The 144,179-nt window shown below is 35.5% G+C and overlaps 2 protein-coding genes across 3 annotated transcripts in view; both read left to right on the plus strand.

Moving 5' to 3' along the window:
* Window positions 1-13,889: 13,889 nt before the first annotated feature.
* Scn7a (sodium voltage-gated channel alpha subunit 7) lies at window positions 13,890-82,297 on the plus strand. 2 transcript variants are annotated; one of them, XM_070021619.1, is made up of 26 exons: window positions 13,890-14,121; window positions 30,001-30,233; window positions 32,643-32,890; window positions 33,312-33,429; window positions 33,966-34,056; window positions 35,228-35,356; window positions 37,065-37,156; window positions 39,969-40,169; window positions 42,098-42,167; window positions 43,659-43,800; window positions 47,257-47,460; window positions 51,768-51,864; window positions 53,348-53,586; window positions 54,376-54,549; window positions 56,362-56,718; window positions 60,192-60,629; window positions 64,140-64,245; window positions 65,382-65,536; window positions 68,432-68,605; window positions 71,351-71,458; window positions 72,682-72,960; window positions 74,155-74,208; window positions 74,959-75,096; window positions 76,474-76,578; window positions 76,877-77,147; window positions 79,096-82,297. In XM_070021619.1, the coding sequence occupies exons 3-26, from the start codon at window positions 32,657-32,659 to the stop codon at window positions 80,160-80,162; spliced, it is 5,043 nt and encodes a 1,680-aa protein (XP_069877720.1). In that variant the 5' UTR covers window positions 13,890-14,121; window positions 30,001-30,233; window positions 32,643-32,656; the 3' UTR covers window positions 80,163-82,297. The 2 variants fall into 2 exon arrangements, with proteins under 2 accessions (XP_069877720.1, XP_069877713.1); XM_070021612.1 differs by lacking the exon at window positions 30,001-30,233.
* Window positions 82,298-117,417: 35,120 nt separating this feature from the next.
* The window catches only part of Scn9a (sodium voltage-gated channel alpha subunit 9), a 153,575-nt gene continuing 126,813 nt past the window's right edge, over window positions 117,418-144,179 (plus strand). Inside the window, exon 1 of the mRNA XM_070021655.1 lies at window positions 117,418-117,545. The gene's annotated coding sequence lies outside the window, so the exon portion shown is untranslated. The remainder of the gene's footprint in view (window positions 117,546-144,179) is intronic.

A 144,179-nucleotide genomic window follows, 5' to 3' on the forward strand; every position in this document is an offset into this window, starting at 1 on the left:
CTGATTTCTGAAACAGAGCCCTGCAAACACCCTCCTTTAATGTGAAGTCAATAAATCCTAGCAGCATGTATGGAAGATTGACCAGCTAACATAAGGGGCTGAACTTGAACACAAGGGGGCAGTAGAGTATTTCTTATATAAAATACCCTGTAGCTAAATTCTTGCTAAAGGGAAAACTTAATTTGAAGTTTTCAGTCATATCTAGCAAATGCCCAGTATGTACAGTTTCTTGAAGGATATGTAGAAAAGATTTCTTACAAAATAATATTCAGCTGGGTGCAGTGGTGCACATCTGTAGTCCCAGATACTAAGGAGGATCAGAAAAATCATCTGAACCCAGGAGTTAGAGCGATACTGAGATTCCATTAGTAATAACGATGATGATGATGATGATGATGATGATGATGATGATGATGATGATGATGATGATGATGATAAGTATTTTAAATGGAATACTTTCATTTGACTAGCTATACTGCAAATAGCTGATGCCCCATGGCTACTTGTGGCTAATGAGCACTGTGCTGTGGAATGTTTCCAACATAGAAGAAAGCTCTTTGGGGGAATGCTAAAACATAGAAAGAGCTAGAATAAAACCAGATCTCTTGAGAAGGTATGTCAGAGAAACTAAGCCAAACACTGCGGTGTTACAAATACCAAATTTCAAAAAGGAAATGACACAGGGAAGTGTATTCTGTCACTCAGGTGAGCTTTCCTATGTTTTTATAGGACTTCCCATGTTCTAGTGTCCCGCAGGGCCCATTGGCATTTTTCATAAAATATCATGACTGTAATTATATCAATGAATTTTTGTAGAAACAATTCTAAAAATTTGGTAAGAAATAAAAAGGAAAAGTACACTTACCTAGCAGCATATAGTGGCATCAAGTCTTACCAATACAGGCATTTCATCCTGAAATATTTGCTAGTTGTTGAGCTGGGCAAGAGCATTGCAGTGGATGAGGAAGAGCTGAAAGTCAAACTCCAGAAGGAAATGGAAGCGGCAAACTGGGGTGAAGGCAGAACGTTATGCAAAAGCTGTTCTTTAAGCTAGGTGAGAGACAAAAGGTTTCTGCACTGTCTGCCTTCAGAACATATCAAACTCAGACTGGTTCACAAAACGTTCTATGTATTTGTGCCTTTTTTTCCCTCTGTAGATACAGTGGGTTGCATCTCAATAGATTAGTTGAAGAAGTAAGAAGCAAAGAATAAGACGTAAAAACTAATTTAAAAGGGCGCCTGAAGAAGCAAATAAGGCAGAGAGAAAGAGAGAAGAATATCTTAGAAAAGTCTCCTTCAAATTTGTTTATCAAAGGAAAGGAAAGCAGATAGGTACAGAGAAATCTTGGATGATTAGTTCAAGAAGTCTTAGCTGGGTGCCGGTGGCTCACACCTGTAATCCTAGCTACTCAGGAGGTTGAGATCTGAGGATCGCAGTTCAAAGCCAGCTCGGGCAGGAAAGTCTGTGATACTCTTATCTCCAATAAACCACCAGAAGACCGGAAGTGGAGCTGTGGCTCAAGTGGTAGAGCACACGCCTTGAGCTGAAGAACTGAGGGATAGAGCCCAGGCACAGATTTCAAGCCCCACGACCAAAAAAAAAAAAAAAAAAAGTCCTGGAACGTTGTCCACATTGCTTTCTATTTCTTGACTTTATGCAGGCTTTCTCCATACAGTTTTGCTAAATGTAATCTCTACATAGAAAATTAGAACTGTGAAGGAATCTGTCACACTTTGTAGACCATATTTGTAAACATAGATTATAAAGTAACTTATTCACCTGTACTAGGCACTTACAAATGGATTGTGATCAGTACTGCTTTCCCCCTTACGTTTAGTTGTACAAAGACTAGATCTATACAAAGATAGACCTAGATGCAATGTAACTTTAAAGATTTTTAAATATTTAGTACTTTGGGGAATCTTACTTTGCTACTCCTATGTATAATTTAGTTTCCTCCTTTCTCCAGTATATCCCAAGACCTCACTGTGCTGTACAATAAGCAATCATAGTTCCTGGGAAGTATAATGCAAAACTACTTCCTTCAACCTTTTTGTATGGATTTTATTCTAAATTAGATTATTGGAAATTACTTTCTCAGTCAGTTATTGTTCTGATTATCTTGAAATAATTGACAAAAATTATTGATTAAATAATTGGCATATCAAACATACTCATAATGATTATATCATTTAATTTTCCCATTGATCAGAGGCATAATTAAATGACCTCATATTACAAATGACTCAATAAATGCAACAATCCTTTTTTGTCTCCAATGCTCAAAATGTTAGGTCTTCAATCCTATAGTCCATCAGACATTAGATTCGATTCTGATATTAGATTCTGGGAAGGAGATACAGTGAAACAAATGGTACAAATGACAATTTAATTATGATAATCTAGAAGCTAGTAACTGAGCTGATGGGAGAGAGCAATGGATTCCCCATATAATTTTTTTAAATGAAGGATAAACAAATTTAAGGGGAAATTAAAGCAGGAGACAAAAATAGTGATAGCGATAATTTAGGACTCTGTTAAGCCAAAGAGTAATCACAGTTAACACATTAAAAACGTTAAGCATAGTTCTTCATATATATATATATATATACGTACATATATATGTATGTATATATACATATATATGTACGTATATATATATATATGTTATTTTTCTTAGAGTTAATGTTTGAGAAACTTCTGAAAGTTCTTATTTTTTAACTTGTTCTCCAAGGCTTTTCTGTAATATTTGCTTGTAGTATATATGTAGTCTGAATTGGGTCCTAGCAGGCTCTGCTCTGCATCTCGCGCACCCATCCCCACCATTTAGAAATACCTCTTTGCATTTTCCATGTGATGAAATCGTACTTATTGGGCCCCGCAAATGCTTGCTTTTACAGTGCAGTGGGTAGATCTGCATGCTTTGTGCATGTTGGCAAATGGTCTTCCACTGAGCTGTAAACTCAGATTCAGGAATATTTTGTATTACTTCCTCTGCAAATATAGCACATTTCTTAGTAACTTCATGGGAAGTGATGCTGTGGCTCAAGTGGTAGAGCGCTAGCCTTGAACTGAAGAGCTGAGGGACAGTGCCCAGGCCCAGAGTTCAGGCCCCACGACCAAAACAACAAAAGACCAACTTAATAACTTCATGAGCAACATTGCATAAGAGGTTTTTTTTTTTTTAAGTGAAGACACAATAAATATTTGAGAACTTCTACATCTAAAATTCATCTGTATTTTTTCATATTCATGTATGGTTTTGTTCTGTTAGTGCATTAGATTGGAAAAAAAAATTTTTTTCTGTAGAAAATTGAATATGTCCCCAGTGTCCTATGGATTCTAATGCTGATAATTAGCATATCTGCTACCATTGATAGCCCAGGCACTGTCATTGTCTTAAATCTATAGATTTTGTTAGCATTTCAGGGGGTCCCATCCAAGTCATTTCTCTGATTTAGTATCCCTTCCAAAGCTCCGCTGTACATCTTGGGGCTATGTCTCTCTAGTCTCCTGAAATGTCTTTCCAAACAGTTGCACCTTTGAACAATGCTGGAAATGTTATTTTGTAGAATATTTTTCAATTGGGCTTGTCCAACCCATTCTTTTGGTCAAACTGAATTTAGGAACACATGGCAAAATACCACAGAAGTACCTGTGCTATCTTTACTGCATTATTTAAAGGAGCATGACTTCTGCTTTTTCATTACTGGTAATGTTAACTTTTGTGTGTTTGCTATGTTGGCTCCTGTTAGGACAATTTATTGTCAAGTTGTTCTTTTTCCCTTTGTAATTAATATCCACCTGGATTTTTTTGAAACTATGAAAATACCTTCCTTCTCATCACTAGGTTTTTTTTTTATCAACTAGCTTCAGTATCTAAGGATGAATCTTTTCTTCACTAATAACAGTGAATTTTATTTTTAGGCCAGCTTTATACTTACAGAGAAGTGGAAAAATAATCACGAATTGCTGTATACCACTCCCCCAACTACTCCAACACACACACACACACACACACACACACACACAGAGTTTCCTCTGATACTAGCATATTGTGATACTGTGGCACATTTCTTATGATTAGTAAAACAATAATGAATTATAATTATTAACTAAGGTACATAGATACTTCAAAGTATCCCTTAGTTTTTATTTAATGTTCTCTTTCTTTCCTAGAATTCACTAAAGTTCACTCTATTATCTTTAAATGTAATATCCTTAGGCTACTTTTAGGTCTGTTAGTTCTTCAAAGTTTCAGTATTTTGATGTGTTTAATATTTTTGAAAAACTCTGGTTGGGCATATTTGAAAGTGTTGCTCCACTGGAATTTGTCTAATATTTCTCTTTTTATTGATCTGGGTTTGGATACAAAGACCAAAGATGAAAATTTGCATTTTCTTTATATCACATACTAAAAATGTATACTTATCCACATTGTTTGTAACTGCTGATGTTGACTTTCATCGCCTGGCAGAAAAATTAGATTTCTCCACTGTAAATGTAGCTATTCATTTCTTTATCTTTTTTCCCATCCTGATAATTTCTAAAGTTTTATTATCAAACCATTTAAGAAGAAGCTAACATAAATCAAAGTTCTAAGAACTTAGATATATACTGTTCTTTTAGATTTTCCTAGCTTTATTGAGGTAAAATCGATAGATGGTATACATTCAAAGAATACAGTGTGATGGCTAATGTTTGTATATATTGCATAATGATAACCACATCAAATTAATCAACATATTCATCACCAATGACATTTGTTATGAGAGGAGATGGTAAGGACCCGTAAGGTCTACTCCCTTATGTAATTTGAACAAAACAATTTGTATTGATTATAGCCAGCATTGAAGGCAGGCACCATTAGATTCCCAGAACTTGTTTCTCTTCTAGTCTTTGCCTATTTTGAGTTGCTATCACAGAATGCTTGAGCTAGGTACCTTATGAAGAAATGAAGTTAAGGTCTCTCCTGACTCCAATTGGTAGAAATTTTAAAGAGCAGGTACGGGCAGCTACCAAGGACCAGCAGGCAGTGTTCCAACATGGCAGAGAAAATAGGAGCAGCAAACAGCAGTAAAGAGACCAAACCCCAGAAGGGGTGGCCTTGGAGAAAAAGCATTAATTCCTCAGAGCACTGAACAGGTTGCTTCAATGATCTAATTACTTCCCGCTGGGCCCCACCTCCTAAATGTACCACAACCGCTTTACAATGCCCAGTCGGTTCCTCAGGCTTAAACTCTGTGCCTGGGCGCTGTCCCTCAGCACTTCAGTTCAAGGCAGCGAGCGCTCTACCACTTGAGCCACAGCACCACTTCCAGTTTTCTGGTGGTTTATTGGAGGTGAGAGTCTTACGGACTTTCCTGCCAGGGCTGGCTTTGAAGCCCAATCCTCAGATCTCAGCCTCCTGATTAGTTAGATTTCAGGCGTGAGTCACTGGTGCCCGGCAGTAACCAATTTTTTTTTAATGCTTTAACCAGCATCTCTCCAAAGGCCTACCATTTCCCCATACCACAGCCCTTGGAAACTATCATTTTACCGTGCTTCACTGCTGAAGATTATTTTTTAAGATTTTATATATATGGGGGGGGAGGAATTATGTAATATTTATGTTATTTCTTTAAAATAGATACGATCTTTTTGGTCTTTTGTAGCTTTTTTTCCCCCCAGAGCTGAGGATCGAACCCAGGGCCTTGTGCAGGCCAGGCGGGCGCCCTTCCGGTGAGCTAAACCCCCAGCCGCGACCCCCCACCCCCATCTTTTTGTTTTATGCATTGATCTCCTTCATTTCTTACATTCATTATATTTAAGTTTCATTCTGTGTCATATAGTTTCTTTCTTTCTTTCTTTTTTTGTCAGTTGTGGGGCCTGAACTCTGGGTCTGGGTACTGTCCCTCAGCTCTTCAGCTCAAGGCTAGCGCTCTACCACTTGAGCCACAGCGCCACTTCTGGCTTTTTATGCTTATGTGGTGCTGAGAAATCGAACCCAGGGCCTTATGCATGGGAGGCAAGCACCAATGAGCCAGCTTCCCAGTCCCTAGTTTATTTCTTTCACTATACATTTTTTCATTCCTACTTGCTAAACTAAAAGTACTCCTAAAATGACCAGCAATTCTTGTTTGGTGATAAGTAGGAAACCAGTGAAACACTCTACTTGTTTGCATGTGTTTAAAAGCTGGGACAGTGAATCTTGTGCTGTACAACTCTTTTATTCTAGAATGGCATGTTAATTTATCAAAATGTGAACACCAATGAGTCTACATTGTAAGATAGGTCAGATATAGTAAAGAAAGATGTTCAATGCTCCCATTTGAAACATAAAATATGACAGCCAAAATTCTGAGTACTGAGTATGGGAAAGAACTTTATCAAGAGGTCAAAGTCTCATTACAGTGTGAATGTACCTGATTTCATCTAGCAATTGTCTTTGTCCTCCTGTGTATTTAATAGTTCTGCTTTTGAGGACTTCATCATGAAAAATTTCGACAGAATATGCTACTCATGCTAAGTTGAGGAAGACAGGAGTTGATAGTAGGATGGTCTTGAATTGGACTTCTGACAGCTTCAAGATTTTCCGAGAATTTTCTATTTTCAACACTCAACCTTGCCTGGTTGTACCATAACTATGTCTCTTCGAAGACTTAAGATACTTTTGCTATCCTCAGGGAGAAAATTGAAATTAATTCATCTAATACTCACTTTTTGTTGTCGATGGTTGCGTTGTTAGGGTACAAAATCAGGGCTTTCGTCTTGCTAGACATGCGTTCTACCACTTCAATTTGGGGGGTGGAGGGTCTTGAGGTTTTTTTGTTTTGTTTTTGTTTTTGTTTTTGTTTTTGTTTTGCTCTGGTAGGCCTCCAGTCTTCTACCTGTGCCTTTCTGAAATTGTATGAGCCAAAGTGCTAGGCTTTTTAAAAAAATTTTTCTAAACATAGGTCTAACTTTTTTTGCTTGGGATAACTTTGAACCATGATCTTCCTGTATTTACCTCTCAAGAAAATAGGATTAAAGGCATGGCCAGTAGGCCCAGACCCAATTTCACTTTTTGTTGGTAGTTCAATTAGATTTTCTTTGTTTCTTTACAAATAATTTATTATTGGTTCATTTATATTTCACATTGAAGATTGTATTTTAAAGTTATGGCGGTTTCACAGAAAATAGAGTAAAAACAAATAGTGTTCCAAAATATTTGCCATGAAAATGTATAAGAGAGGAAAATGTGTGAGAATCTTTTTCAGCTGGCTATCTATCAAATCAAATGCAAAATGTAACATGAAAGAAATGATGTAATTGCAATAACTAATAAATTCAAGAAAACTACCTAGAAAATTGTAAGCATATTATTCAATCTGAATTCCATGCCTGGTAATTCTAATTTAAATGGAGAAGAATGTTTTCTGAAAAAAAAGTTTTTGTACCTCCATAAACCCTTAAAGCTTTAGAAGTCACAACATTTTTCTAGTTAATCTTTACCTGAGGTACACGTTTGAATAGAATGCCAACTGCAGGTAATATTACCTGAACTTCGTTACTTTTCCTACATTAATTTCTTTAATTTCCTACATTCTTACTATTTAATTTTAGCAAAAGGAAAAAAAAGTCTTTTTTTTTAGCCATCCTTGAAGCACAATGATGATACTGTTCTGGCCAATATGATATGAACTTAAGAACATGTAAAATAAATATTTATGTCTGTGCTTTTGTCTGGAATACAAATGTTGGTAAGCTACCATAAATCACACAAAGGCCATTCACTAGCAATGGCAAATTAGTTGGATGTGAAGAGCCCAATTCTTTGTTGTTTTGTGGCCCTGAATTGCTTAAACCTGAACCATTACATTTGAGAGAAATTAATTTCTGTTGTGTTGAAGTCACTGTTACTTAAGGTTGAAGTCACTGTTACTTAAGGTTTGTATTGTACTTAAGGTTTGTAGTCAATTCTGATGCACACATGTGACCTGAATATCTCAATTATTTCCAATACAGGCACGCAAAAAAACAATGGGACGTCACACAGGTTGCAATACATCTCAGCTTTGTATGTTATGTGTTTGACTTGAAAATATTCTGTGTTCCTTTCAAACTTGTCTTAGAATTACTATCAAATTGATTTTGAATATAAAATTGCCAACAGAGTATATTCTATTCAGTAATATTTTGAAAAGTCTGAAAGTGTCTGGAACATTTAAAATCTTATTCTCTGGCCCAGGAAAGGTTATAAAATAACATAAAAATTACAGTTTGACTTATACTATACATTTCTCCAGTGAGATGCTTAATATATTTGTTTTCTGACTTTTACTAGTTTGTACTTTTCTAATATTTTATATTAATTATACTTATATTTTGAAGACTTTCGGAAACTCAAACTAGGACAATGCATTTATATGTATTAACCCTGGAATTCTGAGAAATTGCAACCAATTTAGAATTTTGCCAGCTGATAATTGATGTTCTAAAAAGGAATTTTGCCAATTTTTTGTAGCATTCAAGTGGCTCTTAAAATTTATGACCTTTTTTTCTTTCATTTCTGAGAATTCCTAAGGTACAAACTGTTTATTTTGTTTCTCTGTTATTGTCAAATATCTCTTTACAATTTTATCCACTGATCAGGCACAAACTCTTTTTTTTTTTTTGTTTTTTTTTTGTTTTTTTTTGTTTTGTTTTTTTGTTTTTTGTCGGTCGTGGGGCTTGAACTCTGGGCCTGGGTGCTGTCCCTCAGCTCTTCAGCTCAAGGCGAGCGCTCTACCACTTGAGCTACAGCCCCACTTCCGGTTTTCTGGTGATTTATTGGAGATAGGAGTCTCACGGTCTCTCCTGCCCGGGCTGGCTTTGAACCGCAATCCTCAGATCTCAGCCTCCTGAGTAGCTAGGATTACAGGCGTGAGCCACCAGCGCCCGGCAGGCACAAACTCTTATACCTCATGAACTTACCATTGAATTTGTTGATAGGTCTTCTTGAAGCAATTTCCAGAAACTCAAACCCATAATTAGCATACAGAGTGTTGCAAAGATGCATGATGATAAGGAAATAATCTGGCTTTGCAGTACTATTTTTTAATATATTTTATTATAAAGATACTGTAACAGAGGGGTTGCAGTTACATGAGTAAGGTAATGCACATTTCCTTTGGAGCATTGTTACCTCCTCCTTTGTTTTTCCCCTACCATCACTTCCCTCCCCACTACCTCAACTCCTCCCTTCCCACCCACCGAATTGTAAAGTTCGTTTTCAACATAGTGTCTTGTACATCTCATTGTTACAATGGGTCAACCTGTATCCTTGTTCCAGAGTTTTGTTATTTCCCTTCCCCTCCCCAATTTAGAAAAATGTATATACAAGGTGCAGGGCACTGGAATCAAATACAGTGAAAACAGGGGTTATACCATGGGGAAAGAACATACAAAAGAAACAAAAAAATCACATAGTACATTGAAAACAACAGCGACAAAGATAAAAACCTCTTGTGTTCCTATCTTGGGGTTCATTTCACTTAGCATCATTTTATATGGTCATATGTGCATAGCTTTTGACTTTTTCTGCTTGTCTAGTAAGATTATCCTAGACATATACTAGTTATTGCAAATACGGGAAATCATGGGACCTATATTTCTGTGGGTCTGACTTACTTCACTTAATGGAAAGACTTGGAAAAAATTATATTAAGTGCAGTACTATTTTTAAAAGTGAGTATACAAGGATGATTAAAAAATGGGCATTTTCCAGAGAGATTGCACTTGATACTTGGAAAGTCAAGTGACTTGAGCAAGAGAAAATATCAGTCATAACAGCTATAAAATTCTGGGATGAAGGTATAGCTAGGTGGTGTAGCACTCACCTAAAATAAAGTTAAAATGCTCAGGAAGACGTGTTTCTAAAATATTATCTATATTTTATGCATCCCTTAAAAATGTTTTCCTGGGTTTTTATTACAACATAAACCAGTATCTATTAATTTTGTCCCTATAAATCAGGGAATGGATAACTCTGCACACCTGAGATTGGCATGTTGCTGTAGAGTAAGCAGTTCCTGTTCAAACAGGCTGCAAGAACAAAGTAGCACTCTGCAGGACCAATGTGTTTACATAGAACAGAATAAAGCAGATTTCCTTTGACAGGGCATAGAATGTGGTCACCAGCATCCACATTTTTTTTAATTTTTTGTGAACATACTGTACAGAGGAGTTACAATTACATGGGCAAGAAAATGAGTACATTTCTTATCAAGCATTGCAGTCTCCTCCTTTGTTTACCCTTCACATCCCTTCCCAGCCTCCCCTCCCCGCTCCCCCCCCACAATCCTCCCTCCCTCCCCCCCACACCAAAGTTTTAAAGTTCGTTTTCGACATGACAACTTGTACTTCTCATTGTTGCAACAGGTCCACCTGTATCCTTAAATGACTTGTTTTTCCCCATCTCCTCTACAAGTTATACTGACATCAAATATAGTGAAAGCGGGGGTTATACTGTGGGGGAGGGACATACAAAGCAACAAAGAAATAATCTTATAAATGTGTTAGAAACAAATGCATGAAAGAAAAAAACATTTAAATACATATCTAAGGGTTCATTTTCCTAACATCACCTTATCTGACTTTTTCTGCTTGACTCATACATATACTAGATATTGCAAATAAGGAAAACCATGGGACCTATGTTTCTTTGGGCCTGGCTTACTTCACTTAATATAATTTTTCCAAGTCTTTCCATTTCCTAACAAATGTGGCAATGTCAGTCTTTCTGATGGAGGCATAGAATTCCATTGTGTATATATACCACATTTTCTTGATCCATTCATCTACTGAGGGGCATCTGGGTTGGTTCCATATCTTAGCTATGATAAATAATATCAGCATCCACATTTAAAATTATACTTCCAAAACCATTGCCTTTCCTTTCAGGTTTTTGTGCTGTGTAAATATATGCAGATGCTGCAGCATGAGTCAAGCAAACTATTTAACATCTCTCCTTACCAACTATGTTATGGTGAGATCACAAAAAATATATTTTTAACAATTTTGAATTATTCAATACTATTAACTGGATTCTCATGCAGCACAATAGGGTATTAAAATTTTATTCCTCTCCTCTAACTGAATATTTGTGTTCTGGGCAAAATCCTTTCTTTCCCTTTTCTTGCCTGCTCCAAGACTCTAGAAACCACTTTGCATTCCAGCTTCTGCATGCAAATTGGATCATTTGTCATTTGCCTGGCTTATATCACTTACATTACTTGTAACAGTTCTATCTATGTTGTAGTGAGTAGAAAAAATCTACTTCTTTTTGAAGGCTAAATAGTTTTCCAGCATGCATAAACACCACTTTGTAGTATCCACTGCTCAGCAGAGGACAATAAGCTTCTAGTTTTCAGCTATTGTAAATAATGCGAAATTAAATATGGGAGTACACATATTCCCTTAAAGTGATCAATTTCAATTATACTAGAAGTGAGAAAACTAGATTGTTTGGATTATATTATTTTTATTTTTTGGATTATATTATTTTAGCTTTTGCGTGACATCTCTATTTTTTTCCAAAATCAATGTATTAATTTATATCCTCATCAACGGTACGCAAGTGTTCTTTTTCTCCACACTTTTCCAACACTGTTTATCACTTATTTTTTTGATAATATCCAGTAAGACATTACCCTCTTCCTGTTAAAATGACTACTGGGGGAAAATTAGAGCTCCTGTTTGATGCTGACTGCTTTATTTCCCTGAGCTCTTGCATTCCCTGTAGACAAGCTTGACATTACTATTATTTACCATTTTCTTTCAGCCAGCTCTGTCCAAGCTTTTTATCCAGTTTTTGTAGCCTGTGGCAGTTTTCAAACTTACGTATTCATATATTAGCAAATCAGTAAGGTCAATATGCTCAAGCCATGGAGCAGAATGAAAACATATCTATGTCTATGTCTTCCTATGTCTTTCATATTTATATGTTGTATGGTCTGTTTTCATAGGTGAATTACCACATACAAGAAGTACTATTGGGGCAGCTCATGCATGCTAGCCATTACTTTAGGAAATTTACTCCATATGTGTTACATTGCAACCTCTGTTCAAAGCACTATGGTATGGTAGAAAAGAAATCATTCCACCTGTCCTGCAGCCATACATTCTAGTGGAGCGTGGCAGAAAATACACAAATGAGCAATGGATTTGAATAAGTAAGACAGGTAAGTGCTATGAGGGAGAGAAAGCCATTTCTATAACTAAATTCAGGTTGTGAGTCTATGAATTAGGGCTGAGGTGGTATGTAGTAGAGGAGAATCTACGAGGGACATACTCAGCAGTTAGGCCATTGCAAGTTTCATCCAAATTGCTATTGGCATCCAAATAGATGTGAAGGTGGTTGAGTGACAGTAAGAGTTTGGATGGAAGAGAAAGCTGTCAATCATAATATAAATTTTCAAGCAATAAGAATGTCTATAGTTGGATGATTATGAAGAAGAAAACACTAGAAGAATAAAAGGATGGTTCAGAGAGAGGGCATATTTTCAAAGGAAGGTTCTGATTTCTTGATGTAGTAGTAATATGGACCACAAATTAGACCAGCATACCCATCCACATTCCTGATGTGAATTCTTTGAGGTTAGAATAAACAACTCCCAAGAAATAGGCCTCCAAAGAAGCTGTATCTCCAGGACTTATCTGGTTTAAGCACAGTGAGAAAGGGCAGGTTTTTCCTAACATGGCAGAACAGGTAGGTCTGGAGCTGCTACTCTTTGAATAGATAGGAAGAAATCAAAAGTTATAAACTATCATCAAGCCAGGCACTGGTGGCTCTCAACTATAATCCTATCTACTCAGGAGGCTGAGATCTACGCATCATGGGGCAGGAAAGTCCGTGAGACTCTGACCTCTAAGTAACCACCAGAAAAGCAGAAGGAGTACTGCGGCTCAACGTGGCAGAGCACCAGCCTTGAGTGAAAAAGCTCAGGAACAGCACGCAGGCCCTGAGTTTAAATCCCATGACCAACAAAAAAATAAAATTAAAAAAATCAAGTAGGCATTTGATACTGCAACATAATTAGTGCTGATTAGGCATGATGATGTTATTGTGTTAAATCATTTCAATGTTCTTATTTGGAGACATACTAATGAAGCTTTGGGCAAAGTGGTGTGATAACTGGATGTGGTGGTGCTGCAGAATGAGTGTTTGGCATTGTGGAAAATCCTCCATACCACATCAGGAAAGATACCCCAACACCTCTTTCTTGCACCCCAAACTCGATTAATTCTACCCAAACTCGATTAATTCTACCTGTAGGCACCATGTTTCAAATCACCACAGTGGGGGGAAAATATACAAGCAAGTAGTTTCAACCAATTGTGTCCTAAACAGCTACAACTGCAGACAACAGAATTGTCACACAACTACAAGCCATGTCCATTTCTGCATGCTGTAGGCTCACAATATTTCCTATATGTTTTACCAGGGGAGGGAATGAAAAAGAAAAGGACAGGTAAAGAATCTGCCTTTGCTCTTCTTACACACACACACACACACACACACAGGATGTAGCTGTACCCTTCTCTTGTTCTTCTGGCTTTTCTCTGGTTCCTGCCCTCCAGGCCGGCCCCCTTCCCTTCCCATTTAGAGCCCCCCGAGTTCCTCTTGCAGACATGGTCCCCAAGCAGCTGGAGGAGGAGAACCACAGCTGCAGCCAGTTGCTCTCCGCATCCATCCCTGCTTTATCAACACCACCGCCCAAGCTCCCTAGATCCCGATGCTGAAGCCCAGCTCTGGTCTGGAGATGAGGGCGGGGGAAGAGTGACTTGGCTGAGAGAAGGGAGGGCGGAGTGCGAGGGAGACAAAAACAACTTCCCTGTAGCCAATGGGCGGCGGCTCCATAGGCACCTGGCAGTCGGGTCTGCCGGCTCTAGGCTAAGGAGCAGCCCCGTCACTCCGTTTCCAGCTGACAGCTCTCTGGAGCCAGCTTCCTGCAGAGCTGGGGAAGGCAGATGCTGAGGTCGCCACACCTAAGCAACCAGCGCTCAGGACATCAGAGATCCCTGAAGAAACCAAAGCCCAGGAAGAAGACAGGGTGCCAAGGAGCCCTGTTCTCCAGGGTTCCCTGAGGGGCTGGTGGAGTTCTGTCACTTGGCAGCAAGTAAGTGCGTTTTTCTTGCTGTAGTGTCCACTCCAGGATGATCGTTACCGGCTGCTGGCTGCAGCTTTTCTACTGCCCCTTCCCGTACCCCACCCTATGCACACATTAGGGTCCCCTGTAGACAAGCAGAGGTTAACCTCCTGGACCTAACTTCTCTAAGAGGAGCAGCCCTGGGTATTCAGTCGGCTGTGCTGTGTGCATGGTTAGTCCCTTCCTCCACCAGGTAAGATCTGAAACCAAGTTCCTTTCTTAATGTGAAATTTCTAGAAGTCCTGTATAGCGATGGTTTTTCTATTACTAGTGATGGAGTATAGTAGAGTGTATTTCCAGGAATCCTACCTCTGATATGTTCAGGCATTCAGGATGAATGTACTTTTAGTACTTTTTTACATAATCATCATCAGTCCCAAAGAAGAGGGAGGAATATGACTGGAAATGGTACATTTTATTTTAAAAGCTGGGCGTTTTGGTATAGTTTGGAACAAAGGTTGTCTTGTTTTGTTTAGATTTGCTTGTTGTATTGTTTAGATCTGTAAAATATATGCCTTCTGAACATTTAGGTTTTCTTAAAAGAAGTGATGTGGCTCTGATTAAATTTTTCATGCAATACAAAGGACATTGGTTAACATATAACAAATGCTGATCTACTATGTAGGTTAATCCATACGTGGAAATTGAGTCAAGCTGAATATTGGCCAAGAAAATATTTTGAAATAGGATTGGGTGGTCTTTTTGTATTCATTTCTGGAGAATGATTTCTGGCCAAGTATAAGGAAATGGTTCTGTAATAAACAGATCCCCAGGCATTACACCTGTTATTGCATATCCTGATTAATTGTACTATGGTAAGCTGCTCCTTTTACTGGCAAAGTAAATTCCACAAAGAGAAAATTAATCAATAAATAACTATCGAATCAATGACTAGCAATGACTAATCAATGACTAGCAATGACTAATCAATGACAGAACTGGAAGTCTAACTGGAAGTCTTTGGGATTCCAAATAATAAAATATAACAGATTTTTCTATGCAAATGCAGAAAATTAACTAAGTTTTACAGTTTTACAGGACACATCAAAAAGTCATGCTAAGGACTGATGTAGATTTTATAGGAAAATAAATACCAGCGGTTCACACCTCTAATCCTGGCCACTCAGGCAGCTAAGACATGGAAGATTTTAGTTTGAAACCAGTCTGGGCAGAGAAGTCTTGTAGATGTCCTATACAATCAGCCAGCAAAATTCAGGGCTGATACATGACACAAGTGATAGGACTCCAAGCCCTGAGCAAACAGTCAGTGGTGGTGAAAGTGCCAGAGATAGAGATGAAGCCCTGGTACCAGTACATAAAATATGGAGACAGAGAGACATAGAGAGAGAGAGACAGACAGAGACAGAGACACAGAAAGAGACACAGAGACAGAGACAGAGACACAGAGAGAGACACAGAGACAGAGACAGAGACAGAGACACAGAGAGAGACAGAGACAGAGACACAGAGACAGAGACACAGAGAGAGACACAGAGACAGAGACACAGAGAGAGACACAGAGACAGAGACACAGAGAGAGACAAGAGAGACACAGAGAGAGACAGACAGAGACAGAGACACAGAGAGAGACACAGAGACAGAGACAAAGACAGAGAGAGGGAGGGAAAGATGGAGAGAACATTTTTCTAATTGTTTGCATAGAGAATTATCCTGTGTTTTTATCAACTTTTACCATTCTAGTTCTCATTCAAATTTTATGCAAAAGTTTCTTTCTTTTTCTTTTTATATGAGACTTTAGGAATCTTGAAAGGAGAAAGTAAAATTCAAACTTCTCTCTCTCTCTCTCTCTCTCTCTCTCTCTCTCTCTCTCTCTCTCTCACACACACACACACACACACACACACACACACATACACACCACTTCCACAATTTAAGCCATATTCTATCCTGTAAGCCTCCATTCTGGCAAAATCATATGTACTGCCCAGCTACTTGTATTTAAACATCTTTGAATATTCTCTAATATGCTTTAGACTGTTCCTATTTCCAGTTTTAAATTGCGGTTTAGGTATGTGATACTATTTCCTGGGAGTTGAACTTATCAAATATACTAGATACTCCTGCTCACTTCCCGGCACAGACGTTATGCAGTACATTCATTTATATAGAAGTCTAAGTTTAGGCATAAATACTCTTGACTACAGTGATTCATTCAACTCTTGTATCCCAGTATCCCAGACACTCTGATTCCCTTTCTCCCCACAGATGTGTTTAAAGTTCCAATGAAAAGATCTGAAATTTGGCAGAGCCTCTGTAAAAAAAAAAGTTAGATCTCTCTCAGATGGTATGATCAGATGACCTAGCACTATAGATTTGCCCAAATTGCACAACTAGAGGAGTAGCCCAACACTTAGGAGCTGGGTTGTCTGTCCCCCAAGCTTTATGTGGTTCAGAAATAGATAGAATAATTTATATGTAATCTCAGTGACTTTGTCAAAGTATTACAAGTCAAGGTAACAGTATTTTGTTCAATCTCTTCCTTAGGTAAGAATTACACTAATAAACTAAGTCCTATACTCTATTGATATGAGATTCTGCATTTCAAGTTGAATACATGGGGTATCTAGTTTACCAATAGTCCTCTGCCTTCCTTTTCTTTTCAGTGATTATGGTAAAAGCAATAGTGTATATGGAAACTCTTGACTTCTAGGTATCTGACTCTTGTTTCCAGTAGCCGGTGTCATCAGTTTTTGTCAGTTTGAGAACAACTGAAACTCCTACTCACTTCCAGGCACATTCACTCATCATTATGTGGACAAGCTTATAGAAACTGATCTTACAGATCTTCCTTTGCCCTAGACATTCATTCTTCTGTTATGTAGCTACCTTCAATACCAGCTACTCGATGTCTTATACTGAAATAAAAATACTCGATAGGAAATGTACTAATTACCTTACTCATGTAACTATAACCCATTTGTGCCGCAGCTTTGCAATAAAATATATATTTAAAAAGATACATTGTATTGTTTTGTTAAATGGCAACTCCTTTGTATAACTACTTAAAGATAATAAATTTTTTTGTTTTTGTTTTTGTTTTTTTTTATTGTGAAAATACTGTACAGAGGGGTTACATTACATGGGCAAGATAATGAGTACATTTCTTATCAAGCATTGTTGCCTCCTCCTTTGTTTCCCCTTCCTATTCCTTCCCATCTCCCCCCCAACCTCCATGTCCCCATATCCCCCCATCACAAAAAAAGAAAAATACCAACATTGAAAGAAAGAACTTTTGAGGTTGAAGAGAACCTTTCCTGAAGGCTTCTGGGAATATTGTTTTTTTTTTAGCTGGAGCATATCTCTTGACACAACTAAGAGCTTGATTTTCATACATTGTGTTCAATCTCTGCTTTTTTTTTCTATTCAAGTCTCCATCTTATCATACACCTTCACAGTAACCTTAGAAAGCAACTATCCCTACTGTTTATTTGGTTTTTCTACCTGAACTTACTTAGTCTGGAGTTGACTGAGAATAGCAAGCAGTGTGGACAGCTTTGAGAGTCATGAGTCAGTTTTCAAGAACAAAAATCATGACAAATTTTAAATAGAAATGTATATGATTAGGATAGAATGTTAGGTTTTAAATGGAAGTATCAGATGACACGATTTAGGAACAAATTCCCTGGACAAATGTATTGTATCATGTAGATATTTCTACATTGTCTACTTTAAATACTGAGGTGAAGCTTACAGTCCACCAGCCTCTGAGCTCCGAGCTCCTCTAGAGTATGAATGGTGTAAGTATCTGATTACAGTATGTAATTTTGGCTTTGGTTCATGTCTTTTCTCTTCCCTTGGGTCATGAGGTCTAAACTGGTTATATTTTGCTCAACTTAAAAGTTAGATTAAAAACTGCAACTTCATGGGGACACCAATATGTTCCATAGCTTCTCTGTGACATGGGATGTCTCATGTTTGGCTCTACATTTGAAGAGCTAGAGTATCTTTTGTTCACAGGAAGAATGCTAACAAAAATAGACTCCAAGTAGAAGTAAACAACCAGTTCTAAGAAGCATCCTAAGTTCTGGGAAACATGCCAATTCTGGATTTAAGGGGAAATTTTTATTGCATAGATCCAATGGCATCTAAATCTGTAGACATAAGGTCATAGGGTTGCTGGTGACCCTACAAGCCACATTCATCACAGAATCTCCATTGTATGTCTCCATCAGAGACATACAATGCATTCCTCCCTTTTGAGCTCGTACTTGGCTTCTTGTCAGATGCTTCTGGTGAAGAATGTAATTGCCTGTAGTAATTAAAATAGTTCCAAAGAGATTCTGGCTTTTGCCCCAGTATGCTTGTTTTGGTAGACTGGACATGCACATCCAGCAGGAAAGTTCATAACGTGTCACTGAAAACAAAAACCCTTATAGTGTAGCATGATAATTTCAGAGAAGCTCAAGTGGAATACTCAAAAGGAAGCAGCTTTTCTTCACATTCCTGGAACTCTTCCCTGACTCCATTGTCAAGGAAGTTATAAAAATTCATCCAGGGGAAGACATCATCTTCCAGAGAGGCCTAAATAGCTATGAAGCCCCAAAGGCTTTCCAACTTACACTAACTGAATCATAATTGAATTTGTGACCGGTGCCTATGTGAAGACTTTGATCTTGTACTTAAGTGGACCATGTCACTTTGAATGAGTGTAACAAGCACCCCTCTTTGACAGCAAGAAGAAACCTAATAAGGTCTATAACACTTGAATACTTTAGAAACTAAATTTGCTACACTGACACTGGAATTTTTGTAATGGAGAAGAGACTTGTAACTTTGGATTTGTGCTGGCATTCATTTGTTTGCTCAATCATTTACCTGGACTTTTAATTCAGAATGCCTAGATTAAAATTCTTAGATATTATAGTTGAAACAAAATGACAGTACACAGGACAGAAAGCCAAGCATCACAGTATTCCATTGTGTATATGTGATATTTTCTTTATCCACTCAACTATTGATGGCCACTTAGGCTGTTTCTGTGCCTGGAGTATTGGAAATAATGCTATAATAAACATGAAAGGGTGATATTTTTTTCCAAAAATAGTGAATATATACAATTTGTGACTACATAAATGAATCTGAAGGAATTATGCCAAATCAAGTATGCCAGTCACTGAAACATAAATGAAGTGAGCCCTTGTTATTCCCAGAAAACTGGTATCAGGATCCCCTATGTATACCCAAATCTTCACATTATGAAGTCCATTTATAAAAATCATGCAGTGTTTGCATCCAAACACACATCAAATAATTTCTAGATAACGTCATATATAATAAAATGTAAATATTTTATACTGTATGCCTTACAGAATAATGACAACAAAGTGTCTGTGCATGTTTACTATAGACTCAGTGTCTTTTTAAAAATATATTTGATCCATGGTTGGTTGAATCTGTAGATGCACAATCTATTGACTCAGAGGACCAGAAGTGTGACAAAGAGTAGTAGGATGGCTACTAGAGGTGGAGTCAGGGAGTTGACAAGGAAAGGAGATGATGCATCCATCCAAAAGAGTATGTCATTTGTAGTTGGTCCTCAACAACAGGCAGACACCTATATTGTTACTAGATGAAAGAGTACAAGTAAAAAGGTACAGTTGCTTTCTGGGAGACAAACGACAGCCATAGATAAGGTAAATTGGCAACTTGTGTTGCCATCTTTGTTACCGTTACCAACATGATAAGCTCCTTGGCAAAGAGAAACTTGGAGAACGGGAAAACTGAGGAGTTAAGGGAAACTAGGTACTCAAATAGTTGACAAGAAGGAAGAGTGTCTGGACAAGAGATGTTGAAGAGCAGAATTTGTCTCAGCAACTCTAGATTTTCTCTGTCATACTCAGGCTGTCTGATGAGAAAAATAAAAACAAAGAAATATGAGTATCTACTTGCTTTGAAAGATGATTGGGTAAAGTTTGATTTTTTTTAGCCAAAGGGATTTTTCTGTCTGGAAGAGTGTAGACGATTCCCTTCAAGGAGTTATAACCCAAGGTATTTTGAAGTTGTATGGGTTGGAAATCCACATCAGGAAATTTCTGATATTTAGTCAAGAACTAGTGTGATTGTTATCAACTATTCTGAGAGAATACTTTGTCTCTAGGAAGCTCTAAGAATCGGGCTGTTGATCAGATCATCCGGGATTTGGGATGTCTAGATTTGACACAGGCATCCATAATCACCCTCTTAGGGTCTTGGGCTGTTGAAGGATTCTTGTCCATGTCAAGCTAACACAGACCCAGCTTCTAACCAAACCAAGAGTTTGAAGCTTAGGGTTGGCCTATGATCTGCTGTCTGTTCAAAGATGTAGAATGTCATTTATGAGCCTATGAGCTTAGTTCCACTGCTGAGAAATAAAGCACTTGAAAATTCTGGGAAATGCTGTGATCTAACCACAGATGAAGAGGGTGCTTAATGAGGTCAGGTGGCTCTCGGAGGTTCTGATGAACTCTGTGGACAGACTGAGTTCTGGAAATTTTCTAACAGCAATTGAACTCAGTCCTTGTAACTCAGAAGACTCAGATGTATCAATGACCCTCAAGATCAATGGCAAGTGTTATAGTCTGGGTGGCCTGACAGGGCCTCCTTTGTGTTCCTCTGGGAAGTGAAAGAGGGTACTATTCTTTCACTTGTTGATCCTTAATGTGGCCACTAGAAAGGAATTTTGGGTGAAAGATCTCACAGTTTGGGTCCACTAGACAGAATTGTAGTAAAATCTTGGCTCATTTACAACTCGCTCATTTTGATGGAATAACAATGGATGATTCAGAAATCCTTGGGGATAATTTCACAAATGCCATGGAAGTTTCGAGAAAATCTGGAGAAGAAGCAGAAATAGATTGAATTGCTGGGTTTACCTCTCTACCCAGGGTCACTGGTAGCGTAGGAAAGACATCTGTTGTTTTGGAAGATTCATGTGGGAACATTCAGAGCAGAACCAGAACCAGTACTACTCTGTGAGAGCAGCAAGCTCCCTTTCTACTGCCTTTATTCCAATCACAGTGGAATTACCTACAGGGTCTTCAAGAAAATGTATTTTTATACCTTTTTTTATTGTGAAAATACTGTACAAAAGGGTTACAGGGTTAAACGTAATGAGTACATTTCCTATCAAGCATTGTTGCCTCCTCCTTTGTTTTCCCCTACCATCCTTTCCCTTCTACCTCCTCAACTACACCTCTCCCCTCCCCCCAACTAAATTGTAAAGTTCATTTTTCAACAGTGTCTTGTTTTTGTTTTACTGCCAGTCCTAGGTCAAGAACTAAAGGCTTAGAAACTAATCCTGAGTTTTGTGCTCAAGGCTAGCATTCAATCACTTAATAGTTCCACTTCCAGGGTTTTGGTAGTTAATTGGAGATAAGAATCTTTTTTTTTTAATTGTGAAAATACCTTACAGAGCGGTTGCAATTACATGGACAAGGTAATGAGTACATTTCTTATAAGCATTGTTTCCTCCTCCTTTGTTTCCCCTTCCCATCCCTTCCCATGTTCCACCCCCTGCTTCCCAGCTCCCCCTGCTCCCCCCTCCCCAGCCAAAATTGTAAAGTTCATTTTTCAACATAATGTCTTGTACATTTCATTGTATCCCTATCTAAACAAAGATGTTTCTGCCTGGGCTGGCTTCAAACATTGATCCTGAGTAGCTAGGATTACAGGCATAAATCACCAGTTTCTGTCTGGATCAAGAAGGTCTTATTCCCATTGATGTGTATCCTTTTCTGCAGTTGTCTACCAATTAGCTCTTCTTACAATCATTGCTCTTGTTCATGCACATTCAGGTGCAGGTAGAAAGATTTAGTTTAGTTTTCTGTCAGTGTTTATGCATTTCAAATTTTATCATGTCTCCTGATGCTGCCATTTTGAAGCTTAATGTCTAGATTGCTTCCTCCCTCAAGGAGACAGGCATTCTTGGATGAAGAGACAAACTGTTGAATCCAGACTCAACAGTGTTTGGAATTATTCTGATAATTTTAAAACTTCCCATGAAGCTTTAACCATATTCAAAGATGAACATTGAAGAACTGGCTCTACTTTGTGCACAAGTCTATCCCCTTACTGTCTTTAAATTAAAAGATTACTATTTGTTGCCATCCTAAGGCTTGAATTTAGGACCTGGGTGCTGCCTCTGGGCTTTTTCTCTAAAAGCCAGTGTTCTACCACTTGAGGCCCAGCTGCACTGCCAGCTTTTTGGTGGATATTTGGAGATAAGAGTCTCCAGGCATTTCAAAGCCAACTCAAGCAGAAGAGTCTGTGGGACTCTTATCTCTAATAAACTACATAAAAAGTCAGAAGTGGCACTGTGGCTCAAGTGATAGAGCCTTGAGCACAAAGAGATTCCAGGAGAGTGTTCAAGCCCTGAGTTCAAGTCCCAGAACTGGCCTAAAAATAAAAATAAAGAGAGAGGGGGGCGGTGAGAAGGTGGCTCAGGGGTAGAGTGTTGCCTCGAATGCATGAAGCCCTAGGTTTGAGTCCTCAGCACCATATAAACAGAAAAGGCTGGAAGTGGTGCTGTTGGCTCAAGTGGTACAGTGCTAGCCTTGAACTGAAGAGCTGAAGGACAGCATGCAGAGTTCAATCCTCAGGACAGCCAGAGGGGGGGGGGGAGGAAGGAAGGAAGGAAGGAGGGAGGGAGGGAGGGAGGGAGGGAAGGAAGGAAGGAAGGAAGAATTCTGTATTCTTTGTCTTGTATATAAGTTTATTTGATTTGCAGAAGGGAAGGGAATCACAGAAAGGCCAGATAAAAGGTGAACCAATTCAACAGTGATACTAGACATTATGTTGGAAATGAACTCTACAAGTAAGGAGAGAGAGGTGCAGGGAGAGGAAGTGCAGAAAGCAGAAGAAACTGAGGGAGGGGCTGGGATGGGGAAAGTGGCTCAGTTGCTTACTTTGCATGCATGAGGCCCTGGGTTCAATTCCTCAGCACCACATAAGCAAAAAAAAAAAAAAAAAAAAAGGAAGCAGCGTTGTAGCTAAAGTGGTAGAGTGCTAGCCTTGAGCTGAAGAGCTGAGGGACAGTGCCCAGGCCTAGAGTTCAGGCCCCACAACAGACAAAAAAAAAAAAAAAAAAAAAAAAGGAAGAAAGAAAAGAAAAAAAAATGAGGGAGGGAGTAATGCTGTTAAAAAAGAAATGTACTCATTACCTCACTTATGTAACTATACCACCTCTGCACATCACCTCTATAATTAAAAATAGAGTCTCACAGACTTTACTACATGGATTGGCTTGAAATTGCACTCCTCATATCTCAGCCTTCTGAGAAGCTAAAGTTATAGGCAAGACTCACTGGTGTACAGAAAGAATTACTTTATTAACTTACTTTGTACCAATCATTTTCCACAAATGAATGTCAAAAATGTAACACATACACATAGATAAAAGCCCATTATACCTCATCAATATGTACAAATGTGACAATAAAAGACTTGTAAGTCTTGTGGGTAGGGACAGGAGGGAGAAACGAGGAGAGAGTCATGAAAGGGGAGACATGGTTCAAAAAGAATTGCACTTATTACTGATTCATGTAACCCTAGGCCTTCTGCATAGCAACTCTACAACAACTCTACAATGCATAAATAAGACATATAATAACATACAACCATCATTAAACTTTTGCCAAATAGGATACATCAAAGTACAAATAAACCTTAAAGAATCTTTAAAGATTGATTTGGAACTCGTGTTAGCATACCTCAAATTAAAAATGCTAGCATATGCAATTAAAATATACAATAATAAGGAATAAATAAATATGACTCCACATAGGGCAACTCACTTATTTAAAACTTTTTATAAGAAAACACATTCCAATAATTTGTTTGAAGGAGTAAGAGAGGAGTTAAGGAAAGAAGGGAAGAGGCTCTGGGTAGTTTTCCATTAGACAGATAAACAGAGCAGCTTTTCCATATTTCTGAACAATAGGGAAACTTGAGTTTCAAATAAAGATAAAATCAAAAGAAGCAAGAAAAAGTGTTGGAATAAAAAGAAGTATTATCCATGTTAAACACCTGCAAATGCATGGAACAATCCAGCTAGATATGAAACAAATGGATCAAAGCATATTGTAGTTTTAGAGACCAGAGACTGAGGAACACAGGAAATTACATGACAGATATTTGCTCTGTTGTGCTGGCTGGCTTTTGGTCTTACCATATGGTACTTGGTAACATTTTATATTATACTTACCATAGGAAAAAATTCAGTTTTTCAAAACAGGATTGATATCTAGAAAGGGGTTCTTACATTGTAATTGAAGCCATCAATGGTGTTCATCTATCAATGTTAACTATCAAAGGTTATCTTATGACAGGAAATTAACATATTTGGGTGGGATGTATAGATAGTGGATTTCTAAACAGCCACCATTTTATAGCATAGTTGATTATTTTTTTAAATCAGACATCTTGGATTGCCTTTATAGCCTATTATGTTCAATAGACCGCAAGTTAGAAATTAGTGTTAGAAGAAGAAAGAGAAGCAAAAGAAACCCTTGAAAATAATTAAAATAAAATCTAGATGAGATTCAAATAAAGCAGAGTAAAAAGTAGGAACAATTAATAATTTCAGTATATTACAGATGATAATTATAATTGGTTAGTATTACTAGTATTTGGGGCTATACATAAGGAATTAAACAATATATTCTACATATTTTTCATAAATGTTAGGACACAAAATGATTACTTCAATGAAAAAACTAGTTAACCATAAAAATATTTTTATGTCATAATATATGTAATAAAATGCTATATAAAATTTTGAGTCTGTATTGCCTGATTGCATTGTTCGAAAGGCCGTGAGTTTCTTAACTCATTCTATGCTAGTATTATTGTAGGATAAAATAAGTTTTATTATTTTTCCACTTTACCACTGAAGAAACAAGGCCATGGTGTGGTGATATGGCTTGTTAAGGAAGGTCACAGTTAGTACCAAAGCCTAGATTTGAATCCAGACTATCAGCAGAGCTAAACTTCCTCCCAAATATTGATGATTAAACATTTCAAACATATTGATTGTGTACTGATTGCTCTCACCTGTAATCCTAGCTACTCAGGATGCTGAGATTTAATGATTGTGGGTCAAAGCCAGCCTGGGCAGGAAAGTTGAGGAGATCCTTATCTTCAACCACCAGAAAACTGCAAAATGGCAAAACAGTAGCCTTGAGGAAAAGAGGTCATGTACCACACCCACGCTCCAAGTTCAAGCCCCATGACAGACTAAAACAATTGTTCTAACTTATAAAAAAGTTTGAGGAACCAAAGAAACATAGGTCCATGGTTTCTCTGATTTGCAATAATTAGTATATGGCTAGTATTGTCTTAGCTGATGATCAGAATAGCTCAATAGCTATGTACATATAACCATATAAGATGATGCTAAGCAAAATGAATTCCAAGACATAGACACAAGAAGTTTTTCTTTGTTGTTGTTTTTAATGTACTATGTGATTTGTTTCTTTTGTATGTTCTGTTCCCTATGGTCTATCCCCTGTTGTCACTGTATTTGATTTTGGTACCCTGGTATTGTATATACATTTATCTGAATTAGGGAAGGGAAGGGGAACAACAGAATGGCGAGACAAAGGACAAGGGGGAATCAATTCAACAGTGATATTCACAGGACAATATGTTGGAAATAATCTGTAGAACTTGGGGGGGAGGGTAAGGGGGAAAGTAGGAGAAAAATGAGGGAAAGAGTAACAAGTTTGACAAGAAATGTACTTATTCCCTTACTTATGTAGCTGAAACCCTTCTGTATAGCACCTTGACAATAAAAAAAAAAAGGAGGGAGAAATGTATAAGCAACACCTGTATTGTCAACACTTACAGCTTTCAGTGATCTTTTCTGTCTAGGCTGTATCTTATCTCTTTCCATCTATGCATTACTCAAGTTAGGTATTATTCCTTTTTTGAATATTGTGAAAGGATTTTTTGAATAGTGTTATAGTACAATATTACAATATACTACATGCAAATTTTCATTTTAAGAAATCACTTAAAAAAGGAAACACAACACAATATGTGTTCAGGGGCTCTAATATAACAAAAAACAAAATAAGGTTCAGGGCACAAAGCCCCCAGATTTGGTGATTGATTTTCAATGACTTGTGTTATACTGATATATAATCATTCTTGTATGGACACTCACAGCCTGGATTTTTATCAAATATACATCTAAAGTTCACTGCCTATTGCTTTATTTAAAAGATTTTGGAGTGCTGGTAATATTAGGTAAGTGTTCTTCAGCTGACGCTATGCAAAACCAAGAAACGTACATATCTCCCCATGTGGCAGAAATAACTGTATCGCAAAGCTCATATAACTCATCAATGTTGTAGACCACGACAGACAATGTGCCCCATGAATGTTAGAATGTGTTTGTGACTTTAACTAAGCATCACTATCCCACACTACTCTGAAATTTGGGTAATTATGTGATCACTTAATCACAATAAAGAATTTGAAAAAAAAAGCAAGTGTTCTACCACTAAAATACGCACTCAGACATTGTATATTTATATTACATAGATTTTTTTTGCAATAGCATCTTGTTGAGTTAAAAAAGTCACATTATACATTACTTATTTGCTGCCACCCCAAATAATTGGATGCTGCTAGGTTTGCTTGATGTGGAAATTGAGTGAAGAGGCTTATCCTTGATTTTTTTCTAAAATTTTCCTAAAGTAGGTAACATGAAATGGATTTTTGCCAAATTTTATTGCTTATTCACAATATTTTTTCCCTTCTGACTCCTTTTCCTACATTCCCCCATGGAGCCTGAACCAGCTCATTATGCTCCTTAGTCATTTGTCGGAGTCTAAATTTCTCTCTCTACCTCTCTCTACAATTTCAGCAATTATTCTTAACACCTCTGAAAATTTGAAAACAGTACATCTGACCAGAAACACTTCACCATTTAGATAATTATCTAGAAGGTGATATTTGTTTACAGATTTAAGAAAATGAAATCTGCAAATATGTATGGACACTCCAAATTCTTAACAGGATGTTAACCATTGCCATCACCTTAAAGAGATACATCGTTACATCCCAGGCAGCATTTCTTTTCTGTTTCTCACCTGTAGTCCTGTCAGTTCTAGCACTTAGTAAGTTTCATTTTTTTCTTCATTCCATCTTAAACATCTAATCTTCCGTCTGAAACATTAAAATGTAACTTCATTTTGTCTTCAAAATTAATGTATTAATACTATGTTAGTATTCCAGTTTTACAACTTATTTCCTATCTACACCTTATAGATATTGTTACATTGTCTTCTGATTTTAACTTTCTCAAATAAGAAACTACTAATAATTCTTATCATAATTTCTTGGTGTAAACAATCATATACTTGTATATAATTTCCCCCTAACAGTTTTTGAGGTTTAGATTATAACTTGCTAATATTTAACTCATATATCTTAAAATAAGTAATAATAAACATAAATATTATAACATATATATATACTTATACCATATATAAGTATGTATGTATCTAGTCAAGGTTACTTTTTATTTTGTTTTTTTCATTTTTTCAAACATTTTTAAATTTTTAAATTTTTTAAATGTAATTTTATTTTAACGATGATGTCAGAGGGGATACAGTTACATAAGTAAGGTAATGTGTACCCCCTCCCTTAAGGGTACTTTTTAAAAAGTAAAATTTTTTATAAGGGTACTTTTTAAAAAATGTTAAATGATAGGTGTTATGAAATGGGTTGCCCTTGAAATCATAATCCCAAATCTCAAAAATTTTGCAAATACTTCATTATCTGTTAGTTAAAGCTATTATATGCATCCATACAACTCTTTATCCATTTACCATAAAGATGCATATAAATTCCTATTTATATATAAATATATTTTATATATAAACATATTTTATGTGTATATTAATATGTAATATATATTCAACGTAAAAATACATATTTTAACTTAATCTCTAACTCTTTGCTTTGAAATGGTTAAATGTATCTCACACATCTGAAACCAAATAAGTCTTGCTTTCCTGACCTTTGAACTAGAATTTTTCCATTTGCACATTGTCTTTATGAATGACACTCAGTGATATAACCCAGATGTCATAAACTTTTACAAAAACTCAATCTTTTTATAAAGTTAGAAATAAACTATGAAGAATTTTTTTTAAATAATAAAGCTGTTAGGAGATAGATTATTTCTTGTCAACACTTACTTCTATTTTTAACAATGCATTTGGACAGAGACACATATATGAAGAAGGATGATGGGAACGATCTAGTTCTGAATCATTCTATAAAGGCCTCCCAGAGTACAAAACAAAGCTCAGTCTACCAACGCCCCCTCCACCAGCACAGCCAGAATGCAGAGAATTCTAGGACTACAACATGCTGTACAAGAAAAGTAAAACCAAACCCATTTGAGCTATATGGCATTGTCAAATTCTATGGAAATTGTAGCAAGAGAAAATGTGTCATTTAGGGGCTAAACTTTAACATGACTGACAGGAAATAATGCCCCACCCCACCCACCACTGGTAAAATGCCAGTGGAAAATGCATTTTCTACAAGCCATCCTATGTTGGTCACCAATTAACCTGAAATTTTCCAATCTAAAATAAACTCAAATTTTTGTAGACTGTATAATTGGCTAATGCTTCAGGTTATGTGCAATGGCAAAGAATATCAACACTATGGGATAAATTAAAACACAACTTTATATTGTTTAAGTCTGAGAGGGACTAAGTTTCAGCTCAGACAACAACATCTATCAAATGGCAAAGCCAGTAGAGTGGATATTAATAGTGACTACTGGAGCAACACCCATAATCCCTCAACACTTTCTCCCAGAAAGTATTGCAAGCTGCTGCTAAGTGTCTGCTTCTTACAAAAACAGATTCTCTACCTCTCTTACTTTATCTCTTTAGATCTAAGTTCAAATGAGCTAAATGATTTGATTGGCTTGGCCAAAGTCATATCATTTCAAGACGAATGAGCAGCTAGTTATTTTTTGTGTTGTTTGGCTCACTCTGTTAGTTCTTATGCAGGAGTCTGCTACTACGATCCATACAAGTGTGCTCAATCTAGATAGTGGCCTAGCATTTTAGCTAGTATATTGTAATGTCCAAATTGGTGCTCAATATGCTAATTATCTTCTATTTTACAAAGTAGAAATTATTTTACTCTGGTACCAATCACATAAAGAAAATTTCTAGACAATATCACCTAGCATTAACTTAGTTGGTAGGCCAAGTTCTTGATCCAGTTGACATCGAAATATCAATTGCTCACACTTTTTATAAAAACTATTGTTTGCATTCATTTTGTGATATTTTCTAAAGGTATATAAATTTAGATTAAACACAAATGGGTTTGAATTTATTTTCATGATTGAACTAGCTGTACAATGATGAAGAAGTTAAGACACTGAGCAAACCCTGTCCCCTAATAAACCAAATAAAAATCGCAAGAATATTATGTGAAAAAATGAGAAAATACAATTCAAAATATCTACTTTTATGCCGTAGAAATGATAGCTACTCAGAAAGAGTGGCAATAATAACTATCAGAATTTAATGATAAATGTCGGCTCATATTCCAATCTGAAATTTGGGGAGGATAATTTCTTTTCTCTGAGAATTCAGCCCAACTGTCTGCTGGTTCTACAATTTCCAACTGATTTCCAAGATAAATGTCTTTCACTTCAGTTAACAATATAAAATATTGCTAAAACTGGATATGTTCAAGTCCAAGTATGAAGTGAGTATAATTATTGACAAAAGCTTACTTTTTCTATTCAGTTCTTTGGAAAATCACTCTAATGGACAGATTAACTATTAATCTTTCTGTGTTTTTCAGGTTTTAATGCTGTATTAAGATAGCTCTCCGGAAAGCATAGTGCCTGGACCATATTATATAAATTCCCTCAAGAAAGGCTTTTACTGAATTATGACTTAATGATTAATAATTTATAGTCTGCACTCAGCCATCTAAACGTCAGATGTGTGCCAGTTTCATTTGATAAATGCTTGCATTGCTTTGCTGTGTTATGGAAAACAAATGACTGCTAACCATTAAGTCAACAATTCGGGGTAATTTTATTCAACATCAAAATATCACAGAAAGAGTTATCTGGAATAAATGAATGTGGTTGGGAGTGAAAATGAGTTTTGAGGAAGGTAGTACTGTGGTCCAGGATTTCTGTATTGTCTGAATTATTCTTTACAGCATCTTGAAATATATAAATGATTTTAAATGATACACATGAAGAAAATTAATCTCAGGTGATGTTATTGAGGTCTCATAGCTAGTGAATAACAAGCATCAAAGGGTGGCGTGGAAACAGGGAAAGTTAAGGTAGATTATATTTAGACTATTCAATGAAGTGATACACTGAAAACTTGAATCTTTGAATCTTGAAGTTTCGAGGAACGACAGACTGCTTCCATTAAAGGGATCATCTCTGCAATAAGTTTAAAACCATTCTTTAAATCTGCTTTTAATAACAATATTTTTAACATGCCTAAGCTTCACAATGTGTGTTAGTCTTCATAATGGCTATGTAGAATTAACAGAAACAAGAATTATGTGAAGGACAAATTTGGTGGTTGTCTCCTAAAGTCCCGACCACTCTACAAATTAGGACTGGGAGATCAGGCCCAGCCTATGCAGCTTCATGAGACTTTACATCAAGAAAACAAAAAAAATGCACAATAAAAAAAATATATAACACTTCCTTCTGTGGGGAAAATTTTATTAAATCACTACCGCACAATTTCACCAATGCTTTACTTCTAATTTTTAGATCCTATGGTACTGTGCAACTAACTCAATACAAGGACTTTAACATTGGAAAGCTCCTAATTACAGGCTACTGATATAAACAATGAATGCTTGTATCCACTGCAATCATGTCAATGAACAATCCATGAGTTCATACTTCCCATTGCTAGTTAAGAGAATGATTTAATACTCAAATCAACATATTTAATATTTTGAAAGCTAATGAGAGTTTCTCTTATCTCAAACCAAATGGGTCCTGCCTTCAAGTCACTGATTGTCATTCATTTTTTTGTGACTAAGAAGAGAATCTAATTTCTTTTCCATGTGGCAATCACTCAAACACTTTGAAACAGTAAATTTCCTCTTATATCATTTTTTGGTTGTTGTTCTGGCTATTATAAATATTATACCTCAACTTAGCGCTACCTGTCATTTTATTAAGCTCAATATTCTGGTCCCAATTTATGAAATTCCAGTATATGTACATGCTCATGATCTAGCACCAAGTAGATTTCCTCCTCCAACTTCTGTCAGTATAGGTTAAGATTATATTACCTTTCTTGGCAGAACATGATAGGTAGTATTTGTATTGTAATTAAAGTTAAGTAGGATTTCCCAGACATTTTATCTCTGCCACAAAAGCATATCCCTTCTCTATTTTACCTATGTAGTCTAAATTTCCAAGTCTTATATATTTTATATTTTTCTGTTAAATTTGCTCTACTATTCTACACTACAAAATCTTATCACACTCAGAAACATTAAATTTGCACCTATTTATAAGCCAATTGATTTTTTATTTACTTGACTTTTTGCCCATATTTTAAATTTTCTGTCTTTTTTAAATAAGAAAGGAAATCCAGTTTTATGGCTGACAAAAGAGATGCAAGTTTAATAGGTAATAGGTAACCTGGTTTTCTCAGAACATTAGCAAAAGTTTGAAATTTGAACAGTCTTCCTATGATAAATATTCATACAGAGATAGAAACTAAAGTTGAGTATAACAAAGAAAGAAAGGTAAAACTTTAAAAAGTATCAAAGTTAAAACTTGGGTTAAAATTTTCCCATATTCCTGATAATACAGCTCTGTGGGAGAATACTTTATAGTTCTGTGGGAGAATACTTTCGAAGCATGTGTCAGGCCCTTTGTTTGATCATCAGCACTGCTAAAGACAAAATGACACATACTAAATTTAACCAAAGGATATAACCCAAAATATACAAATAAAAAATAAGAATGGAGTAAATGTATACAACAAAGATTGTTTAGAGAAAAACAGTTACAAATGAACAACTCATAGAGTAATTGTATTTGATCAAACTAAAGATAACACATCCTTTGACCTCTTTTGTTACAGTAGAAAACTTGAAAGCCAAAGTTCAGATAAACAAAACTTTCAAGCAATGAGCAAGTGAATTGAACTAGCATAAAATTATAAGGTAGAACATTAAATACAGTTAAACTCAGAATAATATTTTTATTTACAAAATTCAGAATGATGTTCCTCAAATGTACTTATTTAGACATTGGCTTCTATTTTCTTTTTTTAATTTATTTATTTTTTTATTGTGAAAATACTGTACAGAGGGGTTGCAATTACATGGGCAAGATAATGAGTACTCTATTTTCTTTTTATTCTAACCTTGTGTGATATTACTTATATTTTCTTTAAAAGCCCATCTTTTACATTAAACTGAAGAAAATTAATTTCTTATAGGTACAAAATTGGAAATGTTGGTGTCGCCAAAACCAAAGGGCCTTGTCCCTTTCACTAGAGAGTCTCTTGATCTGATAAAACAACGTATGGCTAAGAAGCACCATGACGACCACGAGGAGGAAGAGTTAGAACCAAATCCAGACTTGGAAGTTGGCAAAAAGCTTCCATTTACTTATGGAAATCTTTCCCAAGGAATGATGTCAGTGCCTCTGGAAGATGTGGACCCTTATTACTATGTAAAAAGAAATGTGAGAACTAGTGGAAATTATTATGAATACATTGTTATTTTTCAAACATGCATAAGTGTAATTGAGATAAGAAACAAAAAGTGAATGGCTACTATATTAAGAATAAGATACTTTATTTGGGGAATACATTTCAGATTTCTATCAAAATTGACATCAGACTGACTGTATACCTTGTTTTGGTTATTTTACTTTTTACCTTATATACTGGTACACCTTACTATAGACTACTTGCATTATGGACATTAACTAGTCATTTGAGGTTCTTAATTTTAAACCAGCAAAGTGTCTAGAATAAATTCCTGTTCCATCTTTTTATTATTAATACTACTATTATTTTATTGGCTATTACCATAGAGGTTGGATTTATTTGATACAAAATTATTGTTGATATTATTAATGATTATTCGTTTGCTTCTTATAGACTTTCATTGTATTAAATAAAAAGAGAACAATCTTCAGATTCAATGCATCTTCCATCTTGTGCACACTTTCTCCTTTCAATGTTATCCGAGGAACCAGTGTTAAGGTCTTGGTACATCCATATCCTTTATGATGGGTTTGTCCTCTGTGTTAAAAATGGGGCCAATTCCAGATTCAACTGTTGTGTTACTGAATTCTTAGTGCAGAGATGTTTGCTTTCTCATTGGTATCTCACTCAAATTACCATGGAGTTGGAATAGATAGAATGTATTGTATGTTTAAAAGTACATTTAACAGGGCTGGGAAGGTGGCTCAGTGGTATAGCGCTTGCCTTGCATGCCTGAGGCCCTGGGTTCGATTCCTCAGCACCACATAAGGAAAAAGAAAAAAGCTGGAAGTGGCGCTGTGGCTCAAGTGGTAGAGCGCTAGCCTTAAGCTGAAGAGCTGAGGGACAGCGCCCAGGCCAAGAGTTCAGGCCCCACGACCAGACCTCCCACCAAAAAAAGTACATTTAACAAATATTAATTCCATGATTTATCAATGAAAATCATAAAATAAGTTATGAAAATGTTTGTTATTTGTATTTATATAAATCTGACCAAAATTTAGTTGTCTAATGTTTTTATGACCTTTTTATCTCCTTAACTATAACCTACCTTTTTCCAGTTGTTAATTTTGATCAGTGTTCTCACTGATGGTATGATTATGACCTTGAGTAGCCCACCAAAATGGGTTCTAACAATAGAGTAAGTTGTATAATTTTATTACGTTTAATATCATCTCCAATTATACTTTAGTTTTTAAGATTTTAATAGCATAAAATTACATAATGTGTTACATATTACAATATCATGTAATTTTATATTTATGTATACTTCACATGTGATTATATATCTCTGGAATATAAAACATCATTTATATAGGTATAGTAAATGAATTTTCCCCAAAGAAATCTATAAAACTCGTAAGTCTATGTCAATTCATTAATTTTAATTTTCCTTCAATCCATTCGTAGATACTCTCTCACTTTTTTCTTTTATTTTTTTTTGAGTCAGGTCTTGCTATGTAGTACGGGCTGTCCTAATTGTGTTCCCCTGCTTCAGTCTTCTAAGTTCTGGGTTCATAAGGATGTGCTCTTAAGCCCTCGTCACAATTCAAATACTTCTAGCTCTTCATAGAGTCAACTAACTTAAGAGTCTTCAGCTAACTGTAGAGGTCAAAGAAATCTTCCAGTGGGGTTTTATTTCAAACCTAGTTGCTGATTCATTTAACACCTTAGTCTCTCAACTCTCAATCTTTGCGATCACATACCTGAATTCTTCTAACTCAAATCAGTCTTATTCATTAAAATATTATCAATTAAGAAACCATTAGAGTTCTAATCTCCTTCTCTTCTCTTTCCTAAGACTTTCATTAAACTACAGCAATGGAAAGGCCCATTGAGTTTTCTAGAAAAGAAGGCTTTCTTGAAGTTAACTCCTGAGCTTTAATGATTCTTAAAATTAGTTGACTTTGAGAGGCTACTTTGATACTGAGTCACCAAATTCTTTGTGTATCCATAAAGTTAGACCTTGAATTTCCCTTTTATCAATTATTGTGTAATTCCCATGTGGAGCAAAATGGACACATGATATGCTTAAGCAAATAAAACTGAAAGGATCTCACTTCAGAGTGAGGACATTTTGATAGCATTTGTCCTGTCTAAAGCTCTAAGCTCAGATTCCTTGGCCCTTGTATTTTTATCATTGCCTGATATGTTGATGATTTGTTACTTTGGCCTACCAAACAGACATTTTTTAAATCCTTTTAATGACTTATTTTCAAATACTAAATAATTACTAACACATAGTATTTTAGTGTTGACAATATATTGTTCTCACTTTTAATGTTTATCTGAAATTATGTTTTTTTCTGCAGGAATTCTTTGCTTGGAATTTACACATTTGAAATACTCATAAAAATCATTGCCAGGGGTGTTTGGGCAGGACCTTTTTCTTTCCTTGGAGATCTATGGAACTGGCTGGATTTCAGTGTAACTTCATTTGAGTGGGTATTTCTTCAAGTTGCAACATCTTACTCTTTTGTTAAAAATATCTACAAAGCCGGGCGCTGGTGGCTCACGCCTGTAATCCTAGCTACTCAGGAGGCTGAGATCTGAGGATCGCGGTTCAAAGCCAGCCAGGGCAGGAGAGACCGTGTGACTCCTATCTCCAATAAACCACCAGAAAACCGGAAGTGGCGCTATAGCTCAAGTGGTAGAGCCCTCGCCTTGAGCTGAAGAGCTGAGGGACAGCGCCCAGGCCCAGAGTTCAAGCCCCACGACCGACAAAAAAAAAAAAAAAAAAAAAAAAAAAAAAATCTACAAAGATTTCTGCTTGTAAAACTTCAAAGATTAATAATTATTTCATAAGTGATATTCATATAGAATCTCAGGAAGTTGTTTATAAACTTTAAAATATGAGATAAAAATGAAAGGAATATATTCCGGTTTTTGTCTTGAAGTTCTCTTTTTAAGTGAAAAATTCCCTAAATCTCTAGCTGTGGATCCTTTATATTTTGCTCTCAGTTCTTAATAAACCTTTCATTAAGCTATACTCTTACGATGATATAAGTATCCAATTAAGGTATTTTAAAAACACATTCTATGTACTGTCACATGAAACAATTACTTCATGCTTACTATTTCAGTACTTCCCTTTTGTATTCTGTTTTATATGTGGAAATGACTAGTGATATAAAATTCTTGTTAAAATAATTTTAAAAGATACCCTGTACATTTTTATATTATTTAAAAAAATACTCTTTTAAAACAGTGTAGGCAATGACTGCCATAGTATGACTACTTAAAAATAGCTAATGCATTGGGCGCCAGTGGCTCATGCCTGTAATCCTAGCTCCTCGGGAGGCTGAGATCTGAGGATGGCAGTTCAAAGCCAGCCCACACAGGAAAGTTTGTGAGACTCTTATCTCCAATAAACCACCAGAAAACTGGAAGTGGCATTGTGGCTTAAGTGGTAGAGCTCTAGCCTTGAGCTGAAGAGCTGAGAGACAGTGCACAGGCCCAGAATTAAAGCCCCACAACCAATTAAAAGAAAAAAAAGGCTAATGCCATTGTAATTATTGTTACTGTTTTCTACGATTACTACTATTAGTTCTGTTCATGGGTCCTCCAGTTAACACTTAAGGTAATTTAACTAACACTTAGCATTTATTGTGCCTCTCTATGCTTACTCTAAGAACTTCACAGTAAAAGCCTCAGAGTTGAGAAGTAATATCTCTGTTTTACAGAGGCAATTGAGGCAATTGTAGAAAGAAAGAGTAGGCAAATGTCCTTTGTCACATATCTAATATGTATGGATCTTACATTTTGAGTCAGGAACCATAGGCATAGAGTACTGGCATTGCCATCACTAATTAAAGAGAAAATATGTTAGATGAACTTCATTCTTAATAAAACTCAGGTACTGTTTTCCTTTAAAATATTAACCATATTTTCAATAATATTTTATTGTTTTCATAAACAACAAAATGTTATGAACATAAGATACCATATTTGGTAATGAATTTAGAGTATCGAGTGTTGTACATTTATGTATTCACGTTGTAGATTATTAACTAACTGATTAGTAGCCAGTTCTGTGAAGGAAAATATTTAGATATACAATTTAAAAAAAACTTTTAAGAGTCCTGAAAGCCAAAGATTAGTAGCATAGTTTCAATATGACTTCTAAATAACTCAAATTTACTTCCGCAGACTTATGACCAGGTACTCATTTCCAAACCACACTCCGTTGTTTAAAACTATAAGAAGTTTGAGAATTTTGAAAGTTATTCCTTTAAACCAAGGTAAGAAGTGGCATTAGATTTCTTCTCCTCATTATTTTAGATGGTTCCATGTACTCTTCTCATTTGAACTCTCTTGTTTCTCAGAGAAAATGTAAAATTATAGAATGTTTCTACTTTGAACCTATGAATCACTTGATTCTTTTAATGTCAAGGTAGGAATGGCAAGAAAAAGTCATTGATGGTTATTTATGTTGTGTGGATTCAATAGTTTTGCTATCCCAAATATAAATTATTCAGTTATGCTTTCGTTGTTAATGATTTATTTTACATATTAAATATGAAATTATAAAATGTTCCTTTGGAATTTTAGAGAAATAGTATGAACAGGTATCTATTTTTTCTCATTGCTCTCCTCATTGTATCAAGCAATATAGTGAAATGAACAAAATAATAAAGCAAATGTCCTTGTGTTCAGTGCTTGAGTCAGATGCAATGCTACAAAGATCAGATGTTTCACAAATGAAGCAGAAAGCTGTATTCATAGTAACAAAAGTTGTGGAGCACTTGGTACAACATTCTTTCCTGGCTCATGCATCCCAACATCTAATATCTATTTTATTGTTCCCAAACATTAAAAACAGATAAAGGCTAGGGATGTGATCCAAGTCATAGACACCTACCTAGCAAGTACAAGATCCTGAGTTCCAATCCCCAGTATTGGAAATGAAAATCAGGAAAACAACTTTATTGAGAGTCTTTAGGCTGTTGTAATTTAGAAGTAGTTTGAAATGACTGCACAAAACAATGAATGTATTGACACCAAAACAAGGCCTTTAAGCAAGTTTCTCAGCATGGAAAATGATAGAGAAAAGTAGAGATACCAAGTATGTAGCTGGAATTCAGGCTGGGAAAAACAGATAGAGAATGTAGAAATGGATTCATAGCATATTAATATCTTTAAAAACTGTATTAGATGCATTAAGCAGATTAAATTTTAGGACTTTGAATTAACATCTCAACAAATGTGTTTAGCAGTAATGCTCTGCAGTTTGGGAGATTGACCAAATCCAGTGAATTATCAGTAACTTGGGGAAAAGTAGCTCCTGCTGTAACTCCTTTCCATGCCCTGAAAATCTGAGAGGATAAACTTGCTCTTGAAACACATACAACATTGTTTTAGGACCAGATGTAAAGAGTATAAATGAAATCCAGTGAAGTTAATATAAGGAGATACACCTAGAGTGAGACCAAACAGGCTGATAAACACCACTTGCTTTTTTCTTCAAAGGAGAATAAACAAGTACATGCCAGAAATTGGGACTATAATATAAAAATACTTTGTAAATAACATAGAGAAACACATTATTTTAAGAATGTCATTATTACTCTTATTAGAAGATGTGCATAGGAAAAGAACAAGGAAAAGAAATTGTTTTACAGTCTCAATAAAAGAAAACTCAGACTCTTTCAAGAAGAAGAGCAAAAGAAGACAATAAAATAGGCAAATACCATAGTTTTAAGATGAAAATATGATGCTAATTTCAATACCCTAATGAATATGAAATGAGAAAAAAGAAAAAAATACATGGTGTAAAGGAAGCCTAGAGAAGTTGTGGCTCAAGAAATCATGAAGTTCAAAACAAAGGAGGAGGCAACAATGCTTGATAGGAAATGTACTCATTACCTTGCTCATGTAACTGTAACCCCTCTGTACAGCATTTTCAAAATAAAAAATGTACAAAAAAAGAAAAAAGAAATCATGAAGCTCTGAGTTCTGCAAAAAGTAACTAAAAGTAAAAGAAAGATGCAATTCTAACAATAGATGAAAGAGGTATATTTTGTTATAAATATATAAACAGGTGTAAATATATTGACAAATTGCTCAATATCAGAAAGCAGCTATATTTTCTCATATATTGCTATAGTTAATGTCTTAAATATTCACAGACGACAAAATAGGAGAGCAAGGGAAATAGAAGAAGGAAAGATGAAAATGTAGGAAGGAAGGAAGACAAAAAGGAATGAAAGAAGGAAGGAAGGAAGGAAGGAAAGAAGGAAGGAAGGAAGGAAGGAAGGAAGGAAGGAAGGAAGGAAGGAAGGAAGAAAGGAAGGAAGGAAGGAAGGAAGAAAAAAAGGAAGGGAGGGAGGGAAGGAGGGAGGGAGGAAGGACAAGAGGGAAGGTATAGAAAAAAGGAAGAAAAGTAAAAATATGTGAAAAAGAAATTTATGCAATGAAATATTAACAATAGTATCATCTAAGATACACAATTACTTTATGTTTTTACTTTTTTGTTTATTGTCTGTTTTCAGAATTTAGTCTATTATTTGACAATTAAATCCAGTTATATACTTGGATTTTTAGTAAGAACTCTGGTATAGTTTGCCTACAGTTCAGTTGTATTATTCTTATTCTGAATCATTAACATTTTGTCACAATGTTTACTTAATAATCTCTAGACATCAAATTCTTATAAAGAATAGTGTAGGATACTGCAACTTCAAGATGTCTTGTTGAACTTTTCAACCATCTGGCTTTATAACTTGTTTTGTTTGCTTTTGTTTATCAACACTAATGGTTAGTATGACAAGTAGTACCAGGAAACAATAGATTGCTTTGAAGAGTCAAAGAGAAAAAAACAACATGTTTTAACTATCTTAACTATTTCATTTGGACATTATAAATTAGAAATCATAGAGAAACTTCAAAGTTTGACTTCTATTCACATATTTGTTTGACCTAGATAGAGGTTTGACTTTATGTGACATAGATCTGCTGATATCGATGGAATGCATTTGTCATGGGAGAGTTTTGCCACGAGTTTGGCTTTACTGAAATTTCTATTTTATCCAAAACATGCTTTTATCTTTCCAGGTTTAAACTCTCTTGTAGGAACCTTGATTCATGGCTTGAAGAAACTTATTGGTGCCATTAGCCTAACTCTGCTTTTTCTAAGCATATTTTCTCTCTTTGGGATGGGACTCTTCATGGGTAACTTAAAGCACAAATGTGTGCATTGGCCCCAAGAAAATGAAACTCAGCATAACAGAACAGGAAACCCATATTATATTCGAGGTAAGGATCACTTTCCAGGTGAGCTGAAAATAGAAACCTCTGAGCAGTTTTCACCAAAATGGACATGCAGTTTCATAGTAATCTATGCTTGTTAACCGACATGTCTGTAACCATAGTGCCTGATACTTGTAAATACAAAATTTATGCTTCATTTATATTTTCATTGGCATCATTTTAAGTTATTTGGAGAGATTTTGTGAATTATGACAATGTTAGCAAAAGTCATGGTTGGAATTAGGTGACATCAGAACAAATAATTGTCATTGGATGACCAATGAAGAAGAATCACCTTTGCTTTAGGAAAAGAATCTAAATTAAACCCAGAGACACAGAAAATGTAACCTTCTTCTTCAAGTATGTCATCTGGAATATGTATTAAAAAGAGTACCCCTACTTTCAAACAATGTAGATATTATTTGAAATTTTTCATTAGCAATTTTATTGTAAAGGTGATGTACAGAGAGATTAGTCACATAAGGTAAGTTTGAACAGTGTTACCCCCTCCCTCATTTTCTGTCAATTCCACCTCCCCAATTGTAAAGTTCACTTACAACATAGTGTCTAATGAGTACCACTCTTTCATTGTTTCACCCTTTGTTATCTAACATTTTTTTAAATTTGAGAAGTCTTGTCATCTCTTGGTATTTTATTCATTTCCTCGAACATTAATTTTGAAAGGGATTTTCTCCTTCTGCTGAGCATTGTCAGTTAGAAGGTAGTGATTTCCAAAGGCTTTTCTCTGGATTTCCAAAGGCATATACATCATATAGTAGGAAAAAAGCCAAGTCATTGATTTCTTTCTTTTTAGCTCTAGAAAGTGAGGTTTGTGTGCTTTCTTAAACATTTAAATTATATTTAAGTAGTTGAAAAAAGGAGTTGCCATTCACTAAAGCAGTTTCTGAATACAGTTCATCTTGATCAATGTTACTCCTTTTAACATTTCCACCAATCCCTCACAACACATCCCTTCCTTTACTTATCTTAATTGTAGGTTATGTGTTGAATTTTTTTGCATACAATGCATCTTGATCTGTGTCACTACTTGAACATTTTCACCTCCCACTTCAATCCATACCTCCCTTGCAAGTACCCATTCCTTGGTTCTTAATTTGATGGGATTTGACTTAGTCTTTTAAAAAAAGAGAACTCATCCAAGTAAATAACATTAGAGTAAAAACATGGAGTATCACAACAAAAACAAACAAAATTCAGAATATCATAAGGGAATACTTTGCAAACCTGTAGGCCAAAAAACTGGAGAATCTGCAGAAATGGATACATTCACAGAGAACATTGAACTGAACCCAAACTGAATCAAGAAGAGTTAAACCAATTATATAGACCCATAACAAGTAAGGAAATTGTGATGGCAATAAAATGTCTCCCATTGAAGAAAATCCCAGGACCAGATGGATTCAAAGCCTAATTCTATAAGGCCTTCTCTTTAAACCCTTCAATGAAATAGAAAGGAAAAATCACTCCCAAACTCATTCTATGAAGCCAGCTTTGCACTCATCCCCAAACCAGATAGGGACAAATCACAAAAAGAGTACTATAGATCCATCACTTTGTCATCAGTGCATCATCGATTCAAAACTTCTTAATACAATTCTAGCCAATTGAATTCAACCACTAACTAAAACAAAATCATGTCTTATGATCAAACAAAATTCATCCTAGGGATGCAAAGCTGGTTCAATATACATAAATCAATGGGAACAACACAAGAACCACATGATCTCTCAATAGATGCAGAAAAGCTTTTGACATAATCTAATAGCCCTTTATGATAAAAAGCTCTAAGAAGCTAGGAATCCATGGAATGTTCCTCAATACAATATTGGTTAATCATCTGTGGAGATTCAAATCCACTTGATGTTGCTAATTTGAGATTAAGTGAGGAACATAATTTCTTTCCTGTTTTTCAGAAACTGAGCACTTTTACTATATGGAAGGAGACAGGTATGCTCTCCTTTGTGGCAACAGAACAGATGCTGGGTAAGTGGTGGTGTTGTTATCCCCTATCAAGTCAATATCATCCATCCGATATTGTAGTACTGACTGAATATTTACTACCTTGACCATTGGTCTCAGTTGATTGCATTATCTCATCTTATCAACAAACATTTTAATATGTGAAGTATTTTAATTTTTCTTGGAGAAACAATAAAATTGCAGAGAATGCATGGCTTCTAAAGAAGAGAAATTCATTTCTCAAAGCCAAGTCATTTTTACCCAGTTACTGTTAGGCTCAAGTCCAACTCATAAGTTGTAGTATCCTCTTTTCAACTATCTTTTTACGCAAATCTTCAACTCAAATAAGTCCTGAAAAGCATTTCAAAGGTATCTGGTCCCTTAGTACTCAGTATACAGTGATTCTTTCCTAGACAAGAAGAAAACATCATTCAGTGGTTACCAAGTAGTCATTTTTGTAGTGTGGAAAATTATTCCCAAAGTGATTGCCTTAATGTAACAAAAAAGTGTAGTTGATCAGATTTTGCAGGTCAGCACTTTAAAAATTCAGTATACAAGTGCTTTTTAAATCTATGCATTTTCCATTAACCATTGTCTAAAATACATGATTGACGTGACCAAACTCAAAATAATGTGGAAGACTCTTCACAAAGGCTTGGACAGGGGGAAGTATAATTTATTGGGCCACTAATGTAATAATCTACCACATCACTCAAACTCCTCCATTGATAAAAGTATTAAAACTCCATTAAAGGAAAAGAAATAAATATTTAATTTGATCTTTCTCCTCAAGTGCAAACACTACTTATAAATTATTGAAGTGATGTTTTCTGTCCCTTAAAGTATGAGATCTAAGAGTTTGAAGTGAGATCATTTGAAAATTAAATCCTCAACTTTTAGAATTTTATTTTTATCAATACAGTTTTCAGATATTTCCCATTTCTTTCTTTTTGGCATTTCCCATCATTATTAGATTCTTTCTTTCTTTTGTGTCCCATCACTGGAATCAAACCCAATCCTTCACTCACACTTGGTAAGCATTTTACCATTGAGAAACATGTTAACCTTTTCAGTTTTATTTTTGAACAGCCAAACTATAATTAATAACAATGTATCATATCATGTGTTTTTAAAGTGATACGGTGGTAGATTTTAAGTGTTTTCACCATAAAAAGAAAGGTATATGAGGTATTCATATCTTAATCACTTTAATTTATCCATTTCTAATAGATATTTCTTTCTTTCAGACCACTATGATGTAGATGATAAATATATATGATTCATATCCACTAAAGTAAATAAGTCAACATCCCCCTCAAAAAAAGATGCTAAAATCATTTCAAATGCTTCTATTTTGCCTTAATGGATACTATTCGTGTGTACAACCTAAAAATCTAACTCAGTTGCTGGGTTAGAGCTTTACATTATTTTTCATGAACGTATGTGATGATTTGGCCATAATCTGAAAATCATTTAACAGTAAGCAGGCTGTTTTTTTTCCTTTGTCTTTTTTAGTCAGTGCCCTGAAGGATATGTGTGTGTGAAAGAAGGCATAAATCCTGATCGTGGCTACACAAATTTTGATAATTTTGGTTGGGCTTTCTTTGCGCTATTTCGATTAATGACCCAGGATTATCCTGAAGCACTTTATCACCAGGTAAGAACACAGAGAATCTGTGCTTATTACTAAAATAATCTCATTCACTTGTAAAAATAGTTTAGTGGTTTCTAGTATTTTTATGAGAAGAAGTTTGATCCCCTCTAAGATGTGTTTTAGAAGCCTTGATGTTTTTCTTACTGTTTTCTAGATTATATACTCTGCTTCCCATGAGTATATTAATGGCTTGCTGTTTCCTAAAGGAACTTTTCTCTTAAATTCTTATTTCAGTGTTGGTGTCCTCTGCCTAAATTCAAGTATTCTCCTGTCATGTTTCTAGTAAAGTGTTCTCCTTGAGATTTTCCTTATGTTTTGAAGAAATTTATCTTCAAATCATTCGCTAATATTTATTGGATCCAAGTATTCTTTTTTTTTTTTTTTTGGTCTGAACTGTGGGCCTGGGCGCTGTCCCTCAGCTCTTCAGCTCAAGGATAGCACTCTACAACTTGAGCCACAGCGCCACTTTTGGCTTTTTTCTTTTTGCTTACGTGGTGCTGAGGAATCGAACCCAGGCCCTCGAGCATGCAAGGGAAGCGCTCTACCACTGAGCCACCTTCCCAGCCCCAGGATCCAAGTATTCTTGATACACCATGGGTAGAAAACATTTGTTAATCCTCATAGAACAAGCTTATTTTTTTATGTTTGTTTTTGGTGTGTGTGTGTGTGTGTGTGTGTGTGTGTGTGTGTGTGTGTGTGTGTGTGTGTGTGTGTGTGTGTGTGTTCTAGTCCTAGGGCTTGAATTCAGGGCCTAGATGCTATCCTTCAGTTTTTTTCTTGTTCAAGGTTAGTGCTCTATCACTTGAGCCACAACACTTCTGGGTTTTTTGGTAGTTATCTGGGGATAAAAGTCGCATAGACTGAGAGGGCTTTCTTGAACATTGATCCTCACATTGCAATCTCATGAGTAGCTAGAATTACAGGTGTGAGTTAATGACACACAGCTCAGACTTTTTAAAAAATAATACAGTTAATACTTCTAATAGTATAACTGATGCTTCATGTAACCCCAGAAGAAGTTCAGGCAGGCAGTTTGCAAAGTCAAAGCCAGCCTGAACTCCTAATGAAGTTTTGTCTCAAACAAACAAAAATATATTTAAAAACAAAAACAAAAATAAAGCAATTTTAATCTACACTGGCATTGCATAGTGGATAAAGCATTCCTCATTACTGTAAAATCTTAGGAATTATTTTCCCTATATGAGGATGAAGTAATAACTGCGGGTATTTATTAATGAGTATGTTCAGTGTACACTATAACACATAATCCTGATCGGTGAATGATTTGTGTAAATAACAGCTAGCTCAAAACCTAAATAGCTGCTTTTCTGGGATACTAGGCAATATTGAAAATGCTGCTAATGGTAAGTATGATCTAAGTTAATAATATTGATTTCTGACTGAATGTTCAAACTTCTTATTACTCTATATGCATTCTTAATTTTATCTACCCACATTTGTGTAGATAATACTTTCTTGTTTCAAAAAGATGTTTCAAAATTAAAAATATTTCCCTTTTTTCTTTAAATTTTAGGAACCTAATTTTAGTCAATAATCATAAATCGGGGCATAATATCTGTGTTGTTTCTATTTAATAATTGCCTACATTTTTAATATTCTGATTCTTCTTAGGGCATTATTAGGAAATTAAAGCGAGTCATTTATGACAAGCTCATTTCAAAAGCATATGATTTGCCCAGGCCCAGAGTTCAAGCCCCACGACCAACCAAAAAAAAAAAGCATATGATTTTTATCACTTTTAGGGTTTTCTCTCCATCAATAATCTTTGCCTTGATGATTTCATATAAACCATACTACTCTGATTAATTTTTCACTTAATTTCTCCAAAGAGCTTAAGTCAAAGCAGTAGATATTCTGGCAGGCTTTGAAATAGTCTTGCTTCCATTATTATGTAGTCCTGTTGAAGTAGTGATTTTTCTATAAATTCATGATCAGAGGAACAACATCTACCATATCCCTTGACTTGAATAATGTTTCTACAGTAACAACTCTCCAAAATCCTTTTTTCCTCTTTAGAGAAGTTTCTCTGGATGGCCAATAGACACATGAAGCAATGCTCAACCTCCCTAGCTATAAAAGAAATGTAAATCAAAATAACATTGAGATACCGCCTCACCCCAGTTAGAATGGCTATAATCAAGAACTCTAATAACAACAGATGCTGGAGGGGATGTGGACAGAAGGGAACCTTACTCCATTGTTGGTGGGAGTATAAACTTGTTCAACCACTTTGGAAAGTAGTATGGAAGTTCCTCAAAAGACTCCACATAGAGTTCCCCTATGACCCAGCAATCCCACTTTTGGGCATTTACCCGAGAATGACCAGGAACAAGACCACACTAAAGCCACCAGCACAACAACGTTTATTGCAGCATTATATACCATATCTAAGATATGGAAACAATCCAGATGCCCCTCAGTAGATGAATGGATCAAGAAAATATGGTATATATACACAATGCAATTCTATGCCTCCACCAGAAAGAATGACATTGGCCCATTTGTTAGGAAATGGAAAGACTTGGAAAAAAATTTATGTTAAGTGAAGTAAGCCAGGCCCAGAGAAACATAGGTCCCATGGTTTCCCTTATTTGCAATAAGTAGTGTATGTCTGAGACAAGCAGAAACAGTCAGTTAAGTTGGTGTTAGGCGAAATGAACCCCAAGATAAGGACTCAAATGGTTTTTCTTTCTTGCTATTGTTTCTAACATATTTATAAGATGATCTCTTTGTTACTTTGTATGTCCCTCCCCCACGGTATAACCCCTATTTTCACTGTATTTGATGGTATAATTTGGAGAGGGAAAGGGAAAAAATTGTTTAAATAAGGATACAGGTGGACCCATTGCAACAATGAGACGTACAAGACGTTATGTCTAAAAACGAACTTTAAAACTCTGGCCGGGGAGGGGGGACAGGGTGGTTACGGAGCGGGTAGGGGAGGGGGGGAGATGGGAAGAGTGGTAAGGGAAAACAAAGGAGGAGGCAACAATGCTTGATAAGAAATGCACTCATTACCTTGTTCATGTAATTGTAACCCTCTATACGGTTTTTTACAATAAAAACAAAAAAAAAACTAGACCATTAAAAAAAACCTCTCCAAAATAGAAAATGATTTTCCATATTCAAACGGTTTAACTTCTCAGTCGGTGTATTTTCTCTGTTAATGAAAACATAGAGGTCAAATGTTCACAACGAACTCATCAATTACCACTTTTATCCCTTGGTTTTGTAGCATGTATTTTATGCAAAAGTGTATGTCTAAAGTTAACCTAGTTTTCATTTTATTCCTGCATCCAGCATTTAGGCAATCTTGTAATTAGATTACACTCATGAACAAATTATTTTCCTAACAGAATTCCATTCTTTATTTTTAAATAGGAGAATATAGACTAAGTAACATTTCCCTTTATTTTTCTGTGTTGCATTTCTCCTTAGATCCTTTATGCTTCTGGGAAGGTCTACATGATGTTTTTTGTTGTGGTCAGTTTTTGGTTTGCCTTTTATATGGCAAGTTTATTCTTGGGAATACTTATCATGATCTATGAAAAAGAAAAGCAGACAGAGGCTGAGAAAGTTAAAATAACTCAACTAACATTTCAACAGACTGTTGAACTACAAGAAGAAAACGATGCATCTGAGGTATAACATTTGTATTCTTTTTAGATCCACAGTACTAGATGAATTTTATCAGTCACGTAGTGTGTTGCCTTCAATCAATTACTCTATCTGTGTATAGTAAATGACGAGATGAAAGGTGATTTTTAATAATAAGCCTTGCTGGGCAATATTGACTCAGTGTTATAATTCTGGCTATTCAGAAGGCTGAGATCTGAGCTCTCCATCGAAAGCCAGCCCAGGCAGGAAAGTCCATGAGACCCTTATCTTCAATTAACCACCAAATAGGCAAAAGTAAAACTGTGGTTCAACTGGTAGAATGTTAACTTTGAGCAAACAAAGCTAAAGGAGAGTGCCCAGGCTCTGATTTCAAGCCCCAGTACCAGTAAAATAATAATAATAATAATAATAGGACTCACTTAGGATATATAATATTTCCTCCCACACTACATTATGGTAAGAATCAGCAATGTGCTGAAATATTCAATACATAAAATTTATATTCCAAAAATTGCATAATTAATGTTGACAAATCCTAATATATTATGTTTTTAGAACTTGATTTCACTTAACACACGTATAATTGAAAATTATACATGCTGAGCTGTAGTTCAGGTGGTAGAGCGCTAGTCGTGAGCTAAAGAGCTGAGGGACAGCGCTCAGACCCAGAGTTCAAGTCCCACGACCAAAAGAAATTTTTTTAAAAATAAAAATAAGAAAATAAAAATGTAGCATAACTGATAGAGCTCCAGTTTACCAAGGCTGGGGCCCTGAGTGCAAACCCCAGTACCACCAAACGGATCTGGTATAAGATTATACATCTGAATCAACTTTGGAAAATACATTCAACTCTTAGGGGATAGTATCCTGCACAACTTTCTGGGTTTCTTCAAAAGAAACACATAGTACATTGTGATGTGGAGAATGTTCATTTTTTGAATAACTATATCCATGACTAGTAAAAATAAGCCATGTTTACTTTAATGTTGTATTTGATTTTTTCCAGATCATTAGCCTCATATAAAATTACAGTCTATGAACCTGAAACTGTAAATTTAACATAAGTAACATTAAAGAACTTTAGAAAATAATTTTCAAAAACAATTTCAACATTTTTCCATTAGTGTGCCAAAAGGAAATAAAAGACTAAAAAAAAAGCAATCAGAAGAAAATTTCTTATAATTTACAGGCAATGCCATACCTCTTCCTTGAACTTTTTTTTTTGTAGATGGAAAAATAGATCTAAAATGAGACAGAAGTCAAAGATAGAGAAGTGACACCTGGAAACCTGTGCATATATAAGTAGAATACACAATCAGGGTCACTAAAGGGCCAATACTCAGTGAGTCTAAGTTGAATGTGTAGAAAGAGTGGCTGAGAGCTTTACAAATAGCAGAGGTCTCTTCTGAGTCAAGAAGTAGGGAAAGGCTAACTTCTTACTATATATTTGGCCATCATACTAGGTCATCATCAGTGAAGAAGCTCTGTTGTGCCAAAAGTGAAGCCTAAATAACAGAATGTAGTATCATATGCAATGATTTGATACATGTGTGTCCATAATATGCATACAATTGAACAAGAAACTATTATAAGTATAATGAAAAATATGTATGAAAAGAGGCTTTTATTGTTAATGAGTCAGTCACAAGAAAACACATTACAGAAGCTTTCTGTCTCTCTAAATAAGTCCAAAGTCCTTCAGATTGAATGATGAGAGTCTGAATGGTATGTTGAACATGAAATATATTTTGAAAGAGCACTTTGGAATCTCAAGAGCCAGATGCACATGAAAGTATCCAAGAGCATCACAATACTTCTCTTATCCCAAGAAGAAATGCTCTATTAGCTCTAATTATGAAAGAACTTGGGTATTTCCCAATATCTCCTTTCATTTTGCCTTCCTGGTTTTAATTAAAATCTTTCAATTGTGAAGTTCTTTTCCCGGAAGAATCCTGGAACATTTTGTTATGCAGAGATTTCTGAGAAGTTAGAGTAAAAGCCATTTCATAAAAGGCTTATTTCCCTTTGTTTAATTTACACCCAATTAAACACTAGAAGAGAAGGGGTTAAGATAGACTATGTTAGGACTCTGGTTAATTGATCTGATTAAGGACCCTGCCATATTAGAGAGTTATATATTATATATTAAATATAAAATAAAATTAAATTAAAAAAATATATATATATAATTACAGTACCTGTCCAACTGACTGTTGTAAAGTCTAAGTGAAAAACATGTACAATACTTTACGGTGCTCAGAGTATATTAAGAAACTGAATAAAGCACTGAAATTCATCAAAACATATATTTATGAAGCGGGTTTTTTGAGTAACCTTCTATTTCTCCACTCCCACATGCAATTGTCTTTACAGAGTTGCTCTGTACAGTAAAAATAAATATTGTTACTATCTGAAAAATATAATTAAGATAGAATTCCTTCATAATAATGCATTAGTTGAGATATTATGCATTCATTACAAGCTATCATCTTTGTGAAGATACACACCTGACTGGTCCCAGCAAGATCCATGTAACAGAAATGTATTTACGTCTGTTGGTTTTTATCTCATGGAAATTTGGAACTAGACAAATTAATACTCCCATTTTTTGTAACCTTGGAATCCAGCTAAAAATATGTTCTATAATAAGCACAGTTTAAGTAAAGAAATTAACCTTCCATCCAAAATGGTTAGAGTGCATTTTTCTTTTTTGGTCGGTTGTAGGGCCTGAACTCTGGGCCTGGGCGCTGTCCCTGAGCTCCTCAGCTCAAGGATAGCACTCTACCACTTGAGCCACAGCACCAATTCCAGCTTTTTCTGCTTATGTGGTGCTGAGGAACTGACCCCAGGGCCTCATGCATGCAAGGCAAGCGTTCTACCACTGAGCCACCTTCCCAGCCTCTAGATTGCATTTTGTAAGTAAAGCTCTGTACCTACACTTGCAGATTATATCATATGTTTTCTTGGTGATGTTCAGATTGCCATTAGCTGGTTTAAACTCCTGTAGCTCTAGTATTAATGGAACCAGAGTGCTAAGTGAAATGAACATAGTGATTTCCTGATAAACGCTTTGTTACTCCAGATATATGATGACAGACTTTGTCAACACAAGTGTGCCCGGCATGATTTACTGAGGCTCAGTTAAGAATATTCTCAGGGTGGGGCTGGGAAGGTGGCTCAGTGGTAGAGCGCTTGCCTTGAATGCCTGAGGCCCTGGGTTTGATTCCTCAGCACCACATAAGCAAAAAAGAAAAAAAAAAGCCCGAAGTGGCCCTGTGGCTCAAGTGGTAGAGCGCTAGCCTTGAGCTGAAGAGCTGAGGGACAGCGCCCAGGCCCAGAGTTCAGGCCCCACGACTGGACCCCCCCCAAAAAAAAATAAAAATGAAAAAAGAATATTCTCGGGGTAACATTATCTCCCAGGCTAGTCAACACCATTAAAGGGTCATCTATGCTAGTCACCCTAAATTCACAAACATGTAATTGTCATAGTTGGGGCAGGCTCAATATTAAACTTATGATAATCACTGTTTTGGAGTGTCATCCATCCGCTGTTATGTTCTTAGACTTTAAATATGAATATAATTTTACACACAAGCACTAGGAATATCAGTCTGTTCTTATGATTGCTGTAAGTGAATAGAACTTGAAATATCTGCATCAGAGGCTAGGAATTTTTTTAATACAATAATTTTTATCTAATCGCATTGACAAGATGAGCTGAGCAGAGCTTAAGAAATCCAATGAATAAGCAAACATACAAGAATCCTTTTATAGAAGCTTGATTCTCCTGCTCATTTACTATCATAATTGTTCTATCCAAGGCAAGACCTTTGAACTCATTGCATTACCTGATATTTTCCTTATGTATTTTATCATCATAAGTCCAAATCATCTTATTTTAGCAAGAGAATTTACTAAGTTATGAAGTGATATATTCTTAAGGAAAGCATTTAAGATAATAAGGAAATATTCTGATTATTCAGAATCATGTTCTCCAATTGGACATTTCACAGTAGTCAATTACCTCTATTGTATATTGAATGATTTCTCAAAATGAAAAACACCATATTTACTAAGATTTACTCTTTTTATACTTGAGCTTACAGTATAAAGTTTGATTGGATGTAAGTTATATGTTAAGCATTTGTTTTCCAAATAATCCTAAATCAGTTTAATGCTTAGTATAGAAAGTGGCAAATGATGAAACCCAGGAAAGCTTTCTGAGGTTAGAATTAGGGTTTTTTAAGGTATATTATATACTACTTTAAAATTATAGTCTTGATCCCAAACAGGAGAGAAATCAATATTAAATTCATTAAATTTCCTTTCAGACCAAAGCTATACAAATAGAAATGAAGAAAAAATTTGCAACTTCTGAAAACACATCAGTGGATATTTTGGAAGATGCTACTCTCAGACATACAAAAGGTAACATTAAAAAAAAAATACCGGGACACCTTTGTTGGAGATACTATCCTTTAATATGCATATTGAAGCTCTGCAGTTTTTATTTTTCTTTCTTAGATTAAATTTAAGAAATAATATGAAAATAATAGGATGAATATTTCATAAAAATTTCAAAAGCAAAGTATCGTAAGGGTTGAGAATGTCATCAAACATGTAAAGGAACAAGACTCCAGACATTCACATCATCCGACAAAAGGAGGATACTCACAGGGAGGAACCCAAAAGCTTAACTCCTCTGAAATACTATTTAGCAAAATAAATTCCAAAATATGGAAACACAGGGTTTTGTTCTTATAGTTGTTGTTGGTAGTGGTAGTGGTGGTATTTGCTTTTGAGGGATTTTTTTTGTCTTTTTTAGGGCAGGCAAAAGGGGGGGCACAAACATGGAGGGAGGAAGGGTAAACAAATGCAGTCACAGTATTCAGTATATGTAGCGTGGAAGATGAACTATGCAACTTGTGGGCAGATACAGGAGAGAGAAACTGGGAGAAAATAAGGGGTTACATGTGCAAAAAGAACTGTATTCATTTCCTGATTTATGAAATGGTACAACACCTTAATAATCACAAGAATATTATGTTAAAACATAAAGGAATTTTATTTAACATTAATAGAATTAGAATATTAAATTGTGACTAAACATGGAGACTAGATTATGCAGTCTACCCTTGAATAAATTAGGGTGAACTGTGTCTGTCTATGTAGAGATTTATTGAAAGATATCAGATAATTTGTAAATGCTTGCATTTAAACTGTGTAGCCCACAAATATTTAGTTCATCTCATTTGTCTAAATCAGAAAAATAAAATAAAATACTTGAGTGCTGGTGGCTCATGCCGACAATCCTAGCTACTTAGGAGGTTGAGATCCTAATACTGTGATTCAGAGTCAGACTGGGTAGAAAAGTCAGTGAATAAAATGTTCCAGGACAGTGCCCAGACACTGAGTTCAAGCTCCAGGACTGGCACAAAAAGGGAGGAAAGGAAATAAGGAAGGAAGGAAGGAAGGAAGGAAGGAAAGAAGGAAGGAAGGAAGGAAGGAAGGAAGGAAGGAAGGAAGGAAGGAAGGAAGGAAGGAAGGAAGGAAGGAAGGAAGGGAAGAAGGAAGGGAGGGAGGGAGGGAGGGAGGGAGGGAGGGAAGGAAATTACTATTCTGTTTTTGTGTTAGTAAAGATTATTTCTGTTTCCTAACTCCAAGTCAGAGGTCTAGTCTCGAGCTTCCCTTTGAATGAAAAAAGTTAAAATTAAACAATTTTCTTAAGTGGGAGAAAAATGAGGGAGGGCGTACAAATTCAACAAGAAATGTACTCACTACTTTACTTATGTAACTGTTACTCCTATATACATCACCTTGACAATAAAGTTAAAATTTAAATAATAAAAAGATTAAAAACAAAAAATAAGACAATTTTCTACTATTTGACTTTTTTATTCTTCTATTTCAGACCATAAAAAATCCAAAAAGAGATGCCCATTGTATTGTCATAAATTTGCTAAAAGTTTCTTGATCTGGAATTGCTCTCCTTGTTGGTTAAAATTGAGAGATTTTTTCCATAAGATAATAATGTCTCCTTTCAGTGATCTTTTCCTTATCGTATGTATCATTTTAAACATATGCTTTTTGGCCTGGGAACATTTTCCAATGAGCGAGAGCACCTTCTCTCTTCTCAGCATTGGAAACATGGTAAGATTTCCATTATTTTCATTTGTGCTTTCCAGGTTTCTTGGTTCATTATTATCTTCAATATTGAATTTTATAACTCAAATACATAGACATGCATTATGGAATTATTGTTAGATAATAGTTATTCATGCTCTACCACAATTCCTCTCCCTCCCCCACCTTGTAGATGTTATTCTTGATAGTTTTACAACTAGAGATTAAAGTTCTGTCATTTAAATTCAGGATTCTGAGCCAGCTACTTGGCAGTGAGGTAAAAATTATTGACTAAGAATATTTGCCATGTAAAATTTATTGATTGAGATAGGGTCTAGCTAACTTCATGTTCCAGGTTGTCCTCAAACTATGTCTCTTTTAATTTCTACTCATCCACTGAAACCTGAACTCAGAGCTATCCTATCAACAGTAGCACTTAACCCATCTGTTCTAACCATCTGTGTTAATGGAGCTTATTTTTCTGCAACATATATGTCTTTTTATTGTTTGTCTGATTGAAATCAATACTTTGATGTACGCTCCATATCACAAAAAAGAATCTACTTAAAATACTATGTTTTTTTTAAGCTCTCAAGTTTTTTTTTTTTTTTTTTGCTTCAAGAATGGCTAATGTTCCACGTACATTATCTAACACTAGACTGTTAGGCAAAATGTATGCACTTGTCATGGGAATTCAGCCACAAAACTAACCAGATCCTGAGAGGGAAGCATGAAGAAAATGGCAAGGCATGTTTCAGTTTCTGTTATCTTGATGTAGCCATCAGAATCATCCTTGCCTGTTTTGTTCTTATTTAGGTTTTCCTTGGAATTTTTACAGCAGAGATGATTTTTAAAATAATAGCCATGCATCCATATGAATATTTTCAAGCAGGATGGAACATTTTTGATAGCATAGTGGTATTCCTTGGTGTCTTTGAACTTTATCTAGCAAACATTGCAGGAATAGATCTTCTGCGCTCATTCAGGACGGTAAGTCCATGAATTAACTTTTGTTTTAGAAGAATTACTCTCTCTGTTTTCTCAGAGATAAAATGACAATTTGAACATAAAATATTTCCACTGGAGCAGTGACACCATGAAATGAAGTAACTCATATATCAAGATCTTAAAGAAAGAGTAAGACATTTTTGTGTTGTCATTTGGATAAAGAATGAAAGGAAATCAAGTCAAATGCATTGGATATTGGAAGTGTAGTTATGGGAAACATAGCCAGGGTGAGAGACAGCCTAAGATTCAAAAGCAATACAGGGAAGGATACCAGAAGTGGCAACTGAGAAACTCAAATCAGGTAAATATTCTAAACAGAGGGGAGAAAGTTTTATTTTTAAAACAAAGAAGTATGAGAAGTAAAATACTATTTTGAAAAGTATTATGTCCACAAGTCCAGGGAGGTGATGTGAATCAAAATATCAAGCAAAGACAATGATATTAGGATAGTCTTTGCAGAAAGTTTCAACCTTTGATAAGTAATTTATTGTTACCTTCTGATAACAGAGTAGAAAAATGTCACAGGAACCAAGAATAATTAAGCAGATTTGATTTTTATCCAAAAACTTCTTCCTTTATGGCATCTTCTTCAGAACTATGTCTGAATTCTTCATAAACTTATTTACTGAAAAAAGAAGTGGATGGAAAAAAATCCTCTAAAAGGGAATGTAAAAATATCTTAAAGACTAGCAATAAACTGAATCTAACATGGTGAAATTTTACAGGGTAAAAGTAAAATCTTGAGTTCAGAAAACTAACTACACACTAGAAAATTAGGGAAGGTACAGAACGTATTAAAACTGTTTATGGGGGTTTGTGATGGTGACTCACACCTACAGTCCCAACTAGATGGGAAGTAGACATCAGGAGGATGGAGTTTTGAGGCCAGCTCAGGCAAAAAGTTAGCAAAAACTCCATCTCAATAAATTAGCAGAGCATGGTAGCATATACTTGTCACCCAAGCAATGTATTAGGATATGAGTATGAGGATCATGGATGCTAGATAACAAAGTAGACGGTGATGTAGCAAACAAAGATACACTGAAAGATAAATTGAAAATGTGATAAAATAATAGTAATACTTGACAAAGCACAGAATGTTGTATTAGATCTTCAATAAATGGAAATGCATAGTAGGCCCTGTGATATTCTTCTAATCTGGATCCTGACAAACATTTCCCAATATCTTCTGCAGAACATATGTGAAAACATATCCAATGCAGGGCTGGGAAGGTGGCTCAGTGGTAGAGCATTTGCCTTACATGCTCGAGGCCCTGGGTTCGATTCCTCAGCACCACATAAGCAAAAAGAAAAAAGTCGGAAGTAGTGCTGTGGCTCAAGTGGTAGAGCGCTAGCCTGGAGCTGAAAAGCTGAGGAACAGTGCCCAGACCCAGAGTTCAGGCCCCACGACCGGACCCCCCAAAAAATATCCAATGCAATGTGAAAAGCAAAAACAGAGAACACTTGTTACTACTAAATATTTAAACATAAAACTGTACTAATTGTAATATTGAACGGTCACTGACAAGTACATAAAACCAAGATGATGCATCTAGATTCAATCTGCAAAATTCTTGCATTTGTAAGATGTATTAACAATATGCATAGACTAAATATGCAGTGGTTAGTATTAATAATGCTTGACAATATTTCAAGACTATATATGAAGAATATGTGTAACATGCTGACACAAACTTTAAACATGTACAAGGTAAAAAAAAAAACTAGCCATTTTATTGTTATTTTCCTTATTATTTTTCTTATTTTTTGTCTTCCATATTGTTTTCCCACTAGTTTCGAATTTTGAAGTTGGGGAAATATTGGCCAACATTTGAAATTCTCAGGCTGAATCTTAGTAAATCCCTGACAGCCTTGAAAGGCCTGGTCCTCCTGCTGCTCCTGTTTGTCTTCTTTTTTGCTGTGTTTGGCATGAAGTTGTTTAGTTGGAGCTATACAAATTACGTCTGCCTCATAGACATAGACTGTCACCTTCCACGCTGGCACATGGCTGACTTCTTTCACTCCTACTTGAATGTGTTCCGAGTTCTCTGTGGGGAGTGGATAGAGACCTTGTGGGACTGCATGGCAGTTTCAAGACCATCCTGGTGCATTCCTTTTTATATGATGGTCATTTTAATTGGCAATTTATTGGTAAGTATGCTATGCTTCTACCTTTTTCCTTGAAAAGCATGCTATAATGTAGACTGGGATTTTTTGTGTTACGGATCGACGGGGACCCAGTGATCTCCCACTGAGATTTCAAATGTAGTGGTCACTATGCCCATATGGATGTTATCAGGTGAAAAACGACTGCTGTGAAGTGAGATGTTCAGTAAGTATAAGATATATACACACTGAATTTAAATTCTTATCCATGTTTGAATGTCAATTTTGTCATTAATAATTTGCTTAATGGATTTTTTCATATTGAATTCATTTTAAATAATGCTTAAGCGAATATAGATATATTTAGTTCAAACAATTCCATGTGCAAAATTAATTTCAGTTATATTTGATTACAATTGCTTATTTTTTTGTGATAAGTGCATATGTGACTTACATCGCATTTCCATTATGAAGTAAGTTTGTCACCTTGCTACTTGAAGTAGCCCTGGCATCATGTGGGAGGTGGTAAGCAATCCAGACTCTCGGAGTCTATCCCAGATATACAGAAGCATCATCTATTCTACCAATAGCCCCGGGGTGATTTGTCTGCCCATTATGTTTTAAGAAGCACTTAAATATAACACTGGTTGTCAAACTTGCCCGCACATAGAGCTACCTTGGGAATCACAGATAATATACTGATGTCTTGAACCTACTCCCAGAGATTCTGGTTTTATGGCTATGTGAACATAGCAATGGTGTTCAGAATTTTAAAAAAAATCTCTCGACTAAATGTGTAATAAAGGTTGTAAAATTGTTATGCATTATCTTGCAGTGTAAGCTTTTACTTTAAACTCCCCCTATGATCGAACCTGTGTTATATGAATTGAATAATTTTTTTACTACTTCTAAGAAAAGGATATGGCTTATAAAAATGGTTGTTACAGGAAAAACTCCAATATTTTCATTTTATTCTTATGTCATAAAGATCAAGTGCTTTCCTCAAAAGCCTTAAAACACCCATAAAAGTTAGCTTCTCTAAATGTGACTACATTTAGTGAGACATTGAGCAAAACTGTAATGCCTGACTCAGTTCTTGTAACTAAGTGAAATAACCTAGTACTCTATGCTTAATTTATAAATGTTTGTTTGCATTTACATATAATACAAAAATTTTACCTCAGAATCACAATTATTTTTAATAATTTATAATTTTAAAAACGTTTTTCATAACTTTGTTTTCTTTTTCACCTGGTTCTGAAGCTTTAATTCATTTCTTGCACTTTCTGTACTTGATTATTTATCTTTACAGCTTGAGCTATACTTGCAACCTATTTTAGAGCTATTGTTTTCTTACATACATACTTTATTTCCATGTATACGTATGATTTAGACAGTTATCAATCAGTGAACCTGGTTATGGTTATGGTTCCATAAGTCAAACAATAGGAATGCAAACAGGAAAAGAAAAGAAATAGATTTATAAAAATGGAGATTAATTTTTTAAATCATGCATTTGTTATTCACATATATATATACACATTGCCAAGTTAAATATATGTAAATATAATTGACATAATATTAAAATAATGCATTTCAATATTTGTCAGATCCCTACTATATGTTTATGTCAGATTTGATTCCAAATCAAAAGAATTACTGAAACAAATTTGTATTTGTTTTTTGTTTGTGCCACTATTTTGATACAAGTACTCAGATCTCACTCAATATGTGGTTATATTTAAGGAAGGTAAGAGCAATTTTCTGGGGAAATTTTTAAAAAGTTTGCTTTATGGCCAGTTATTTTATCTCAACTCAGCACACATACTAAATATTTCCTTTAACTCTGACTGTAATAGTGCTAAAAAAAGGAAGCTAGTATATGCTATGATAATGATAGGGTTTCTGTCTTTCTAAAAATTAACTGCCAACACAGAATAAATAAGTGATCCTTCATATCCTCCCACATTTACAAGCCAGTATTTTCTTTTTGTGCCTTTAAAAGTTGAGGTTATTTTTCAATTCGCAACACATCAAACCAAAGCGACAGGAGTATGCAATGCTATGAAGTTCACTCCTTATAGTGCTATTCTGGATCATTTGTATCTTTTAACATTAAATACATTTCAGACTTTTAATCCTCTCCCTATATCTGGCTGGATATATGTGTGATGCATTGTCTAAGAAAAAAATTCTTACAGTCTCATGAAAACATAACCAGCACACGGCACACGGCATACTTTCATTCTCTGAATCCTAGCAAAAACAAATGTATTATACATTCTATAATTCATTATAGTTTGAGTATTCATTTGTTACTTACATCTTCCTAACAGTGTTTGTCTACTAGAGATGTGGTTATGACTGAACCGTCATTATGCTTTGCCCACCATCTTCCCTTATTGGGTCACTAGGCTTACGTTTTAAGCAAACAAAGCAGGAATAAGAAATAACCACATATTATATATAAATACAAATGGCAAAAAATGTTTTAAATTTAGACTTTAGTATGCAAAGAAATCTGAAACACAAGTAGACAAGTATTTATTATGTGAGTTTATACGGAAGTGTAAATAGGAAAACATATACATTGTTAAGCATAGTGGATGCAATTTGAACTTTCTCCTCTCAAAATAACACATACTATGTGGGTGAAAATATTTCATGTAAGCCCATTAACAAAAAAAACAAAATTAACAGAAAGATGAGAAAATCTAATAATATTTAAAACAAAATAAATCAAAATTTCAAATAACTAAAGAGAATAGGGAAATCCTTTGTAATGTCAAATGCTCAAATTATTATTTTAAATCTTAGTAGTAAATGTGAATCTGCAATAATACAGCACAAAAATATATTCTGTGCCCTAAAATTTCAAACAAAATCAAAATCTCAATCTCTGCAAACTTGCTTGGACATTTTTCTCAATGATATTAAAGTTAGAAGATGCTATTCCTTAGCTTTAAATAGTGAATCAAGAGTGATCCCTTTATCATTATCTATTTCTTATTTGAGCAAATGTTTTCCAAAGAAAATCCACTAACCTCCCTAATGTCTGTGTTTGCACGTCTCAAAAACAACCTCTTCAGCACCACGAATAGTTGCTCCATGGTTGATTCCTCTGTTTTACAAAGCTGTGTCTGCACGGCTGTATAAGGGCTGCAATACCTGTTTTTACCTTGAATAAATCAGCCTGCCTTGATAATAAAATACATTTTAGAATAAAAGAGAATTAAGTATAATCTGTTTGACCTTTGGCATTTGACATCCATTAAACCTTGAAGTTTTCATCCTGCAAAGAGAACCAATAATGATGCTTTGGATATTCAGAGTTTAAAATGCATTTTGGCCATAGGAACTGTTAGTATTGCACCTGACACATAATCAGTGAATGACTGGATAGCAGCGGAGTTCATATGCTTCTGTTCAAATCTCATGTCAGACTTTTTAGATCATTTTCTTTTATTTAAAATAAAGCAAAAAGTAAGCGATTTTATCTCATTTTAAATTTTGTTTAGGTCCTATACCTGTTTGTGGCATTGGTGAGTTCATTTAGCTCATGTAAGGATGTTACAACCAGAGAGAGCAATGAAATAAAAAACATCCAGCAGGCAACGGAAAAGATGAAGAAAGGAATGAGCAATGTCCTTAGTAAAATGTTATGCAAAAAGCAAAATGTTCCAAAGGAAACAATAGACCGTGCGAGTGACACTTATTTTAAAGAGAATATTTCTGACCACACGCTTTCTGAACTGAGCTACACCCAAGATTTCCTGAAAGATAAGGACAAAAGCAACGGCACAGAGAAAACACCACTGACTGAAAATGAGAGTCAGTCACTCAGGCCCAGCTTTAGTACCTCAGAAACTGTACCAATTGCTTCAGGAGAATCTGATATAGAAAACCTAGATAACAAGGAGATTCGGAGCATGTCAGGCAACAGAGACAGCAAAGAGGTAAGACATTTTTATTATCCTGACTGCTTAGAGCTGATGTATTGTCTTGTAGAAAAGAAAGTAAATCAGTGTTGAGGTTTGAGTCAGATGATCCATTCCATGCTAGTTCAACCACTCCTCACTGAGAAGTCTATGTTTGACCAGCTTACTTCAACTTCCAAAATGTTAGTTTCTGCATCTGTAATTGAGGATAAACTTGTACTTTTTGGGGAGGATAATAAATTTTTTTAAAAAAACTGCACTATAGGGCTGGGAAGGTGGCTCAGTGATAGAGCACTTGCCTTGCATGCCTGAGGCCCTGGGTTCGATTCCCCAGCATGACATAAGCAAAAAGAAAAAAGCCGGAAGTGGCGCTATGGCTCAAGTGGTAGAGCGCTAGCCTTGAGCGAAGAGCTGAGGGACAGCGCCCAAGCCCAGAGTTCAGGCTCCACAACCAGACCCCCCCAAAAAAAACTGCATTATAAAGAACAATGCCTGATATATGGTAAGCACTTAGAATATACTAGATGGCACAATGGTTAAGTTCTGTAAATTAATAAAAAGGCAGTTTGGAGTTATGGAAAGTATTTTGCAGTCACCTACACTTGTAAAAATCATGTGTAAGCATGGCAAGATCTGTCAATTTCCTTGGGCTTCATTGTCCTCAATATATGAAATTAGGTTTAAACAGGGAAAATATTCTTTCCTGTTTGCTAAAATTTTAGAAGTCTAATCAATTTCTGCAACATAAAAATTATCAAATGAAGTTGTAATAGACAACAATGCTTGATAAGAAATGTACTCGTTATCTTGCCCATGTAATTGTAACCCCTCTGTACAGTATTCTCATAAAACAAATAAAGAAAGAAAGAAAAATTAAATAAAGAATTGCAAATGCCTCATAGCTTCATAAACAGATACCAAGCTGTAAAAAATAGCCACATTTCCCCCTTCCTTCTTTGTTAATTTTTTGCAGAGATGAGGAACAAACTCTAAGTCTCACACTTGCTGTGCAAGTACTATTCCACTGACCTAAATCCCCAACCCCTGGAGTCACATTTTGAAACACTGTTGTTTATCACTTTGATTTTAAAAATATGTACCCTACCAGAAAAGTTTTCTTATTTCCATTTGTAACAGTATAATAATTTAGTAGGAGGTATAGTTTTATAGGAAACTATATCTACAGAAAGCCCACTGAACTGTAAGCTTCTTGCTTTGGCCCTAACTGGGCTACTAGATCACTCTAAGGCCTTGGACAAAAGATGTCTCTAGGTCTCCAAACCTTGTGGCATACTTTATTCTGATTTTTTAGGCAATGTATTCAATGGCTTCTCAAAATGGTCTGGAAGTTGAATTTCAAATATTGAGAAGCATTTTTATTCCTCCTCGATATTTACCTTTAATTAATACCATTGCAAGAAAACGGTACCCATTACATTTCTCTACCTTCACTGAAGAATTTAAAGGTCGTCCACCTCTGGATAAAATTGCCATTTATTATAATACAAAGTCTGGATTAAAATGCACATAGAAGTGGCGCTGTAGGTCAAGCGGTAGAGCGCTCGCCTTGAGCTGAAGGGCTGAGGGACAGCGCCCAGGCCCAGAGTTCAAGCCCCACGACCGACAAAAAAAATAAATAAATAAAATAAATAATCTTGACACTGTACCTGTATTATAAAATGCACATAGAAAAGGTGTAATGAAAATAAAGCATTCACTAAAATGCATAAAAGCAAATTACATCATTATCTTTATCACCACAGGTGCAGAGCAATGACCTCCTTGGCTTAACCAGCATTGAACTTGAGTCAGAAGCAGAGTAGAAAAGAAGGTCAATGGCTGGGAATGTGGCTGATTGGTAGAGTGCTTGCCTAGCATGCATGAAACCCTAGGTTCAATTCCTCAGTATCACAGAAACAGAAAAGGCTAGAAGTGGTGCTGTGGGTCTAGTGGTAGAGTGCTCAGGGACAGTATGCCGGCCCTGAAGCTCCAGGACTGGCAAATTACAGAATAAGAAGAAGAAGAGGAGGAGGAGGAGGAGGAGGAGGAGGAGGAGGAGGAGGAGGAGGAGGAGGAGGAGGAGGAGGAGGAGGAGGAGGAGGAGGAGGAGGAGGAGGAGGAGGAGGAGGAGGAGGAGGAGGAGGAGGAGGAGGAGGAAGAAGAAGAAGAAGAAGAAGAAGAAGAAGAAGAAGAAGAAGAAGAAGAAGAAGAAGAAGAAGAAGAAGAAGAAGAAGAGGAGGAGGAAGAAGAGGAAGAAGAGGAGGAGGAGGAGGAGGAAGAGGAGGAGGAGGAGGAGGAGGAGGAGGAGGAAGAGGAGGAAGAGGAAGAGGAAGAGGAAGAGGAAGAAGAAGAAGAAGAAGAAGAAGAAGAAGAAGAAGAAGAAGAAGAAGAAGAAGAAGAAGAAGAAGAAGAAGAAGAAGGAAGAAGAAGGAGAGGAAGAGGAAGAGGAAGAAGAAGGAGAAGAAGGAGAAGAAGGAGAAGAAGAAGAAGAAGAAGGAGGAGGAGGAGGAGGAGGAGGAGGAGGAGGAGGAGGAGGAGGAGGAGGAGGAGGAGGAGGAGGAGGAGGAGGAGGAGGAGGAGGAGAGAGGAAGAGGAAGAGGAGGAGGAAGAGGAGGAGGAAGAGGAGGAGGAGGAGGAGGAGGAGGAGGAAGAGGAAGAGGAAGAGGAAGAGGAAGAAGAAGGAAGAAGAAGTGGTGGAGGAGGGGGGGGAGGGGGAGGAGGAGAGGGAGGGGGAGGAGGAGGGGAAGAAGAAAGTTCATTGCTAGATCCAGGCACTCACTATATAGCTTGTATTACTTTCATAAGATTCTCATGGCCCCATTCCTTCTCCCTTTCTTCCATTTCACTTCATCATGGTTTTCTATCCAACTCATCAATGATGAGAAATGCAAGAAGGTCTGCTACATTGTTATCTTCTTATTTTTAGGATGAAGGAATCATTTGTTTTTACGCTGTTCATCTAGTTGAATTAGTATATACAGAACCCTTTTGGTCCCCTTAAGAAAACTGGAGGGACTGGGAAGGTGGCTCAGTGGTAGAGTGTTTGCCTTCATGTCTGAGGCCCTGGGTTTGATACCTCAGCACCACACAAGCAAAAAAGAAAAAAGCTGGAAGTGGCACTGTGGCTCAAGCGGTAGAGGGCTAGCCTTGAGCTGAAGAGCTGAGGGACAGTGCCCAGGCCCAGAGTTCAGGCCCTACAACTGGATCCCCCCCACCCCCCAATAAACTGGAATAAAATTTCCTTCATAAGTTAGAGGTTGCATATAAATATTGATGAGCAAAACATTACTTGCTAAATGTTAAATTTAACCTGTTATTCTACCTTAAATTAAGTATTTTTTAAAAAAAATGAAGTTTCAATGTATGCCAATACCTTTTGATATCAATCATAAAAGTGTCATGAGGCTTATCTTAAACTAGATCACATTTGCTCTGTAAATAATTTTTGTTCTCAAAATGGAATAAGTCATAACTATACTGAACAAATCAAACTTTAATATAATTATTTGTGGGACTATATGTTTTTAGAAAATAAAGCAATCAAGCTCATCAGAATGCAGTACAGTTGATATTGCTATCTCTGAAGAAGAAGAAATCATCTATGGACATGAAAAGCCAAGGCATCTTAAAAGTGGTAAGAAAAAATTTCTGAGGAAAATTTTAGTGTGATTAGACTGTTTCTTGACCCAAATAATGCTTTTTTGTTTGTTTTCAGTCTTAAAGAGTTCCTTAAATTTTCAAGAAGTTGCAGCCATGTTAATCTGTGGGAATATATACATACACCTCCTATATTTCCATAGGCACAAATGGATGCCAAGATAAAAGTCAATATTAAGGAAAAAAGTTCACTGACTTAGCTTACAAAGATAACAATCCAATGGATAGTCAATTCAGAAAAGTACTATTGAGCAGTATATGTCAGTGGAATATCAGCAAATAATGTTGATCACAAGGCACATTTTATGCTACAAATAATACAGACTAAAATATACAAATTTGTTTATCTAAATTTATACTGATAATAATGTAACTGCAAATTTAAATATAGCATAATCTAAGCATAATAAAAATATAGAAAGTATATCTAAATCATCAGTGGAATATATATACATGTGTCTCTATAATTTAATATAATTGTATAACTTAATGCATATATAATATAAATTATATATTAAATATTACACTATAGATATATATTACATTATAGATACATATATTGAGTGAAATAGTCTTCATCTTTTGAATTAAAGACAATATTCTACTCATTACAAAAAGCACTGTAACTTTCATAATAAAACAAATTATAATGGTGATATTATTATAAATTTCACATGAATACAAATATACAATATACAGCTCCACTTATCTAACACACTTGATATATAACTTTTAATCTCTTATGGGTTATAACTTAAGCTTATTTTCTGGAAAAATTAACAACTCACTACAGGTTTGGTCATTTGAAACAACGGGAAGTCATCAAAATGGTCACTGCTAACTATCAAATTTCTACCTTTAGAATAAGACTATTGTCACCCAGGTAAACCCAAGGACATATATCATTTAAGACAAAGCAAGAAATGATCACTCATGATAATAATGATAATAACTGGGCACAGAGCAAAAATCTAAAATAAAATATTTTTTCACTTTTAACTTCCCTTTCTTAGAGTCTGCAAATAGTTGCTGAAGCATGCAGTTTAACATTTAAGATGTTTATTTTTCTTGAGTTTTCTAGATATTTGTCCTTAACCATTTCATCCTTGACAGGTTATAGACGGGGATCTTCAATTGGTCAGATCAGTAAACAATCTAGGAGAGGAAAGATTTGGCAGAATATAAGGAAGACCTGCTGCAAGATTGTAGAAAACATTTGGTTTAAGGGTTTCATTGGCCTTGTCACTCTGCTCAGCACTGGTGCTCTGGTAAGTGAGAAGTCAAGGTAAGCTCAGTTCATTAAGAAAGTCACCTTGCCAGACTACATTCCCCAGAATGCTTTATATCACACCAGATTTAATATTGTATAATTTTATTTCAGTAACTGTGTTACAGTTTCTGTATGGATCATTCAATGTTAAAATTTATTATTAAATTTAAGCATCAAAATTGCATAGATAATATAGTTTTAAATATATATGAGCCGGTGCTGGTGGCTCACATCTGTAATCCTAGCTACTCGGGAAGTTGAGATCTGAGGATCATGGTTCAAATCCATCCCAGGCAGAGAAGTCCCAGTGAGACTGTTATCTCCAATTAACACTCTGATATTGGAAGTGTCTCTGTGTTTTAAAGAAGTAGAGTGCTAGCCTTGAGCAAAAGGAGCTCAGAAACAATGCCCAGGCCCTGAGTTCAAACCCTACAGCTGACCAAAAATTCAAATGGCAAAAAGGAATAAAAATAGACATTTAAATCTTCTGATTTCAATTGTTTTATTCATTAAGCAAATTAATAATTTGAACATTTAAACTAACCTATTGATTGGTGCTCAATAAGGAAAGAGAAATATCTCATGACTTTTTAAGGGCTTTGGAAGTACAAAGTATTTAGTCTTCAATCCAAAATTATTAAGTAGGGGAAACTATACTGTATGTATAGGTACATGTGCCAATTTTATATACAAGGTTATTCTCAGAAATATTTTTGGTAATAACCAAATTTGAGTAGAGAATGTGTTCATAATAGCTAAGATATGCTATGATAAAAATCATCAAAAAGCAACTATTACTTAAACATAAGATCTGGATAGATAGATAGATAGATAGATAGATAGATAGATAGATAGATAGATAGATAGATAGATAGATACTATAATGCTACATTATTTTATAACATGCTAAAAGAATGTTCAATATTTTTGTCCAATATTTTAAAGCTTATGGCATATTCTCTTTTATGTAAGAAAGTAAGAAATTTAGAGTATTAGTGAATTGTTTTGTATTTTATATGAACAGACAAGTCATTGCTGGGAAGCAGACTTAATACTGGACTTTGAACTCGGGGCCTGGGAGCTGTCTCTGTGCTTGCTCAAGGCTAGCACTCTACAACTTGGGCCATAGCTGTACTTCTGGCTTTTTGTTTTCCTTTTTTCTTTTATTATTATTTTTTGGTGATAGTTAATTGGAGGTAAGTGTCTCACAGACTTTTCTGCTTGGGCTGCCTTCAGAACTTAATCCTTAGAACACAGGCTCCTGAGTTGATAGGATCACAGGCATGAGCCCCCCAGCATTGGGCTGTATATATTTGTAAAGTATATTATCAATTAGTATTTATCACACATACTATATACTGCATTTATTGGGATACTCAGGATTACTGAGGTTCACAGAGTGAATGAAGCTGTCACTTAGATTGATAAAAAACATTGCCTGAGTTCCAGAATTACACAGTTTTGGCATTTAATTGTAACTGGAATTGTGTTGTGACCCCACACAGTAACTCTCCATCACCACATGAAAAGCCAGTACGCGAACTTCAACTGCTATAAATTAATGTTCCCAGTTTTTTAGCTTTATAATAATAGATTCAGCCCTTATATACTTGTTTATCTTTTCATTTTCTCATTTGTTTGCAATATCCACTTCTTCATGATAATCATGGCCAATCAGTCCTGCTAGACTGGTCACTCTTTCCTTTACATGATACTGTATTGTAAGAAGTCAAAAGTGACCAAGTGACAACAGCCTCAAGTTTAGTGAAGACATAGCATGCCCCCCTAATGCCTTATTCCTGAATATTCTGTCCAGAATTAGCTCTCTGGACACTTTGCTTTTAGCTTCACACAACTGCTTTCAGACATCTGACTTCAAGATTTGTAAGCATTTATATTTGGATGGTTGTCAGACACTCACTGTGATAATCTGTTATAGAATCCATGGGGAAGTGAAAAAAGGAAAAAAAAAAAAACACCCTTCCACACACTGAGGATCCACACCCAGGCAACCTCTCTCACTTCCTTCAGTTCATCTTATCACATCCTACATACATACCAGGTGCTCTGTCTGGAAAGCACCGTTTTTCTTCTTTAGCATTACCAGAAATTCTCTAACTTCTTTATGAAGAGTTCTGACTGTTAATCCATCAGGGGTCAGGAAATGAGGTCAAGGCAAATCTTAAAGAGGTCCTTGCTAGGGTACTTCCCACACTGAGTGGGTTTTCCAGATCCTCAAGCAAAACTTGATTAAGTCTGATATGACAGGGAGGTTCTGGGCTCCAAAATACATGATATACTTCCACTCTGAGTAAGGAGATTTCTGATTTTTCTCTCTCTCTACGTTAGTTTGCCATCAGTTGAATTGTGTCCCTCTTACTGTCTCTTTGGTGTTCCCATGTGCTAGAGGCAATTCTTCATAGAGAGTTTCAGTTATAGTAGGAGATGAGCTCATAGTTGCTGTGAAATGGTAGCTATTGGTGAACAACTCTGCCCACAATCAACTACACTATTCAATATGTACCTGAAAAGTATATGGTAGCTGATGTGTTAGGTACAATTATGTCATCTTATAGCTAGTGACTCCACCTGCCATATCCTGTTCAATACAGTGAAGAACATTTTGTCTCCTTTATTTGTGATTTAAAAAATATATGCAACTATCCCACAATACCAAATTTTTCTAAATTCCTTTTTAATTTCATTAAAATTTTTTCATTACTAATTATTTGTGAATACAGATTTATAATTATGATATTGGTTGCTTTATTATTATAAAAGATTTTTCCTTTAGTTTTGTATCTGGTTTTGTTGGAAGTAGAATGTCACTCCTTTTAGTGTCAGAGCTTTCAGAAATTATATTTATGCTAATCCTTAACTTTTTTACCCACAGGCTTTTGAGGATATCTATATTGATCAGCGAAAGACTATTAAAATCTTATTAGAATATGCTGACATGATCTTCACCTACATCTTCATTCTGGAAATGCTTCTAAAATGGATAGCATATGGTTTTAAAGCATATTTCTCCAATAGCTGGTACAAGCTGGATTTCATGGTTGTTCTTGTACGTATTTTGAAGAAAGAATTTGAAGGGTGATTCACTTTCATTTTCCTCTTGCCCTTTTATTTAATTAGAGCTCCTTTTTCCATCTCTGTGTACTTTCTTACCCATACTCCATCATTCTGTATCTGTAGTTTAATATTCTTCCATATCTTGTCATTTTAAATCTTAAAATACACTCAATATTATACTGCTCATTATTGTAATTACTCACCTACCAACCCTATGGTAACAGAAAAGCTTGTGACACAATATCATGAAAATATAAGCATGCTAACATTTATTAGTTCTATTTTTAAACAGTATATCCATAACTATTTATTGAAAATTTCACCAGCACCCACACAATTGAATTGTTCATTTGAATCACTGCCATTCATTTTACTTTGGCATTCTTGTTTCTGTTACATTTTTTTAATTTCCCAAGTACCAACAGGAGTGATGATTGTAGGATTGTCTTATATGTACTTCCCTTCTTGGAGCTGCATCCTAAACATTCACGCTTGGTCAAACCAAAGCAACAATCTTTATAATTAAAGACATACAAGGCTATATGACCTGAGCTTAGGAGCTGCTTCTCCTTGTCCTTCCTGTCATGCCAGTTAATACACTCACTACCAACACTTTTGAAGTTCCTAAACTAGTCAACACTACTTCCATTTTAGTATCTGAACTCATTCTTCCACTGAAATTTTGTTGTTTATATCATGGCTGAAATGAAACTACTCAAGTTAGATCTTCTTTCATTAGGTAATCAAAACTATAAACCACTTCAGTACTCTGATTTTTTTATCTTCATAACCCATTTAATATGTGATTTATTCCTTGTTTTGGTTACTGTTTTTCTTCCCCTACGGAAAGACAATTTCTATCAGCAGAGAATTTTTTCTCAGTTTTCTTTCTTCCTTTATTTCTATGCCTAGAGAAATTCATATCATACTATTGGTGATAATAATGTTTGTTGAATGAATAAATGGCTGTCTAGTCTATAATGATGAAACGTTTTCAATCTACAGTTGATGAGTTGTAAGAGCTAACTTCATTCTTCTGAATTATTCTTGCAAATTAAGCTTCTACTCATGCCAACCATAGGATAGCTAAAAAATCCTTTCATAGTCACTATTTTTGTAGATTTTATGCTTATATGAATGATCCCCATGCTTCAAAGAAATGTTCATGACCATATTCCTAGTATAGAAAAAAGACAAACAGCCGAATGAAGTTATATATGCCTATAATCCAAGCTACTTGGTAGGTGGAGAATGGGAGAATTATTATTTGAGGAAACTTGGCAAAAATGGTTGGGGTATGACTCAAATGAAAGGAAGCTTGAGGCCATGGGTTCAAACCCAATTATTACCAATGGAAAGGAAAGAAAAAGAAAAGCAGAAAAAGTGCATTCATGTACATTGAGACTTGAAAATAGCAAAACATGGTGATAGAATACAGTGAAAATCAGAGCTCCATCAACCTTGTCTCAATCTTCACATTTATTAATCCTTAATAATTTCATGTAGCTATATTTACTTTAAAGTTAACCTCACTGTAGAGTTATAATTTTATAATTTTTACGTTTTTTAGTAGTACTGAGCTTTGAACTTCAGGACCTTTCACTTGCTAGGAAGACATTAAGCCACCAAGGCTATGTTCTCAATCTTTTTAGGATTTTTTTTTTTTACCAGCCTCATATTTTCCCCCATCTGAACCACAATGTTATTTATCCCAGCATAGCTGGGATGACAAGAGTGTTCGTCAGTGCTCACCACTTTCTGCTGGTTGATGTAGATGTGGACTTCCAACCTTGATTCTCCTGATCTCAGTCTCCAGAGTAACTAGAATTACAAACATTTTTATTACAATTTTTATTTTTGAATAAATGACATGCATAGCCTTCTCTAAATAAAATAATATTGTGTATAATGTCTTAACTATGTATGTATACAAATAAATATTTCAAACTGTTTTAATGAATATATACATATCATTATGGTAATGAAAATAATCATAAAATTGATTCTTAATTGATTTTAACCTAGGATAAAAATATTTATGCTTGATCCTAAAGAGTATAACAAAGAGTGACATTGTTCAAAAAGGAATGTATGCTTTATTTGACTTATGTAACCATAATACCTCTGTACAGAGGGGTTTTATAATAATATATAAATTGTTATAATAACAATAAATTATTTTTTAAAGAATATAACATATATTGCCAGGTGTTGGTGGGCTCTTGCCTGTAATCCTAGATACTTGACAGCTAGTGATCTGATTATTGCAGTTCAAAGCCAGCCCAGGCATGAAAGTCTGTAAGATTCTTATCTCCAATTAACCAGCAGAAAAGCTGGAAGTGGAACTATGGTTCAAGTAGTTGAGAATTAACCTTCAGCAAAAATGCTAAGGGACAGCACCTAAGCTTTGAGTTTGAGGCTGGGGACTAGTGTGAACACACATACATACACAACCACCTTCTTTTCTCCCACACAAAGAACATGAAATACGTAAGTATATAGATCTTTTTTCAGTAACTTATGTTCTTTTCATCAAAAATATTTTTATATTTAAAGGATTTTAAGACAAGGTGATTTCTTAAAACATTGTTAAGCTATTATTAAAGTATTTTAAAACATTTCATAGATTTATTAGTAGGTTTTGACTATACTTTTTATAGGATACTTTTTATAGTTTTTGATATTCTTTCAGTTCTTGGGATCATATTGACTCTTTAAAAAAAATATGTCTACACAGGTGTTTTGTCTCAGCTTAATAGGCAAAACTCGAGAAGACCTAAAACCACTCACTTCCATTAAGTTCCTTCGGGGCCTCAGAGTTCTGTCTCAATTTGAAAGAATGAAGGTAAGACAAAAGTTCTGGACTGCTGTCTGGGTTTTATTGGGGATTGCACTAACTTTCTAAGACCTGGGACCTATAACCTCATTAATGCAACAAAATCCCATACTCTTCTGCATAAAATGAAGGGAATGAGTATGTTAGTTTTGCTTTGTATAATGAGGTTCTTATTGATCAAAAGATATGAGAACTAATAAAGATAAGGAAGTGAAACTAATTGTTAAAAGATAAAATCTCATTTAAAAGTAGTGTCTTTCTAACCCATAGACATACATCTGAGTTTAAGTTTCTCCAATAAAAAATAAAGGTGGAAAATGAAACTTTGCTAAGTAACTTTTTGAATTTTAAAATATTGTACACACTAGTCACTGAACAAACACAAGTTTGAATTTCAAAATAAAAATTGTATATCGTACATTATTGTTAATACTTGTCCTTTCTGTCCCACTTCATTGTTTAAGCCTTCTCTGACCCATGTGAAGTAGATTCAACTATAGAAAATGGCCAATATTGAGTCAAGGGAGTGAAAACAATGACTATAGAGTGTTCTTAGTAGCCCAATTTGGGTAGGGGATTAATCTGTCAAATCTCCCAGTCTTGTATGACTCACTGGTGGTGGAAAATAATTCAATAAAAAGTTACAACTGACCACCATTCAGTGTTTGCAAAACCTTCCCTGCCTTCCACCATACATACTCTTGGCCTTTTATTCCCCATCTCACTCCTTCCCTAGGTCCCAGAGAGTAGGTCCTTAATAAATTCCCCATCTCACTCCTTCCCTAGGTCCCAGAGAGTAGGTCCTTAATAGTTAGCCACACCTTCTCTCCCATTTTACATATTTTCTAGATAACCTCATACAAACACAACTTTGTTTATCTTGACCATTTCTGTTTCCAATACAGAAACTCTTTAGACATATGTTAAATTACTGAAATTGTCTTATTAGTACTAGTTAGCTTTGTTGCCTCAAATAATTTGCAACTGTCAGAATGTTTAACATATATTTTCAATAAATTTGATTTCTATTTAGTTATTCCAATAACTAAACTTTTTTTGTTTCTCTTCCACAGATTTCATTTATATTAAATAGTATTTTCTACTTCATCAGAAATTAAACTTTTTTTGTTTCTCTTCCACAGATTTCATTTATATTAAATAGTATTTTCTACTTCATCAGAAATTAAAATAATTTCACATTTCTTATCTAAGATCCATGTTTTTAATAACAGGTAGTTGTCAGAGCATTGATAAAAACAACTTTACCCACCTTGAATGTGTTTCTGGTCTGCCTTCTGATCTGGCTGGTTTTCAGTGTGATGGGAGTGAACTTATTTGCCGGCACATTCTATGCCTGCTTTGACCCAACAAGTGGAGAAAAATTTACTATATTTGAGGTTATGAACAAGAGTCAATGTGAAAGCCTTGTCTTTAATGAAACCATGCTATGGGAAAATGCAAAACTGAATTTTGATAATGTTGGAAATGGCTTTCTGTCTCTATTTCAAATTGTAAGTATACTTTTACACCTTTTTTAAAAAAAGAAAGAAAGTGAATCATATGGTTTTCTGTATTGTAGACTGAATATACAGAATAAGATGTGGATCATTAATACATTTCATTATAAAACATGTTGGCAATTATTAGTTAATAGAATGTCACAGAACATACTGTGTTAGGCTCCTTTAAAGAGACAAAAGGGAAATATTGTTCTCCTGTTGGCAGAAGGAAATAAGAGGAACCACTGAAAAGGAAATCACAGGTATTGGTTAAAATTATTTTCCATATCAATAACTGATAATAAGATTGCAATTCTTTGGTCCAACTTCAGGTACTACTGTTTTTATTCTTTTTTTATTTTTGTTTGTGTGCTGGTCCTATGGCTTAAACTCTGGCACTGACCCTGAGTTTCTTTGCTCAAGGATAGAGCTCTACCACTTGACCACAGTTCCACTTCTAGTTTTGGGGGCCAATTAATTAGAGACAAGACTCTCTTGAACTTTTCTGTCCAGGCTGGCTTTGAACCTCAATCATCAGATGTCAGACTCATGAGTAATTAGGTGTATAGGCAAGAGTCACTGGTGCCCAGCTTGCTTTTACTACTTCATGACTCGATATCTAGTGGACATGAAGGGATATACTATTTCATTTTTATTTATTCAGAGAAGCTGTCTCCCTCTATAGTATATATACATATATATATGTATATATAGCATACATATAGGCTATTTGAGAGGGTGTACTTACTATTTACCTTTTCCTCTTCTAGTTTCTCTTTTTCTTGTTTTTTGTTATTAAGGATAAATAAACTAAAATAGTTACCAATTAAAATAATTACATACGGGCTGGGAAGGTGGCTCAGTGGTAGAGCGCTTGCCTTGCATGCTCAAGGCCCTGGGTTCGATTCCTCAGCACCACATAAGCAAAAAGAAAAAAGCCGGAAGTGGCGCTGTGGCTCAAGTGGTAGAGCACTAGCCTTGAGCTGAAGAGCTGAGGGACAGTGCCCAGGCCCAGAGTTCAGGCCCCACGACCGGACCCAAAAAAAAAAATAATAATAATTACATACTTCAATTATACAGTATGTTGAAGTTTGGCAATCCATACTCTAAAGTCTTTCAGAATATTAACAGCAAATTTAGTTTTATTTTTTATTTACTATGAGATGGAGATTTCCATAAAAGTTAAATACATTTTGTTTATAACAGGCAACATTTAATGGCTGGATCGATATCATGAATTCAGCTGTTGATTCTACAACTGTAAGTACAAAATCATCCTAAAGGTATTGTTAAATGCAAGAAGAGTCCTATTTTTGTGATTGAAGGACAGGATCCACTGTATATGTGTTTTCCATGGGCAATGACAACTTTCAGTAATGTGAACAATGACTGAAGACCAGTGGGTCTACTTGAAGATTACCACACTTGGTAGCAATAATTAAACCAATGAAACAAACCTTAATATGCTAATCAAGAAAGCAATTTAATTCTTGCACCAGGAGAAAACATTTCATATAGCATTGCTGTATTTCCTTATAACAAATTACTTTATAAAGCACACATTTAAAATGATAATAAATGAACAATTAAATAGTAAATACAAAAAATTAAAACTTAAAATATTTTTGAAATATATTTTTATAGAGTCACTTTCTTCTTAGGTATTTTACAAATTCTGGACATTTCTTCAGATTATGAGACCGAGCCACTGCCTACTGTGCTAAGAAGGCAGATAAATTCTGGACATTTCTGAATTACGAATACAGATCTACCTGAAATGTCAGCAACACTTAAACACAATGTCTAATTGTATTTTAAATATTGAGGTTATGCCTAAATATTGTATATTTCAAATTTCCTTAAGAAAAGGGGAAAAAGCATATCTAATGTTACTTGGAAAATGTGTTGAAACTGAATTAAGCATAGAAGGTAGATAAATGTAAAAGTTAAATTGTACACTTTTGAAATAAATAATGCAATTGTTTTGCTTTTTTTTTTACTCCATTTTAGGTAAATGGGCAGCCTTTCTTTGAAAACAACCTCTATTTGTATTTATACTTTCTCCACTTCATTATCTTTGGATTATTTCTTCCCCTAAGTATGCTGATTGGTGCTATTGTTTCTAATTTTAACAAGCACAGAATAAAGATAAGTATAAATATTCTTTGCTCATAAATGCTAGGAAAAAATAAGACACATTTATAAAAAGTATTCTACTTTGGTTATTGGCTTTAGATTCTACTTACCTCTTTTAATTGAGACATTTCTAATAAAATGTATTCAAAATGTATCCTTACAAGTTTGAAATTTATAAACTACCTACGTTTTAATGTTTTTCTAAATAATAATGTGTTGAAAATGACTAAGTGACATTATTATATAACTGCCGTAAATATGTGAAGACTCCAAAAGAAAAATTCTCTTTCTTTTGGTATATTTGAAAGCCCTCAGAATCATAGTCAGAATGGGGCAAATTTCTGAGTTATGTTGTTCCTGCTGCTAGCAGTAGAAAAAATAATAAGCCCCAGCTGAATACAGAACAGGAATGCTTGAGACAATGGTTGAGAGAATTAAACAACCACTGATATCATTCTGTACAGAGATTCTTTCTGGATTTCCACAAATGGAAAAGCCTTAAAAGGTCATTTAAGTCTACTCATATGCCCTGCTAAGTGACCTTCTTTCTATCATGTATAGAAAAGACAAAAGAACCAAAGACAGAATAATTTTGAAGTTCTACTTACAATCATGCCATCAAACTGAAACCATTTACTTAATCTGACCCGACACTCCACATCTCCATGAACCAGGTGTTAGCAAAGAGCTGAGTTGATCAAGAGTTGTTTTTAGTAGATGCTGCCACTTCAACCAATGGGATAACACCCTAGAATTTACTTTTAGGCGTCATGGTGGTGAACCTTATCAGTAATAAGTGAACAGTTTCTGATTTATGACATTAATGACTTTGAATGCTTACATCATTCAGACATTATTCATTTTACATAGCTTGCTTGAGATACTGAAATTAGCAGTAGAAACACAAAGATACATCAGAAGGTTCTGTGAAGAACTACACACAATATATTTTTGGAATTTAGTATTCATAAAACAAAATAACATATTACTATATAAAGACAGTTGACTAATTCTATCCCCACTTGTTAAAAGGTGCAAATAAACTATCTGTTGAGTTAAATTCTTCTTATAAAATGCTATCAAATCTCCTCCACTGATTCTTTTTTGTTTCTCTGTAACAAGAGAATATCTTCAGAAAACTCAAAAGTAAATATGGGATTGATTGTGTATAAGAAAGTACACAAAAAGATGATTTTTAAAAAAATCACTCAGTACCATTATATAACCCCTGTGATGCTTCATGAGGATTTTTGCATAGAAAGTCAAATGTGCTCAAGTATGACTTTTGCAGGAATTAGGTCAATAATTACCAATTTTTCCTAAAATTTGTACTAATGCAAACAATAATTTGGATAAACAATTATAATAACCCTTTCTTTAATGTTTTACCAGGGAGGCACAAATATCTTCATAACAGCCAAACAGAAGAAACAGTACCGTGCACTCAAGAGGCTGATGTATGAAGATTCTGAAACCTCAGTTCCTCGCCCAAAAGTAAGAAAAATGTCTAGATGATTGATGAAGCTTCAAAAACTATGGAGCAACAGTTTAAAAATAAGCACTTTTTGACAAAAGTTTGAATGGTTGTATGTGTATGGGCCCAGGACCTAACTCAGTGGTAGAGCACCTGCCTAGCATCTTCTACAACTTGGGTTTGATCTCCATCACCAAGATAGATAGATAGATAGATAGATAGATAGATAGATAGATAGATAGATAGATAGATAGATAGATCAGTGTTTGTCAATACCATGTTAGTAAAAATATTACAATTAATTTTCTTTGCCTACAGAACAAGTTCCAAGGCTGTATTTTTGACTTTGTGACAAGTAGAGTCTTTAAAGTCATCAGTATGGTTCTGATCTGTCTGCAAGCACTAACACTCATGTTACAAAGTGATGAACAGAGTCTACAAATGGATGTCTTTTTCACCTGGACTGACCTGGTTTTTGTGATCCTATATAGTGTTGAGTGCATACTGAAGCTCATCTCCTTCCATTGTTACTATTTCACCATTGTGTGGAACATTTTTGATTTTGTGGTGGTTGTTTTCTCCATTACAGGTAATATTTTGTTTGGTTTGTTTTTCATTTGTAGTAACATTAATTCAGTCAAATTAATATAGTATTTCTAGAGGAAAAATAACTAAGGACTTCTTTCTCATTCCCAGGAATGTCTCCCATTTTTAAATGCAAATATGTATACATGCTTGAAAAATATGAAATATTTTTAAAACGTATTACTGAGCTCATAGCTTACACTTTATGTCAGAAACCACCAATAAATGCCTAATGATCCTTCTAGCATATAATATACGTTAAAGTTCAAGGACCACATGAGAAACACTTTATACCTTAGAATGATGTAATTAAGCTTACTCTGGGTGTTGTCCCTCAGCTTTTTCACTCAAAGATGGCACTATGTCATTTGAACCACAGCTCCACTTTTGTCTTTTGGATGGTTCATTGGAGAAGCAAAGGAATGTGTAATAATGCTGGATGAGAAATATACTCAATACCTTACTGACATAACTGTAATCCCTCTGTATAGCATCTTTACAAGGAAATAAAATTTTTAAAAATTTTATTTTAAAAATTTTATTTTAAAAATGGGAAGGTGGCTCAGAGGTAGAGCGCTTGCCTTGCATGCCTGAGGCCTTGGGTTCGATTCCTCAGCACCACATAAGCAAAAAGAAAAAAGCCGGAAGTGGCACCGTGGCTCAAGTGGTAGAACACTAGCCTTGAGCTGAAGAGTTGAGGGACAGTGCCCAGGCCCAGAGTTCAGGCCCCACGACTGGACCCCCCCAAAAAATGTGAGTCCATGAGCTTTTCTGCCTGGGCTCATTTTGATCCATGATCCTCAGATCTCAGCCTCCTGAATTGTTGGGATTACAAGCATGAGCCACTAGCTCCCAGTTTTTTTTATTTTTATGATAAAAATGATGAGAATGAATGACATTATGTGGTTTCTACTCTTTCTTTTTCATTGGGAAGAAAGGATAATACTTTTTCTATTTTTTCCCCTGAGAAATATAAAAAAAAGAGCTACTTGCACTTATCTAAGTGTGGCACAGGAAATCATGTCATCAGGTGCAAGCAGATTTTAGATAAGAAAAAGTTGGAAATTTTAGTAGTGAGCTAGTTGAGAGATTTGTTTACTAATAAATGATAGATCCTCAATAGTCAAAGACGTTAGAAGACTGAGGAGAAATGAGAATTTCAGTAAGATTGGAAGACACCCTAAAGCACTTATGGGCCTAGGGTAAGAGACAGCACAAAGAAGCTGACCTTCCAGTAGCCCAGTTTAATAGAAATGATACTGATTAATGCTTCCTATTAGTTAACATGCCACTTCACGTAGCCTCTGCACAGGGCTCTCTTCTCCACCATCTTCTCAATCCCAACTATATCATCTCTAAGCTCTAAGGAAACACTCACATAGTATTATTTAATTAAAATGTAGTGCATCTGGGACTCAAAATATGACTTGTGGAAAACAAATAAATTATAACCATGAATATCAGACATTTTTGTAATTTGTCAGGCTTTTCTACTATGCATTATATTTATTTTAACATCTGTTACCAGTTACTGAATTATAAAATCTTGCAGACTAGAAAAAAGCATCACTTATCTTTGAATAGTTCCATGATGCCTTTATAAAGCATTGAATAAGGATTGGATTGAACTACATGTTTTAACAACACTCAGGAAAACTGAAGATTATTGTTGGTTTACCAGTTAGGTTATCTGTGATTTTTAGCAGTACTCAGTCTCTAATGTTCTAAAGATGATAGTACAGAGAATTATCTTTCAATTTTGCTATTTGCTCTGTTCATTGATAGAGTTAATATGTAGCCCCAAAGTTTCAGTTTATCATTAAATAGAAGAATTTTATAATATAAGAGAGATTCATAAAATATAGAAAAACCAATTAAGTGCAAAATAATGTATATCTCCCTACTACACTTCTGTGTGAGTGAGTTTATTATCTTCATCTTTTCCACATGAGGTTTACTGGTGCCTGTGACAATAGGATACTACCTTGTTCCTCCTTCCCTGGTGCAACTGATCCTTCTCTCTCGGATCGCCCACATCCTGCGTCGTGGGAAAGGACCAAAGGTGTTCCATGATCTGATGCTTCCTTTCGTGCTGTCTCTCCCAGCGTTGTTGAACATCGGTCTTCTCATCTTCCTGGTCATGTTCATCTATGCCATTTTTGGCATGTATAACTTTGCCTATGTCAAAAAAGAAGCCGGAATTAATGATGTGTCCAACTTTGAAACTTTTGGCAGCAGTATGCTCTGTCTTTTTCAAGTTACCATATTGGCAGGCTGGGATGGGATGCTTCAGGCCATTTTCAACAGTGAATGGTCTGACTGTGATCCTGATAAAATTAATCCTGGGACTCAAGTTAAAGGAGATTGTGGAAACCCTTCTGTTGGCATTTTCTATTTTGTCAGTTATATCCTCATAGCATGGCTGATCATTGTGAATATGTATATTGTTGTGATAATGGAATTTGTAACTATCACTTCTAAGAAAAAAGCCAGGACCTTGAGTGAAGATGACTTTAGGAAATTCTTTCAGGTATGGAAGAGATTTGATCCTGATAGGACCCAGTATATAGATTCTAGCAAGCTTTCAGATTTTGCAGCTGCTCTTGATCCTCCTCTTTTCATGGCAAAACCAAACAAGGGACAGCTTGTGGCTCTGGATCTTCCCATGGCTGTTGGAGACAGAATTCATTGCCTTGACATCCTCCTTGCTCTTACAAAAAGAGTTATGGGAAAAGATGAGAGGATGGAGAAAGTCCTTTCAGAGATAGAGTCTGGGTTTATGTCAGCCAACCCTTTTAAAATTACATATGAACCTATTACAACTACTCTGAAACGAAAGCAAGAGGCAGTTTCAGCCACCATCATTCAGCGTGCCTATAAAAGTTACCGCTTGCGGCAAGGTGACAAAAATACATCAGATATTCAAATCGTTGATGATGACAGGGATGCTCAAGCTGCCAAAGAAGATGCCCATACTGAAAAGGCAAAGGAAAAGTCATGTAATCAAAGTCAGACATAATCCCACTTCTGACTTTTTGCTTTTTTCATTCATCCTCCAATGTAAATACTTTGTTAAGAAAGAAAGCAAAAGTCAGAGAGAGAAGAAACAATAATCAGTGATTTACAATGTATCAATGTAAAGCTTGTATTCACAGACCTCCATTCCAAACTCATTTTTTTATATTTTTCATTTAGTCCAACTAATCTTTAAGGAAAAAGACAACATTGTTCCAGTTAGTGAAAGCATATTAAAGTTGCCTTTTGCCTAGGTAGTGTTTGCTCTAGCTGACTTGGCTGGAGGGTGACTATTCTGATGGTAAAGTTGAGCAGCTAAAGAGCCTTCCTTCTTTATGTCTAACTTAAAGGGCTTGAAGTCACCATTACTAAGGATTACAAATAGAGGAGCACTTTCTTATTGGTGTTAGGTTTTAAAGTTATAGTACAACAAAATAAACTCACAGTCCAACAAAGTTACATCAGAGAAACAAGTACTGGGAATTGGGGAGATCAAGTAAAGCAGGGTATACAAATAATGAGAGGAAGGGAGTGACAATGCAGTCATAAAATTTAATGCATATCTACAAAATTAAGAAAAATAAGGGAAGTAGGTGGGTTGGAGGGATGGAAGAGAATGACAAAGTGGGTGACAGGGATCAAGATTTGTTGTGTTCATAAACTGCTTTATTGAACATTAACTCCTTTGTCTTTATCTTTAATCATTAAAAAAAAAAACAAAACAAGGAAATGTCATTGGCCATTAAATCCTAAATTGGCCTAAACAAAGCTCAAGGTGGAGACAATTATGGAATTATGTCCTTCTTTAGAAAGTGCCTTTGAATTCAAACACAGGGAATGATCAAAACCACATTTTAAAATAATTATTTGAAGCCCTACGTTTTCATTTTGTTTTTCTTTTTCTAGTGGTAGTAATGTTGCTTCACTCTTCTTGGATTTCCTGTTTTTCAATTGTTTTGTTTTCTCCACATTTACATGTTTTATTTAGTATATAGTAATTAGGGTAATTGATACGTTAATAGACTCAAGCACTAGCTTATGGCAAAACTGAATGTCTTCTTACCATATATTCATATTATAACATTGAGTATATATGATCTGTGTAAAGCATGTTATAACAAGAATTAGAAGTGATGAGAGCCACCAGTGAGTTGTGGTTTATCTGGTTCGTCAGCCTTACTTGGGAAACTGGAGTCACTTTAAAGTATTTCTTCCTGCACTTTCTACTTTTCTTAAAGAAAAAAGTGATCATTTAAAATATTCGATGTCTACAAACCACAAGACAAATGTGTAAAACGTTGCTTTATAACATCAATAGGTGAAAATTTGTTTTTACTTGCTCATTTCTTTTCAGGTGCTGTTTTCTTTTGTTTTACAACTCTGTAAAACGTTTTATGTTTGAGAAACTTTCAAATCCTAAACATGCATTTTGCCTATTGAGTATTTTTTTAAGTTGGCCGCAAAGAGTTATTTGTTGAATTAGTCATAAAAGTGTAGTGATATACATCAAATGAGATTTACTCCATTTGTATGAAAGCTCATTGCAATGTGCCTATAAACTGCTAAAGGATTCAAAAAGAAAATCTGTGCACTGTTAACTCAGATGTTAACTCAGCTTTAAATATGTTGTATGATCCTCAGTGTCATTTACACACTGGTAATTGTATTTTGTTATAAATGCATGATCTTGAGCCTTAAAAACTACAATCTATTTCTGCTCTTCACAAATTTAGTAACCTTACCAAAATGCCTTTAGAAGATCTTCAAAGTAAAGTAATGACAGGGTTTGTTTGCTTTATTACCAATAAATATGTCTTTTCTCTCTCTTCTCCTTCCTGTGATGGGAACCAGGGAGAATTTGGTGTTGACTTAGTGACATGGTGGCAGCTGGTGCTTTTCTTAAGCTTCTCACTTTTCTATGTCTTCAGAATGCTTTACTATGTAAGTTGCTTCAGATACTTAACTGAATGATAATTTGCTTCCCTAAATTCCCAAAAAGACCACAAACTGATCTTGGTTTGAAAATTATTGCTTTTCATTTGAAATTGTATTTTCCAGTAGCTTTCCAAATGCTGCTTTAAAGATTTATTTTTAGCAAAACATTTTACAATGTATTTTACCTTTTATTCAAATACTATATTAAATAATAAATACAACCTGTTAATCACAATGAGCTTTGCTTGTTTTTCTTTTGCAATGTTATAGGTCACTTTGTATAGTAGAATTTAAAACAGTAGCACCCGTGGCTTACTGCCATAATCCTATTTATTCAGCAGGCGGAAATATGAGGATCGCAGTTCAAAGCCAGCCTGGTCAGACCTACAAAATTAAGAAAATTGAGGGAAGTAGGAGGGTTGGGAGGGATGAAGAATGATGAAATGGGTGACAGGAATCAAGATTCATTATATTCATAAACTGCTTTGTTGAATATCAACTCCTTTAACTACTTATCTTTAATAATTTTAAAAAAGAAAACAACAACAACAGAGAAATGCAATTGGCCATTAAATCCTAAACTGGCTTAAACAAATGCTCAAGGTGGAAACAATTAACCACCAGAAAACCATTAGTGGAGCTGTGGCTCAAAGTGGTAGAATACTAACCTTGAGCTGATGAGCTCAGGGACAGGGCCTAGGCCCAGAGTTCAAACCCTACCATCAAAAAAAAAAAAGAAAGAAAGAAAGAAAAAAAAGGTAATTTTTACATAAATTTATTTATTCAGAATCATAATTGAATACTTAACAATATTTATACAGACTTCCTTTAGATCATTTAATTCTATAAAGTAAGGAAGTTTACTGGGGTTTCTATCCATTGACAAAATATAAAATAAAGTCCTTCTTATAAAAATTAGTTTTCCTACATATAGCTTATTACTATTAAAAATTACTTTATACATTTATTTGCATGTGACCCTTTATCAATTTGTCTTTCCAAAATTTTATTTCTGATTTTTAAGCATATTTAAATAGTTTTAAATGTAATGGAAACCTAGTACTGTGGCTCCAAGTAACTCAGGACATGTAGCCTGGAAGAACAGTAGTTTAAGGCCAACATGACAAAAAGTTCTTGAGACTTGATCTCACACATTTGGACATAGTGGTTCTTGCCTGACATGCCAGCTAGGCAAAAGTTATGAGTATGAAGATCCTTATTCACGCCAGCCCAGAAAATCAAGACCCTACTGGATAAACAACTAAATAAAAAGGGCTGGATGTGGTAGAGTTCCTGTCCAGTATTCCACTACCACAAAATAATGAATGATTTAGCAGCAGCAGTAGTTGTAGTAGTAGTAGTCAAAATAGTAGTCATAGTCATAGTTGTAGTAGTAACAGATATCATTTATTAAGCTAACTATTGGGCCTAGCCTGATTCTAAGAATTATCACATTTGAAATCACTATTTCTGGATTTTTTAAAATCACAAATGTAGAATTTTAGAGAAGCTTTCTATGGGACAAAACTTACAGTAGCTAGACTAGGATACTGAATGCGGTCCAGTTCCAATGTATTAATTTCTTTCTTTGTGTGTTTCTCTGTCTCTTTCTCTCCTTCTTTCCCCCTCCTTTCCTCTCCAATCTCTTTTTCTCTTTCTCTCTGTTTCTCTGTCTCTTTCTCCCTCTCTGTCTTTGTCTCTCTGTCTCTTTCTCTCTGTGCTCTCCTTTGATAAAATTTCATAGTAAGGGTGATAACTAGAAAAAGAGAATGTACAAAGAATATAATTATAAAAAAATTATAGTAGAAGTTTTTTTTTTATTCAACATATCTGGAAGGCTGGAAACACAGTCAGAAATTATCCACAAATAAAAATAAATGTGAAACTGAGGAGCTTACTGACAGTTAGAGAAAAAAAATACTATGCTGCTGTCTATAATACATAGTAATTCCCACAGTATTGATGTAAATTTTAATAATTATGCCCAAAAGAATGAAGATTTCTGTGTTGGAAATTAGAGATTAAGTTAGAGAAAGAAAAAGAAAAAAATATTAATTAGAGAAAGAAGAAATAATTCAGCACAGAGGTATTTGCATTTTTAAAATCAATTTATTATCTGCTTGTCAAATTTGCCAAAAAGTAACATAGAATTTTGATAGAGTTCACACTGAATTTGACAAGCTTTGGAACTTTTTACATTATTAATAATACTGAATTTTCTTATATATTAATGGGAGATGTATTTCAGTTTTATTTGGAGGTGTATCAGTCACTCCATTTTTAAATAAAGCTTTTATTTCACTTGTTTTAATTGTGGTTTTATTTTTTCCATTTCTTATCTTTTATTGTCTTTTTGTTTTACATTAATTTTTCTCTTTATTATTTAATTCTTCAAGGGAATGAATTAAGTCATTTCAGAAATGTCTTTGTATCTACTCTATTTTTTCTACTGTATTTTAAGACTATAAATTTCCGTATTTAATTGATTTTGTTACATTGTATGTTTGCTTTCATCCAGTTCTATGTACTTTAATTTTATTCTTTAATGCTTCATCTTTAGCTTTTGAAATATAATTTAGAATTATTCTATGTTTAGAAATTTTCCACTTGTTCCCATATTATTGATTTATGGTTTAAATCCTTTGTGTCCAAAGAAAACATTGTGTGTAGCTTTGATTCTTTTAAGTCCATTAAGGTTTGTCAACACTATGTACTTTTGTACCTGATTTATGACCACAGTTCATGCTTTCAGTCTTCATTAAAGAATGTTTCTCACAGACATATCAAGACTCTAGGGAATGTTCAGAAAATATCATCTTCGTGTCTTTGTAATGCTAAAAGAAAATTGCTTGATTCCTCCTGAAGCTTTGCCAACATTAAAGTTTAGGTGACGTGTCCTGAAAGAGATATAATTCTTCCTTCACCAGAAGGAAAAGTCTCCTTATTGAAGATGAGAGGAGAATGCTTGTTTCACACATGGCTATGAGATAGATGGAAAATGAGAGATCAGTTAACTCCAAAACATCTTCACCAATTATGTCCCCCTTCCCCAAATTTATGTTGTCCAGTTCTTTTATATTCAAGTTTCCTTTTCTTTTTCTACTCCCAGCTTCATGGAAGCACATTTTCTCCATTATTTGGATCAATTCTGTTGTAGCTTGAATCTTGTAGCAAATAATTGTTTCTTTTCTTCTCTACTTTCTCTTGCTATGTTTCTGTTTCTATCTCTTTGTCTTGATTTTATGAACCAATGAAAATTAAAACATTCTGGAGGAAATTACAGAAGAGAATAAAATGGAAAATAGTATTTGAATTGTTTCCATTTTAAGGTCAAAGATAGCTAATGTACAATTCAAAAATATATGCTTGCTATGGAAAAAGACATAGTATGTGAAGGAGATATTTGAAAGGAAATTTAGGAATGTGGGTTACACAGTAATGATTTTCAGAAACTTTTTCTTTCTTTTTTTTTCTTTCTTTCTTTCATTTTATTTTGTCAGTTATAGGGCTTGAAGTCTGGCCCTGGATGCTGTCTGTCAGCTCTTCAGCTCAAGGAGAGCACTCTACCACTTAAGACATAGCACCACTTCCAGTTTTCTGGTTTATTGGAGGTAAGAGTGTCATGGACTTTCCTGCCTGGGCTGGCTTTGAACCTTGATCTTCAGATCTCAGCCTCCTGAACAGATAGTATTACAGGCGTAAGCCATCAATGTCTGGGTATTTTCACAAGTTTTATCATAATTATTCATTCTCTCCTACTTTAACTCCTATTATTCTGAATCTAGTCTTCAGAAAAATCACTTCTTTCTTGTTCAAGGATAGCCTAAGTATTTGCAAAATCTACTGTCACATATATTAAGTTCTAAATTTCCCAAAACTCTATTTCTGTGGGAATAGAAATAGCTTCTTTCCCATATAGGCACCATTTTCAGTCTGAAAAGGAAAACTGGAAACAGTTTAACACTCAATAACAGAATCTTTTAATAATTTAAATAACTATAAACTTTAAATGTTATACAAAGTTTACTTTTTTTAACTGTGTGTGTGTGTGTGTGTGTGTGTGTGTGTGTGTTAGATTAAATCTAGGGCCTTGCACAACTAGATAAGCACTCTACCACTGAGCTATATCCTGCTGCACACATTCTCTCTGGAGTGACATTCCACATCATCCTTTTTGTAGTTAAGTCTGATCACATGACTAGTCCTTTCTTAGGAGGTAAACTTCTCACAATGAAACAAGTGAGAATGATAGCCAATGGAGAACCCTGGTTCAGAAATCCAGAAAATGGCCAGAAGTCGATTAAGTATTATCTTTCTCAAGCTGTCCAGAATTAAAAACAGTTAAATGGCTCTAAAATAATATCCAAAGCGCCTTCTCAAAGTGTACATGCAGAGATCCAGATCATTCACCCCAAAAATCTACATCTTTTACAGTAATCTCTGTCATTTAAACTTGAATGCTTTTATAGTAATGGTCTGGCAGTCTAATGTATCATCTCATCATGAGTGACTCCTTATCACCAGCAGTAGTTCCTAGCCCTGTTGTAACTTTTACTTTTCATACAACAAAAATGTCTCCAACATTCCTAAATGACTGAATTGTAAGAAAATTATTATTATGAATTCATAAAATAAATAGTTCAGTGTGAAATGAGACAATCCTTTGATCACAATATAAATTGCTGAATGAATGCTAAAATTCTAAATAAATTGTTGAATAACATTTTACAATTGTTCTATCAACATGATAGTTCTGTATTTGTTATTTCAATTGACTGAAATATCTTTAGATCAAAGTAAGCACGGACATATTAAGACAAGACTCATGTTTTTCAGAGATCAGATATGACATCTGATCTCTAACATATCTATTAATCTCCTGAAACTCAAATTGGAAAATATATTGCTGTATCCTTACATTTCTGTGTGGAAGAGGAAGAACAGAAATCAAGTGCACACAAAGATTGGACTGCAGTGTATGTGAAAACAGTGAGCTAAGGTCTGCTGCGGTCTCTGCTGCAGCAGCATTTGATGCACACAGGAATTTTCTCATAAATAATGTAGTTATAAACAGGTGGCCATATCAAGCTCACTTGGCTTAATGCTATTCCCACTCTGAGGGAAGTAATTGGATACCTTCATTAGCAATTGATCTCTACAGGAAGAAAGTGTGATTAAAAGCCCTCAAAGAATCGATTGCATATGCATTAGCTTGCTTGAACTGCATTATTTTCTGCAGAAAACTGACATGTACTAAGCTATATCCCCAAAATGTCACACAAAACAAAAACGCAAAGCATTTTAAAGCCTCAGGTGTGGGATAAAAACAGAAATTCTTCTACTGTCGCCTAGGTAAGAATTAAAACCAGCTATCCCAAAGCCACCTGCTAATTGGATAAGTTCTAGTGAGATAGTGCTCAGTACTGACATGTTACTGATGGAATAGCTTGTAGATTGTGAATCTATTTTAGTCCATTTTCTTAACGCCAATGACAGGAAGTATTGAGAGGTTTGAAAAACCTTCCTGGAAGAGCTATTATCAATTTCCACTGTGGTCACATATCTTTTACTATTTTACATGAAAAAAAAATGAGAAAATTTCCCAGTCTGAGCCTGTGTATTAAATTTACCATATCACAATCTTTATGTAGTATTCGCCTTGCTTAGTCAAAATTCTCAACACAATAGTCTAAGCTTAATTGCCATTACTGGTGGAGAAAAGGTAGACAATCCTATGGTCAGTTTGCATATTACCAATACTGGCTTCTTTTTTAAAATTTAATTTTATTATCAAGGTGATGTACAGGAGGGTTACAGTTACATAATAAGTTAATGAGTACATTTCTCGTCAAACATTGTAATGCCTTCCCCTTGTTTTTCTTCTGCTTTGTTCCCTCCCATCACCACCCCCTACAAGTTGTAAAGTTCATTTCCAACAGATTGCCTTGTGAGTATCATTGTTGCACTGGTTCATCCTTTGTCCTTGTCTCACCATTTTTTTGTTCCCCTTCCCTTCCCCAAATCAAATAAATATATATTTATATATTCTATATTATATATAATATGCTATATAATATAGAGTATATATGTTATAATATATGTTACATAATACATAATATATAAACATATAATATAATATATTATATATAAAATATATCATATTCTATAATATATAATATATACATATATATATATATATGACACAGGGTATGAAAATCAAATAAAGTGACAACAGAGGATAAACCAAGGGGAGGGGAAATGAACCAAAAAGAACTCATCAAAGAATGATGGTCACCATCATTCTTTGGTGAACATTAATGCAAAACTTCTCTACAAAATTCTGGCCAATCAACTTCAACAACTCATAAAAATAAATATACACTATAGTCAAACAGTATTCATTCCAATAATGAAAAGCTGGTTAAACATATGCAAGCTAATTAACTTAATTAATCACATTAATAGGAGCAAGGACAAGAACCATATGGATCATCACAATAGATGCAGAAAAAGCATTTGACAAGCTCAAACATCCATTTATGATGAAAGCTCTGGAGAAACTAGGAATCCATGGACCATTCCTCAATATAATAAAGGCTGTGTATGACAAACCTACAGCCAGTATTATACTTAATGGCAAAAAGTTAAAGCCATTTCCACCAAATATGGGAATGAGACAAGGATGTCCACTCTACTCCTCTTCAATATAGTACTGCAATTCCTAACGAGAGCAATAAGGCAAGAAGTTAACATAAAGGGAATTCAAATAGAGAAAGATGAAGTAAAACTCTCCTTCTTTGAGATGACATGATCTTGTATTTAAAAACTCTACAGATTCTACCACCAAGTTATTCCAATTGATCCAAAACTTTGGCAAAATAGCAGGGTATAAAATTAATGGATAAAAATTACTGGCTTTTCTGTATGCCAACAATGAGAAGAGTGAGGTTGAAATCAGGAAAGCAACCCCTTTTGTAATTGCTTTAAAAAAATTAAAATACCTAGGAATTAACCACAAAAGCAAATGAAAAAGTTAAAAACCTGAGAAACAAAATTAAAGCAAATCTAAGGAAGTAGAAAAACTCCCATGCTACTGGATTGTGAAAATGATAATACTTCCAAAGGCTATCTACAAATTCAATGCAATACTCTCCAATATCCCAACATCATCCTTGAATGAAATAGAAGAAGCAATCTAAAAATTCCTATGGAATAATAAAAGACCCCAAATAGCAAAAATAATTCTTTGCAGGAAGAACAGTGCCAATACCAAACTTCAAACTCTAGTACAAAGCCACAGTATTAAAAAGAAAAAGAAAAAAAAGCTTGATATTGGTATAAGAACAGGCCTGAGGACCAATGGAATAATAGAACTGAAGACCCAGAAATGAACCCACAGATCTATTGCACCTAATCTCTGATAAGGGAGCAAAAAAAAAAAAAAAAAAACTAGGATGGAAGAAAAACATGGTTCAGAAAATAGTTCTGGAAGAACTGGCTAAACGTGTGTAAAAAACTAAAGCTATATCCTTATATATCATCCTGCACAAGAATCAATTCTAAATGAGTCAAAGATCTTGAGGTAAAAGCAGATGCCCTGAAAATATTATAGAAAGGAATAGGAGAAATACTAGGGTTCCTTGTTACAGGTCAAACTTTTCTTAATAAAGACCCAGAAATACAACAAATCAAAGAAAGTTGAATAAATTGGATTGTGTTAAACTGCAGAGCTTCTGCATGGCAAAGGACATGACTAGCAAGATAAATAGAAAGCGCATAGATTGGGAGAAGATCTCTACTAGCCATACAACAGACAAGGGCCTCATATCTAACATATACTTAGAGCTCAAAAATTTAAACCCCACCAAAACAAATCCTCAAAGAAACAACCACCCCATTAACAAGTGGGCTAATGAGTTAAAGAGAGACTTCTCTGAAGAGGAAATAAGAATAGCCAATAGACACGTAAAGAAATGTTCAACAACTTTGGCCATAAAAGAAATGCAAATCAAAACAACATTGAGATTCTACCTTACCCCAGTTAATGGCCATTATCAAGAAATCTAGTATCAACAGATGCTGAAGGGGATGTGGCCAAAAGGGGATACTACTACACTGTTGGTAGTGTTCAACTGCTCTGGAAAGCAGTATGGAGGTTCCTCAAAAGACTACACAGAGAGATCCCCTATGACCTAGCAATTGCATTCCTGGGCATTTACCCAAATGACCACACTAAGGCTATCAGCACAACCATATTAATTCATCATTATTTACCAGATGGAACTAACTCAGATGCCCCTCAGTACTAAAGGGATCCAAAAAAATGTGGTATATATGCACAATGGAATCCTATGTTTCCATCAGAAATAGCAACATTACTCCATTCATAAGGAAATGGAAATTATTGGAAAAAATCATATTAAGTGAAGTAAACCAGACCCAAAGAAGCATAGGCTCCATGTTTTCCCTCATTTGTAATAATTAGTATATGTCTAGTATATGTGCTAGCAGAGGGTCACAATTGCTCAACAGCTATGTATATATGACCATATAATGAGGCTAATCGAGATGAACACCAAGATATTGGAAACAAGGGGTTTTTCTTTGTTGTTGTTGTAGATACTAGCTTCTTAACTCTTTTACACAAATCTTCAACCAGAAATGCAAATAGTATCTGCTACATTAAGAAAGAACAAATAGGCATTTGCTAATTTGTATGACAATGTTGTCTGTATATTTAATTTTGTTTCACATTGCTTTACCTTGGCCATTATTCTGGTATCAATATATTCTATATAATAACTATAATTAGCGACTTCTATGTGAGGTGAATAATAGAAACAAGAACAGAATTTAAAAAGAAAGTTAAAAGGAAGATAAACACAAGAGTTCAGATATATGTTCAAATACATAAATAATTATAAATGTTAATGAAAGGCAGCCATTGTAATACAGCTTCTCATATATAGTACAAGAAAAGAGGTGAAGAGTAAGGTTACAATGGAGAGAAATATCCAGGTGATCAAGGTCAGAGTCAAACGATGGTGAAAAAATGAACTCTTCACATGATGCAAAGAGAAAACATCTGTGTTCTTCATCATGAAATTGTTTGAACCAGTATATTCCAGAAAAAAAAGCCAGATGTCTACTTCCAAACAGGGGTGTCAGGCAGAATACCTGATGGGTCTTTTTCAGAATTGTCAATTGTCACATAAGACAGTTGAGAAATGAGCCCAGTCAGGGAAGTACCACAAAACCAAGACAACTTGCCTAATTCACTTTACTGTACAATACCCACACTCATGAACTGAGCACCCCAACTTACTTTCTCCCCCCCAAATTTGTCTTTTGTTCTTCTGTTTACATCAATAAATCTGATGTCATTGCTACTTTAAAATTTCTCTAACTCTACATGCAATTTTGTATATATATATATATATATATTGATTATGTATACATATACACACATACATGTATATATGTTCTGAGGATTGAATCCAAGGCCTCATGTATGTCAGGCAAACAAACACCTTACCACTGAGTTATAACCAGAGTCTCAAAGTGTGTGTATATGAAGCATCCTGCACAATGTATGATATAAGTGTGAATGCATTGTGTAAAGCATTATACATGATATAAAGAAATATTTTTATTTCTATATGACAGAATTGCCTCCCTAGAAGACAAAAGGAGAAGATTCAGAGAAGGCAAGTTACTATTGGAAATGAACTGTCAGCATCTTCTTTCTATACTAAGAATATTCAAGTAGCTAAGTAATGTTTGGGAAAAGGTAACAAAAGTAAAATAATAAGATGACAGAATCATTCTAGTTATTAAGAAGAGTAAGAATGTCAAGCATTTATAATTATAGTACTTAAGAGACTGAATGAGAAGAATCACAATTATTCAAGATCAGCCTGGAATATATAGTGAAACAGTCAAAAAAAGAACTAGGCCAGCAAAAATGGCTCATGCCTGTAATCCAAAAACTCAGGAAGTAGAGATAAAAAATATCATGGGTTAAGGACATCCCTGGGAAATATTTGGTGAAGATCCTATTTCTAATAGAAAACGAGGCACAGTAGTGCATGTTTGTGATCCCAGCTACCTGGTAGGATGGTAATCTCAGACCAGCTTCAGCAAAAATGCAAGACTCTACCTGGAAAACTACTAAAAAAAAATGGCTGGGAGTATGGCTCAGGTAGATAGAGGGGCTGGTGAGCAAGTTCCATGTTCTAAAGTCCAGTATCACCAAATAAGTAAATAAAAAATAATGAATAAGCAAACAAAAAATTATAGAGACATTTTAAGGACTATTATGTCAATGCTTTAAAAAGAATCAAAGGGTATGGCACTGATCAAAAACATTCTACTCTTAACCAGACAAAGAATTGCAACCTATTTGTACAACTATTTAATTTTAAAAAACTAATTAAAAAAGGATGGTTATGTGGACTGGAAGCCTCTAGATAGAAAGTATGTAAGTGCTTCTACAGTTAATAAACATCCAAGTAAGTTTATCATACTATTGTTCCTATTGCCACTGGGCCATCTGATCCTAAAATTTATATAGCAAAGACAATTATGGGAAACAAACAAACAAGTCAATGTATTAGACAATCAACATTCTAGATCTAAAGAATAACTACAATCCTGTTTTTCCTTTCTTGTTTTCTTCTTCCTCTTCTAGCTTTGCTAAATTCAATCTTCTCTTTCTCTGGGTCTCTGTGTGTTTCTGACTCTGTGTGTTTGTGTGCGTGTATGTATTTTCTTCTTTCTTTCTTTTATTTTCTACTTGTTTATGTAACCTAATCCCATAATGGAAAAGAATATCTGTAGCGAAGATATTGGAAAACAGCATTCTGAGTAGTACCTGTTCCCTTATACGGTAATTTTAGGAATACTTTTTTTAAAGAAAAAGTTGTCAGTGTTCTTTGCCTGAGTCATCAAATACATTTAAATGTAAAAAGTCCCTTATATAATGATTTTCAAAGGATTGCCTTTAACTCATCTATTATGCCTCAACACTAGCAAAACATGCCACTGTAATCTCTGGAAAGTTTTAAATTTTATATAACAATACTTCTTTTGGGCAGAAGGTGGCAGTATGGATAATGTTTATCAGAAAGTGAGAGTGAGTTTTAAACAGTACTGAAATACCATAGGCAGAGTCTACTGCATGGTATGTGCTAGAATGTGTACTGGGAAGGATCTCTGAAGGGAACATTTGACTATATTGCTTCCATTTGACTATATCTCGTGGATCCATTTCCCTTAATCAAAAACACAAATTAATGAAAATATAAATGCATGTCACATACAATGATTATCTACTTTTAATATGCAACTGTATTTTATTTAAACGTGACTTATAAAATTGTACACACTCATTAAATAGACACAAAATATGTTAAAGGAGAAAGTACCTGAACAGTAATTCTGATTTGGAGTTATATGGAAGTGTACACAAATGTATTCACTGAACTATGATGCTATAGTCAGGGGAGAGATCAAATGGTTTTACTCCTTAGACAAACTAACTCACAATGAATAAATAAAATAAATATGGGAAGCTGGTAGCTGAAATGTGAGGAGACAAGATTGAGGGAGAGGGCAGATGAATGAAGAGAGGAAGTGGGGAAGAATGCAGTCATAATAGTCATGCAGATCCTATCAAAGTAGGAAGGGTTTGGGTTGGTTTGGATGAGGGATAATGATAAAAAGGGTAATATGGATCAAGATGCATTGTACTTAAAAACTGACAGGTTAAATTGTATCCCCTTTAAATAGCTATATAAGATAAGAAAATATAATAAAAACTAAATTAGTGCAAATTTTTCTCATTTTCATAGAAGGAACCTGAAATACACAGAAATTAGGAGACATGATAGGCTGCATAGTAATAACAAGAGACAGCTTGCCCCTCTATTCACAGTGAGATTTTATTCAACTTCTTTGACATGTTCTACTGCAGTCAAGAGGTATGCTTGGAAGTGAACTACTGAGTTTTATTTACATAATGTTTATCTTAATCTTCTACATATACAATTTTTCAAAATCGTAAATATAGCCTGGTCATGGATATGTTTTCTTTACTGAGATAAAGTAGCTATTTCCCTATGGTGCTAGATATGTAGACTCCAGATTCAATTTATTTAAGCACACATTTTCTCTGTTCCCTATATAAATGGTGTATCTTTGGTGAAATTGTCTAGAAGTTTGTATTTTAGTAATCTTACCTGAAAAAAATAGAGGTAATAACAAGATTGCCTATGTCTAGAAGTTGTATGCATAAAATAGGTTAAATAGTTTTGGCATAATTTCTTGTACTGCTTGAAATAACTTATAAGAGGTTAACCTTGCACTTTGAGGAAGATGGCAGAGGAGAAGCTGGAGGCTAAACAAGCTTTTGCCTAGAAAGCAGTTTTCCTGTTCCATTGAACATTCCTAGGCTAGAGAATCACACTAATGTGGCCATCACAATACAAAGAATTTGGCCAGAAAAGAAAAATCCAGGCAGCTTGGTCAAGGAGACAGATCTGAGCACTTGCTATTGTCTGCGGTGGTGGTGGCAGTTGCTGCCACAACTGCCATATCAACTGAGAGCCTGGGACCAAGGCACCAGATGCGGTGTGCAAGCAGATTCTACTCACCACCAGCAAGAACTGACAAGGAGGAGAAATCTTCATCCTGTTGATTGGAGACCAGGGACAGCCCAGAAACCAAGAAGCCGGAGTGGGTACACTCCAAGGCATTAAGAGCCACAGGACCCATTCAGCAGGTCATAGGAACCTTACCTGACCTGCCAGGCTCAGCTCCACCCAGGGGAAAGTCACCCTGCCCAGGCAGAAGTAGCTCCATCCCCTGAAGAGTGACTTTCTCCACGGGGTAAATAGAGCCAGAGACTGCCCCTTCCCCCTGCAGCCTAGATAGCAGGAGGGGTAAAAGACAAACAATTGAAACTCAGTAAACATAAATCCTGAGAATGGCTCCAGGCTGGGCTCTGTGAGTGTCTCTGGAGCTAGCCCCTCAAGGGAAAGCTACTAATTGCTGACAGGCCTCAACCCCTACCCAAAACCTAGCCTCATCACAGCAACTCCAAGCTAGAGGAAACAGCCACCTCCCTCTTTTTCTGATACTCAAGGCAAATCTCCCTCTCACTGAACTAGACTGGGAGAAGAATCACAAAGTCCTGGTTAAGCCAGAGCATTTCTCTGCCTGCTCAAACAAACTGACTTAAACCAATCAAGCCAGAGGAAAACTAAACACCAAAAGCAAACCAGAGACTCCACCAAGAGACTGGTTACAGACACAGGGGAGATACAAGATCTTCCCCTTCCTCCCCCCCCAAAATCAAATAACTCATTTTCTACCTAATTTTTAAAAAAATCTTTAAAAAAATTGTTTTCTATTTTTTCTTTCTTTCATAATTTTTACTTTATGTGTGTGTGTATGTGTGTTTTTTTTTAAATCTCTTTTAAACTTTTGGTCTGTGTGTGTGTGTGTGTGTGTGTGTGTGTGTGTGTGTGTGTGTGTGTGTGTGCATGTTGTGACTTAATTGTTGTTCTGCTTGTCCTTAGATATATAAACATCATCCTTCATTGTGTACATACTTAATTCAGAAATTGATTACTCAATTCACAACCTCTTAAGCTTAACTTCTTTAATAGTACTATTATTTCTTCATACTATATAATTTTTAAGTATTCCAGTTTTTAATTTTTAATTTGTTCATTTTTCCTTTTTATCTCTTGCCTCCTCTCATCCTATTCTTTTCTTCTATCAGTATTACATCTTTATACATACATAATTTTTAAGTGTTTCATTTTTTAATTTAATTTTTTTTCATTTTTTCTTATTTCTTTATCTCTCTCCTTTCATTCTGTTCTATACCTTTTCTACTTGAGATATGGACTTGGTTAAATTCATTCTTACCTTTTACCTCTCCACATCCCTCTAATCCTATTTTTCCCCACAATTCTCCCTAAACCTATTAATTTCTGGTCTGCTGAATTTCTTTTTGATGTTCTTAGCCCTTTAATCCATAGTTGCTTGATGTTGAATAGATTGTATCTGTTGAACTACATTGTATCTGCAGCCATTTTGACTGTGCAACTACAGGACTTTGGTTGATTCTCACCTTAAAATAGTGTTCTAGTGCAAAATTGGTGTTACTTTCATACCAAATGGGCAGAGAAACACAAGAAAAATGGAAAGTTCAGGTATCTCAACTCTCACTTATGATAATCAGGTGACAGAACAGTTAATGAGTAATCCAGAGGAGAGTTCCCAAAAAGTTTTACAAACACTACTGGTAAACATGGTGAAGGAAAAGATTGACAACCTGCAAAGGACTCATTGTGAGCATGACAGGGAGTGAAAAGAGGCAAATCAAAGATTAATACAGGAACTTTGTGAGCATGATGAGGCTAACTAAAAATTAATACAGGAATCTTATGAGCGTGAGGAAGCTCAATAAATGATTAATACAGGAATTGCATGAGCAGGCAAGCTGGCTGAGAATAATCAAAGAATAATACAGGAATTAGATGAGCAGGCTGGGAACAGTAAAAGAGAAATACAGGAATTGCATGAGTGTGAGGAAGCTAATCAAAGAGTAATACAGGAATTGCATGAGCTGGATGAGAACAGACAAAGATCAATAGAGGCATTTATGGAATCTATAAACAGACAGCTGCAGGAATCCAGGGAGACCACAAAGGGAATGCTGAATGGAGCCCATCAGAAGGAAAGGGAATCCAATGAAACCATAACCAATCAACTAAAGGATTGGTGAATAAACACTACACACCAAATTAAGGAAGTAAAGAAGTCCAAATAAGATCTAAAACAAAACTGCAACAAAGAATTTGAAGCCATCAAAGCCGACCAATTAGAAGGAAAGGAAATAATAATCAAAGTAGAAAGTCCAGACATGAAGAAGATCGAATCTCTGGGATTGAAGACAGCCTAGATATTATAGAAAGAGAACAAACAACTATCCAAGAGAAATCCAAGAAATATGATAGCTTTTTCAACATTTAGGAGGCACCATCAGAAGAGGATATGGGTGTAGAGGAGCAACTAGAGACAGAAGTTAATGGTCTAGGAAATTTATTTAACAGGATCTGAGCAGAGAACTTCCCAAACATGTAAAAAGATAAGCCTATTCAGATACAAGAAGCTTTTATAACCCCAAATAGACAAGACCAGAACAGGACATCCCACTGTCACATTATAATCCTCACAGGATCAATTCAGACCAAGGAAAGGATCCTTAAAGCTGTCAAGGAGAAAAGATCAATCACCTATAATGGAAACCAATTATAATCACCTCAGATTTCTCAGCAGAGACAATTAAAGCAAGAAGAGCCTGGAATGCTGTGTGCCATGCCCTAAAGACAAACAACTATCAACCAAGAATACTGTACCCAGCTAAACTCTCCTTCATAACTGATCAAATAACAACCTTCAATAACATAGAAAAACTGAAACAATATATCTCCACCAAACCAGCCCTACAAAAGATACTTAAAGATGTCCTACACATAGAAAACCAACAAGACCACAATAAAGGCCAAGAAACTGCACCCAAACTGAGAATCCAAGACCCATAGGAAGAACCCAGTTGTCACAGATCCCAAGAAGGTGGATAACATGGCAGGAACTCCAAAATGCCTCTCAATATTAATGGACTCTCAATATTAATGGACTTAACTCTCCAATTAGGTGACATAAATTGTCTAGTTGGATTAAAAAGTAAGATCCTTCAATCTGCTTCCTTCAAGAGTCACACCTTGCCCATTAAAATAAACATGTTTTGAAAGTGAAAGGTTGGAATAAAATATACCAAGGAAAGGGTCCCCATTAACAGGCAGGAGTTGCAATCCTAATATCAGATAAAATAGACTTCAAATTAAAATTAGTGAGAAGAAATAAAGAAGGTCGATACATATTAATTAAGGGATCTCTCCTTCAGGAGGATATTACAATTCTAAATATCTATTAACCAAACAATGGGAGCACCCAAATTTATCCAAGAAACACTACTTTTCCTCAATCTCACATAGATCCAAAGACACTAATTTTTAGGGTTTTAACACATCACTATCCCCACTAAATAGATCAATCCAGCAAAAACTCAACAGAGAAACCGCAGACCTAAACAAGTGCATATATCAACTAGATTTAAGAGAAATCTATTGAATATTTCACCCAGCAGCATCAGAATACACGATCTTCTCAGAAGCACATGGAACATTTTCCAAAATAGACCACATTTTAGGTCACAAAACAAACTTGTCCAAATTCAGAAACATTAAAGTTATGCCCTGCATTCTCTCAGACCACAAGGGAATAAAATTAGAACTCAACACCCAAAGCCACCAAAGAAAGTTTTGTAACACTGGAGGCTGAACAACACACTGTTGAACCACCAGTGGGTCAAGGAAGAAATAAGAAAGGAAATTCAAATGTTCATGATATTCAACAAAAATGAACAAACAAATTACCAGCTCCTCTGAGACACAGCAAAGGCAATACTCAGAGGCAAGTTTATAGCTCTGAGTTCCTACATCAACAAATTGGAGAGATCTGAAACCAACAATCTATCGAGGCACCTGAAGCTCCTTGAAAAAGAGCACCAAGCTAAAATCCCAATCCATTAGATGGATAGAAATAATTAATATTAAATCAGAATTAAATGAGTTAGAATTTAAAAAAAAAATAGAAAGAATCAACAAAATGGAGTTGGTTCTTCGAAAAAGTTAACAAAAAGACAGACCTTTAGCAAATCTTATCAGAAAAAGAGAACACACATAAATAAACAAACTCAGAGATGAAGAAACAACCAAGATTCAGAACATTATAAGGGAATATTTTTCAAACCTTTATGCTAATAAGTTTGAGAACTTGGCAGAAATGGACCTTTTCCTAGCAAATATCGACATGCTGAAACTAAACCAAGATGAGTTAAACCATCTTAACAGACCCATATCAAGCATTGAAATACAAACAGCAATAAGAGACCTCTGATCTAAGAAAAGCCCAGGACCGGATGAATTTACATCGGAATTGTACAAGGTCCTCAAAGCAGAACTCACACCAATACTCCTCCAACTTTTCAATGAAACTGAAAGAGAAAGTTTACTACTGAACTCTTTCTATGAAGCCATCATAACCCTCATCCTAAAACCAGACAGGGACTCATCAAAGAAAGAGAACTATAGACCCATTTCTTTGCTGAACATGGATGGAAAACTTCTCAACAAAATTTTGGCCAATCGACTTCAACAATTCATCCAAAAAACCAGATACCATGATCAAACAGAATTCATTTCAGGGATGCAAAGCTGGTTCAGTATATACAAATCAATTGACATAATTCATCACATCAACAAGAGCAAGGATAAGAACCACATGGTTATCTCAACAGATGCAGTAAAACATTTGACAAGATCCAACACTCCTCTATGATGAAGGCTCTGGAAAAACTAGGGATCCATGGAACATTCCTCAATACAGTAAAGGTTATATATGACAAACCTACAGCCAGTTTATACTTAGTGATGAAAAACTAAAGCTATTTCCTCTAAGCTCAGGAAAGAGACAAGGATATCCACTCTCTCCACTTGTCTTCAATTTAGTATTAGAATGCCTACCTATAGCAATAAGACAAGATGCAGACATAAAGGGGATCCAAATAGGGAAAGCTGAAGTAAAACTCCCCCTCTTTGCAGATGATATGATCTTGTATTTAAAGAATCCCACTGACTCCACTCCCAGATTACTCAAGCTGATTCGAAACTTTGGCAAAGTAGCAGGGTATAAAATTAACCGTCAAAAATTAATGGCTTTTCTGTATGCCAACAATGAGAAGAGTGCAGTTCAAATCAGGAAAGCAACTCCTTTTGTAATAGCCCCACAAAAAATAAAGTACCTAGGAATTGAATTAACTAAAGAAGTGAAGGACCTCTAAGATGAAAACTTTAAAAACCTGAAAAAGGAAATCAGAGCAGAACCTAGGAAGTGGAAAAACCTCCCATGCTCCTGGATCAGAAGGTTCAACATTGTAAAAATGACAATTCTTCCCAAGGCTATCTACAAATTCAATGCGATTCCCTATCAATATTGCAACCTCATTCTTCAATGAAATAGAAGAAGCAATCCAAAATTCATATGGAACAATAAAAGACCCTGAATAGCAAAAAGGATACTTAATAGAAAAAATTGTGCTGGAGTAATATCAATACGAAATTCCAAACTCTACTACAAAACCATAGTAATCAAAACAGCTTGGTACTGGCACAAGAACAGACTTGAAGATCAATGGAACAGAATTGAAAACCTAGAAATGAACCCACAGACCTATAGCAACCTAATCTTTGATAAGGGAGCTAAAAAAATAGAATGAAAGAATACAGCTTCTTCAGTAAATGATGCTGGCAATATTGGCTAATCACCTGTAGAAAACTAAAGGTAGATGCTTATATATCACTCTACACCAGAATCAACTCCAAAGGGACAAAGACCATTAGGGAGTCAAAGCAGATACCCTAAAAACATTACAGGAAGGAATAGGAGAAACCTTAGGTCTCCTTGGCACAGGCCAAAATTTTCTTAATAGAGACCCAGAAACACAACAAATCAAAGAAAGGTTGGACTAATGGGATTGCATGAAGTTGCAGAGCTTCTGCATGGCAAAGGACATAGCTAGCAAGATCAATAGAAAGCCCACAGATTGGGGGAAGATCTTCACTAGCCATACAACAGACAAGGGTCTCATATCTAAAATATGGAACTCAAAAAATTAAATCCCCCAACAAAAATCCTCAAAGAAACAACTACCTGATAAATAAGTAGACTAAAGACTTACAGAGAAACTTCTGTGAAGAGGAAATAAGAATGGCCAATAGATACATGAAGAAATGCTCAACCTCTCGAGCCATAAAAAAATGCAAATGAAAACAACATTGAGATTCCACCTCACTCCAGTTAGAATAGCTATAATCAAGAACTCTAATAACAACAGATGCTGGAGGGTATGTGGCTAGAAGGGAACCCTACTTCATTGTTGGTGGGAGTATAAACTTGTTCAACCACTTTGGTAAGCAGTATGGAGGTTCCTGAAAAGACTCCAAATAGAGCTCCCCTATGACCCAGCAAATCTCACTTTTGGGCATTTACTCAAATGATCACAAACAACATCATACTAAAGCTACCAGCACAACTATTTTTATTACAGCATTATTTACCATAGCTAAGATATGGAACCAACCCAGATGCCCCTCAGTAGATGAATGGATCAAGAAAATGGGATATATATATATATATATATATATATATATATATATATATATATATATATATATTCTATACCTCCAACAGAAAGAATGAGATTGCTTCATTTGTTAGGAAATGGAAAGACTTGGAAAAATTTATTTTAAGTGAAGTAAGCCAGGCCCAAAGAAACATAGGTCCCATGATTTCGCTTATTTGCAATAACTATTGTAGGTATGGGACAAGCAGAAAAGGTCAAAAGCTATGTACATATGACCAGATAAGATGAGGTTTAGCAAAATGGACCCCACAATAGTGACAAGTGGTTTTTTATTACTGTTTCTAACGTATTTATAATGTACCCTGTGATTTTTTGTTTCTTTGTATGTTCCTCCCCCATGGTATAACCCCTGTTTTCACTATATGTGATATCAGTGCCCTGCATCTTGTATATACCCTTTTCTAATTTGGGGAGGGGAAGGAAAAAAACAAATGCTTAAATAAGGATACCGGTTGACCCATTGTAACAACGAGATGCAGAAGATACTATGTTGAAAAACGAACTTTACAATTTAGGGGGGGGTTGGGGGAGGTGGGGGGATGTAGTTGTGGAGATGGGAGGGAAGAGTGGGTGGGGGAAAAACAAAGGAGGAGGTAACAATGCTTGTAATGTACTCATTACCTTACTCATATAACCCCTCTGTACAGTATTTTTACAATAAAAAATGAAAAACATATATAAAAACAGAAGTCATCATTTTTGATTAAGCTCTCTCTAGCCCATCAATGACCAGGCCAAAACAATAATCAAATTGTGACCTTTTGTATAGCAAAGTTACTTATCACAAAGTTGAAACTAAGCTATTTAAGTGACCTCCTGAGAATTGAACGTTAACAGAATAGAAGCCACACCTCTCACACAGTCCAGTTTTGAATGACATAATAAATAAGTTCACTCTGTCAGTCCTGTAGTAACCTGATCTCACCTGTAATATAGAACACAAATGAAAGGCTCAATTAACAACCTGTGCTACTTTTATTGACCAGTGTAATTGTTAACAAGGCTTCCTATAACCTTATTCTTGTCTTGTGTTTGTTCAGTTGGTTAGGCTTTTAAATCTTTATAATGAGATTCGTTGGATACTATTACAGTTTGGAGCACCCTCAAATAAAGACAATTATTTGTGATGAGGTGGTTGCACTAAGAAGTAATCATCCCATTGGAATCAAATTGCCCCCCACACCCCAGTCATGACAGAAGTAATAGCTTTATTGGAAACTTCTGGTAGACTAAAATAATGATGAACCAGGCTGCATATTAAGTGGGACTGTTTACTTATTTACACTTCCCTCCCTCTACTGCATTTGCTCTATTGAAACCTAAAGCTCATGTCTGACCCTAGGAGATGGGCTGAAAAGCATACTTTGATTCTTCCCTGGTGTGAAATGCCCGAGTTCCATAGTCAATCTTTCTCTGCTGTATGCGCTACTGGACTCTTCATTTGACATATTGGAGAAGTGGCTAGACCCAACAAACTGAAGTCCTATAGCTGAACCTCTGGCCTAGAACTCTGATTATGAAGACTGATTTAATTTAAGCTGTTTTCTGTCTCTTCTATGTAAAAATTAGAAGAAAATTTCTATTGCTACCTTGACAGGATCTGTATTCTCTATTCCACCTTCCTTTGCAAAAAGTGGAGTTTTAAGTGGCATTGCTTGATAGTGAGGGTTCTGAGGAAGGCGTGCATTTCAGTGAATTAAGTAGAGCAGTTTGCAATTGTCAGATGTACTTTGCTTTATCATTCAGATCTATTGTGACTCTGACTAATCTGTCTGAGCCCAATAAAAAGGTGTGAGAGTGAGTCTCAGCATAAAGGAAATAGAATAGAAAGAGATATTGGTTTTTCAGCTGGAAAGGATTCTGTCAACCATAGTGGAAGTGTCAAACTTTGATTAGTAGTCTGCAGTGATTGTGTGTGTATGTGTGTGGGGGGGGGTATGTGTGTGTACTCTTCCAAATCATGTCTATTGCCTTTTTTTGTCAGTCATGGGGCCTGAGGGCTGTCCCTCAGTTCTTCAGCTGAAGGCTAGCACTTAAGCCACAGTGCCACTTTTGGTTTTCTGGTGGTTTATTGGAGATAAAGGTCTCAGGGACTTTCTTGCCTGGACTGGCTTTGAACTGTGATCCTCAGATCTCAACCTACTGAGTAGCTAGGATTACAGGTGCCCAGCTTTTTTGCTTTTATATACAGTGACATAATTTTTCATATTCTAATTTTTCTTTGTAGAAGTTCTATTTTCATGTTACCTTCTCTCCTTATCTTGTTCAAATTTTTCTGTTGCACTAAGAAATAAAGTATACATTTTTATTATGGAATTTCATGCTTTATTTGCTAATTGCCTCACTTGTACCATCTCTGGGTCTTTTTCTCTTGACTTGGCTTTCTTTACTAGCTATAACTCATATTTTCTTACTTCTTTGCATACTTACATAATAATTGTAATTATTACTATTTTATTGTATAATTATTAGTACTATTGTTATTATTACAATTATCTCGACTGTAATGCCAATCAAGGTAAGTCAGTGTCATGTTATTAAACCTTTTTTAAAGTGTGGATGTTATTCTGACTAGCATTTAAGTAAACTAAAATTAATTGGATCCTTTCAAGACTTGCTTTTAGTTTTCATTAGGGAAAGTGCAGAGAAACTTTGGTTTGCAGCTATCTGCACTATGGACACAATATCTTTCCTTCCTAGCATTCTCTGTAGGATTTAGTGGATTTCACTTTGACTAGAAAAAAATCCAAGTCAGTTCTAACATTTTATGCAGTGTAGGGCTTTGTAGACATTAATGTGAGTTTTTGCTCTGGCTTTGGGTATTTTTGTTCTCCTGGAATTTCAGATTAAACATAAAACTTGAGGAAACTTAGATCTCTCATATGGTCCCTCTGCATCTTTCTGCTCTCTGAAATTTGTATTCATCTATTGTAATCTGTTTTAGTCTCCTGAACACTAATCTCCTCAACCCAGGGAAACTGGTAGACTCTTTTGGGTTGACCTTTCTGAGGTATTTAGAAACTCTCTTTGTGCAATAATTTGGAATAACCATAAGCTTGCCTTATTTTCCTTTTTTAGAGATTTGAATCTCATATATTGTGGGTCTAAGCCCACTCAAGCAAAAGCACAAGACTTTATCTAAAAACAAACTAAACCAAAAGATGATGGAGCCAGGGTTCACCATAGAGTAGAGTAGAGTGCATAAAAGCACAATTCCCTGAGTTCAAATACAGAACTGCTACGAAAATAAAGACAACAATAGCAAAGACTCTTAGTGTTTCTTTCTTTTCTTTTTTTACTCCCCTTATCTAATTTAAAGCTTCTTTCTGCCAAAAAATGGGATATCAGTGCCAATAATTTCAGTCAAAAAGTACCCCCACTTCCAACATAGTGTCTTGTGAGTTTTGTTGTTGCATTGGTTCACCCTTTGTTCTTTGTCTCACCATTTTGTTGTTCCCTTTCCTTTACCCAAATCAGATAAATGTACAGGACACAGGATACCAAAAATAAGAAACAGTGAAAACAGAACATAAATGAGATGAGAAAAAAAAGAAAAAAGAAAGTCACACTATACCTTAAAAAACTCATTTCCATATCTTGAGTTCATTTTGATTAGTATCATTTTATACGGTCATGTGTACATAGCTATTGAGCAGTTGTGATCCTCTGCTAGGACTATTCTAGACATATAATAATTATTACAAATGAAGGAAACCATGGAGCCTCTGTGTCTTTGGGTCTGGCTCACTTCACTTAATATGAATTTTTCCAAGTCTTTTCATTTCCTTACAAATGGGTGATGTCATTCTTTCTGATGGATGCATAGAAAACAGGGAGGGAGTAACAATGTTTGACAATAAATGAATTCATTTCCTTACTTATGTAAATGTAATCCCTCTGTACATCACCTTTCCAATAAAATAAAAATTTTAAAAATGAACAGAAGTACTCCCATATAATGCATTATTAGCACAAACAGCATTCCAGTGAAGGCTCTAACAATGGACTATTTGACTTTATGAGAATAATTCTTTATGAAGAATTCATTGAGTCAATGTATCAACTAAGCATCTACAATGTGGTAGAAAAAAATGTTTATTTTATTCACATGATTTTACTGGCAAAAGTTCTAGTTCTAGTTCTAGAACTGGACAAGCAAATACTCTGATGCTCATATATGTAGGTAACCCCTTTTCTTTACTTATTTTATTTACCATTTGTTTAATTCATCATCACAATTTATATCAGGTAATCAACACAATAAGAAAATCACTATCTTAAAATTATTGTTCCATTTTAGCCTAATCCTACTTTGAAACTCTGCCTAGAACCAGTGTTGACTATTTTTTTTCAGTGTTTATTTACAATTACATGGTTACAATTACATGGGCCAGATAATGAGTACATTTCTTATCAAACATTGTAGCCTCCTCCTTTGTTTCCTCTTCTCATCCTTTCCCATCCTCCCCTTTCCCCCCCACCTAATCCTCCTCCTCCCCACCAAAGTTGTAAAGTTCGTTTTTTCACATAACGACTTGTACATTCATTGTTGCACTGGATCCACCTGTATCCCTACTTAAACGATTTGTTTTTTCCCTTCCCTTCGACAAATTATACCAACCTCAAATACAGTGAAGGCAGGGGTTATACCGTGGGGGAGGGACATACAAAGCAACAAAGAAATAATCTTATAATAAATGTGTTAGAAACAATCACCTGAAAGAAAAAAAAAGCATTTGAATACATATTTTAGAGTTCATTTCCCTCACATCAACTTATCTGACCTTTTCTGCTTGACTCAGACATATACTAGTTATTGCAAATAAGGGAAACCATGGGACCTAAGTTTCTTTGGGCCTGGCTTACTTCACTTATTATAATTTTTTCCAAGTCTTTCCATTTCCTAACAAATGGGGCAATGTCATTCTTTCTGATAGCAGCACAGAATTCCACTGAGTATACATACCACATTTTCTTGATCCATTCATCTACTGAGGGGCATCTGGGTTGCTTCCATATCTTAGCTATGGTAAATAATGCTGTAATAAACATAGTTGTGCTGGTAGCTTTAGTATGATGTTGTTTGTGATCATTTGAGTAAATGCCCAAAAGTGAGATTGCTGGGTCATAGGGGAGCTCTATGTGGAGTCTTTTGAGGAACCTCCGTACTGTTTTCCAAAGTTAACACTCCCACCAAAAATGCAGTAAGGTTCCCTTCTGTCCACATTCCCTCCAGCATCTGTTGTTATTAGAGTTCTTGATTATAGCCATTCTAACTGGGGTGAGGTGGTGTCTTAATGTTGTTTTGATTTGCATTTCTTTTATGGCTAAGGAGGTTGAGCATTTATAGCTAAAACGACCCTAACAGAAAGAACAGTGCTGGAGGAATATCAATACCAAATTTCAAACTCTACTACAAAGCCATAGTAATCAAAACAGCTTGGTACTGGCACAAAAACAGACCTCAAGACCAATGGAATAGAATTGAAAACCCAGAAATGAAGCCCCAGACCTATAGCCATCTAATTTTCAATAAGGGAGCTAAAAAAGTAGAATGGAAGAAAGACAGCCTGTTCAGTGAATGCTGCTGGCAAAATTGGTTAACTACTTGCAGAAAACTAAAGCTAGATCCTTATATATCACCCTGCACCAAAATCAACTCCAAATGGATCAAAGACCTCGGAGTCAAAGCAGACACTCTGAAAACATTACAGGATGGAATAGGAGAAACCTTAGGTCTGCTTGGCACAGGCCAAAATTTTCTTAATAGAGACCCAGAAACACAACAAATCAAAGAAAGGTTGGACTAATGGGATTGCATGAAATTGCAGAGCTTCTGCATGGCAAAGGACATAGCTCGCTAGATTAATAGAAAGCCCACGGATTGGGAGATCTTCACTAGCCTTACAACAGACAAGGGTCTCAGATCTAAAATATACCTGAAACTCAAAAAATTAAGTCCCCCAACAACAAATCCTCAAAGAAACAACTGCCCAATAATAAGTGGGCTAAAGACTTAAAGAGAAACTTCTCTGAAGAGGAAAGAAGGATGGCCAATCGACACATGAAGTGTTGGCTATTAAAACAAGAAAATGTATACGTTTATTTGTTTCATTTTTATGAGAGCAATTTTTTTCTTAAATTAGACTATGTATAAGGCCTTAGATACATTACTCAGTACTACAGAGGTGGAGGTGGGTACAAATAAAGAAAAAGAGAGAAAAGAAGAAATATAACATTGTCATTTGGCAACTATTAAAGGGAAATGAACTTTTCTAATTCTTTGTGATTAGGGGAAGTAATTCCAGTCTTGTAGTGCTTTAATTTTATTATCTCAATATAATAGTGCACTGTTCCTGAAAAATGTGTAATTTTCAACATTCAAGTGGCAGTTGTGAAAAAGACATAGATGCGGATTTAGGTGTTATTACAAAAGTGAAATAAAAGTCTTTATTTCTCTCATTTTTTTCTTTTTATTGTTATTGTAGAGTTGATATACAGAGGGATTACAGTTACATGAATCGGGTAATAAGTACAATTCTTTTTGAACCATGTCTCCCCTTTCTTCATTCTCCCAAGTTGTATAATTGATTTTCCACATAGTGACTAGTGAGTACCATGGCTGAATTTATTCAACCTTTGTTCCTCTTTTCTGTGCTCCCATTGTACTCCAAAATATAAGCAAACTAACAAACAAGACAAAATGAAAAGAAAACAAAAACAGCAACAACAGCAAAGAAAAATATCTCTTGTTTCCTTTTCTTGCAGTTCATTTCACAAAATATTATTTTATATCATCATATGCACATAGATATTGAGGCTTTGTCAACTACTGTGCATATCCTCCTTCAGCATCAGTGTGTAAATGTCTAGAGTTCTATATAATTTATCGTGTTCCAGTATGTGTGTGTGTGTGTGGATGTGTGTTATAGTGTATTTGCTAGTAGATTACATTCTAGTTACCACAAATGAGGGAAACAATACAACCTATGTTTATTTGGCTCTGGCTTTTTTATCTTAATATTTTTTTCAAGTCTTTTAATTTCCTTACAAATGCTACAAAATTGTTCCTTCTGATGGATGAGGAGAATTCCATTATGTATATACACCACATTTTCTTGATCCAACCAGCCACTGAGAGGTATCTGGGCTGATTCTATATCTTGGCTATGGAAAACAATGCTGCCATGAACATGATTGTGCTGCTAGCTTTAGTGTGGTATTGTTAATGTTCTACTGGATAAATGCCTAAGAGTGCTATTGCTGGATCATAGGGTAAATATCATTTAGTGTTTTAACCAACCTCCATACTGCTTTTCAGAATGGTGAACAAGTTTACATTCACATCAATAGTGTAATAGAGTTTTGTTTTGGCTGCTAGCATCGTTATTATTTGTTTTCTTGATAATGGCCATTCCAACTGGGGTGAGGTGAAATCTTGATGTTGTTTTGATTTGCCTATATTTTATGGCCAGAGATGTTGAGCATCTCTTCATGAGTCTATTGGGCATTCTTACTTATTCTTCTGAGAAGTCTCCCTTTAAGTCTTTACATCACTTACTAATTCAGTTGCTGTTTCTGTGAGGATTGTTGTTGTTGTTTTTTAATTTGAAAAGGGAGTTAATTTTTTGAGCTCTAAGTATATATTAGATATGAGGCCCTTGTCTGATACACAGCTAGTAAAAATCTTCTCCCAATCTCTGGGCTTTCTGTTTGTCTTGCTTGCTCTATCCTTTGCCATGCAGAAGCTCTTCAGTTTGATGCAGTCCTATTTATCTAGACCTATTTATCTATTTTCTTTGATTTGTTGTGATTATCAATCTTTACTCAGAAAGTTTCACCCCTAAGCCTAGTGTTTCCCCTATCCCTTCCTGTAATATTTTCGAAGTATCTGGCCTTACATTGAGATCTTTGATCCATTTACATTTGATTCTGGTGCAGTTTCCTGCATGTTGATAGCGAACGTTGCCAACACCAACCTCTGTTTTTTTCTCTCTTGTCAAATATTAGGTGCCATATGTTTGTGGGCTTATTTCTGGGTCTTCTATTCTGTTCCATTGGTCCCCAGGCCTATTTTTGTGCCAGTACCAAGGTGTTTTTTTTAATGGCTTAGTAATAAAGCTTGAAGTTTGCTATTGATATTCCTTTAGCACTGTACTTCCTGCTAAGAATTGTTTTTGCTATTCTGGGTCTTTTATTATTCCATATGAATTTTTGGGTTGACTTCTATATTTCTTTGAAGAAAGTTTGGATATTGATGGGTAATGCATTGAATATGCATATTGCATTGGCACTATTGCCATTTTGCAATGTTAATTCTTCCCATTCAGGAGAATGGGAGGCTTTTCAACTTCTTTAATGTGACTCAATTTTTTTTTCAGAATTTAAAATTTTTCACAGTAGATAACCTTCACAACCTTTTTGTTGTTGTTAGTTTGAGCTATTAAAAATGGAGTTGCTTTCCTGATTTCAGATTAGCTCTTCTCATTGTTGGCATACAGGAGAGCTACTGATTTTTGTGAGTTGATCTTATACCCTGCTACTTTGTCAAAGGTTTAGATTAGCTCAAGTAGCTTGAATGAGGAATCTATAGGGATCTTTAAATACAGGCTCATGTAATCTACAAAGAGTGATAGCTTAGCCTCTTCTTCTTACTTCTTCTTTCCCTATTTGGATCTCCTTTATGTTTGGCTCTTACCTTATTGTACTTGTTAGGAATTCAAGCACTGTGTTGAAGAGGAGTGGAGAGAGCGGGTATCCTTGTGTCATTCCTGATTTTAGAGGGAATGTTTTCAACTTTTCCCTATTAATCATAATGCTGGCTTGTAGGCTTATCACAGACAGCCTTTATTATATTGAGAAATGTTCCATGGATTCCTAGTTTCTCCAGAGGTTTTAATCATACAAGGGTGTTGAGTCTTATCAATACTTTTTCTATATCTGCTGAGATGATCATTCTTGTTCTTGCTGCTCTTGATATTTTGAATTACATTAATTAACTTGTGGATCTTGAACCAGCTTAGCAACTCTGGAATGAATTCAATTGGATCATAGTGTATGATTTTTTGGTTAGCTGTTGAATTCTGTTGGCCAGAATTTTATTAAGAAATTTTGCATCAATGTTCATCAAAGAGATGGGTCTATAATTCTTTCTTTTTTAATATATATATGTATATATAATTGTAAAGATACTATATAGAGGAGTTACAGTTACATGAGTAAGGTAATGAGTACATTTCCTATTGAGCATTGTTACCCCCTCCTTTTGTTTTTCCCCCACCATCCCACCCCACCACCTCAATTCCTCCCTCTCCCCCCCCAAAAGTTGTGAAGTTCATTTTCAACATAGTGTCTTGTACATCACATTGTTATAATGGGTCAACCTGTATCCTTATTTCAACATTTTGTTATTTCCTTTCCCCTCCCCAAATTATAAAAATGTATATACAAGATGCAGGGCACTGGAATCAAATACAGTGAAAACAGGGGTTATATCATGGGGAAAGAACATACAAAAGAAACAAAAAAATCACATCATACATTATACATACATTAACAACAGCAGTAACAAAAATATAAAACCTCTTGTGCCCCTATCTTGGGATTCATTTCACTTAGCATCATCTTATATGGTCATATGTACATAGCTTTTGACCTTTTCTGCTTGTCCTAGACATATACTAGTTATTGCAGATAAGGGAAACCATGGGACCTATGTTTCTTTGAACCTAGCTTACTTCACTTAATATAATTTTTTCCAAATTTTCCATTTCCTAACAAATGGGACAGTGTCATTCTTTCTGAAGAGGCATAGAATTCATATATATATATATATATATATATATATACATATATATATATGTATATATATCACATTTTCTTGATCCATTCATCTACTGAGGGGCATCTAGGTTAGTTCCATATCTTAGCTATGGTAAATAATGCTACAATAAACATAGTTGGGATGGTAGTTTTAGTATGGCCTTGTGTGTGATCGTTTGTGTAAATGCCCAAAAGTGGGATTGCTGGGTTATAGAGGAGCTCTGTGTAGGCTTTTGAGGAATCTCTATATTCCTTTCCAGACTGGCTGAACAATTTACACTATAGTTCTCTTTCTTTGATGGGACCCTATCTGTTTTGCGGATGATTGTTACTCTGGCTTCATAAAATGAGTTTGCTAGTGATCTTTCCATTTTTATTTCATTGAAGAGTTTGAAGAGTACGGGAGTGAGTTTTTCTTTGAAGATCTCATAGAATTCAGCTGTGAATCTGTCAAGTCCTGAGCTTTTCTTGGCTAGGTCATTTCAATGTTATTACTTGCTATGGGTCTATCTAGTTGGCTTAAATCTTCTTGGTTCAGTTTGGGTATAGGAATGCTTCCATTTCTCCCAGATTCTCAAATTTATTGGCATAAAGGTTTGTAAAACATTCCCTAATAATCTGAATCTTGTATATATTTCTGTTGTGATGTTCTCTTTTCATCTTTTTTTAATTTTTTTGTCAATCATGGGTCTTGAACTCTGGGCCTGGGCACTGTCCCTCAGCTCTTCAGCTCAAGAATAGCGCTCTTTCACTTGAATTGCAGCACCACTTCCTGTTTTCTGGTGGTTAATTGGAGATAAGGTTCTCACAGACATTCCTGCCCAGCCTGGCTTTGAACCGAGATTCTTAGATCTCAGTCTCCTGAGTAGCTAAGATTATAGGCATGAGCCACCAGCACCTGCTTAATTTTATTCTTGTTGTGTGTTCTCTCTTCTCTCTCTCTCTCTCTCTCTCTCTCTCTCTCTCTCTCTCTCTCTCTCTCTCTCTCTCTCTCTCTCTCTCTCTCTCTCTCTCTCTCTCTCTCTCTCTCTCTCTCTGTAGCCAGGATTACAGGAGTGAGTCACCAGCACCTGGCTTAATTTCTGTCTCTCTGTCTCTGTCTCTCTCTATTTCTCTCTGTCTCTGTCTCTGTCTGTCTCTCTCATTCTCTCTCTCTCATTCTCTCTCTCTCTCTCTCTCTCTCTCTCTCTCTCTCTCTCTCTCTCTCTCTCTCTCTCTCTCTCTCTCTCTCTCTCTCTCTCTCTTTCTCTCCCTCTCTCTTTCTAGCTACTCCTGAGGCATGAACTCTAGGCCAGGGGGCTACCTCTCTGCTTCTTTTACTCAAGGCCAGAGCACTACCACATGGCCACAGCATCACTTCTGGCTCTTTCTGAGTAGTTTATTGAAGATAAAAGTTTCATGGACTTTCCTGTTTTTACTAGTTTCAAACTACACTCCTCAGATCTCAGTCTCTTGAGTAGCTAAGATAACAGCCATTAGCCACAGGTCCTGGCTCCTGTTGTGATTTTGATGCATAACGTTGATTAATTTATATGTGTAAACACCTCTAAATTTTTCTTCTCGATTACAGAGAACCAGTTTTAATCTTAGAAGCTTATTAGTTGTTAACTGGTTTATCCAGTCATCCTCTGTCTCTCATAATTGAAGCCTGTACTTTAATTTTCTCAAAGGCACTATCTTCTTATGGCTACATACTACATGTGGCCCCCTTGCTTAGTGTTAGTTGAATTCTCAGTGTTGAGAATAATACTTGAAAAGAGAGCCTGCAGAAAGAGCACACAGCATAACCTAAAGGTAATGTATTAGAGAAAGTTCTGGGTGCTGACATAAAATAAGTCTAGGGTGATACAAATAGTTGGAAGGTGAAAGAAAGTTGGGAAAATAATGGTTAGTATATATCACACTTTCCAGTAAGTTCATCAATAGAGTTCTATAGAAAAAAACCTGTCAAGAGAGCCCAAGAACATTTTCTTTTTAAGAACCCCTAAGAATATATGGGGGAAGGAAGTATACAGCTTGTGGGTGCAGAAGGAAAGGAAAAACTGAGTGAGGGAAGGCGTGACAGTGTCCAAAAAGAAATGTACTCCTTACCTACTTATGTAACTGTAACTGCTCTGTATATCACCTTCATAATAGCAATTAAAACATTTTTAAAAGAGCCCCTTAGAAGTACTACAAATATTTTGTGCTTGTGAATGAAATATGGACTGTGTTTATGTAGAGAAGGGTAGATGTTCTGTGTCTTTTATCTATATCACTTCAGTGGCATGTTTTAGAAAGGGATAACAAATATAACTCCAAATGACAATTGGGAAATCTTTTTCTGTCCATTAAATATTAATATTGATGTTTAAGTAATACAAATAGTAGACATTGTTATAAAACAGTAAACCAAAGGCTCATCCATTACAATAGCCTGTATATCTTTAAACTGCTGTTTCCTCAGTAGTGGTGTATAGACAATCAAAAAGGACTCTATATTCCTACAAAAATCCTTTATGGTGCCATAATTTACCAATTCATCTTAAATCATGTCTCGCATTTTTTCATGATTTCAGAATTCATTACAAATGTAATGAATTCACAATACATTCTACAATATAATAATATGGGTTATTTTCAGTTTTCCCTCCTTAAAGGCTTTTAGTATTATGGGATCTGTTGGTCAAATCTTTTCTTACTGTATTTATAAGTAATTTTAGAGGCACTGATCATTTTGTTTTAACTTTCTCAATTAACTAGGGACCTGAAGTTCTAGTTTATCTCTGCATGAAAATAACAACATAGATTTAACAACCCAATTGTTCTAAAATGTCCTATGGATTATTTCTTGTTGGGATGAAGATCAAATGTCAGAAAGCTCTGAGAGGAAGAGTTTGTTTCAATGTTTTTCTTGCTCAGTAACAGAAAACCAAGTTGCAAAGGGACTTCTGTAAGGTGGAACAAAAATTGTCACAAAAAGCACCTGGATATAAAATGCAAAGCTTATTGCTTTACAAATTTATAAACATTTACAAAACTTCCTAGGTGGCATTGCCTATGGTGATATTCTTTATTTTCATATTTTTAAAAAATTTTGTTTTGCTTTTGTCTATATTTGGAAGAGAATGCCAATAATTAAACTTAGGACCTAATGTATGCTAAGCAAGCTTGTATCAGTGAGCTACATACCCAGCTAATTTCTAGATATTTTAGAGACAACCAAAAAGGAATACTCCAGGAAAGAAAAAATTAACAAATTAGTTTCATTTGCATTAAAAATTTCAGTTCCTCAAAAGAAAATGTCATCAGAATAAGGACATTGGCCACAGATGAAAGAAGTATTTGCAAGGAGGAACATTTGATAAAATGCTGTTATATAAAATACACAAACTCTTAAAACACAATGACAAAACAATTTAATTAAAAAATAGAGCAAACTCATTGACACCTCACCAAAGATACTGTGACTGCAAATTAACATATGAAAAGATATGACATATTATATTTCATGTGAGCCTGTTAAATTACCAACAGTAGGCACTACTCAGCTATTATGCACCTATTAGAAGAGAGAAAAAGCTAAGCCATTGACAATACCAAGAACTCTCTATTATACAACCATTAGAAGAGAGAAAAATCTAAGCCATTGACAATACCAAGAACTCTTGGGAACAAGAAAGCCCTGACCGTGTGAGAGAAGACAAAATTGGATACTTCTTATGGAGTTAAACATATTCTTTCCACCCCATCCAGCTACAATGCTCTTCACTAAAGAGTTGAAATCCTATGTCAACTCACAGATCTTCACAGAAATCCTTATAGAAAATTTACATGTAATTGCCAAGGCTCGGAAGGAACCAAGGGAAGGGGAGGGAAGCCACAGAAAGACACAAGAAAACATAAGTAAAATATTATTAAGTTTAAGAAGCCAATATGAAAAGGTTACATATCCTTACTGTCCCAATTATAGAACATCTGGATTAAGCAAATTATGGAGATATGAAAAAAATGATCTTTGCAAAGGGTTAGGGGAACAAGTGGTGTGCAGAAGATTTTAAGGATGGTGAAATCTACTCCGAGAACATAATGTTGGATACATGTCACTACCTTGTGCAAGTCCACAGAATGTACACCAAGAACGAACACTACTCTGCACTAAGGGCTTCAGATGATACTTACATGGCCATGTAGGTTCATCAGTTTTTAACAAGTGTGCTGCACTGGTAAGGTATGTTGATGATGGGAGAAGGCTACTCGTGTCTGGGGCCACGAGGTATGTGGAAAATATCCACATCACCCTCTCAATTTTGCTGTGAACCTACAACCACACTGAAACACAAAGGTGCAAAATCTGAGAACATAGAATTGTTGGCATCTAATCAAAAAGGCTGTCATTCCTATTACAATTCAGCTCTTCTTCCTGTATCTACAGCCAGAGAAGAGATGAATGACTTGTCCAGCAAATGGTATTGAGAATCATTCCCGAGAGACTCACTTCATTTCCCAGAGAAGAGGCCCAGAAAAGAAAACATTTCTTCCTTCACTAAAGAATCTTAGAATTCAAGGAAGTAAAAACCACAGGGTGAATCTCAGAAGCTCTGAAAGTAGTAAGGAAAGGAAGGCTCTGGGGCTTCAAATCTTCTGGGGTTTACCTCAAAGTATCATTTCCATGACAGAAATGAAAGTAAATAACAATGCAGCTGCTAATACCTACTAGTATGCTCACCCTTTCACAAGGGTTCTACTCTACCTAAGGCTTAGTTTGGAAATCTTTGCAGCCCAGGGTTGTGCAGATATCTTCTCTAGGTGAAAATCTTCAGTTTCTCTCTGAGGAAGATAATTCAATCCTGTTTCCATTGCTGGTCCTCTCAGACTGCCATAGAACACACACACACACACACACACACACACACACACACACACACACACACACACACACACACACACACACCACATCCCATGCAGAATGATAAAGAATTCACACACACACACACACACACACACACACACACACACACACACACACACACACACACACACACACACCACATCCCATGCAGAATGATAAAGAATTCATATTTGCTTCCACCTAGTTTAGAAATTCAGTGCCTGTATGGCTGATTATGCATTCCCAAATTGGAAATTCATTCATTTCTTCCCTACTGTTCCTTCCAACTAATAACAATCTGACTCTTAATCCACCTCTGACGCCTTGCCCGCCTGGAAAACAACCAGCAGATTGAGAGGGAAGGGAAAGGAAAGGAAGGGAAAGGAAAGGAAGGGAAGGGAAGGGAATGGAAGGGAAAGAAGGAAGGAAGGAAGGAAGGAAGGAAGGAAGGAAGGAAGGAAGGAAGGAAGGAAGGAAGGAGGGAAGGAAGGAAGGAAGGAAGGAATGGAAAAATGAAAAAGGGAGGAGAAGGGAATGAAAGGAAAGGAAGGAAGGAAAGGAAAGGAAAGGAAAAGAAAGGAAAGGATCTCGAAAGCCACCAACCCAATCTAGAAAAGTAAGCAATTCCTAGCTCCAATTCCCAGAGCCTAGGACCTAGGAGACAAATGGCTAGGAAACATTGTCTGGCTCCGAGACCCTCCCAAGCCCTTTGCCAAAGGTCTGCGTCTGCCTGCTCTTCTGCCCCGGAGATTTTCTCGGGCTTTGCCATCAAGCCAGTGACTTCTCGGAAACGTTAGCAGATTCTGCTGAGCGGGGAGGGAGGAAGGGGATGGTGGGGGCGGGGTAACACAAGGTAAAGATTCTTCTAGTTGTTGGGAATCCAGGCGCTCATGCACGCACGCACGCGTGCTATAGGATGAGGTGGCCTTCTCCGGGAGGTTTTGTGACCCCACCCCACCCTTCTTTGCTTTCAAGGGTTGCCCCCCACCGCCCTACAGGCTGGTCCCTGCCCTGCGCCTCCCAGCGAGGTTGGAGGGAGGGAGCGAAGGGTGTGGAGCTGGGCGTAGAGCAGGGCGGAGAGGAAGAGAAAAGAGAGGCGCAGCTGCAGGCGGAGGGCGGGGTTGTCTCGTCCCTGGGCGCGCCTGGGAAGGAGGGGCGCTCTCTGGGTGCAGGCTCTCCCCAGTGCTCGAACTGAGGCTGTCTGGTTTCCAGTTCCTCCCTCTCAGTTGGTTGGGGCTGGGCTAGCCCGGGTAATAGTAACGGTAGTAGCTGGAGCCCGCTGAGCAACAGGATCCCAAAGAAAGAAGGAAGGAGCATCGGAGGAGCGAGAGAGGGAGGCTTCCCGCAGCCGCGCGCTGCCCTCCCCTGGACCAGATCCGGCAGGTGCACTTGCTGGGCATGATCGGCGGGCCAGGGCGCAGGTAAAGTGTCTTTTCTCTTGCTGCATTTGTGCGGTGGGAAGGGAAGCTGCGGGCCTCTAGAGCCAGTTGGTGCCTCCGCGCCACACCCACCTGTGTCCCTTCTTATCTAATTGGTTTTGTTCATCGGGTCTCACGCCACCTGGGGAAAGCTGGGCGCGGGTGGTCTGCGCCATTGGTGGAAGAGCTCAGAAGGCAATGATTTCCCTAGCAAGGATGCTTCTTGGCGAGTTTTGATCGTGTGGGCTCGATGCTAGGTTTTGAAACTGTGAAAAGGAAAGGTGGCAACACCGAAAGATTTATTGTCTTTGTTTCGGTCTGTCTGACTCTAGCTGAGTTGCTAAATGTGTTTCAGGACCAGGGTCCCCTCCTATTGCTTTAGCAGTGAAAGCAAACGCGGCCCTGCGGTCCTGATAGCCAGGCTGAGCGCGCAGGGTCTGCTGAGCCGCCCTACCTGTGGGAGATGCGGGAAGCGCCACCCCCAGAAGAGCACACTAGACGCAAATAATGGGGAGGCCAGCTCAGCCCCGAGTTCTCCTCGCAGGATGTTTTCTTCCAGCCAGTAGGCTCTTCCCAGTGAAATTCGGATGGGATTTCGAATCATTTTAACTTTTGATGCACTCACTTCAACTTCAACTCGCGTGTGCTTTTAGGGAGGAGAAAGTAGATATTTTCTTTCCTTAAAGACAACAGATCAATGCAAAACTGTCATTCTAAAAACAATAGTGAAAGTTTTCGTGATTATAGTAAGACTTTTACACGTCACCATCGTGTTTTTAGGGGAAGTTTTAACATTTTTATCTTGTAAATGTTATCCCCTTTGGAGCCATCTTCATGACTGAGAAGCTTAAGACGATTTGTAAAAATCCCAATTCAATAGTATTAAAGCAATACCAGCGTTTAAACAAAGATTGTTGTTTGTTTGTTTTCAGTTACTAAGTGAAGTCTATGGTTGGGAGGTTTAATTCTTTCCAGAAAGTGATCTTTTTCTATTTTTTTTTTTGAAGAGAAGAAAGATACTTTTATTTCAGTTTTGGTAATCTATAAGCTCATCATTTATGTGCAATCTGCAAATCAAATAAATAAGTTGCGTGTTTTATTAAGAAATCTTCCAATTCTGCTCACACTATATTTTTAAGTTTAAGACAAAATTAACTTTCTTAGAATTTATGGTAAGTAGTATTAACCTATTATTCAAATGTGAATTTTATCTGATTCCTATCTATGGAACTCTAATGGCTGTTGACTCACTCAAAACAAAATTCTAGATAAAATATGACATTTGGAATGAGGATATGCCAGTTACTAGGCGACTGACAATAATTTTGCCTAAGATACCTTTCAAAAACTTGTAAGTGTTTACAGGGAGAATTCCCTTTAGAAGCAAGCCCATTTTAGTAAGTTAGGCATGGGATATAATGCCATTATCTGCAGAGGCTGGATATATAGCATCCTGTGATTCCTGTGGTACAGAGCTGGTCACAAAGGATCTCTAATATTTCCACAGAATAAAGCTGAGTCAGGTTTGGCTCTCTGCCAAAAGCATCCTTGAGTCTCTTTAGTCCCAAGGGTCCTTGGGTAATCATGGGAGGCTTCCTGTGGTAATGCAAACACACATTTGCTACCTGTTGCTGAGGAGAGTTTTGGCAGCAAAAAAATTGAGAAATTCAGAGGAGTGATCAGTGGATTCTTTTTAAAAAATATTTTTATTGTAAAGATTTTTTGTTGTAGATTATTTTATTGTAAAGATACTGTAAAGAAGGGTTACAGCTACACGAGTAAGATAGAGTAAATTTCCTACCTAGCATTGTTTCCCCCTCCTTTGTTTTTCCCCTACTATCCCTTCCCTCCTAATCTCCCCAACTCCTCCCTCCTCCACTTCCCAAGTTGTAAAGTTCCTTTTCAACATAGTGTCCTATATATCTCATTGTTACAACGGGTCAACCTGTATTCTTGCTTCAGCATTTTCTAATTTCCCTTCCCCTCCCCAAATTAGAAAAAAAATGTATAAAGAAGATGCAGGGCACCAGAATCAAATACAGTGACAACAGGAATTATACCAATAGAGGGAAGAACATGCAAATGAAACAAAAAAAAATCACATAGTGCATTAAACACAACAGCAACAAAGAACAAAAGCTCTTATGTCCATATCTTGGGATTCATTTCACCTAGTATCATTTCATATGGTCATATGTACATAGCTTTTGATCTTTTCTGCTTGTCTGTTAAGATTATCCTAGATGTATACTAGTTATGCAAATAAGGGAAACCATGGGACCTATGTTTCTTTGGGTCTGGCTTACTTCATTTAATATATTTTTTTCCAAGTCTTTCCATTTCCTAAAAAATGGGGTGATGTCATTCTTTCTGAAGAGGCATAGAATTCCATATCTATATCTATATCTATCTATATCTCTCTATATGAATATATCACATGTTCTTGATCCATTCATCTACTGAGGGACATCTGGGTTGGTTCTATATCTTAGCTATGTAGAATAATGCTGTGATAAACATAGTTGTGCTGGTAGCTTTAGTGTGGTCTTGTTTGTGATCCTGTGGGTAAATGCCCAGAAGTGGGGATTGCTGGGTCATAGGGAAGCTCTATTTGTAGTCTTTTGAGGAACCGCCATACTGCTTAGTGGGTTCTCGACTTATGTAATACATCTTATTCATTTTCGCCCTGGCAAGGGAAAGGCAAAATTCTACATCTCCACAATAAAGTAATACAAATTTACTTACTGAATTCCTATTTGTATTAGATATAGAGGATGTTTGTGGTACTTTTCTAAGATAGGTCATTACATACAGGGAGCTAAAATTTATGAATGTGATATTGACACTTGATGTGATATGCCAATAATTTATGATTTTCCCCAAAATTTTTCCCCAGATCTTGATAATCTGAAAAAGTGACCTCACCAAGTTTATGTCAATTTTGATTGCTTTCTTTTGTCCCATGTCTCCATTTAACTCCTGTCTTGCTCAAAAAATGTTTATCCATGTTCTCTGCCAGCTGTACCTCTTTGATCACTCTTCTCCAATGTGTCTTTTCTACCCTTTTTCTACATCTATTTAGCAAATTAGTTCACATCATCATGATAATTTATCTAGAATCCTACTACAACCTTCACATTAGATTCTCCACTTTCACAACTTACTATAGTAAGTCCCCAGTCAAATCATTCCTATAATTTGTTCCTCATTGAATCAATACTATCATGCTTTCCCTTAACCATTCATTAGCTTGTGACTGCATTAGAAAAAAAGATAACACAGAAACATAGATGTTGATCAATAAAAACAAAAAAAAAATCCTTCTTTATCATACACTTTACCATCTGTCCTTTTTCTCCAACCTCAGTAGAATCCATGTTTCTCTCATACATGTGCTCTTTCCCACACTGGTCTTTTACTCTGTGGAACATGTGAAGCAATACATACTCAAAGGACTTTCTCAAAATGCTGTACCTAATGCCTGTCCTGTTCCCTTGAACGGTATATAGCTAGCTTCTTCTACTGTAGATTTCAAATGAAAAAAAACTCTCTCATCTTAGAGAGCCCATTGTAGATCATCTATTCAAAGTAGATTGTCTCCTTTTAGTCTCAATCTAGGTACCTTGTTTCCTTCATAATGTTTATTACATCAAGTAGATATTTTGGAGATTTTCATGCCCAATGCGCCAATGGATTAATATATTTTAAGGAAAATTGAAGGCATAAACTAGTATGACTTCAGTATGAGTGACTCCTAATTTATAAGGATGGAATTTTTTTTTGACTTATATCTTTAAGAATTGGAAAGACAGTTAAATCACTAAATTCTGAGTTTTAATGAATGTAAACACTTGAGTGATCCCAGTTGATTGGAATCTGGAGAAATAAGCCAGAGTCTTAGGTTGAAGATCATATGCCTTTAGTTAGTGTTTTGCAAGGACAAATTAACCCACAAATGTTTAAGGAAGGCATAAAAAGGTAGTTTATTCCTATTTTCAAAATGGAGTTTCCTTCAAAATTTATACTGTTTGATGACAGTGATACATCCATACTGGATTTTAACACATAGAAACATACAGAGTGACACTGTGCATGACAAAAGCCTCTCTGTCTACTTTTTGTTCTCACTTCTTTAATTTTCAAGTCTGTAAAAGTCATAAGCAAGCAAATAGTTTTGCTGTTAATATTTGGTTGAAAATTTAGCTCTCAGTTGAGTGACCAGCTTGGTTTAATGATCACTGTAATCTAGCAAATGGCCAACCAGTTAGCAGGTTGGTTTGGTTGTCTGTTTTCCTTTTAACAAAATACATAGCCTTTTTTGGCTCACTGTTATATCACTTTTAAAATCCACAATATTCCATTTTCTGCATGGAAGAAACAATGAATGACAGCATATGTTACGTATAATAAATTGTTATTTTAAAGAGAGAGAGGAAAGTTCTACTCTCCCAGTGTGGCTAGAAAGATACAAAATAATTTATTTCTATACATAATACCAACTCAAATTCATCTGTGGTAGGCGTATACTTCCTGGCATTGCTCAGGGCTTTCCCTCTTCCTTCCTCTTTATCATGGTCTGGCATTTGTCCTTACCACCCATAAAGGGTTTTAATCGTCCAAACTTCACTCCTCTTCTAGCTGCCAAGAATTGATGGCTTTCTCTGCTGTCTAAAGCTCTTTCTTTCCAGTAACACAAAGGAAAAGATAAGAAAATCTTCAGTGAAAAAATTTCACTTTGTAGGCTAGCAAGACACCAAAAGTGTTCTTTCATATTCCACAAAAATGTGCTACCTAAATTCTCTGGCTGATGTAAAATTATTTTTATAAAATCATGTGAAATCTGTTTCATTTTAAGTTCACCTTCTCCAGTGCTCACCTAACTTTACAGAGATCTGGAGGTGCCAAAAAGTTTTGTGTAAAAAAAAACAAAACAAAACAAAACAGTTAATTTGTTGTAAAATGGAGGACCATCTTCAGTTCGTACACAGATATACTCCAGCAAAGTACAGAAGCTACAGTGTGCCAACTTTACAAACTGCATGGTGATAATGTATGAAATCATTTAATCCTTCAGTGTAAAACATGATTGTCTAATTTTCACTAGAAAAAAATGCTTATTTTACATATTGACTCATGGGAGTTGCATTTGTGATAAACAAAAATTGAGATTTAAGTGGAAATTTGAAGAGATTCTATACATAAAATTGTTTGGGGCTACTTTAGAGTTTGGGTCAGCTAGCTTTCTGGTTTAAGGTTATCAATATGTTATTTTGACTTGACTTCACTGCCAATAGAGTGTTTTATTTGCTTTAATACAAGGCTAAAAAGATTTTTTAAAAAGGTCCTTCTCGAACTTCCTGAACAGAGTCCCAGGGTCACAACAAATTGGAGAGAGACTCGACAAATGGGACTACCTTAAAATAAAAAGCTTCTGCACAGATAAAGCTATCGTAACCAAGCTAGAAAGACAACCAACTAATTGGGAAAAAAATATTTACCAGCAATATATCAGACAAGGGGTTAACATCCTGTATATACAGGGAACTCAAGAAACTAATCCCTCCCAAACCTAACAAACCAATTACTAAATGGGCAAGGGAACTAAAGAGGGACTTCTCAAATGAAGAAATAAAAATGGCAAAGAAACACATGAGGAAATGTTCATCATCCCTGGTGGTGAAGGAAATGCAAATAAAGACAACCTTGAGATACCACCTTACCCCAGTCAGAATGTCCCACATCCACAAATCAGCCAATGACAAATGCTGGAGGGGATGTGGAGAACGAGGAACGCTATTACACTGCTGGTGGGAATGTACACTCATACAACCACTTTGGAAAGCAGTCTGGAGGGTCCTTAGAAAGCTAAAGATTGACCTCCCTTACGACCCAGTCATACCACTTCTAGGCATCTACCCTGAACAACAGGAACCAATATACAAGGACACGTGCACCTCCATGTTTATTGCAGCACTGTTCGCAATAGCTAGGATATGGAAACAACCTAGATGCCCCACCACAGATGAATGGATCCAAAAATTGTGGTATCTATACACAATGGAATATTATGCAGCCATTAGAAATGACAAAATAATGGCATTTGCAGGGAAATGGATGGAGCTAGAAGGAATCATGTTGAGCGAGGTAAGCCAAGAATGAAGAGACAAACAGTACATGGTCTTCCTGATAAGTGGATGATAAATCCAAAATGTTAGGTGATATGACAAAACTAACAGGACTTAAGAAACAAAGAACTCCCACTCATCTGGTTGAACCACTACCAAATATCCCCATGCTGCTGATCACATATATGGTATATAACATGTGAGCACCGTTATATATTACAGACTGTGATAGACAATTTGCTCCAGGAAAGTTAGAATGAACTTGTGACTTTAAATGAGCATCATTATTCCACAATACTGTGAATTTCCGGAAATTAAGTAATCACTTAATCACAATAAAAAAAAAAAGAACCTTGGGGAAGGGAGGGAGGGAGGGGATGGTAGGGGGAAAACAATGGAGGGGGTAACAATATTCAAGAGGAAGTGTACTCATTACCTCACTCATGTAACTGTAACCCTCTGTATAGTATCTTTACAATAAAAAAATTAAAAAAAAAAAGGTCCTTCTCGAGGTAAGTGAGAAGTGAAGAAATGAGCATGTTAGTGAAAAGGAAACATGTATAAAATGTCAATGTAGAGAAGAAACAGAGGCTACCTTTATACATATGGGATCTTGGTGTTAGATGGGCAAGTAGAAAAAGCAATGTGACCTTGTGAATGTGAAGAAAAGAAGACCATGTTTATTTTAATTATTTTAATACGTAGAAATTAAGAATTTGAACATGCTTAGTTAAGGAATATAAATATTTATAGTACCATAAATATAATTAAATGGGGCTGGGAAGGTGGCTCAGTGGTAGAGTGCTTGCCTCGCATGCATGAGGCCTTGGGTTCGATTCCTCAGCACCACACAAGCAGAAAAAGCTAGAAGTGGCACTGTGGCTCAAGTGGTAGAGCACCAGCCTTGAACTGAAGAGCTGAGGGACAGAGCCCAGGCCCAGAGTTCAGGCCCCATGACCAACAAAAACAAAACAAAACAAATATATATATATATATATACATATATATATAAAATCAAATGGAGCCAAATCATAGTTCTTATTCTCAAAAAGTTAATTGTCAATTAAGTTTTTATTTACAATTTAAATAATTTAGACAAGTAATTTAAGACTTTCCTCAAACATTTTAACATTTTGGAAAGCTTACTTAAAGCTTATTATCCTTACAATAAGTTTCAATCAAATGATTTTTTTCTGTTGATATCGTCTATGGCTCCCTTAAATACTCTGCTTTGAGTGGGATTGAAATTCCATGTGAAGCTGCCTTCCTCCCTGAATTGTGTGATAAACCTAGATCTGTTATGCTAACGGTGAGTGGGTAGCTTGTCCAGGAGCTAGCTTGTTTGCTAGACAGTGGGATATCCACTCACACCTGAGAGGATGGCTGTTATCAAAGTAAAAGAAAGTAAGAATAGAAGATATATGCAGAGGGGAATAAAGTGTTTAGCCATGGTTGAAGACATAATCCTAGTTATTCAGGAGGCTGTGACTGATGACAGAGGTTCAAAGAAGGGCAGACAAATTTTTAGAAGTGATAGATAAGTTTAAAGCTTAAAGAATGTTGTGATATTATTAATGTATGCACAAATGTGATAGATTACATAAATTAAATGTATACCTTTCATATAATAATTTTGAATATCAATTATGAATGTGCACAATAAGCCTATTAAAAGGATAGAGGCCATATCTTGTTCAAAAGACCATCTTCCATCGAGGTCTTATATGCCATTCTTTCTCATAGATAAAGCTGAACTTTGTTTAGCTTATTGTCATTGCTAGGTGTTTTATAGTGGTGATTTGTATTTTATACTGAGGAGAAGAACACTTCTGCTTTGACTCCTCCATTCTGGGAGACAGTATTTATCCTTCTTTGTACAAATGAGCCAAAATAATTTAATACCTACTTAGTCTGGTGCCTTAAAAAAGTTGAATTTGAAGTAATTTTCTAAAAATAAAGGTTAGCTTAAGGGTTTGCTTAAGGATGGACTGCTATTTGAGCATGTTTGGTACACATCTGTGGTACTTGTGAGTGGAGATAAAAGGATTAAGGTTTGAGGTGAGTTTTGGTCTACATTCCTCAAGGCCTATCTAAAAATAAAAGAAAAAAGGGACTAAGTGTCATGATTTATGTAGTTACAGCCCTTAAGAGCACTGAGTTCAATCCCTAGTACTGTAAAGGGAGAAAAAGAAAGAAAAAATAAACCAGTAGATAAGAGTGAAAGAAAAATAATCTAAAAGTATAAATTGGTCTGTTTGGGGCTGACAATCAATCATGCAGCCCCATCTTGTTGGCCTCCAAATTGTGCAGGTCAGGAGTTGGCATGCAAGCTGGTGTAGGAGCCATTGAGGTTTCTGAGAAGGAAGCCTTGGCAGAGGCCTGGGCAGTGGTGAGAGGGTGTGAAATCTCCAGAGGCTCTGCCTTAGGATCCTCACCATTCATTTGCTTTCTGGAATTTAAGATAATCCTCTTCCCCCTAGGATTTATTCCCCCTCCTTCTCTATTCTCCTTCTTCCTTCCTTCTAGAAATTTGCACTTTTGCCCTTTGGTATATTCCTATCATAGCCACAGAAGATACAGTCATGAACAAAACATGGAAGTTCCATGAGACTTTTGAAATGGAGATAATAAATGTTCACTACTCCTATGATTATATTGTAAGGTAAACTGTGTGAAGGAAACAGGGCAGGAGAGAGAGAAAGATGAGGCACTACTTAATAATGGAGGGTAGGGCTAAGACCATGCTTGAGGAACAATCCATGACCAGACAGACATATAAAGGAGATGAGGAAATGAGAGAGTGCACTGAACTACTTGAGAATCATTAACATCCCAGGAGCCTCGGCGGCTGAGACCTCATAAAGGCATATTGGATGTGTTCGCAGAGTATCAGAAAAGCTAGGTTGGCTGAATCTCAGAGAGCAAGGTTGATAGCAACAGAAGATGAAGATCTTCTCTTAATTGTATAGATTACTAGCCCTGTCTAGAACTCTTTATGATAAGCCAATGATACAATGTCCAGCACGGGACTCACTTTGGGAAGGTGTGAGTGTGTCTCAACTGGATCTCCTTCTAGACACTGGTAACACACAGACAGCGTAGCTGTACCCCCTCAGTAAGATTACACCCCGTAATTCTCACATGAAGTACTCTTTTGTCTTTTTTTTTTGGTGACTTGTATGTAAATGTTTTTATTTTCTTCCTGTCTGCATTGGATTTGACTTCTTGAATGAACTTAGTACCATTTGATTTAATGAGGGCTAATTTGACAAATGGCAAAATTGCGAGTCTCTTTAATGGTTTAAATTCTGGAAACTAATGAGAGTAATAAGAGTACAGTAATAGTTTCCATACTTGAAAAAATAAGGTCTATTTAACAGATGTAGAGGTCTATGTCCCAGCAAATATAAACCAGGAAAAAAATACTATCTCCTCCATGGTGATCTGCTTTTAACTGCTTATCCTACTGATTCATTCTTCCTTACAAATTTCAGGAAATGCTCATGGATTAAAAAACTTCTTGAAATCCAATAATATAACATGAACATTATCACTTTAACCACTTCTACATATGGAAATCAAAGGTATTCGATTGTTGTAAAGAAATACCTTCCATCCGTCTTCCGAGTATTTCCGGATCCAAATTTGGCACATGTAAGGCAATAACTCCTTTAGTAACTCCTTTAGCAACCACCATTCTATTTTCTTTCTGTCTGAATTTTATTTTTCCTAGGTACCTCCTTTTAGTGAAATCATACATGCTTGTCCATTTACATTTGGTTTATGTCACAGTGTAATGTTTTCAAAGTTCATCTCTGTTGTGGCATGTCTCAGAATTTTATTTCCTTTTAAGAATGTATAATGGCCTATTGTACCTCTATGCCACATTCTCTTTATTAATTCATCTTATAATGAACATTTGAATTGCTTTTATCACTAGTCTCTTGTGAATAATCCTGTCAGAAACATTTGTATACAAGCATCTGTGTAAGAACCTGCTTTATATACTTTTGGTTATACCCACAGAAGTTTCTGAATCATATGATAATACTTGGCTTAATATTCTGAGGAACCATCAGACCCATTCCATATTATACACATTCCATATCACATATTGCATATTTTGCATCGCAATCAGCAATGCACAAGGCTTCCAATTTCCACTTGCGCTCTCTAAAATTTATATCCTCTTTTGACAATACCCTTTCTACTATGCATCTCATGGTTTTTTTTCCCCCCCCCTAATGCCTAGTGATCTTGAGTGGCTTTCCATGTACTTGATAGCATAAATTTTTTGGGGGGTGAGTGGTATATCTGTTTAGATCTTTGCTCATTTTTAATCCATGTTGTTATCTTGTTTAGCTGTAGGACACCTTTAATAATACTTATACGAATCTTTTATCAGATAACATTTGTCAATATTCTTATTCTCTGAGTTACCTTTTTGCTAACAGGAATTGAGATACACAGGATTGATAAATAACTTATTTTTCTTTTCTTGCCTGGAATTTGGTGTCATATCTGAAAAATTGTCATCACATTCAATTTATTTTCTTCTTAGAGTTTTATAATTTTAGTACTATGTATGTAATTATGGGATATGAGTTATGAAAATTTCCTAACGATATTACATACTCTGAGGCTTTCTGATTTCCCTCCAGTCACTGTTTCCACAGTTTGGTATTTGATCTCAATGTGTCTAAATCTGAACATTTACCTTTTCTTTGGATGGTCCTGTTCTTTTTTGTCTTGTTATAATGGGGAGAGGGTGGTTGTAAGGTAGCTTTAAATTCCTAAACTATTGGAAGAGTATACTTGCAATTTGGGAGAAGTAATCCTGAGGGAAAGAGAAATATTATATATTCCTATTCTCATACTCTCTGTTGTGAAACATCTTTTATGGCCATTCATATTTCTGAAAAATGCTTAGATTTGGTTCCTCCCAAAGTAGTCTAAGAATCTGAGGCTCTTTGGTTAAGAAATCAAAAAGGTCCAGATAAGTTGATGATAGGCGAAATGAACCCCTAGATAAGGACTCAAATGATTTTTTTCTTTCTTGCTATTATTTTTTAACAAATTTATAAGATATTTCTTTGTTGCTTTGTATGTCCCTCCCCCACGATATAACCCCTGTTTTCACTGTATTTGATGTTGGTATAATTTGTGGAGGGGAAGGAAAAAAAAAACAAATCGTTTAAATAGGGATACAGGTGGACCCATTGTAACAATAAAATGTACAAGACATTATGTCGAAAAATGAACTTTACAACTTTGGTGGGGGAGGAGTTTTGGGGGGGACAAGGTGGGTGGGGCAGGGGGGATTGGAAGGAATGGTAAGGGGAAACAAAGGAGGAGGCAACAATGCTTGATAAGAAATGTACTTATTACCTTGCTCATGTAATTGTAACCCCTCTGTATGGTATTTTCACAATCAATAAATAAAATAAAATAAATCCAAATACTATATTTTCTATTTTTATTAGATTTATGGTAAGAGAAACATGGGTTCTGTCTTCTTGTAGTCATAATCTCCAAAGACTATAGCAGGATATCTTGCATAAATGGGTATTCAGTTGCACTGGAGTCAGTAAACATCTATGTCAATTAATGATAAAGACAGTCTTGTCCTTTTTTTTCTTATCTCTTCTTTTCAAGAAAAGCCAAGATTTCTAGTACTTAGAGTGTTTTCTTAAAATCACTAATTTTATCATCATCATCATCATCACCACCACCACCAGCCTCATCATCATTATTTGCCAGTATTGGAGTTTCAATGCAAAACCTCACAATTATTTGGCTTCCTTGTTCAGCTAACATTCTGCCACTTGAGCCATGAATCTAGTTCAGAGACTTTCCTGTTCAGGTTATCCTTGAACATTATTTTCTGAATCTCAACCTGTTGCATAGCTAGAATTGGAAGCTTGTGCCACCTGCACCTGGCTTAGATTTATTTTAATAAACAAGTCCTAGAATATTCTCCCTTCTTTCCCTTAATTCTTAGCAAAGATAAAAATTTCTCACTCAATTTAATGAGAAGTATATCAAAAGGGTTTGCTGCCTAGAAATATTTGTGCCCAGAAATATTTTTGTTTGTTAGTTATTGTAGAGGTTAAGTCCTTTATTAGGCAACTGGCAGCCAATGAAAAATGGTGACAAAAAAACTCAAGATAAGTGCATAATGTTTATATTGTCATGCAAATATGACATGTTAATAACTTTAAAAATAAACCATTTGGCTTTCTAGCTAGAATAGTGATGAAAAGAAATAAAATCTGTAACAACTAAGAAAAAAAACAATAAAATTTTTTAAAAAAGAAAGAAAGTCTGTAAATAAAATTTAAATATATTTGCCTGTGAGTTACTATAAGAATATATACGGTATATTTTTATAGAAATATTTATTTTAAATTCAAATGCCATGAGGAAATATTTTCTGGGATATGAGTTAAATATTTTCTGGGATATGAGTGGGAATTGTTTCCTCTCCAACACACATCATTCTCTAATTTTTCTCATAACTAGATGCTTGTTTACATCTATAAGGTCTTAAAATTTCTTCCTCAAAAGTTAGAAATAAACCACACATTTAATTTGCTTTTCAAAAAGAACCCATATTTTTTCTTTTCAATATTTTTTAAACTACACAAAAATAAAATTTAATGCAATATTGTACATGCTTTAGTGTATTCTCAGATTAAGACTAGGATTAGCAAGTATCGTGCTGTGATCATCACCTATAATTCCAAGAGGCAACAGAGAAGTATGCAACAGAAAAACATTTCCTCCTATAAACATGGTACTTTTCAAAGGGCTTGCTCGTAAGTTGATGATACAAATTTCATAACAGTTTATCATGGATTTCCACTAAATGTGCTATTCCTTTAGAATCAATCATCTAACCATATTATCCCTTATCCCTTATATAGAACAGAAATGCCTGCTACTTAACTCAATTTTTGAATATTAAATCAAAGGCTTGAGTCTCTCGGACCATTTATGCCCTATATAACATCAGCAGTTATCACGCTGCTTAAGTTTAAGCATTAAGTTCTGGACAAACCATTGCTAATGAAGAAAAGTCCTACACAAGCACTAAAAGGTTTTCTCTGTCAAAACAAAGTAATGTTTGTTTTAATTATTTGTCTATTGCCTAGGCTCAGTTTTAACTTGTGTAGTCTTCCTCAGTTCTGAAAACTGCTTCTACTTTCAAAGTAATACAATTGTTTTGAGTACTGTCACATTCCAATGCTTTTGTTGCATCAATCTTCCAACATTCTTCGTATGTTTGCATTTATCATGCCTGGTCAATTTAATATTTTTTTACCACCTTAAGAATAACGTTCACATCCTACTGTACTGCAGTGGGCTAGTGAACCTTGTGTTGGAGAGGACTAAAATGATGGTTTGGCACATATACCATCTACTGGTAGGAAACCATGTAGTCAGGGATTGCGGGAACTTAAATATATTCTTTAAAATTCTATATCCTTGTATTCATATACTGTTTTGTAGAACGGGAACTTCTTTGTACAACTACTTAAAGATAATAAAAAAGAAAAAATTCAAAAAAATTACTAGTTGTTTCTAGTTTGTTCCCTTTATATCTGAACTTTGGTTCAATTTTTCAACTAAGTTTTATTAAATAATTATTTTCCTTTAAAAAAATTCTGCATCCTGAATTGTTAGCTTCTTCGGGGGGGGGATCTGTATATGGAGTATGAAAACTTATCTGTTAAAAAGTACTTACATGCAATTTTGTTTCTTAAGATCATTGACAATGCAAACATCAAGTTATAAGAAAACTGATAAAAATGACTAACTGCAGGTATATAGTTCACTCTTCACTTTACTATGAATGTATATCCTGATAAAATCCACATCAATTGAAAATATCATAAGCCAACAAAAGGAATTAACCAACTTGTCTCTCAGGACATTAGAGCTTAACAAGACTGTATGAGGTAGAACATTGGACGTGTTCCCTTCCAGATTGTGTGGCTGGTTGGAAGCTTAAGCTCTGAGAGCATGTAGTATTACTTCTCACTAGCCAGGGGAAAGACCAGAGTTCAAAGAGTACATTCTGCTGAAATCAGGTTAGCTTCTCATTGCCATGAAGCCAACAATCCTAATTGAACAGTTATTCTAGGCTGTGAACTGTTATCCTAGGTTGTGAACAACGGATAATGCATGATGACTTGTGAGGTATATTGTGTGCTTATACCATATAATATGTAGTGTGTTGTAGGACTTCCTGTTCTTTTCCTTAAAATAGACTTCTAGGATCATCATTTTCAGACTGTTTTTCAATTAAAAAAAGTTTTACCGAGATGAATTAACTGTATCCAGGATTCAAGAACACAGAAAATATTTGAACCAAGTTTTCCTCTCCTCTCCCCTCCCCTCTCTTTTCTTTTTCTTTTTTTTCTTTTATTTTTTCTTTTGCTCAATCTTGCTGCTTGAACTCAGGGTCTAGGCACTGTCCCTAAGCGCTTTTGTTCAAGGCTAATGCCCTACCATTTTGAGCCACAGTGCCACTTCCAGTTTTCTGGTGGCTAACTGGAGATAAGAATCTCAAGGACTTTTCTGCCAGGGCTGGCTTTGAACCAGGATCCACAGATCCTAGCCTCCTAATAGCTAGAATTACAGGCTTAAGCCATAGCACCCTGCTTCTCTCTCCCTCCTCCTCCTCCTCCTCCTCCTCCTCCTCCTCCTCCTCCTCCTCCTCCTCCTCCTCCTCCTCCTCCTCCTCCTCCTCCTCCTCCTCCTCTTCTTCTTCTTCTTCTTCTTCTTCTTCTTCTTCTTCTTCTTCTTCTTCTTCTTCTCTCTTGCTCATTTTCTTTTTTCTGTCCTTCCTTTCCTTCCTTCCTTCCTTCCTTCCTTTCCTTCCTTCCTTCCTTCCTTCCTTCCTTCCTTCCTTCCTTCCTTCCTTCCTTCCTTCCTTCTTTCCTTCCTTCTTTCCTTCCTTTCCTTCCTTCCTTCCTTCCTTCTTTCTCTCTTTCTCTCTTTTGTTTGTCTTTCCTTTCTTTCTCTTTTTTCTTTCCTGCATCACTCCCCGGGCTTGAACTCAGGGACTAGTGCTCTCTTAGCTTGTTTACTCAGGGCTTACTCTACCACTTGATTAACCAGGTTTTTGCTGGTTAATTGGAGGTATGAGTCTCGTGGATTTGTCTGATGTGGGTGGTGGTTGTTGTTTGTTTTTGTAGATAGTGTCTCACTACCCTGCTCAGGCCACCCTCAGGCTCTCCTCCTTCCTGAGCTTCCTACATAGCTAGCATTATAGTCACACACCACTACACCCTGTTTGAAGGCGTCAATTTAACACATGTTGTATCTTTCTCTTGTGTAACTGCAGATTTCGATTTTAATTAACACACACAAAGTACAACATAAATAACAAATAGGCTCCATGTAAAACTTTTGAAAGGTTCTACATTTCACAAGCACATGATTTGTCATTGAAAAATTACAGTATGTATGGGGAAAGGGGGAAGATTAATAGTACTAAACTCAGTCTAGAAACTTTATTAAAGCCATTTCTATCCCTCACGATGTACAATCTGCGTAATGTTACAGAGCTAATTTTTAGCTAATTTTAAGCTAATTTTTAGCTAATTTCTCTCTGGTGCAGTTATTATGAATATTTTCCTGAATCATATTGATATTCCAACAGAGGTGAATGATTACATAGCATAGTAGAATTGTGGTCTTCATCTATTGTGTTAAGTAGAAGTGTAGAATTTCTTCTAAGCTCCACATTTGTGACCGTAGAGGTTTCTTAAAATGATGATGATTTTGAGTTGTTAAAAAAATATATACCTTTAACCAGCAGGGAGATAATATTCAACATGAAATAATAAATATTTTTTCATTCCTGACACATACATTTTTCTATTAAAATTTCATGTGTGCCAACAATTAATAGCAATGTTCTTAATTCTCTCAAGTGTAATATATTTCCTGAGATTTATGACTTCAATTTCTTATGAATTTAGGGAATACTACATTTTGTAAAGCCTATGCATAAAGAGATAGTCACTATCTTAAAGTATTATATAAATAATCATTAAAATATATTATAAAATATCCAGACCATGATACCTTAATAACATTTCTCAGCAAATAGTCTAGAAGTAAATCTATAAATACCCATTATGACATATCAAATTGTTTTATGTAACAATTTTTAAGATACTATAATGTGCTATAAAAACTCTTTGAATAGTTTTTAGGGCATGAAATTTTGACTTTGTTTGAATGTTCTTTACTCCTTCTAGCAAATAATACTCATTTTAAGAATTAATTAATCTAATTAGTACAATGTTAAGTATGGAAGCCACACTTCAACAACTCAGAATTTTAGTTAACTAAAATGATTGTGTAAATATTTATTGTTGCATGTAATTTATATATATTATGCTTTCTATAACTGGGTATAAAATGGCTAAGCATCTTAACTCAGTTTTCTAATTTATGATATATACTAATCTATATATACACTATTATATGTGTATATATTATAAGCCAAAGTGGAGATATTAAGAACATAACATACAACTGCAGATTTTTTAAAGTTAGTAGGTAAATCTACTGTCAATCATCTGACAATAAAATAACATGTTCTCTTTTAAAAATGATAACCTGGCTCTAGTTAGCTAGGGAAAAATTACTCCCCCCCCCCAATAAAAAGTGTAATGGCAGATAGAATTAATTCCACTAAATATTAACTCACTCTGTGGAAATACAGTAATTAGAATAGTAGACATGCTGTATTAGACCAGTAAGTAGCTCATTGAAAAATATAATATCCAAAAGTAATCATAATTATGTATGAGAATGATAAAAGTGGCAACTGCAATAGGTAGGTGGATATATTAGTTGATAGGATTCATTGAAACAATTTGATACCTGTGTAAATAAAGAAAACATAAGATCACTACCATGCAATTTATTCCAAGACACATTTTAGATGAATTAAAAGTAAAAGATAAACCACAAAACTGCTAGAAGAAAATGTATAAATTTTATGAAAATCTTGAAGTAAACTTTTTCTTCTCAAAGATTGTATAAAACAAAACAGCCATTAAAGAAGGACTAATGAATTTGCTCTAAAGAAAAGAAAATGGATGCATTGAAGGGCAGAAATTGCCAAGATTCAGGACTGTAATCTTAGCTACTCAGAAAACTGAGACCTGAGGACCTTTATAGAAAAACCAGCCTAGGCAGGGAAGTCCTTGAAACTCTTATCTCTAGTTAATCACCAAATAGACAGAAGTAGAGGAGTGGAGCTGTGGCTCAAGTGGTAGAATTCTAGCTTTCAGTGAAAAAGCTAAGGGAGAACAAGAGGGAGAAGATGGAAATAATCATTCACTGAAAAAAAAGAACAATAAACTAATTTAAAAAATTACTCCTTTTGCAACAAATAAGGTCTATCTCTATTTTTTGCTAGGAATTCCTAAATTATTATGAATACTTAAAGTTCCCTGTAAAAACGAACAAGGCCATACAGAGAGTGTCTAGATAAAGAAGCACAAATGGCTTCTAAGCATATTGAAAAGAAGCCCACTAGCACTTATGAAACAAAACACCAACTAAAATGCCAAGAAATTTTTAGTCTCCATTTCTCAGAACTGCAAATATTTTTTAAAAAATGATCAAATAGTCTGTTTTATCATTTAAAAAAAAAACTACATCTGCATGTGTCTGTGGAGAACATGAGTTTCTAGACAGGGAATTGGGCAATGTTTTCTTCTAAACTGCAAGTGTAAATACAATTATGACTCAGCAATTCCAGCCTCAAGCATTTGTCTTAAAAATATCATTCCACACTGTGAAAGTATGCATAAGAAAACAAACAATGCAGCTCTGGGAAAAGCCTAAGTGTTTTACTGTAGATGAATAGCTAAGTAACTTTGGCACTTCCATACAACAGCATTTTATGAAGCTGCTATACAAAGAATGGCTGTATTTACACTAATGCAGAAAGCTATTTTGATTGGCAATAATATTAAACGATGTGGATGGTATTTGTGTGAAAAATAATGCATATGTGCTGATAAAAACATGAATAGATATACAAGTATATTTCTGTGGTAGTTTTATCTAGGGCAGTGAGCTGGGTGACTGGGAAATAGAGAAGAAGGGCTTTTTTATTTTACTTAAAAAAAAACTTCTGTGTGTTTGTTTTTGCAAAATGAAGTACAGGCATGTAGAGGGGATTTTAGAATCATGTTCTTACAGTTTGGGCTCAGTTATTCAACTTAAAGTATGCTGATTATTAGGTTTAAGATAATTGGCCTTCTATATCTGGAATAAATTTGAATGAATGAATGAATGAATGGATGGATGAAAGCATGAGACATGGAAAAGGAGGTTGCAATCCACACCATGTATAAAACTCTACAATATATTAGTTATAATACTCTATAATGTATTAGTTATAATACAGATATCTGAATTTAAGAAGCTTTACTATACAAAATTATAAATATACAAAAGGAATTCTGAACTTGTAGCCTGTATTCCTCTATAGTTTAATTTCTTTGGCTTCCGTCTCCTTGCACTCTGCTTTAATGGTAGACTTATTATCTCAGTTAATTCCAGTTATTAATTTGCTGTGGTGTTTCATTTTTAAATTTTACCTACTATTTACATTGCATTTACCTGCTTTATTTCATGTCTCATAAATATTTGTTAAACAGTACAATCTCCAGAAGGTTATCATCAATCAATATGGATTTTCTGCTGTGAACTTTTCCTGTTACAATGTTTAAAACTGAACTATGTACAACAGATTATGAGAAACGCTCCACACCACTAATTATCATAGAAATGTAAGTTAACAGCACCAAAAGACATGTCACTCTAGTTAGAACAATAGTAAGAGTTAGTGAGGATGTGGAAAAAAGGGAATGGAATACTATTCAGCCTCAAAAAGAATCATAATACTAACCAAAATAAGCTAGACACACAATGACAAATCCTGCAAGATCTCACTCATGTGGAATCCAAAGCATTGTTTTTTTCAGAAGTAGAGAATACAATGGTGGTTATCACAAGGGGAGTGGTTAGAAAGGAGGATTGGCAAGATGCAACTCAAAGAGTCGAAATTACCATTAGAGGGAATAAATTCAATAATTCTATTGTTCAACAAGTTGACTTCCAGTAATGATGTATGGTAGTCTTCAGAATCCAAAGACAGTAGGTAGTGTGTGTTCTCACCTCACAAGGGTAACTATGAATTAATGCATTTATTAAGAAAATGGATCACACAGTTCCACCATGTATATGTATGTCAAATCATGTTATATATATTGAATGCACACTACATTTTCTGCAATTTAAACAAGTATGGCCATGCAAACCTGACCATTTATATTTTGATAGGAAAATGAATCAATTTCCAAGCTATTGGGATATTTTTTCCATTTTATATTTAGAATTGATGTTCTACGTATGTTAAATATGATTTCCTTATGAAGGTGAAATAAAAGGGAACATTAGGGCTTCAATGTCCTTAATGTAATTTAGCTCTCTTACATGTCTCCATGTACTTTTGACTGTAGTTTTTTTAACAGCATATACATCATATTACACTGGAGTATGGAGAAAGAACTTAAGAATTATTACATTATTGTCTATATGTAACTACTCTTAAGTCTACCAAGCATGTTTGTGGCAGACTTCATGAGAAATATTTGTAACTTAGAATGGTTTGTTCCCATGCTAGTTAAGAAAAATGATAGCTTGTTAAAATACTACTACGAATAATAAATTAATAAAAATAATAGATTGTCTTTTACTTAAAACCATATTAGCACTCATTTTCTCTAGGTATGGACATGGTGAATCCATGAGTCTTTTCTACCCAACCCCCAATCCTAATGACTTGGATGATCTTGTATTCTCTTCTCCATAGTAAAGACAGAGGGATCAGCCAGGGAATTCTCCACCAGCTCTGCTTCTCTGAAACCGCAAAGTCAGGAAATGTAATCAGAGTACTCAGATAAACCAGAGCAAGAGCTTTCCTAATGGGTAACTGTGACTTGAAAAATCATATCCATTAGATAAAGTGATTAAATATGCATCAGTCCTTTGGCAGAAGAGCCATGAAGATACTGCAGTAATGCTCCAGCACCTGACCTATCTTAACTGCTTGCAAAAGAACATGTTTGTACCTTTGCCGTGTATCATCCCTAAATTCCTCACTTCAGTTAGTTCCTGGAAGCCATTTTTTATGATCTTAGAAAATCATCATTAAGGACTTCTTAAAAGTAAGTCTGTGCTGATAAATATCATAAACAAAATGTTTCTGTCTTGCTCATCTCCACTTTGGCATTGCCAATTTTTGTTTGTTATAATTGTTGTCTGTGTTTTATGCATTTCAAACTTGAAGTTATTGTACTGAATCCTTGCCCTGGAAGACTTTTGGCCCCCAAATTAGATTGCTTTCACTTAGATATGTATGTCTTCAACATCTAATTATAAGAAATGTCCATATGGATTACATGTAAGTTTCTACTACCTTTTCAGATTAGCTCTTTTAAAAAATAATATGAAAATATTTAGTCATAAAGAAGTATAGCCATCAAAAGAGCACTCACATTGTGTTTATCGCATTAGAAATCGCTATTTCTTACTTTTCATTAAAACTATTTTCAACATATGCTGCACTTCCTGTGTTATTACACTCACCAGGAACCTACCCTGAGGCCGTGCATTCCCTAGAATGTTCTTTCCAGTGTATGAATAATCTTTGACATTTACCTTAGTGAATCAGTGAGCAACTACACATTCATTGGCAGGAAATGTTTTAAACTTTAGAATCATAGATGATTCCATGAAGCTAAAAGTTCCTTCAGGAAAAGTAGGTTCTGTGTCCTCATTTACAGAAAAGTTCAAGGGAGCTCACCTCATTATGTCTAGTATAATGGAAATAGAGTTAAATAAATAATAGAAATAATTGTCACTTAAAAGTATAGCTATAGCCGGGCGCTGGTGGCTCATGCCTGTAATCCTAGCTACTCGGGAGGCTGAGATCTGAGGATCATGGTTCAAAGCCAGCCTGGGCAAGGAAGTCCATGAGACTCATCTTTAATAAACCATGCAGAAAACCAGAAGTGGAGCTGTGGCTCAAGTGGTAGAGTGCTCACTTTGAGCTGAAGAGCTGAGGGACAGCTCCCAGGCCCAGAGTTCAAGCCCCACAACTGACCAAAAAAAAAAAAGTATAGCTATAGACATTAATTCTTCTCCCTACAAAACAATTTCTTCCCATATTATTAGATCTGTAGTCTTTAACTTATCAGAGATGATGGAATAGGCCATTAAGCTCGGATTTTTACTGTTTTATGAAACAGAGTCACATACAGTGATGCCCAGAAACCAAGCAATCTGGATATTGCACACAAATAGGCAAGAATGGAAATTATATACTTTGTTGTGGTGACTATTTCCACTATCTTGTTCGATAATCTCTACTTATATAAAAAGCTCAAATTAGCTGCAACATTGACATTCAAGAAATTAGAATCATAGCGCTTTATACTGTAAGGCAACTCACACAACCCTTGCTGAAACCATTCTGTACATGTTCTTGGTGCCCCCAAACACCAAAGTGAATCATAGAGAAATCCACAAACCACATGGACATTCCACTTTTAACTAAAAATACAGCAAACCAACAATATCAATTTGAAATATCTCTACATACATGGCAATTCTAGATTCCTAATAATAATATTGACTATTCTATTGTCTTCTTAGGTTTTAAGCAAAATTATGTCCTGTCTTAAAATATAGTAATGATATAATTTGCAGAATTCAAATATTTTAATTGTCTCTAATCATTAAAAGTTATTTGTTTAATGTTCCCGTATTACAAAATGATGAGAAATTACCGGACCAATTAGAAACACACCTATCTCAATGAGATTGAACTAAATGAGATTATACAGAAATATTGAATACAAGAGCAAAGTGACATACTCATTACCTAACTTTGTGACTTTTTTCTTTGTTTAGGGTCTATGTAATAGGCCCTTCAGCTTATTGTTTTCTTTCTCCTTTTTTTTTCTGAAGTAAGGATAAGGGAAGCAAAGAAATTAATAAATATTCATTGACTATCTGCTATGTACCACAGTGATTAAATATCGTTAATGGAAAAATAAACAAGATGTTCATTGGCTAAAGGAAAGATAATTATGTTGAATCTAATGAGAATAGCTGCTTTGGAGAATTAAGAAAAATGACTGTGGGTTAAATAACCCTTGCACTGTCTCTTGAATGTCAAACATAAATGTCAATTGGAGCAGATCTATCTACCCAGATTTCAATATGCCAGATAGTCCCATGGGAATGAGTAGCAGAGAATGAATTAGGGACCACTTAATGAAAGGCACTTGTGGGGGAAACTACTGGTGATTTTTAAACAGAGAAGCAACATTATCAAATTTTAATGACCATTCTAACAATAAAATATACCTGATAGATAAGAGAAAAAGAGAATAGAAACTTAGATACTGAAAAACCATACAGATAGCACAGAGAAAATAAGAGACAGAAAAAAATGGGTTCTTAGATGACTTACGAAGTATAATCAAAAGGATAGGATCATTTAGATGCCCATAGTTTATTCAGAGTGAATGGATTTATCATTTCTGCACTGGCTACTGACTGGTACTATCATTTAAATAAGTAGGGTAGAATAAAATATGAAAAGTAGAATTTTCTGAACTCTAAGATCTATCTAAATAAGGAAGCAACTTCTGTTCTTATTTTTACAGTTCAAAGTGTTTCCATTGTTAGTTTATAAGAAGTATTATATACGGTAATCAGTAAACAATTGCATGTGGCCAAAGATGTATTATTAGCTAACTTTCTTTGGCTCGTAGTTGATTACTTCCAGGCATCCTATTCTTCATTTCTAAGAGCCACAAATGGTCAGCTGAGAAGTAGGAACTATTTCTTCAATTAGTGTGCATTTTATTTGGATACCTGCCATCTTGATATAGGAAAAAAAGGCTTAGTCTTTCTGGAATATGCTTATGAAAAGTTCCCAATTTATTATGTAGGTGATTTGAATTTGACTGGGAGTCATACATTTTATTTGATGACCCTATGTTATGTTTTTGTCCTAAATGCTCATCTTTTTATGTCTTCTCATAACTATATTATATGAGCTCAAAATTAGAATGTAGCAGATATCATTAAATTCTGGAACAGCAACTTTAATTGCATGTGAAGTTTGGGACTGGAAAAAGATTGTCAAAATTGGTTGATTCCAAACACTTTAGACATTGATTCGTGAATTTATGTTTAGAATTGTCATTGATTGATTGCTTCATATGAAGCCTCAATGTTTTCATAACATGAAAAGGATAATGGAATAATGCTAATTGTGCCACAGGTTTGTTTTGAACAGTAATTAATTATGAAACACTTAATGGTTGAGAAGAAGTGCAGCAGAAAACTTAAGGATTTTCACCTCAGTTGGGGGTCCTCTTAAAAAGCGCTTTATTAATCCAAGAGAAACAACAAAACTTGTGCATGCTGTACATCACCCACTAGGAAGCTGATCTCTCAGAGCAACTGACTGCATGCAAATAAATCCCCTGAGTGTCAACGCTTTCTAAGAGCAATGATTCAGGAACCCCCTGGACTAAGCACAATGCTTCAACATTATTCCCCACTTCATTTTAAATACTTAACATGATTAAAGCATATTATATTTTGAACAAGGAATTTGTAGAAATAAGGAGAAACAACAATACTCTAAACATGTACAATTTCAGAGGAGAATAAGAACTGGAAGGAATGGCCTAGAAAGATGGAAGAGAGCAATGGAGTACTGCTTACATACATGTAATCTTTAAGTAGTTGCACAAAGCAGGGAAGTAGTTTATGAATACACTGCATCTTGATAAATGTCACCCCTTTAATGTTCTCACTGATCTCTCTCAATTTACCTCTTCCATTAGTTTTCATAATTTTGTTGGGTATGCATTGAAATTTTGACTGCATTCTCTCTGCCCCTTCTCTTTATTTTAGATTCATTCTTAATACAAATACCTCATGTTTTTTTGAAACATCATAGCCCTCAATTCAACATCACTGATTAAATTCAACACTGAAAAGTGGTCCAGGATTTTTAATTACTGATTGAGAGAAACGTGGCAGAAATGTGGGCTGGTCCAGTCCCATTCTGATTTCCTTTTTTTTTTGTTTTTCATCGGAAATATTCCACTCTTCAAGGGAGCTGAGTTCCATTTAGTGTGAAGCTCAAATTATTTGAATTATGGTCTCAAACTAGTCCACTTTGCTGGGAATGTAACCCAATGGGAAAATACTTCTTTTTTAAATTTCTGGTTGGATTTTTTTATTGTACAAGTGTACAGAGGGGTTAGTTACATAAGTCAGGTAATAAGTACATTTCTTTTTGAAAAGTGTCACCCATTCCTTCATTTTCTCCCAGCCTTTTCCCTCCTGACCCTCCTCCTCCACAAGTTGTATAGTTCATTTTCAACCTAGTGTCTAGGAGTACCATTGCTCCTTTTGTTTGTTTGCTCACCCTTCCTCCCACTATTTCTGTGCTTCCATTACACTCCCCAAGTCAGATAAACTAGTCAGATAAAATACAAGATAAAAGGTACAGAAGTCAAAAACAATGAGAAAGGAGAGAGGGGGGAGGGAATAAAAGGCAAAATAACCAGAAACCACTTGTTTCTATTTCTTAGAGGTCATTTCAATAAACATCATTTTATATGATTATATGCACATAACTCGAGCTTTTGATATTCTCTCCTAAGAATATCGTCCTTTGGTCTCACTGTGTAGATATTTAGAATGCTAAATAATTTATCATGTTCAAGCGTAATTTCTTTTTGTCTTTTACCATCTAGTGTGCTAACCTGTGGAGGTGTAGGCACAACACAACCTAGTTACAACAAATGAGGAAAACCATGAAACCTATGTTTGTTTCGGTCTGGCTTATTTCACATAATGTAATTTTTCCAGGTCTTTCTACTTTCTTACAAATGATGCAATATCAATCTTTCACATAGAATTCCATAGACTTCTATTATTCCATAAAATTTAATGGAATTCACGTTGAATTCCATTGTGAGTATACATCATGTGTTCTCCATCCATTTGTCCACTGAGGTAGTCTGGGTTGATTCCATATGCATATTAGACCTCCAGTACTGACAAAAAACAACAAAAAGCTGTATGCAGATGTTTTTCTTTGCTTTTATTTCTGACTTTTTTCTCTTCTGGCCTTTTAAACTATGATCATGAATTTACATGATTTATTACATACTTTTGGGTATCACATATATTTGGACATGTTTCAGAGAACTCAGTGCTTCAGAGAACAATGATGTGTTTCTCTGCATCTGTACCAGGTTTAGTAAATTTCCAGTTCCTTTTGGTGTCAAGCAATATTCTGTGTCTCTGAAGTCTCTAAGGCACTAATGGGCTTGGTTTTGTTGTCTGGGTAGCAGTTGAAACATACCTTTCACAAACAGGTGATCTATTTTTTTTTCCACCTTAAGCAGAGCATCTCATATTCATTAGGAGAAATTTCCCAAGGGGATGATTTCTGTCACTGACACAATTCAAGCAGTGTATACTTTAAGTTGTCGATTAATTTTTTATTGTATAGTATGAAATTATTTTAAATCATTAAAAATCTTGGTTAGTTGTCTTTGTTGAATGGAATAAAGAGTGGTCTGCTTTTCCAAAGTTTGACTAAGCTGATGTATGAGAAATGCTAAGTCATGATAGATTCATTGCTGAGGAGGGAAAATACTTCATAATAATACTATGACCTCTGTGATTGAATTTTGGAAATAAGATTTGATCAAAATAATGGAAAGATTTTCATAGTGAGCAAAGCCATGGACGAGGAATTGACAGGGCAGGAGAAAGGAAATGCAAGGCTGGTGTTGACCCTGCCTTCCTTCTTTGTTTACTCTCTTCCCAGAGTGGCAAGACAAATTGCCTCCCAGAGCAACACAGGTTAATCAAAATGCCCAGAGGAGCAGGAATATGAGACATTCCTTACTGATATCTCAGGGCAGTGTTCTTCCTCCTCTCAGTTCTTTCAGGCCGATGACAAATGCTTTCAGCCTACAAATTTCAGAAAGCAGACTTCATGACAGAGAATGTTGTGATATATTCTATAGCAGCCTTTTAACTGTACCATACTGTCAAGACTCAAGGATGAGGCTAGAATCCAGTGGTTTTCAATAACATTGGAAACTATCATTTATAGTGCCAATGTTTAAACCATCCTTCCGTTCTAACAACATGCAACTTCTATCGGGGGAAGATATTCTTTTGGAATAAGAATAAAATAGGATAGGAGACGGTAGATCAATGAAAGTACAACCAATGAGCAAAATGAGTGTAATACTCCTGTGATTCAAGCACTAAAAAGAAAAACTTCCAGTTTTAGGCCACTCTGGACTACATAGGGAGATGCTGTCTTAAACAAATAAATGAACAATCAAGATAC

Source organism: Dipodomys merriami, unplaced genomic scaffold (genome assembly GCF_024711535.1).
Source record: "Dipodomys merriami isolate MVZ:Mamm:240054 unplaced genomic scaffold, mDipMer1.0.p SCAF_1, whole genome shotgun sequence".
Classification (NCBI taxonomy): Eukaryota; Metazoa; Chordata; class Mammalia; order Rodentia; family Heteromyidae; genus Dipodomys; species Dipodomys merriami.

Bases quoted from the DNA above. Each gene is read 5' to 3' on its own strand.
- Scn7a (XM_070021619.1), top strand. From the start codon at position 32,657: ATGTTGGTGTCGCCAAAACCAAAGGGCCTTGTCCCTTTCACTAGAGAG. The intron at 47,461-51,767 runs GTATAACATTTG...ATTTCCTTTCAG, and splicing joins AAGAAAACGATGCATCTGAG to ACCAAAGCTATACAAATAGA. The intron at 54,550-56,361 runs GTAAGTCCATGA...TTTTCCCACTAG, and splicing joins TTCTGCGCTCATTCAGGACG to TTTCGAATTTTGAAGTTGGG.